At 45.8% G+C, this 144,179-nt stretch overlaps 3 protein-coding genes and 1 long non-coding RNA gene across 9 annotated transcripts in view; 2 read left to right on the top strand and 2 right to left on the bottom strand.

Moving 5' to 3' along the window:
* Nucleotides 1-30,174: 30,174 nt before the first annotated feature.
* On the bottom strand, nucleotides 30,175-101,290 carry LOC139545117 (zinc finger SWIM domain-containing protein 6-like). The gene is made up of 14 exons (XM_071352527.1): nucleotides 100,423-101,290; nucleotides 56,696-57,052; nucleotides 56,016-56,164; nucleotides 54,802-54,952; nucleotides 50,890-51,069; nucleotides 46,763-46,933; nucleotides 45,209-45,355; nucleotides 44,353-44,499; nucleotides 43,397-43,657; nucleotides 42,203-42,338; nucleotides 36,897-37,054; nucleotides 36,467-36,630; nucleotides 36,313-36,394; nucleotides 30,175-34,549 (listed from the first exon to the last, which is right to left on the bottom strand). Exons 1-14 carry the CDS (start codon nucleotides 100,847-100,849, stop codon nucleotides 33,684-33,686), a joined length of 3,396 nt encoding a protein of 1,131 aa, XP_071208628.1. The 5' UTR covers nucleotides 100,850-101,290; the 3' UTR covers nucleotides 30,175-33,683.
* Nucleotides 101,291-104,651: 3,361 nt separating this feature from the next.
* Nucleotides 104,652-106,495, top strand: LOC139545115 (small integral membrane protein 15-like). Of its 2 annotated transcripts, none has more exons than XM_071352525.1 (2): nucleotides 104,652-105,013; nucleotides 105,849-106,495. In XM_071352525.1, exon 2 carries the CDS (start codon nucleotides 105,881-105,883, stop codon nucleotides 106,103-106,105), a length of 225 nt encoding a protein of 74 aa, XP_071208626.1. In that variant the 5' UTR covers nucleotides 104,652-105,013; nucleotides 105,849-105,880; the 3' UTR covers nucleotides 106,106-106,495. The 2 variants fall into 2 exon arrangements, with proteins under 2 accessions (XP_071208626.1, XP_071208627.1); XM_071352526.1 differs by having other exon boundaries at nucleotides 104,711-105,017.
* Nucleotides 105,856-119,268, bottom strand: LOC139545116 (uncharacterized). The gene is made up of 3 exons (XR_011669000.1): nucleotides 118,911-119,268; nucleotides 109,394-109,422; nucleotides 105,856-108,109 (listed from the first exon to the last, which is right to left on the bottom strand). It is a non-coding gene; the product is annotated as an uncharacterized lncRNA (long non-coding RNA).
* Nucleotides 119,269-136,168: 16,900 nt separating this feature from the next.
* Nucleotides 136,169-144,179, top strand: part of ercc8 (excision repair cross-complementation group 8) — a 17,339-nt gene continuing 9,328 nt past the window's right edge. For 3 of the 5 annotated variants that reach the window (XR_011668998.1, XR_011668999.1, XM_071352523.1), the window contains exons 1-6: nucleotides 136,169-136,558; nucleotides 137,049-137,144; nucleotides 137,395-137,496; nucleotides 137,760-137,883; nucleotides 142,764-142,845; nucleotides 144,026-144,094. Coding sequence is in view for 3 of the 5 variants with exons in the window: in XM_071352523.1 (XP_071208624.1) it covers nucleotides 136,482-136,558; nucleotides 137,049-137,144; nucleotides 137,395-137,496; nucleotides 137,760-137,883; nucleotides 142,764-142,845; nucleotides 144,026-144,094 (550 nt within the window). In the remaining 2 variants the exon portion in view is untranslated. Of the gene's footprint in view, nucleotides 136,568-137,048; nucleotides 137,145-137,394; nucleotides 137,497-137,759; nucleotides 137,884-142,763; nucleotides 142,846-144,025; nucleotides 144,095-144,179 lie in introns of all 5 variants that reach the window. The other 2 variants (XM_071352522.1, XM_071352524.1) reach the window with 2 other exon arrangements.

The raw sequence follows: 144,179 nt of genomic DNA, 5'->3' as shown, positions 1-144,179 counted from the left end.
GGTGTTGAATGGGGGCCGTGGTATTGTGTGTAGGGTGTTGAATGGGGACCATGGTATTGTGTGTAGGGTGTTGAATGAGGACCATGGTATTGTGTGTAGGGTGTTGAATGGGGACCAGGTTGTTGTGTGTAGGGTGTTGAATGGGGACCATGGTATTGTGTGTAGGGTGTTGAATGTGGACCAGGTTGTTGTGTGTAGGGTGTTGAATGGGGACTGTAGGGTGTTGAATGGGGACCAGGTTGTTGTGTGTAGGGTGTTGAATGGGGACCATGGTATTGTGTGTAGGGTGTTGAATGGGGACCGTGGTATTGTGTGTAGGGTGTTGAATGTGGACCAGGTTGTTGTGTGGAGGGTGTTGAATGGGGACCATGGTATTGTGTGTAGGGTGTTGAATGGGGACCATGGTATTGTGTGTAGGGTGTTGAATGGGGACCGTGGTATTGTGTATAGGGTGTTGAATGTGGACCAGGTTGTTGTGTGGAGGGTGTTGAATGGGGACCATGGTATTGTGTGTAGGGTGTTGAATGTGGACCAGGTTGTTGTGTGTAGGGTGTTGAATGTGGACCAGGTTGTTGTGTGGAGGGTGTTGAATGGGGACCAGGTTGTTGTGTGTAGGGTGTTAAATGGGGACCAGGTTGTTGTGTGTAGGGTGTTGAATGGGGACCAGGTTGTTGTGTGTAGGGTGGTAAATGGGGACCAGGTTGTTGTGTGTAGGGTGTTGAATGGGGACCATGGTATTGTGTGTAGGGTGTTGAATGTGGACCAGGTTGTTGTTATGGAGGGTGTTGAATGGGGAACCTGGTATTGTGTGTAGGGAGTTGAATGTGGACCAGGTTGTTGTGTGTAGGGTGATGAATGTCTACCAGGTTGTTGTGTGGAGGGTGTTGAATGGGGACCAGGTTGTTGTGTGTAGGGTGTTGAATGGGGACCATGGTATTGTGTGTAGGGTGTTGAATGGGGACCATGGTATTGTGTGTAGGGTGTTGAATGGGGACCAGGTTGTTGTGTGTAGGGTGTTGAATGGGGGCCATGGTATTGTGTGTAGGGTGTTGAATGGGGACCATGGTATTGTGTGTAGGGTGTTGAATGGGGACCAGGTTGTTGTGTGTAGGGTGTTGAATGGGGACCATGGTATTGTGTGTAGGGTGTTGAATGTGGACCAGGTTGTTGTGTGTAGGGTGTTGAATGGGGACCAGGTTGTTGTGTGGAGGGTGTTGAATGGGGACCATGGTATTGTGTGTTGATGTTGAATGGGGACCATGGTATTGTGTGTTGATGTTGACTGGGGACCATGGTATTGTGTGTAGGGTGTTGAATGGGGACCAGGTTGTTGTGTGTAGGGTGTTGAATGGGGACCAGGTTGTTGTGTGGAGGGTGTTGAATGGGGACCATGGTATTGTGTGTAGGGTGTTGAATGGGGACCAGGTTGTCGTGTGTAGGGTGTTGAATGGAGACCAGGTTGTTGTGTGGTGGGTGTTGAATGGGGACCATGGTATTGTGTGGTGGGTGTTGAATGGGTACCATTGTATTGTGTGTAGGGTGTTGAATGTGGACCAGGTTGTTGTTATGGAGGGTGTTGAATGGGGAACCTGGTATTTTGTGTAGGGAGTTGAATGTGGACCAGGTTGTTGTGTGTAGGGTGATGAATGTCTACCAGGTTGTTGTGTGGAGGGTGTTGAATGGGGACCAGGTTGTTGTGTGTAGGGTGTTGAATGGGGACCATGGTATTGTGTGTAGGGTGTTGAATGGGGACCATGGTATTGTGTGTAGGGTGTTGAATGGGGACCAGGTTGTTGTGTGTAGGGTGTTGAATGGGGGCCATGGTATTGTGTGTAGGGTGTTGAATGGGGACCATGGTATTGTGTGTAGGGTGTTGAATGGGGACCAGGTTGTTGTGTGTAGGGTGTTGAATGGGGACCATGGTATTGTGTGTAGGGTGTTGAATGTGGACCAGGTTGTTGTGTGTAGGGTGTTGAATGGGGACCAGGTTGTTGTGTGGAGGGTGTTGAATGGGGACCATGGTGTTGTGTGTTGATGTTGAATGGGGACCATGGTGTTGTGTGTTGGGTGTTGAATGGGGACCATGGTGTTGTGTGTTGGGTGTTGAATGGGGACCGTGGTGTTGTGTGTTGGGTGTTGAATGGGGGCCGTGGTATTGTGTGTAGGGTGTTGAATGGGGACCATGGTATTGTGTGTAGGGTGTTGAATGAGGACCATGGTATTGTGTGTAGGGTGTTGAATGGGGACCAGGTTGTTGTGTGTAGGGTGTTGAATGGGGACCATGGTATTGTGTGTAGGGTGTTGAATGTGGACCAGGTTGTTGTGTGTAGGGTGTTGAATGGGGACTGTAGGGTGTTGAATGGGGACCAGGTTGTTGTGTGTAGGGTGTTGAATGGGGACCATGGTATTGTGTGTAGGGTGTTGAATGGGGACCGTGGTATTGTGTGTAGGGTGTTGAATGTGGACCAGGTTGTTGTGTGGAGGGTGTTGAATGGGGACCATGGTATTGTGTGTAGGGTGTTGAATGGGGACCATGGTATTGTGTGTAGGGTGTTGAATGGGGACCGTGGTATTGTGTATAGGGTGTTGAATGTGGACCAGGTTGTTGTGTGGAGGGTGTTGAATGGGGACCATGGTATTGTGTGTAGGGTGTTGAATGTGGACCAGGTTGTTGTGTGTAGGGTGTTGAATGTGGACCAGGTTGTTGTGTGGAGGGTGTTGAATGGGGACCAGGTTGTTGTGTGTAGGGTGTTAAATGGGGACCAGGTTGTTGTGTGTAGGGTGTTGAATGGGGACCAGGTTGTTGTGTGTAGGGTGGTAAATGGGGACCAGGTTGTTGTGTGTAGGGTGTTGAATGGGGACCATGGTATTGTGTGTAGGGTGTTGAATGTGGACCAGGTTGTTGTTATGGAGGGTGTTGAATGGGGAACCTGGTATTGTGTGTAGGGAGTTGAATGTGGACCAGGTTGTTGTGTGTAGGGTGATGAATGTCTACCAGGTTGTTGTGTGGAGGGTGTTGAATGGGGACCAGGTTGTTGTGTGTAGGGTGTTGAATGGGGACCATGGTATTGTGTGTAGGGTGTTGAATGGGGACCATGGTATTGTGTGTAGGGTGTTGAATGGGGACCAGGTTGTTGTGTGTAGGGTGTTGAATGGGGGCCATGGTATTGTGTGTAGGGTGTTGAATGGGGACCATGGTATTGTGTGTAGGGTGTTGAATGGGGACCAGGTTGTTGTGTGTAGGGTGTTGAATGGGGACCATGGTATTGTGTGTAGGGTGTTGAATGTGGACCAGGTTGTTGTGTGTAGGGTGTTGAATGGGGACCAGGTTGTTGTGTGGAGGGTGTTGAATGGGGACCATGGTATTGTGTGTTGATGTTGAATGGGGACCATGGTATTGTGTGTTGATGTTGACTGGGGACCATGGTATTGTGTGTAGGGTGTTGAATGGGGACCAGGTTGTTGTGTGTAGGGTGTTGAATGGGGACCAGGTTGTTGTGTGGAGGGTGTTGAATGGGGACCATGGTATTGTGTGTAGGGTGTTGAATGGGGACCAGGTTGTCGTGTGTAGGGTGTTGAATGGAGACCAGGTTGTTGTGTGGTGGGTGTTGAATGGGGACCATGGTATTGTGTGGTGGGTGTTGAATGGGTACCATTGTATTGTGTGTAGGGTGTTGAATGGGGACCAGGTTGTTGTGTGTAGGGTGTTGAATGTGGACCAGGTTGTTGTGTGGAGGGTGTTGAATGGGGACCAGGTTGTTGTGTGTAGGGTGTTGAATGGGGACCATGGTATTGTGTGTAGGGTGTTGAATGGGGACCATGGTATTGTGTGTAGGGTGTTGAATGGGGACCAGGTTGTTGTGTGTAGGGTGTTGAATGGGGACCATGGTATTGTGTGTAGGGTGTTGAATGGGGACCAGGTTGTTGTGTGTAGGGAGTTGAATGGGGACCAGGTTGTTGTGTGGAGGGTGTTGAATGGGGACCATGGTATTGTGTGTTGATGTTGAATGGGGACCATGGTATTGTGTGTTGATGTTGAATGGGGACCATGGTATTGTGTGTAGGGTGTTGAATGGGGACCAGGTTGTTGTGTGTAGGGAGTTGAATGGGGACCAGGTTGTTGTGTGGAGGGTGTTGAATGGGGACCATGGTATTGTGTGTTGATGTTGAATGGGGACCATGGTATTGTGTGTTGATGTTGAATGGGGACCATGGTATTGTGTGTAGGGTGTTGAATGGGGACCAGGTTGTTGTGTGTAGGGTGTTGAATGGGGACCAGGTTGTTGTGTTGAGGGTGTTGAAAGGGGACCATGGTATTGTGTGTAGGGTGTTGAATGGGGACCAGGTTGTTGTGTGTAGGGTGTTGAATGGGGACCAGGTTGTTGTGTGGAGGGTGTTGAATGGGGACCATGGTGTTGTGTGTTGGGTGTTGAATGTGGACCAGGTTGTTGTGTGGAGGGTGTTGAATGGGGACCATGGTATTGTGTGTAGGGTGTTGAATGGGGACCATGGTGTTGTGTGGAGGGTGTTGAATGTGGACCAGGTTGTTGTGTGTAGGGTGTTGAATGGGGACCATGGTATTGTGTGTAGGGTGTTGAATGTGGACCAGGTTGTTGTGTGGAGGGTGTTGAATGGGGACCATGGTATTGTGTGTAGGGTGTTGAATGGGGACCAGGTTGTTGTGTGTAGGGTGTTGAATGGGGACCATGGTATTGTGTGTAGGGTGTTGAATGGGGACCATGGTATTGTGTGTATGGTGTTGAATGGGGACCAGGTTGTTGTGTGGAGGGTGTTGAATGGGGGCCGTGGTATTGTGTGTAGGGTGTTGAATGGGGACCATGGTATTGTGTGTAGGGTGTTGAATGAGGACCATGGTATTGTGTGTAGGGTGTTGAATGGGGACCAGGTTGTTGTGTGTAGGGTGTTGAATGGGGACCAGGTTATTGTGTGTAGGGTGTTGAATGGGGACCATGGTATTGTGTGTAGGGTGTTGAATGTGGACCAGCTTGTTGTGTGTAGGGTGTTGAATGGGGACTGTAGGGTGTTGAATGGGGACCAGGTTGTTGTGTGTAGGGTGTTGAATGGGGACCATGGTATTGTGTGTAGGGTGTTGAATGGGGACCGTGGTATTGTGTGTAGGGTGTTGAATGGGGACCGTGGTATTGTGTGTAGGGTGTTGAATGGGGACCGTGGTATTGTGTGTAGGGTGTTGAATGTGGACCGTGGTATTGTGTGTAGGGTGTTGAATGGGGACCGTGGTATTGTGTGTAGGGTGTTGAATGGGGACCGTGGTATTGTGTGTAGGGTGTTGAATGGGGACCATGGTATTGTGGAACATTGCTTCCCCCTCTAGTAGTGGAGGATATCCAGGCTTTTAGTTATCTCGATCAGGCATTCCCAAACTGAGTTATGAGCAATGCCGTTGGGGGTATGGCAAATAAAATTGTGATTCATATATTTTTTTTTTCAACATACAAAATCTCCACATTTTCAAACAGTCCATTTATATAATCCAACGGGGCTATACATTTGGGTGAGTTTGCTTTCTCGCCTGAGTAGCCTCATTTCACTGCCAAAAATAAAATTAAACCATCTAGTGTCAAATACAGGTAGCCTAGTCAAATAATTAACAACCAATCACATTAACCATTACTCTCTCGCGGGAATTCCACTAACGGTCCGTATGTAGCCTAACGTAGCTGCTGCTCATTCCGTTTGCTCAAAAAATTATAAATGGTTTTAAAAAAGTAAGGCCATAGAGACACATACCATCTCTACTGGTAGTACTGTACTACACCTGCACCTGTCGACGACACAAGTTGTTCTGCTTCCACAAGCACATCCAATGCTAGCATCAGTAATTCTACATTTTGTTGTTAGCCCTGCTAGCATGGACACTGACAGTTGTGAATCTGATGCAGCCGGAGAGCTGCACCCTTACCTGGGAAAGCACCGAACAACAGACAGGGACGTTGGACCATCGAAGAGACGCAAATATGATGAGAACTACATTGATTTGGTGTTCACTTATATTGGGAGTAGTGCCTTTCCTCAGCCACAGTGTGTTATATGTGCAAAAGTACTATCTCACAACTCAGTGAAACCTTCACTCTTGCGCAGACATTTAGAAACAAAACACGCCAATTTGAAAAATAAGCCACAGGAGGTTTTTTTGAGGGAGAACCACTGATCTAGACGGTCCCTGTTAGGTGGAGGCAGGAGCAGTAGAGGATCAATGTGGAGATCGATGGAATCCCAGGGAGTCCTAATAGTCCTGCTACTGCTCTCCAGCTGGTCCATACACAAACATACACACACATACACACATACACACACACATACACACATACACACTCAGCAGGGGGCTCAGCAGACAGATGTCACACACTGGGTTCTCTATTGACACTTTTCATGACACCCTGCAACATTCTATAGCACAGTGGTTTACATTAACATGTGCATTTGTATGGGTACGGTATTAAAGTCTAACTGTTTGTCGCCAATGCTTTAAGTCTGTTGCTCCTTACTCAGCTACGTATCTCATAAAAGTGTCCTTGGATGTTCTCTGATCAGTCATACATACCATGGAGGTGAAGAGATGTATAGTTACTACACCTGGGCTTCTTCCTAAATGGCACCCTATTCCCTGTACAGTGCAGTATTTAGAGAATATGGTGCCATCTGAGAGACAGACCTGGCAGGGGCTGAGACTGAAGCTAAGGCTGAGGCTGGGGGATGGCTGGGGCTGAGGCTGGGGGATGGCTGGGGCTGGGGGATGGCTGAGGCTTGTGCTGAAGGGATGACTGGTGCTGGGGCTGGGGGGATGGCTGAGGCGGATGGCTGAGCCGGATGGCTGAGGCTGGGGGGGATGGCTTTGGCGGATGGCTGGGGCTGGGGGGGATGGCTTAGGCTAGGGGGTGGCTGGGGCTGAGGGGATGGCTGATGCTGGGGCTAGAGGGGATGGCTGAGGCTAGGGCTGGGGAAGGTAATAATCACATTGTATAACTCAGGTTAATGAACACAGGACAAGTTGATCAACCATAAAGAATGATAGGGAGTCACTAGGAACCAGCTCATGAATTTGACCTACTTTGGCAGGACTCCATGTAGTATAAATCTGTAGTGACTCAAGTTCAGGCTGAGAGACAGTGAGAGTGAGTGAGTGAGAGTGATTTTCTCAGGTGATGAGTACATGCCGTCATAGAATTGGAGTTTAGACAGAGAATTAGGATTAAATCTAGTGCATTTGGCTTGGTATTATCAGTATTTCCACTAGGATAAAAATAGTACACTTTATTCCTCTACAGGGTAACACGCAGACGGAAGCACACACACACACGTGTAACTCCATTGTTCTCCTATTGAGTGGCTATTCTCTCTTCTCTCTCTGTTCATCGGTATGCAGGCAGGGTCTTGCTGTAGCAGTGAGGGCGGTGGGGGCAGACTTGGCTGTTCTGCACCCTCTACATGTCTGCTAAATGACAGTAATTCTTTCCTGGGCTGCAGATGACTCGTGCATGTTTTATTCCCACCTCCACCATCTGCCTGGCCACAGAACACTGTAGTGAATTCAAAAACAGACCAGTTCTCCTGTCCACATCTCTCCCTATTGGGCTTCTCTATCCCCCAGTCACTCACTGAGGGGGCCCAGTCTTTATTACCAGTAACACTGGGATGTATGGAGAAATAGACAGATGATGAGATATCTCACTGTGGTCCATTGCGATAGCTAACAATGGCTCACTCACACGTGATGCGGAGAACGTTCTGGCACAAAATGGCTGCCGTGCATCCTCCAGGTGTGTGCTACACATCACCGATCGGTGAGGTGAGTTACTCCTCTTTCCAATGTAAAGCACTTTCAGGTCTGGGTGGTCTGGGTTCTTGCACAAAATGGCTGCTGTTTGTGATGCTTCACCAGACCAGGATGCTATCTAACACGTCAATGGTGGGCGGGTGAGTTATTCACACTCCTCACACAATGCAAATCCATGTCAAAGCTGAAGGAAAGGTACTGGATAAATACCATCCATTAAAACTAGGGGATATTGTATATTTGTATTCTGGCATTAGCCAGATGGTGCGTTAGGTGGCATCTCTTTTCCAGCCATCCAAAGACAGGCTGTGCAGGCTTTTGTTCTAGCCCAGCCATAACAAACCAGATTCAACGAATCATCAAGCCCTTGATTAGCTGAATTCCCCAGGACCAGGCAGGATTGAAGATCATTGTTCTTCTGTGAATGGTTTTACTGTATTGCCCAGTGTTTCCTTTGTATTTTGTGTGTGAAGTGGGCACAGTCGAGCCCATACACAGCAACATGCAGGGCAGCCAGCACTGACATTTCAATAGTCAAAGAAAGGTCATTGAGGGGATTGGAATCAAAATTATCTGAAATATAATACCATCAATTCAAATGTTTTAAGTTTGGATCGTTGAGTTGCATGAACACACACACACACACACATACCTCTGCAACTCATCCTTGTTATTGCTCTCAAACACTCACTTCATCAGTGGAGGTGTCAGGGACACCATGGCAACAGTATAATGGGGTTACCCTAATCCAATCCCAGGGGCGAGTGCGGCCCTGACGGAGAATGGTTCTGGGCCTGAGTCCTATTCAAGTCAAGACTAATGTGTCAGAGAGCACAGACACTGTAGAAAGCCGACGCTGTCTCGATTGCTCTGTTTACTCTGCCCCTTTCTCTCCTCTATTCAATACCCCACTTTATGTTCTCCTCCTCTCTCTCCTCTATTTAATACCCCACTTTATGTTCTCCTCCTCTCTCTCCTCTATTTAATACCCCACTTTATGTTCTCCTCCTCTCTCTCCTCTATTCAATACCCCACTTTATGTTATCCTCCTCTATCTCCTCTATTCAAAACCCCACTTTAGTTCTCTTTCTCTCTAGTTCTCATCTTTTTCCTTTTCCTCTTCCTCTATTCAATGCCCCACTTCCTGCACCCTCTCTCTTTCTCCCTTTTCCTGTCCTTTTCTTCCCCCTTCCCTCTCTCATTTACCCTGTCCTTTTCTTCCCCCTTCCCTCTCTCATTCTACCTGTCCTTTTGTTCCTCCTTCCCTCTCTCATTCTACTTGTCCTTTTGTTCCCCCTTCCCTCTCTCATTCTACCTGTCCTTTTCTTCCCCCTTCCCTCTCTCATTCTACCTGTCCTTTTCTTCCCCCTTCCCTCTCTCATTCTACATGTCCTTTTCTTCCCCCGTCCTTCTCTCATTCTACCTGTCCTTTTCTTTCCCCTTCCCTCTCTCATTCTACCTGTCCTTTGCTTCCCCCTTCCCTCTCTCATTCTACTTGTCCTTTTCTTCCCCCTTCCCTCTCTCATTCTACCTGTCCTTTGCTTCCCCCTTCCCCCTTCCCTCTCTCATTCTACTTGTCCTTTTCTTTCCCCTTCTCTCTCTCATTCTACTTGTCCTTTTCTTTCCCCGTCTCTCTCTCATTCTACTTGTCCTTTTCTTTCCATCTCCCGCCTAGGATTGAATTAGTACGTTTGGATATCTTCCTGTAGAAGGCTTGGATTATCACCTGGCCCAGAGACAATCTAAAGTAATAAACCTGGAACTGGCACCGAGCGCACTCACACACACGTACACTGGCACAAGCTTGCGTCGACACACTCATTCACACAAACACATGGTCACCTTATCTCTCAGTGAAAATAAAAGGAGAGGAGAAGAGGATAGGGAAGTTTAAAAATAGGGATGAGTGATAGAGAATCAATGAGAATTAAAGGGAGGAGTAGAAGAAATTAAATGTAGTATCTACATATAGGGTGTGTTCGTAAATTCACTCTGGAGTGCCAGAGTGCGCTCTGGGCCTTCATAAATTCAGAGCATTGTTCATAAATTCAGAGCGTTTTGCTCTCGGAGTGTTCAGAGCGCACACTGGATGCTCTGGCCGAGGAGTAGGGTTGATCTGAGCGTTCTGACCTCACAACGGCAGTCAAGCACCCAAGCTAACTGGCTAAAGTTGGCTAGCTTGCTATCTAGCTACTTCCAGACACAAATGAGAGAACACCTCACTCTGACCATTTTACTCGCCCTAGCAGACCTGATTAGGCTCTTTTCATGTTATGTAGAGTGTTGGTGACTGTAACTGTGCTATTGGAAACAATTTAATTACGCTTTTTTGCCGACATTTACTGACACCAGCCATATTCAACTTGTGTTGAGCGTTCTTAAATTCATCAGATATTCTGCTTGCTGGTACACTCAGACAAGTGCTCTGAAATCGGAGTAGATAGCCAGAGCGAATTTACAAACGCACCCACAGAGATTACAAGTAGAGCATAGTTACATTCTTATGCTGTGGCTAAATTAAACATTGTACTTTTGTTTCCTCGCAGTCAATAAATGTCTATCAATTGAATGACAGACTGAAAGTACAGGAAATAGTCATCCACCATTAATAAACATGTTTCCTCATTAAAAGCCTTCATCGGGGTGCCTGGTCCAATCACAACCCTCCATACTGAGTGAGTGACTTCCAGAGGGACACAGTGGCAGCTTGTTAAGGGGAACAGTTTTTAACAGTGGGGCGAAATGGTGTGTAACTCCTGTCACTGGTTCTGCATAATAGAGAAGCATGGGACTAGCCTGAGGCCATCTGCATTTGCGGGTGGGGGAAGGGAATGGGGTAGTGATGAAATTTGCATCCCTTTGACTCCGTATCTCTGTACAGCAGAGCAAGAGAAGACAGTGACTGGTAGGGAGGCACAGCATGTCAGCGGTATAGGATATCCAAATTTGGGTTGGTACGATAGTGTGAAAAGCGTGTGAACCATGCAAGTTCTAAATTCTTTACTATATGTCTTATCTGTAGAACAGCAACAGACCCATGCATTTCATACAAATAACTATAGTATTCAATCAATTAATCATTTGATTTACATAGCTAACACTTTTCACAACTTTATTTGCCACAAAGTACCTAGCAGCGTAGGCCAGCACGCTCAAAAGAGCTAGCAACAGGCGACAGTTAAGTCCTACCAGTGGTAATGTCCTTACCACCTAACACCAGTAGTTTTGTCTTCACACAGAAATGCAAAGATGTTCAGTCCCCAGATGATATAGTACAAGGAAATATTGTTAATGACCATAGTTTGTTATTCTGTAGTCTTCATGACTATTCTACATTGTGCGGAAATCTTGCTGACTGAAAATATATGCTCTTGTTAATTTCTCACTCTATCCCTCTCTTTCCTTCCTGTGTTTCTGTTAATTGGACACAGAAAGCCTGCTGCAGAGGAGAGAAGGCTAGCTAACCGCAGAGCCTATCTCAGTTTCTTATTTAGCCCTGTTGTCACACATGGAATGTAAATTATATCTCCAGCTCACGTTAAGAACACCTGCTCTTTCCATGACATAGACTTACCAGGTGATAGCTATGATCCCTTATTGATACCACTTGCTAAACCCGCTCCAATCAGTGTAGATGAAGGGGAGGAGACAGGTTAAAGAAGGATTTTTAAGCCTTGAGACATGGATTATGTACTATGTGTGCCATTCAGAGAGTGAATGAGCAAGACAAAAGATTTAAGTCCCTTTTTTTTATATTTCACCTTTATTTAACCAGGTAGGCCAGTTGAGAACAAGTTCTCATTTACAACTGCAACCTGGCCAAGATAAAGCAAAGCAGTGCGACACAAACAACAACACAGAGTTACACATGGAATAAAAAAGCGTACAGTCAATAACACAATAGAAAAAAAGAAAGTCTATATACAGTGTGTGCAAATGGCGTGAGGAGGTAGGCAATAAATAGGCCATAGTATCGAAGTAACTACAATTTAGCAGATTAACACTGGAGAGATAAATGAGCAGATTTTTTTTATTTTTTTATTTCACCTTTATTTAACCAGGTAGGCTAGTTGAGAACAAGTTCTCATTTGCAACTGCGACCTGGCCAAGATAAAGCATAGCAGTGTGAACAGACAACACAGAGTTACACATGGAGTAAACAATAAACAAGTCAATAACATGGTAGAAAAAAAAGAGAATCTATATACAATGTGTGCAAAAGGCATGAGGTAGGCAATAAATCGAATAATTACAATTTAGCAGATTAACACTGGAGTGATAAATCATAAGATGATCATGTGCAAGAAGAGATACTGGTGTGCAAAAGAGCAGAAAAGTAAATAAATAAAAGCAGTATGGGTGGTGAGGTAGGTAAATTGGGTGGGTAGTTTACAGATGGACTATGTACAGCTGCAGCGATCGGTTAGCTGCTCGGATAGCAGATTTTTAAAGTTGTTGAGGGAGATAAAAGTCTCCAACTTCAGAGATTTTTGCAATTCGTTCCAGTCGCAGGCAGCAGAGAACTGGAAGGAAAGGCGTCCAAATGAGGTTTTGGCTTTAGGGATGATCAGTGAGATACACCTGCTGGAGCGCGTGCTGCGGGTGGGTGTAGCCATCGTGACCAGTGAACTGAGATAAGGCGGCACTTTACCTAGCATAGCCTTGTAGATGACCTGGAGCCAGTGGGTCTGACGACGAACATGTAGCGAGGGCCAGCCGACTAGGGCATACAGGTCGCAGTGGTGGGTCGTATAAGGTGCTTTAGTAACAAAACGAATGGCACTGTGATAAACTGCATCCAGTTTGCTGAGTAGAGTATTGGAAGCTATTTTGTAGATGACATCGCCGAAGTCGAGGATCGGTAGGATAGTCAGTTTTACTAGGGTAAGTTTGGCGGCGTGAGTGAAGGAGGCTTTGTTGCGGAATAGAAAGCCGATTCTTGATTTGATTTTGGATTGGAGATGTTTGATATGAGTCTGGAAGGAGAGTTTGCAGTCTAGCCAGACACCTAGGTACTTATAGATGTCCACATATTCTAGGTCGGAACCGTCCAGGGTGGTGATGCTAGTCGGGCGTGCGGGTGCAGGCAGCGAACGGTTGAAAAGCATGCATTTGGTTTTACTAGCGTTTAAGAGCAGTTGGAGGCCACGGAAGGAGTGTTGTATGGCATTGAAGCTCGTTTGGAGGTTAGATAGCACAGTGTCCAAGGAAGGGCCGGAAGTATATAGAATGGTGTCGTCTGCGTAGAGGTGGATCAGGGAATCGCCCGCAGCAAGAGCAACATCATTGATGTATACAGAGAAAAGAGTCGGCCCGAGAATTGAACCCTGTGGTACCCCCATAGAGACTGCCAGAGGACCGGACAACATGCCCTCCGATTTGACACACTGAACTCTGTCTGCAAAGTAGTTGGTGAACCAGGCAAGGCAGTCATTAGAAAAACCGAGGCTACTGAGTCTGCCGATAAGAATATGGTGATTGACAGAGTCGAAAGCCTTGGCCAGGTCGATGAAGACGGCTGCACAGTAATGTCTTTTATCGATGGCGGTTATGATATCGTTTAGTACCTTGAGCGTGGCTGAGGTGCACCCGTGACCGGCTCGGAAACCGGATTGCACAGCGGAGAAGGTACGGTGGGATTCGAGATGGTCAGTGATCTGTTTGTTGACTTGGCTTTCGAAGACCTTAGATAGGCAGGGCAGGATGGATATAGGTCTGTAACAGTTTGGGTCCAGGGTGTCTCCCCCTTTGAAGAGGGGGATGACCGCGGCAGCTTTCCAATCCTTGGGGATCTCAGATGATACGAAGGAGAGGTTGAACAGGCTGGTAATAGGGGGTGCGACAATGGCGGCGGACAGTTTCAGAAATAGGGGGTCCAGATTGTCAAGCCCAGCTGATTTGTATGGGTCCAGGTTTTCCAGCTCTTTCAGAACATCTGCTATCTGGATATGGGTAAAGGAGAAGCTGGGGAGGCTTGGGCGAGTAGCAGCGGGGGGGGGCGGGGCTGTTGGCCAAGGTTGGAGTCGCCAGGAGGAAGGCATGGCCAGCCATTGAGAAATGTTTGTTGAAGTTTTCGATTATCACGGACTTATCAGTGGTGACCGTGTTACCTAGCCTCAGTGCAGTGGGCAGCTGGGAGGAGGTGCTCTTGTTTTCCATGGACTTTACAGTATCCCAGAACTTTTTGGAGTTAGAGCTACAGGATGCAAATTTCTGCTTGAAAAAGCTGGCCTTTGCTTTCCTGACTGACTGCGTGTATTGGTTCCTGACTTCCCTGAACAGTTGCATATCGCGGGGGCTCTTCGATGCTATTGCAGTTCGCCACAGGATGTTTTTGTGCTGGTCGAGGGCAGTCAGGTCTGGAGTGAACCAAGGGCTATATCTGTTCTTGGTTCTGCATTTTTTGAACGGAGCATGCTTGTCTAATATGGTGAGGAAGTAACTTTTAAAGAATGACCAGGCATCCTCAACTGACGGGATGAGGTCAATATCCTTCCAGGGTACCCGGGCCAGGTCGATTAGAAAGGCCTGCTCGCAGAAGTGTTTTAGGGAGCGTTTGACAGTGATGAGGGGTGGTCGTTTGACCGCGGACCCGTGGCGGATACAGGCAATGAGGCAGTGATCGCTGAGATCTTGATTGAAGACAGCAGAGGTGTATTTGGAGGGCAGGTTGGTCAGGATAATGTCTATTAGGGTGCCCATGTTTACGGATTTAGGGTTGTACCTGGTGGGTTCCTTGATGATTTGTGTGAGATTGAGGGCATCAAGCTTGGATTGTAGGACTGCCGGGGTGTTAAGCATATCCCAGTTTAGGTCACCTAACAGAACAAACTCTGAAGCTAGATGGGGAGCGATCAATTCACAGATGGTGTCCAGGGCACAGCTGGGAGCTGAGGGGGGTCGGTAGCAGGCGGCAACAGTGAGAGACTTATTTCTGGAGAGATTAATTTTTAAAATTAGAAGTTCGAACTGTTTGGGCATAGACCTGGAAAGTATGACAGAACTTTGCAGGCTATCTCTGCAGTAGATTGCAACTCCTCCCCCTTTGGCAGTTCTATCTTGACGGAAAGTGTTATAGTTGGGTATGGAAATCCCAGAATTTTTGGTGGCCTTCCTAAGCCAGGATTCGGACACGGCAAGGACATCAGGGTTGGCAGAGTGTGCTAAAGCGGTGAGTAAGGCAAACTTAGGGAGGAGGCTTCTGATGTTGACATGCATGAGGCCAAGGCTTTTTCGATCACAGAAGTCAACAAATGAGGGTGACTGGGGACATGCAGGGCCTGGGTTTACCTCCACATCACCCGAGGAACAGAGGAGTAGTAGGATGAGGGTGCGGCTAAAGGCTATCAAAACTGGTCGCCTAGAGCGTTGGGGACAAAGAATAAAAGGAGCAGATTTATGGGCGTGGTAGAATAGATTCTGGGCATAATGTGCAGACAGGGGTATGGTGGGGCGTGGGTACAGCGGAGGCAAGCCCAGGCACTGGGTGATGATAAGAGAGGTTGTATCTCTGGACATGCTGGTCTCAATGGGTGAGGTCACCGCATGTGTGGGGGGTGGGACCAAGGAGGTATCAGAGGTACGGAGAATGGAACTACAGGGTCCATTGCAAACCAAAACAATGATAATGATAACTAGCCTGAACAACAGTATGCAAGGCATATTGATATTTGAGAGAGACATACAATAAGGCATAAAGTGATTGCAGGTCTTGATTGGGAGAGCTAGCTAAAACAACAGGTAAGATAACAGCAGCAATAACAGGGTGCTAGTCTAACACAGCAACAACAGGTAAAAATGGCGACGACTAGGCAGAGAGGGTCGGATTAACTACACACAGATCCTGAGTTAAAGCACAGAGCCGACAGATAAAACACAAATAAACAGAATGGAGTACCGTGAATTAATGGACAGTCAAGCAGGCATCAGCTATGTAGCCAAGTGATCATAGTGTCCAGGGGGCAGCCGTAGATGGAGCAGGGAGGCCTCCACTAAGCTAGCACGCGGCGTTTAAAGTTAGTAGCCCGGGGGGTGGTCTGCTCAGACGGAGGGGGTCTGCTCAGACGTGGTCGTGTCGACAGAGAATCCAAGCCGGATGGCGATGGCGAAAGAGAGGTTGTGAATTGTAGAATTGTGTTTGCTAACTGGTGCTAGCTTCGTGGCAGTGGCGCTAGCTGCGCTAGCTGCAAGCTAGCTGTGAGGATCAGAAGTAGTGGCTCAGGGATTACGGCAGGAATCCGGCGTTGTTGTCGAGAGACAGTCCGATGCTGGTAAATTGGTGAGTAATATCCAGGCTAATAACAGGGCTGGTGTCTGTGCAGAAGGTAAAAGCTGCTAGCAGCGGCAAAAAATGGCTAAATTAGCTTGTAGCTGATTTAGACCAGTTGTGATGGATTGGCAGGGCTCTGTGTCGGCAAAAAAAGGTCCAGTCCAATTGGCAAAAGAGGTATTGTAGCCCAAGAATTCGCTGGTAGACCTCTTCGGCTAGCCGGCAGATGGGCCTAGCTCGAGGCTAGCTCAAGGCTAACTGGTGCTTGCTTCGGGACAGAGGTGTTAGCCAGTAGTAGCCACTCGGTTGCAGCTAGCTAGCTGTGATGATACGGTGTAATTGTCCAGAGCTTGCGTCAGGAATCCGGTGATGTGGTAGAGAAAAAGCAGTCCTATATGCTCTGGGTTGATATCGCGCTTGCAGACTGGCAGGTATTGGCCCGAGCTGAAGCTGGCTGTGTCCGAGTTAAGGGTGAAGACCGCAGCAGTGGCTAACTGACTACTAGCTAGTAGCTAGTTATCTGGCTAGCTTCTGATTGGGGTTACGGTTCTAAAGTATAAAAAATAGCAGGTCCGTACCACATTGGGTGAGGCGGAATGTAGGAATGTATATTCAGTTCCTAGATGGAAAGTGAAATTAAAATATATACGAAATGTATACGAAAAATACGAGGACTATTTACACGGGACAAGACAAGACAAACACACGTCCGACTGCTACGCCATCTTGGATTCAAAATGATGATGTGCAAGTAGAGATACTGGTGTGCAAAAGAGCAAAAAAGTTTTAAAAAACAATATGGGGATGAGGTAGGTAGATTGGGTGGGCTATTTACAGATGGACTATGTACAGCTGCAGCGATCAGTTAGCTGCTCAGATAGCTGATGTTTAAAGTTAGTGAGGGAAATATAAGTCTCCAGCTTCAGCGATTTTTGCAATTTGTTCCAGTCACTGGCAGCAGAGAACTTGAAGGAAGGGTGGCCAAATGAGGTGTTGGCTTTGGGGATGACCAGTGAGATATACCTGCTGGAGCGTGTGCTACGGGTGGGTGTTGTTATCGTGACCAGTGAGCTGAGATAAGGCGGAGCTTTACCTAGCATAGACTTATAGATGACCTGGAGCCAGTGGGTCTGGAGACGAATATGTAGCGAGGGCCTGCCGACTAGAGCATACAGGTCGCAGTGGTGGGTGGTATAAGGGGCTTTGGTAACAAAACGGATGGCACTGTGATAGACTGCATCCAGTTTGCTGAGTAGAGTATTGGAAGCTATTTTATAGATGACATCGCCAAAGTCGAGGATCGGTGGGATAGTCAGTTTTACTAGGGTAAGTTTGGCGGCGTGAGTGAAGGAGGCTTTGTTGCGAAATAGAAAGCCGATTCTAGATTTGATTTTGGATTGGAGATGTTTAATATGAGTCTGGAAGGAGAGTTTACAGTCTAGCCAGACATCTAGGTATTTGTAGTTGTCCACATATTCTAGGTCAGAACCGTCCAGGGTGGTGATGCTAGTCGGTCGGGCGGATGCGGGCAGCAAACGGTTGAAACGCATGCATTTGGTTTTACTAGCATTTAAGAGCAGTTGGAGATCACGGAAGGAGTGTTGTATGGCATTGAAGCTCGTTTGGAGGTTAGTTAACACATTGTCCAAAGAAGGGCCAGATGTATACAGAATGGTGTCGTCTGCGTAGAGGTGGATCCAGGAATCACCCACAGCAGGAGCGACATCATTGATATATACAGAGGAAAGAGTTGGCCCGAGAATTGAACCCTGTGGTACCCCCATAGAGACTGCCAGAGGTCCGGACAACAGGCCCTCTGATTTGACACACTGAACTCTATCTGAGAAGTAGTTGGTGAACCATGCGAGGTAGTCATTTGAGAAACCAAGGCTATTGAGTCTGTGGATAAGAATACGGTGATTGAGTCGAAAGCCTTGGCCAGGTCGATGAAGACGGCTGCACAGTACTGTTTTTTATCGATGGCGGTTATGATATCGTTGGGTACCTTGAGCGTGGCTGAGGTGCACACGTGACCAGCTCGGAAACCGGATTGGACAGCGGAGAAGGTACGGTGGGATTCGAAATGGTCAGTGATCTGTTTATTAACTTGGCTTTCGAGGACTTTAGAGAGGCAGGGCAGGATGGATATAGCTATATAACAGTTTGGGTCTAGAGTGTCCCCCCCTTTGAAGAGGGAGATGACCGTGGCATCTTTCCAATTTTTAGGGATGTCGGATGATACGAAAGAGAGGTTGAACAGACTGGTAATAGGTGTTGCAACAATGGCGGTGGACAGTTTTAGAAAGAGAGGGTCCAGATTGTCTAGCCCAGCTGATTTGTATGGGTCCAGGTTTTCCAGCTCTTTCAGAACATCTGCTATCTGGATATGAGTGAAGAAGAAGCTGGGGAGGCTCGGGCAAGTAGCTGCGAGGGGGCGGAGCTGTTGGCCGGGGTTGGAGTAGCCAGGAGGACAGCCTGGCCAGCCGTAGAGAAATGCTTATTGAAATTTTGATTATCATGGATTTATCGGTGGTGACTGTGTTACCTAGCCTCAGTGCAGTGGGCAGCTGGGAGGATGTGCTCTTGTTCTCCATGGACTTTACAGTGTCCCAAAACTTTTTGGAGTTAGAGCTAGAGGATGCAAATTTCTGCTTGAAAAAGCTAGCCTTTGCTTTCCTGACTGACTGTGTGTATTGGTTCCTGACTTCCCTGAACAGTTGCATATCGCGGAGATTATTCGATGCAATTGCAGTCTGCCACAGGATGTTTTTGTGCTGGTCAAGGGCAGTCAGGTCTGGAGTGAACCAAGGGCTATATCTGTTCTTAGTTCTGCATTTTTTGAAAGGGGCATGCTTATTTAAGATGGTGAGGAAATTACTTTTAAAGAATAACCAGGCATCCTCGACTGACGGGATTAGGTCAATATCCTTCCAGGATACCCGGGCCAGGTCGATTAGAAAGGCCTGCTCGCAGAAGTGTTCTAGGGAGCATTTGACAGTGATGAGGGGTGGTCGTTTGACCGCGGACCCATAGCGGATACAGGCAATGAGGCAGTGATCGCTGAGATCCTGATTGAAAACAGAAGAGGTGTATTTGGAGGGCAAGTTGGTCAGGATAATATCTATAAGGGTGCCCATGTTTACGGATTTAGGGTTGTACCTGGTGGGTTCCTTGATGATTTGTGTGAGATCGAGGGCATCTAGTTTAGATTGTAGGACTGCCAGGGTGTCAAGCATATCCCAGTTTAGGTCACCTAACAGAACAAACTCTGAAGATAGATGAGGGGCAATCAATTCACATATGGTGTCTAGGGCAAAGCTGGGAGCTGAGGGGGGTCTATAACAACAGTGAGAGACTTATTTCTGGAGCGATTCATTTTTACAATTAGAAGTTTTGAACTGTTTGGGCATAGACCTGGAAAGTGTGACAGAACTTTGCAGGCTATCTCTGCAGTAGATTGCAACTCCTCCCCCATTGGCAGTTCTATCTTGACGGAAAATGTTGTAGTTGGGTATGGAAATCTCCAAATTTTTGGTGGCCTTCCTAAGCCAGGATTCAGCCACAGAAAGGACATCAGGGTTGGCGGAGTGTGCTAAAGCAGTGAGTAAAACAAACTTAGGGAGGAGGCTTCTGATGTTAACATGCATGAAACCAAGGCTTTTTCGATTACAGAAGTCAACAAATGAGAGTGCCTGGGACACGCAGGGATTGGGTTGACCTCCACATCACCTGAGGAACAGAGGAGTAGGATGAGGGTACGGCTAAAGGCTATCAAAACTGGTTGTCTAGTGCGTTGGGGACAGAGAATAAAAGGTGCAGATTTCTGGGTGTGGTAGAATAGATTCAGGGCATAATATGCAGACAGGGGTATGGTGGGGTGTGGGTACATGGAGGTAAGCCCAGGCACTGAGTGACGATAAGAGAGGTTGCATCTCTGGACGTGCTGGTTATACTGGGTGAGGTCACCGCATGTGTGGGGTGTGGGACAAAGGAGGTATCTGAGGCATGTAGAGTGGGACTATCAACAGTATACAAGGCATATTGACATTTGAGACAGACATAAAGCGAGGCATAAAGCAATCACAGATGTTGATTGGGAGAGCTAGCTAAGACAACAACGGGTAAGACAATATCAGCTAAGACAACAACAGCAGGTAAAATGGCGATGAATGGGCAGAGAGGGTCGGTTAACTACACACAGGGCCTGAGTTCGGGGCTAGGGCCGACAGATAAACAAAAAAAATTAAATAAACAAAATGGAGTACCGTGATAAATGAACAGTCCAGCAGGCATCATATGGTCCAGTGAACAGCAATAGATAGAGCAGGGAAGCCATAGTCGTTATTACGCTAGCACGCAGGAGACACAGCGTTTAAAGTTAGCAGGCCGGGGTAAGTAGAAGTGTCTGCTCCGACGTCCGGCAATTGCCGGTTGAGGATGGAATTACGTCTGCGGACCAGTTGTGGTGGTACGGCAGTGCGTCGTGTCGACAAAGGGTCCGGGACAGATAGCGAAAGAGTTATTGTAGTTGTAGTAGTTTTGTTTGCTAGCCTGGAGATTCGCATGGCTCTCGGCTAATTGGTGCTAGCTTCGGGGCAGGGGCGTTAGCCACTATAGCCACTCGGTAGCAGCTAGCTAGCAGCGATGATCCGCTGCAAAGGTCCAGAGCTTACGGCAAGTATCCGGTAGAAGTAGTGGATTCTAGCCGTGTCTGGGAGGCATTGGCTGGGTAGCCGGGTGATCACAGAGTGGGCCGGGAGTTGGGCCTGGCTCGGGGCTAGCTTCGGGGCTAGGTCACTCGGTAGCAGCTAGCTAGCTGCGATGAACAGGAGTAATGGTCCAGGGTTTACGGCAGGAATCTGGCGTTGTAGTGGAGAAAAACAGTCCGAGGCTGGTAGGTATTATCCAGGCTAAAGAAAAACGGTTGGTGCCTGTGCAGAAGGTAAAGGATGCTAGCAGTGGCTAACAATGACTAAAAAGCTAGTAGCTAATTAGCTGGCTAGCACCTGATGGAGGTCCTGGCTATATGGTCTAAAAAGAATAACGGATCCTTGTCACATTGAGTGAGGCGGGTTACCGGAAGGTATATTTCATTTAAAAATGGAAAAGAGATTGAAAATAAATTGAAATATATACGGAAAATACAAAAAGTAAACGAGAGGACGACAAACCACAAACCACAGCCGAAGAACACTTTTAGGTTCTAGATATCACCTCTGCAACTCAGCGTATGTATCACATTGTTTGAAAACACACGTTGTTTGAGAAAGAACACATTTTCTAATGAAAATCCATCTAGTCAATAACTGAACACAGATGGAACTTCTATACATTTAAAAAAAAAACATTCTTTACTGTGGTCCTTTACTGTGAACAATAGGACTGTTAGGGCCAAGTGGCAGAAAGGCATTGAGAAGAGGAGTGAGGAGTGTTTTTACTCTATTTCTCCCTTTTCATATAACACGATTTTCATATAACACGATTATCATATAACATGATTCTTTTTTAACACCACATTCTAAAAAGCAAGTCCTTCAGGCTCTAGTTTAGTCTTATCTTGATTATTGTCCAGTCCGGTGGTCCAGTGCTGCAAGGAAAGAGCTAGTTAAGCTGCAGCTGGCCCAGAACAGAGCGGCATGTCTTGCTCTTCACTGTAATCAGAGGGCTGATATAAATACTATGCATGCCAGTCTCTCTTGGCTACGAGTTGAGGAGAGACTGACTGCATCACTTCTTTTTAGAAGAAACGTTAACGTGTTGAAAATCCCACATTTTTTGCATAGTCAACTTACACAGATCTGACACACACACACTTACCCCACCAGACATGCCACCAGGGGTCTTTTCACAGTCCCCAAATCCAGAACAAATTCAAGTAAGTGTACATTATAATATGGAGCCATTATTGCATGGAACTACATTCCATATCATATCGCTCAAATTAACAGCAAACCTGGTTTCAAAAAACAGATAAAGCAACACCTCACGGCACAACGCTTCTCCCCTATTTGACCTAGATAGTTTGTGTGTATGCTGTGTGTAGGCTACGTGTGCCTTTTTTAATACATTTTTGTAGTTCTGTCCTTGAGTTGTTCTTGTCTATTGATGTTCTGTATTATGTCATTCTGTATTATGCTTCATGTTTTGTGTAGACCCCAGGAAGAGAAGCTGCTGCTTTTGCAACAGGTAATGGGGATCCTAATAAAATACCAAAATGTATGGGTATCTGGGAGAGAGATTTGGAGGCTTGAACGGAGATCAGGCAGTGTCCTGGCACTGACAGTGTTAAAGTGAGAAACTGTTACAGGGAACAGGTCACTGCAGCATAAATATCCTTACAGTATATTTGATCATTGTCCTTGGAAACCATTTCATAGCAACTCACAGAACGAATGTGAGAAACCGAAATTGAGATTCTTCACATTACTTTTGAAGGACAAGGTCCTCTTGTCAAAATGATCATCCTGGGGATGTTGAAACTGCACTTGGCTGCCCTGTTACTATGCATAACCATTCTGACTAGCTCTAATGCAACAGGTTTGACCTTTGTGGCCCAATGATTGTGAAAGTATAAAAATAAATGCTACGTGTAACACTGTTCTATCAAGTTTATAGGCCTCTAAATGTTATCCTGGCTTTTTAAAAGGTTTATTTGTCAAAGGAATAAAAAGATGAGTCTGTTGTGTTTCCACGGGGTATAACTTATGGACATAACTTTCTCACTGTGTCAGACGCTTTAACTCTGTCCTGGAGGACATATTCATTTGGTACCCTTAAATAAAGTCCTTTAAATAAAGCTGGAGTTAAATAATGAGAGCTGCTACCGCCCTGAAGTCCCCCCTTCGCCTTGAAATGAACTTCTTGCTTTTATTAATGTCCCCTTATCGCTCATCGCGCTCACTGACCCGTCTCGCCCCTTCCCACTCAACCAGAGAGAGCGCTCTAGCAAGTGGTCGCTCTCTGTAAATGTAATTGAGGGCAATTTTCAAATTAAATTTTCGAAACCCTCCTCGATCTCCGTGAGGCAGGTGGCGGGAGGGGAGTGGAGAGTGGGGAGCGGATGTCTTGATCGGGTTTTGTGGGCAGGTACCCTGGGTCGAAGAGGTGGAATGATGAACGAGGTGCATTAATCTCCATGACAGGGAGAGGAGTTAGCGCCAGTGATAGCACGGCTAACGGCTTTAATTAGCATTTAATCAGATGCCCCGGGGCCGTTGGAGGGGAGAGGAGAAGATCAAACTGTAACAGCCATAGAAGAGGGGAAAGAAGACAGTCCCACTGGTGACCAAACTGCTGGGAGCACTGCTCGCTAGCATATCATGAAGAGGCCTATGATCTCTCCTCGTGTATGGTGGTTTAGATTAATACAAAGGCTAGGTAACTAATCTCTTGTGCCATAAAGATCCAGACCTAATGTAAAGGTCTATCAAATTTAAACAGTCAGAGAAGAGGAGATCCCACTGGTGACCAGAACACTACGCACTGCTGCGGAGTAGCCCTAGTGAGCATGCACACTAGCTTTTCAGAGGTTGTTGTATGCTGTCCTTGGGTAGGTTCTTGGTTTAAATCTGGCTCAAAGGACCATGAAAAACTGATACCACCTTGAAACCATCTCTTTCGGAGTCCCCCGATTAACATGTCTTCATATATACAGTCATTGTACAAGGTGCCACTCATTTCCAGAGAGGATAGACTGAAAGACATGCATCAAGACTCACCAAATACCTTTTGCCTTTCTGTGACAAGATGCATTAGGTATGTTTGTCTCTGCAAAAATGTTCTAGTGTAGAACTAATGGTTTTCTCCCCACTTGACATGTAGGATTAGGGTGATATCTGAAAGTGATTTGGCGGATGTTTGAGTGAGTGAGTGAGAGAGAGACGTGTGAGTTGATGGTGATGGGGAGGAAAAGGGCTTTTGGCACAAGAGGGCCTTGTGTGATAATGTCATTAGAGGTATACAGTGAGACCGGTCTGTTCAGGCTGCCGTACTGTAGGGACGTCATTAACACCTGTTACTGAACAGGGTCCTATGCTATGGTCAGTACCACATACACACATGGACATATGCACAGACACAAGAACACAGCTAACTGACAAGCCATTTTCTCTCAACGCCGTCAATGTTACATGTGTCACGAACCGGCTCAAAGCCCGTAACAAAAGGGAGACAACGTGGAGATAAGGAGTAACAAAATATATATTTATTAAATAAAGTAACTAGGTATAATATACAATGATGTGTGTAATCAGTAGTGTAAGTGAGTGTTTTGCATGCATGAATGTGATAATGCAGGGTGTTGAAAGATGCTAAAGCAACCAACCAAAAAAACACCAAGAAACACAACCAAATCTATAAAGGTGTCTGCATGGAGAGAGTCTCCTCCATGGATGGGGAAGTGGTGTATTTATCCTGGGACACACTGGGCTCAGGTGTTTCCCATGTAGCTGACGACCCTCCCAACTCCGCCCACCGGCATCCTAATAAGGAAACAAGAACAAAGAGAGAATACGACAGACAGAGTGGGAGGGTCGTCACACATGCATCAAGACAACACAACAAATGGACAGGTCTAACTTCTCTTTGATTGATGTTTGTAACGTGTACGCTGGGAGTCGGGGAGCACGTTCAGGGAGTGAATAATTTAATAAATAAAAGAACATGGACAAAACAAAAAAAACACGAGCAATGCACAGACATGAAACACTGAAACAGAAACAACACCTGGGGAAGGACCTAAAGGGAGCGACATATATAAGGAAGGTAATCAAGGAGGTGGTGGAGTCCAGGTGAGTCTGATGAGGCGCTGGTGCGTGTAACGATGGTGACAGGTGTGCGTAATAATGAGCAGCCTGGTGACCTAGAGCGCCAGGGAGGGAGTATACGTGACAATGTTATTTTCGGTGAGCGATAATAATTAATCAGGAAGATATACATTCTGAGTATCCATGTGCACTGCCAACAAATTAACCTAATTACAGTACCAACACACACACACACACACACACACACACACAGAGTAGGCCTACATTCGGAAAGTATTCAGACCCCTTCACCTTTTCCACATTGTTACGTTACAACTTTATTCTAAAATGGATTCAATCTACACACAATTCCCCATAATGACAAAGCAAAAACAGGTTTTTAGAAATGTACTGTCATGACGTTGGCCTGTGGGTAAGGTTTATGACCCCCCCCCCCATAAATACCTTTCTCCTTTCTCTCTCTCTCGGACTCTACTGAAGGACTCTTGAATAGCCTTTGTTAAACATAGAGAGTCTGGGAACATCAAACAAGTGGGGGGAAAGGAACCATATTTCGGTAATAGAACCAGTTGAAAATATGCGTTGGTACTTAATGAATATGATGTCAGTTCGGTTGTCATCTGAGACATTATGACTGATGACAGAATGACATAAACTGTATCTGGGAAAGTCTACTCATTATAGTTATCAGATTCACATGGAATTGTTGTGCAATTTAAATGCAATTTAAATTAAACTATTTGTGAAAAGATTAAATGTAATTTTAGCTTCCAAATGAGAGAATTGGGTTTTCATAAGATTAGAGCTCTGCTCAATCAGTGGCCCGCCTCTGTGAAGAGACATGGGTTATAAACTATGAAACACACCCTTCTCTCCCTCCACTATATAAGCCCTTGATGAAAATGTAACCTCCTGTTCCGGGTACATTAGGACGATGGTCCGATGTCAGAAGGATTCAAGATAATAACTACAGAACGAAGCCAACCTCAGCGTGAGCTTTGGTTGTGAATGGTATGAACTTTGAACTCTTATTCGCTACAGAAGTGATACCTCCTAGCCGTTGAGTTAGCAGCAGCCGCTGTAAACGTGGGCTAGGAAAGGACGGACAGAGTATCCCGTCTACCACACAACGACGACACTACAACGTTTCCCGTTCACCACCAGAGACACTCTTCAAAGGACAAAGGACTCTGTTGGACAACACGGCCTTCCATCTACCACCAACCTATTGAAGCGAAGCTCAGAGTAAATATTTATTGCATTTTCCTTTTCCAAATGGGCGGTAATTTAGAATGCATAGGATACTGTATTTACGATAGCAGAGCTTCTCCCTTTGTTCCTCAGTCTTCCCGCACTTTCACTCAAACCCAACCCCCTTTTCTTTGTGTAACCAGCTGTCATATCTGTTCCGTCCGCTAGGGACGTTTTCCTTGATGACATAATTTGTAATTAAGGTATGATTCATTCTGTGTATATGTAATTCTGTGTGATTAGTTAGGTATTTAGTAAATAAATAATTAAACCCAATTTTGTATTGCTGATTCAACTTGTTAGTCAGGGTTCGTGAAGATAACCAAGAATTTACAACTTTCAGATGAGACTGAAATAAGGTGACGATTAATATTGACTGCTATTGATGTAAAATATTACTAGGTCTTTAAGAGTTTATTCGGAAGATACAGTGGGGAGAACAAGTATTTGATACACTGCCGATTTTGCAGGTTTTCCTACTTACAAAGCATGTAGAGGTCTGTAATTTTTATCATAGGTACACTTCAACTGTGAGAGACGGAATCTAAAACAAAAATCCAGAAAATCATATTGTATGATTTTTAAATAATTAATTTGCATTTTATTGCATGACATAAGTATTTGATCACCTACCAACCAGTAAGAATTCCGGCTCTCACAGACCTGTTAGTTTTTCTTTAAGAAGCCCTCCTGTTCTCCACTCATTACCTGTATTAACTGCACCTGTTTGAACTCGTTACCTGTATAAAAGACACCTGTCCACACACAATCAAACAGATTCCAACCTCTCCACAATGGCCAAGACCAGAGAGCTGTGTAAGGACATCAGGGATAAAATTGTAGACCTGCACAAGGCTGGGATGGGCTACAGGACAATAGGCAAGCAGCTTGGTGAGAAGGAAACAACTGTTGGCGCAATTATTAGAAAATGGAAGAAGTTCAAGATGACGGTCAATCACCCTCGGTCTGGGGCTCCATGCAAGATTTCACCTCGTGGGGCATCAATGATCATGAGGAAGGTGAGGGATCAGCCCAGAACTACACGGCAGGACCTGGTCAATGACCTGAAGAGAGCTGGGACCACAGTCTCAAAGAAAACCATTAGTAACACACTACGCCGTCATGGATTAAAATCCTGCAGCGCACGCAAGGTCCCCCTGCTTAAGCCAGTGCATGTCCAGGCCTGTCTGAAGTTTGCCAATGACCATCTGGATGATCCAGAGGAGGAATGGGAGAAGGTCATGTGGTCTGATGAGACAAAAATAGAGCTTTTTGGTCTAACTCCACTCGCCGTGTTTGGAGGAAGAAGAAGTATGAGTACAACCCCAAGAACACCATCCCAACCGTGAAGCATGGAGGTGGAAACATCATTCTTTGGGGATGCTTTTCTGCAAAGGGGACAGGACGACTGCACCGTATTGAGGGGAGGATGGATGGGGCCATGTATCGCGAGATCTTGGCCAACAACCTCCTTCCCTCAGTAAGAGCATTGAAGATGGGTCGTGGCTGGGTCTTCCAGCATGACAACGACACGAAGCACACAGCCATGGCAACTAAGGAGTGGCTCCGTAAGAAGCATCTCAAGGTCCTGGAGTGGCCTAGCCAGTCTCCAGACCTGAACCCAATAGAAAATCTTTGGAGGGAGCTGAAAGTCCGTATTGCCCAGCGACAGCCCCGAAACCTGAAGGATCTGGAGAAGATCTGTAGGGAGGAGTGGGCCAAAATCCCTGCTGCAGTGTGTGCAAACCTAGTCAAGAACTACAGGAAACGTATGATCTCTGTAATTGCAAACAAAGGTTTCTGTACCAAATATTAAGTTCTGCTTTTCTGATGTATCAAATACTTATGTCATGCAATAAAATGCAAATTAATTACTTAAAAATCATACAATGTGATTTTCTGGATTTTTGTTTTAGATTCCGTCTCTCATAGTTGAAGTGTACCTATGATAATAATTACAGACCTCTACATGCTTTGTAAGTAGGAAAACCTGCAAAATCGGCAGTGTATCAAATACTTGTTCTCCCCACTGTAACTACTCTATAAATATTATTTAGTGGTGCCCCGACTTTCTAGTTAACTATATTTACATGATTAGCTCAATAAGGTAATATTAATTACAGAGAAAGGATTTTAAAGAATAGCATGTCATATCACTTAATACGGCATAGCCAAAGACACGACAGTACCTTATTTACATAAGTATTCAGATCCTTTGCTATGAGACTCTAAATTAAGTTCAGGTGCATCCTGTTTCCATTGATCATCCTTGAGATGTTTCTACAACTTGATTGGAGTCCACCTGTGGTAAATTCAATTGTTTTGGAATTGACATGATTTGGAAAGGCACACACCTGTCTATATAAGGTGCCACAGTTGACAGTACATGTCAGAGCAAAAAACAAGCCATGAGGTTGAAGGAATTGTCCGTAGAGCTCTGAGACAGGATGGTGTCGAGGCACAGATCTGGGGAAGGGTACCAAAACATTTCTGCGGCATTGAAGGTCCCCAAGAACACAGTGGCCTCCATCATTCTTAAATGGAAGAAGTTTGGAACCACCAAGACTCTTCCTAGAGCTGGCCGCCCAGCCAAACTGAGCAATCGAGGGAGAAGGGCCTTGGTCAGGGAGGTGACCAAGAACCCGATGGTCACTCTGACAGAGCTCCAGAGTTCCTCTGTGGAGATGGGAGAACCTTCCAGAAGGACAACCATCTCTGCAGCACTCTACCAATCAGACCTTTATGGTAGTGGCCAGACAGAAGCCACTCCTCAGTAAAAGGCACATGACAGCATGCTTGGAGTTTGCCAAAAAGGTACCTAACAGGACTCTCAGACCATGAGAAACAAAATTCTCTGGTCTGATGAAACTAAGATTGAACTCTTTGGCCTGAATGCCAAGTGTCACATCTGGAGGAAACCAGGCACCGCTCATCACCTGGCCAATACCATCCCAAGCATGGTGGTGGCAGCATCATTCATTGGGGATGTTTTTCAGTGGCGGGGACTGAGAGACTAGTCAGGATCAAGGGAAAGGGGAACGAAGCAAAGTAGAGAGAGATCCTTGATGACGTGCTCCAGAGCACTCAGGACCTCAGACTGGGGTGAAGGTTCAACTTCCAACAGGACAACGACGCTAAGCACACAGCCAAGACACCGAAGGAGTGGCATCGGCCAGTCTCTGAATGTCCTTGAGTGGCCCAGCCAGAGCCCAGACATGAACCGTATCAAACATCTCTGGAGATCTGAAAATAGCTGTGCAGCCATGCTCCCCATCCAACCTAATAGAACTTGAGAGGATCTGCAGAGAATGGGAGAAACTCCCCAAATACAGGTGTGCCAAGCTTGTAGCATCATACCCAAGAAGACTCGAGGCTGTAATCGCAACTAAAGGTGCTTCAACAAAGTACTGAGTAAAAGGTCTGAATACTTAAACTGTTTTTGCTTTGTCATTATTGATGAGGGGAAAATATTACTTAATCCATTTTAAAATAAGGCTGTATCGTACCAATGTGGAAAAAGTGAAGTGGTCTGAATACTTTCCGAATGCACTGGTTACACACACACACAGCTTGTGCTGCTGTGTTGCTGTACCCACCTCTGTGTGTTGGTGCCTTATTACTGTTCACACACAGACAATTTCAGTGTTTGTGTCAATATTTAATGAGGGACGGGAGTCTGGGGACCCCACGGCTGTCAGGAGTCTGTCTGGAAGTACCACCTGTTCCCAAATCCCCAAACACACACACACTAACTAATAAACCATGTTCTCTCAACACTGTGGGGAATTGGGGATGCTGTGGCAACATTGTCAATGTTACATACCTGTAAACAGGTGTGTGGTATAGACTGGTCTAAATTGATTCATAAACTATGGATGTCATTGAATACTATTGTGATAGAGTTGAAAACTGCAAACAGAACAACTGGATCCAGTGAGTGATTCTTAGTGATTTTCCTGATTGAGCTGCACTCGCTGGTCTGTTTCTATGCTGACCATCCTTTCGAGCAACCTTGTGTATCAGAATGAGATGTACTGTAACCACACGAATACAAAACCAAGGAGCCCAAAATGTACCTTTCAAAAAAAACTAACTTTAATTAAAACAAAAAAAAGATTATAAAACAGTGATTTTAGTTACATAAATAAATTGATATCAGTGTATCAAATCTTAATTTCATAAGCATGTATACATGGATCATTGTAATAAATAAAGTGGGAAAACAGAAGATTCCATTTCCTACACGAACAGAAAGAAAACAGCTAGAAAGAAACAGAGGAAATCCGTTCATTAGAGGACGAGACACACAGGACAAAGTTTTCCACCAAACACACGAGGAAATGCTTCGTTAAAAGCACAGTGTTTACAGAGCCATTCAGTTACTAATTAAGGACACTAAAGCTGGGACCAAGGTGACTTGGCTTTCACTTCTTGGAACGTGTTTGGTTGTTAGAACTCCTGTTTGGTTACTTCAAAACAAGGCAAGAGAGAAGGCTGTTTATTCTTTAAAGAACAAAAGAGAAAGCACTTCAACAAAAACCAGAAAAATAAAGAAACAAGACAAGTTATTAGTACAATAGCCGGACCTCGTACAGGAAGAGACACACACTGGTCTGGTCTGTGGCGTGTTCAGATGCAAGCGGACATTTCAGCAGAGCACAACTCTTGTCCTGAAGGGTGACAGCCCTGCTGGTTTTAATAGATCAGTTAGTATCACTGACTGACCTAGCTTTCACACCACTGATTAGCCAGGTATAACTCTAAAGTCTGGGATTACCAGGTAAGGAAGAGAACCAGCAGACCCCGTGGCCTTCGAGGACCAGTTATACACAACTGGATGTTGGTCATTTCTCAACAGCTGATCAATGTTATGATGCCACGTAATGAAAAATCAATGCTCGGGTTATCATATGACATTTCAATGGAATACTGTACATCAGTCAAATACATAAATCTGTTCATTGTGAAAAGTGACCCTTGAGAGAACAAGATAATATTTTCACTGTGCTCCAATACCTTGAATAGATACCAAATCAAACTGTTGATAGCAGTTCAATAATCTGAACCAATGTCTTAGTACTGACACAACCCTTGTGAGCCTACAGTAACCCTCCATTAGCAAGGCCAATTCACTTTCTGATGTGTTCTGTGGTAAAAAAAAATTGAAAGAAATAAACACTGAGAAAAAGAGCAAGCTACCACGGCTTCAAGTATTTCACATTACATAGAATACTCTGTATAAATTAGTTAACATATACTTTTGAATCCTCCATATTTAGACTTACACTATCGTATATATATATACACACAGTACAATACATGCTTGCTCGTATCATTGTTTCCTGTACTCGTTCCTTCTTCCTTTTTCCTGTTAGTTTTAGAGAAATCCCTGAGAACGTCTTTTGACAGTTGCTGAAGGTTATACACAGAATAGGCCTATTAAAACTGTATTATAATGGAATTCGAATTATCCTATGATTCCACATGCACAGAAGTATTGACACTGGCCCATTCTGGAGCTACACTCACCGATTCTACAGATGTGGGATCCTAATTTGAGCCTGTTTGCTACAGGAAAATAATCCTGCAGCAACAGGACATTTGAACTATGTATAAAATAAATTTACATTTTTGTAGGGGTTGATATATTTTTCTTAAGGGAAAATCAAGTCCGAAATTGTGGAAAAGTGGAAATTAAACCACTTTAAACCTCAAAATACAAGTAAAACATTTCCTGTGTTGCAGGTGATCCAATTAAGATCCTACATCTGTACAACTAGAACCCTGGTAACTTTGGCACTGTAATTAGTTACCCAGCCTGTATTCTTGTGAACACAGAAACAGCCAGGTCACCAGGTTAGTTTTGTGAATACATAAACAGTCAGGTAACCCGGCTAGTCTTGTGAAGGTTAGTCTTGTGAATACAGAAACAGTCAGGTGACCAGGCTAGTCTCCAGCAACTGTTCATCGTAAGACTTGAACCAGTAACTAACCCACAATTACAGGTTTGTTGGTCCTAAGTACATTGTGCACTGTAAAAAAATAAATATATATCCTGTTGTTTTTACGGTAACTTACTGGCAGCCAGTTAGTTACCTGTAAGTTACTGTAAAAAAGGTTACCGTAAATTCCAAAAACTTTTGTTTAACAGTACATTACTCTGAACTTTACTGTAAACATGATTTGTTTTTACAGTGTGGGATATTTCTGGCATAATACATCAAATGCTGGTACTCTGATAATACTCCATATCCTCATCTTATGGCCCATGTGCCATTACTGTAGTCCTGCATTGTTGTCCTTAATCTAACACAGATAGTTATGATTACTGCATCTGAAACAACACCAGTCTGTTAAGACAATTATTCCAAAACTAGAATCTAACTAATACCTATGACACAGAGAAAACACAAGTGACGAGTCAACAGAAATGCTAATGGTGGTTTTCTCATGGAGCCGAGCTGTGCGCTTCCAATAGTCAGGTCTGTGTGGTTTTAAAGCCATAGTGTCTCTTTGAGGCTGACAATGTGTTTTTACACGAGCGCTTTCGCACAAGGGACTTTAAGCCACTTGACATATACTCAGTATAAAACCAAGATATAAAACAGGGGGATGCTAATAATAATAATAAACATTTCTGTTATCTGCTTTTTCCTCTCGCACACACAAAGAAAAACACACAACATTCACAACGTGACATTTCCTCTTCTGAAAATAAAACACACATAGTACTGTACACAGTAATAATAGTAATAATGTTTAGAACAATAACAGCAAGAAGGATAATACTGTGTGGCTCTGGAAATAGTTTTTTCCTTCTTCTTTTGCTTTGTCCTCCAACTCTTTACTTGTCCATGTTTAAGTCCAAAGAAGTTCAAAAGGCAGACTCAAGTTAATATAAAAGTACTAGGAGCCGACCCTGGTCAGCCGAACCTCCCCCTCGGGGCCGACCCTGGTCAGCCGAACCTCCCCCTCGGGGCCGACCCTGGTCAGCCGAACCTCCCCCTCGGGGCCGACCCTGGTCAGCCGAACCTCCCCCTCGGGGACGACCCTGGTCAGCCGAACCTCCCCCTCGGGGCCGACCCTGGTCAGCCGAACCTCCCCCTCGGGGACGACCCTGGTCAGCCGAACCTCCCCCTCGGGGACGACCCTGGTCAGCCGAACCTCCCCCTCGGGGCCGACCCTGGTCAGCCGAACCTCCCCCTCGGGGCCGACCCTGGTCAGCCGAACCTCCCCCTCGGGGCCGACCCTGGTCAGCCGAACCCCCCCTCGGGGACGACCCTGGTCAGCCGAACCTCCCCCTCGGGGACGACCCTGGTCAGCCGAACCTCCCCCTCAGGGCCGACCCTGGTCAGCCGAACCTCCCCCTCGGGGCCGACCCTGGTCAGCCGAACCTGCCCCTCGGGGCCGACCCTGGTCAGCCGAACCTCTCCCTAGGGGCCGACCCTGGTCAGCCGAACCTCTCCCTAGGGGCCGACCCTGGTCAGCCGAACCTCTCCCTAGGGGCCGACCCTGGTCAGCCGAACCTCTCCCTAGGGGCCGACCCTGGTCAGCCGAACCTCTCCCTAGGGGCCGACCCTGGTCAGCCGAACCGCTCCCTCACCAGCATCATGAGTTTCTTCTTGCCCTTGTAGATCTGTTTGAGGTTGTCGATGAACTGTGTGAACTGGATGTGTCCATCTTGGGCCATGAGGAACGTCTCCCGGGTCTTCCCCAGGAACTCTATGAACTCGCTGTAGTGGCGTGGGCTGATGTGCGTGAGGCGAGAGTGCGTGGTGTTAATGTAGGCCCCGATGGTGGCGTCCAGCAGCTGCCTGAGAGGAGCTTTGTCCAGTGACATCAGCTTCCCAGAGTTCCTGCGGCTGTGCAGCGCTGACACCAGCCCCGGCGTGGTCAGTGTGCACCGCCGCAAAATATCCGACAGCACCGTGGCGCACTTCACACTCTTCACCACCAGGGGGATGACGGCGGCCAGCTCGTTCTTTCCCAGCGAGTGACTCAGAGCGCAGGCCCACAGCACGTCGTTGATGGCTGGGTGGGTATCCTGGTTGTAGCTGAGGTTTAGATGAGCCATGGCTAGCGTGGCTAGCTTGTACGCCCTCATAGGGTACCCCCTGTGCTCCATGTACCTGGCTATCGTGAACAGCTGTGTGTAGCTCATCCCCGTGGCGGCCGCGTCCAGAACGATCTGGTAGGCCGTCTCGAAGGCGATGTGGTCCTTCTCGCAAAGCGTGAGGGCGGAGAGGGCACAGTTCTGGGGGTCCTTCATGGCACACTGCAGGGCCAGTGTCCGGGCGGAGGAGGCCAGGTTCTCCTGCTGGTGACAGTCCAGGTGCAGCCGCACGATGGTGGTGTTGGACATGACGGTGGTGGCCACGATGCTGGTGGCCTCGGTCGGGGTGAACAGGGTGAACCAACTCTGCATGATGCTGTCCAACGCATACACCCCTGACACACACACACACACACACACACACAAGAACGAGAAGTCAGAGGATCAGCAGAGTAATTTGAATAACAATATTTATTTTGAAGCCCTCATACTGAACTAAATATATACTTAACTAAATATGAACTAAGTACAGTGAGCTCCAACAGTATTGGGACAGTGACACACGTGATGTTGTTTTGGCTCTGTACTCCAGCACTTTGGATTTGAAATAATAAAAAGTGGGTTGTACTAAACTAATGTACGGAGTAGTTTTAAGACGGCCATAGCAAGGATCATTTAGCTATTTGATTTTGAAATATAAGACCCCTTAAGGGGTTTATTTGATGAAACATTGAATTTGGCATCACTGCTATTAACAGATTCACTACATGGAACAAGATAGTCCCCCAAAACATCTAAAGGAAGTTTGTTCTGAAGTGACTGTCCTATATCAGAGAGATACAGTATAAGAAAGATCAGGAAACATTTTATATATTTATATATATAATTTTTTATTTTTTACATTTAACCCCTTATTTTAGGCACTAAACTATATCCATATATAATTCCATAATTTTTTTAACTGGTACCGGGGACCTTTAGACGAGTCTTGTGGGCTTGTAGAGCAAAACAACCAACATGTACGTGTTCTTGAGAGACTCACCTTTCCTCAGAGGTATTAGTGTGTAGCTCAAACACTACAGACAGAAGTTGGCAGATTGGCTGTACCGACTTCAGACCAGTCCCAAGATGCTTGTGGGGGGTCGTAGAGCAAAACGGAGAACACCGTCATGTTCGCGAGAGTCTCATCTTTGTTTGTAGGCCAAACCGTTCAGATACTACAGACATTGTCGTGAGAAGACAGATTTTCAGGATGTCTCACGGTCTGACAAACACCGCTCTAGCTCTGCCACCTATTACCGCAGATGCAGAAGGGCGATATCGGGGGATGCAGTAGATTGAGCCCATGCAAAATAGCAGATATCTCTAGCTTAAACGGGTGTTCATGGGGATGTTTGTATTATGTTAATTCAATTTCCACGGGGCCGGGGAAATTGTCAGCTTTAATTTGGGGGTATTTTTATACATATCGGGTGTACCGTTTAGAAATTAAAGCACTTTTTGTACATAGTCCCCCCATTTTAGGGGACCAACACTAAATGGGACAATTTCACTTGGGTATTAAAAAAAGTAAAGTCTCATATTGTATTACCATTACAATAACAGGGGAGGTTAGCATTTTATATCATACCCCCAAGACATGCTAACCTCTCACCATTACAATAACAGGGGAGGTTAGCATTTTATATCATACCCCCAAGACATGCTAACCTCTCACCATTACAATAACAGGGGAGGTTAGCATTATATATCATACCCCCAAGACATGCTAACCTCTCACCATTACAATAACAGGGGAGGTTAGCATTTTATATCATACCCCCAAGACATGCTAACCTCTCACCATTACAATAACAGGGGAGGTTAGCATTTTATATCATACCCCCAAGACATGCTAACCTCTCACCATTACAATAACAGGGGAGGTTAGCATTTTATATCATACCCCCAAGACATGCTAACCTCTCACCATTACAATAACAGGGGAGGTTAGCATTTTTGGGGGGGGTATGATATTTATGCCTCTAACTTTCCGTTCATTCGTTTAGTATTGTATTATTTCAAATCCAAAGTGCTGGCGTAGAGAGCCAAAACAATGATACTTCTGGAGCTCACTGTATGTGGTATATCATAGGAAGGGAAAACGTTGTACACTTACCTACTTCAGTGGCACAGGTAACTAACCACCGTACCATCTCCCTCCTCCTCCAGTTCAACGTAGACAGGGTTATCCTCATCACCTGTGAATGAGAGACAGTTAGGGATAGTAGAGAGTTGTGTGTGTGTGTGTGTGTGTGTGTGTGTGTGTGTACCTGCAGCCCCAGCTCCAGTGAGACTTTGAGCAGTGTGATGTCTGGCAGGCTGTCCATCAGAGTAGCGATCTTGAAGGCATCCTGGCCCAGTTTAAAGATGTGAGATGAGGAATGGATGTTCTTCTGGATGGACTCTAGTACAGTCTCCAGCTTACGACTATCACCTGGACCAACAGAACAACCACATACAGTACAATGACAAAGGGACCAAAATAAATAAATAAATAAATAAGTGTGTGTGTGTGTGTGTGTGTGTGTGTGTGTATGTATACCTTTGGCTGCAGTGAGCATGGTGGAGGCCAGTTCACACTGCTGGGACTCTATGTGGGTGAGTGTGTGTGTGTGTGTGTGTGTGTGTGTGTGTGTGTGTGTGTGTGTGTGTGTGTGTGTGTGTGTGTGTGTGTGTGTGTGTGTATGTATGTATGTATACCTTTGGCTGCAGTGAGCATGGTGGAGGCCAGTTCACACTGCTGGGACTCTATGTGGGTGAGTGTGAACCAGCGGGGGTAACGGTTAGGGACCACAGACACCATGTGATGGGGTCGCGACAGGTCACCTGACGAGGCTGTAGACTCCAACACAGGCAACCTGAGGAGCACAGAAAAACCACAAGGCTGATTTGGATCACACACACACAAACACAAGCACGTGCACAAAGTATAATCAGAAAGATTTTGTCAGTGTTCTGGAGTACATTAAAGGTGTCGGCATACTGCAATTTACTTCCAACCAAGTCCTTCATTACAGAACTGAAGCAACAGTAGCATAATGACTGTTTTCTTGACTTGAATGACTGCTAATTCAGAACATAGGCCTGCTACACCTGCCGGTGTAGAATAGTGCAGGGCAAAATGGCCAAAATATATCACAATATTTTTCTTATTTTTGATGGCATTTTCTGTTTCTGAATAATAGTCTAAATATGTTATGAGTAGTGCATGACCCTAGGAAGGCAGTAAATTAATTATAAGTTGTTTTAATGTCTTTCTCTATTCTGATGGTTTTATACTCAACCAAACTGACAGTTAAGTAGTCCAATTTGTAGAACTTTTCATTTACTTAGCACTTTATACAAATACCGTTATAGACAGATAGATCCATACCGGTATGTGGATCCATAACAGTGTACATTAAAAGACGCTAGTGTAAACAGGCTTTATAGGTCTTACGCATCTGCAGACAGACAGACATTGAAGTATACAGTATTCTTGTCTTTATGTGTGCTACTGTGGGCAGCTCATCTCAAATTAAAACCTCATCTTCCAGCCCAGTTGCAAAGGTTTCTCTTGCTGCCTTGGAAAGAGATGAGAACCTGGGCAGATCTCAACCAATCACAAAGCTAATGTAGTCCATGGGGAAATGAGCGGATTCACCTTCCAGCCCTCTATGCCTGGACACACATCAAACCCATACGCACCCACCCACCAACCCACCCACACACACACACACACACATAAAAGCAATGTTACAAGGCTATGCTAAATGGCAGTTTGATTTCAGAGAAAAGGGCCAGACACTATTGCTATGTGAGGAATACCTCCAAGTCCGGCTCTAACGTTGATTATTAACTGAAGTGTGTCAGACAAGGTAAAAGCCTGGCCAACAGTCTGACTAGATAAAGGTGAGAGAAAGCAAGACGAGACTTGGTGTGAAATGGAGACGTGCCGATGCCATAGCGACAAGGGGTTTGTTCCAAACACATCTAAAGATCTGCTAAAACACTGGGGGATTCTGGACCATTGCTGGGGTGGAACTAAGCAAAAAGTCTCTCCCTAAAGAAGGAACCCTCGTCAACATTCCTACCTTTGTGTGCCTTACAGAGACCCACTGGTGGGGACTGATTGTGGAGATTTTATAAGCCAAGCTTGGAAAGTACTCAATGTTTGAGTGAAAATCCGAACTGTCTGGGCGATTGGCCATCATATTTGCCACCAATGCTCCTTATAGGACACATCACTGCACACTATACTCCTCTGTAAACTGGTCATCTCTGTATACCTGTCGCAAGACCCACTGGCTGATGCTTATTTATAAAACTCTCTTAGGCCTCATTCCCTCCTATCTGAGATATCTACTGCAGCCCTCATCCTCCACATGCAACACCCGTTCTGCCAGTCACATTCTGTTAAAGGTCCCCAAAGCACACACATCCCTGGGTCACTCCTCTTTTCAGTTCGCTGCAGCTAGTGACTGGAATGAGCTGCAACAAACACACAAACTGGACAGTTTTATCTCAATCTCTTCATTCAAAGACTCAATCATGGACACTCTTACTGACACTTGTGGCTGCTTTGTGTGATGTATTGTTGTCTCTACCTTCTTGCCCTTTGCGCTGTGCCCAACAATGTTTGTACCCTGTTTTGTGCTACTACCATGTTGTGTTGCTACCATGTTGTTGTTGTGTTGCTACCATGCTGTAGTGTCATGTGTTGCTGGCCTTGCTATGTTGTTGTCTTAGGTCTCTCTTTGTAGTGTTGAGTTGTCTCTCTTGTTGTGATGTGTGTTTTGTCCTATATTTATTTTGTATTTATTTATTTATTTTAATCCCAGCCCCCGTCCCAGCAGGAGGCCTTTTGCCTTTGGTAGGCCGTCATTGTAAATAAGAATTTGTTCTTAACTGACTTGCCAAGTTAAATAAAGGTTAAATATTGATTTTTTAAAAATATTGTTGTTCAATGCAATGACACAGAAGCGGCATCTATTCCACATAAAAACGAATCCATTGCTAGTGTAAAGTATGTCACACTGCTCACTTCCTCCCATACCTAGAGCAAACTCAGGACCTCTGCCTTGTTAGCACATGTGACCGCCCTCCTGATGCGTTTTACCAGTCGGCGTCCGGTGAAAAGCGAACTATTCACTGGCACAAGTGGGAACACACATACTTTCACGAAGACACTTAGCTTTGACTTGAATCCATTTAACAGTAAGCCATAACACACCATCAGTCCCAAGCGACTGATGAGGGCAGCTGTGGTGTCAGATTGGTCCTGTGGCACTATAGCGCCCTGTCACGGCAGGGTGGGATGCTATGATAGAGGGGGGGAGAGGAACATATATTGTCCCGAAGCCACTCCTGCGTTGTCTTGGCTGTGTGCTTAGGGTCGTTGTCCTGTTGGAACGTGAACTTTCACCCCAGTCTGAGGTCCTGAGCGCTCTGGAGCAGGTTTTCATCAAGGATCTCTCTGTACTTTGCCCCGTTCATCTTTCCCTCGATCCTGACTAGTCTCCAAGTCCCTGCCGCTGAAAAATACCCCCACAGCATGATGCTGCCACCACCATGCATCACCGTAGGGATGGTGCCTGGTTTCCATCTCTGCAAGCGGGCTGTCATGTGCCTTTTACTGAGGAGTGGCTTCCGTCTGGCCTGATTGGTGGAGTGCTGCAGAGATGGTTGTCATTCTGCAAGGTTCTCCCATCTCCATAAAGGAACTCTGCAGCTCTGTCAGAGTGACCATAGGGTTCTTGGTCACCTCCCTGACCAAGGTCCTTCTCCCCCGATTGCGCAGTATGGCCGGGCGGCCAGCTCTAGGAAGAGTCTTGGTGGTTCCAAACTTCTTCCATTTAAGAATGATGGAGGCCACTGTGTTCTTGCTGACCTTCATTGCTGCAAACATTCTTTGTTACCTTTCCCCATATCTGTGCCGACAATCCTGTCTTGGAACACTACGGACGATTCCTTCGACCTCATGGCTTGGTTTTTGCTCTGACATGTACTGTCAACTGTGGGACCTTATATAGACAGGTGTGTGCCTTTCCAAATCATGTCCAATCACTTGAATTTACCACAGGTGGACTCTAATCAAGTTGTAGAAACATCTCAAGGATGATCAATTGAAACAGGATGCACCTGAACTCAATATCGAGTCTCATAGCAAAGGATCTGAATACTTATGTAAATAAGGTTTCTGTTTTTTACATTTGCAACAATAAAAAAAGAAAACTGTTTTTGCTTTGTCATTATGGGGTATTGTGATGTCATTATGGGGTATTGTGATGTCATTATGGGGTATTGTGATGTCATTATGGGGTATTGTGATGTCATTATGGGGTATTGTGATGTCATTATGGGGTATTGTGTGAAGATTGATGAGGAAAAACATGTATTTAATCTATTTTAGAATAAGGCTGTAACGTAACAACATGTGGAGAAAAAGGGAAGGGGTCAGAATACTTTCCGAATGCAAAATAGATAGAGGTGAAAGAGAGCAACTATATATCCAGTTCTTTCATAGTCTGGTCCTGGTTTCTGGTGAACATCAGTGAGACTACTGAACTCTTTACCTCCTGGTTTTCACCCTCAGACAAAGTAAACACTTCACAAACGTCATTTCACTTCCCCAATCTATCCATCACAGGAGCTGCTGGAAGACCTCTACTCAAGACATCTTCCTTATATACAAAAGCTCCCCAAGCCACCGCAGACTGTCATTTCACATTAGCTGGATACCAAACTTCATAAATTCATGTGATATTCCAACCCCCCTGCACTAGTGAGGGGTGTGTGTTCAGTACATACACACTACTTCCTTGTGCTGAACAGAACTCCTTAGCACTAAGCAGTGGTGTGAATAAGGAGAGCCTGTGTAAGTCTATGATAGTGTTCTAATGGGTTGATAAAAGCCTGTCCTTTTACCTGGCCTCTATATTTAACCAGCAGCCCCTATCCCGTGGGAGTGGGAAGGAATACGCTGATATCATATTACACCAGCACCACATTGAACACATTCATTATGTGACAGACAGACAGACACCCGGGTCCCTGGAGTAGCTAGACGTGGCCACAATATTCTACCTCACCCTTTCCTTCCACAGGGCTGGGTGGGGAGAGAGGCGGGTTGGGAGGGAGAGAGGCTTGTTGAGAGGGTGGGAGGCAAGGCCTGACTAAGGTACAGTTTGGGCACTACTCAAGCCAAAGTTTTTCGGCTTGCATATTTCAGTGCCCAATGATACGTGACGTAGCTCTCATTCATTGACAATCATTAAGCGTCGCCAGTGTTAGCAGTGTTCACAGAGCATCTCAATGAGAAGCCAATGGCAGAGAGGTTTTGGTGTTAGCCATGTAGCTGTCCTGACACTGTAGACCAGGTGTGTGAGAGCCTACTCATTACACAGTCATTAAAATCTCATTAACATCATTAATATTCACTGATCCAGCTCCCCCTTCCAAAACAATATCAAAACAGAGCCACTCCGCACACATAACTAATGATAAAACAGTCACTCCGCACACACAACTAATGATGAAACAGAGCCTCACCGCACACACAACTAATGATGAAACAGAGCCTCACCGCACACACAACTAATGATGAAACAGAGCCTCACCGCACACACAACTAATGATGAAACAGAGCCTCACCGCACACACAACTAATGATGAAACAGAGCCTCACCGCACACACAACTAATGATGAAACAGAGCCTCACCGCACACACAACTAATGATAAAACAGAGCCTCACCGCACACACAACTAATGATGAAACAGAGCCTCACCGCACACACAACTAATGATGAAACAGAGCCTCACCGCACACACAACTAATGATGAAACAGAGCCTCACCGCACACACAACTAATGATGAAAGAGAGCCTCACCGCACACACAACTAATGATGAAACAGAGCCTCACCGCACACACAACTAATGATGAAAGAGAGCCTCACCGCACACACAACTAATGATAAAACAGAGCCTCACCGCACACACAACTAATGATAAAACAGAGCCTCACCGCATGGCTCTGAGTGCAATCTTGTACGCTAGTTCAGCATCGTGAGGTAGGAGAGAGGTGAAGAGGTAGCGGGTGAAGGTGTGCATGGGAACACTCTCTCTGTGGACAATCTCTCCGTGGCCGCTGTACGGCCCACCTGGAGGTACAAGGAGAGAAGAAGAACATGTTATCACGGGACAGAAGACACGTGGTTCAGACAGGAAGACAGGGTGAAACAGTTTGCTGATGGAACAATCAAAGACAGAATTATCAGTTGCAAAAACAGGAAATGCATTTAATTTAACGTTGGTGGAGTTAAGGAGAATGTGTTAATTGCTAAATTGTAATTACTTCGCCACAACGGCCTATTTATTGCCGTACCTCCCTAATCTTACCTCATTTGCACATGCTGTATATAGATTTTTTCCCCCCTATTGACTGTATGTTAGTTTATTCCATGTGTAACTCTGTGTTGTTGTTTGTGTCGCACTGCTTTGCTTTATCTTGGCCAGGTCACAATTGCAAATGAGAACTTGTTCTCAACTAGCCTACCTGGTTAAATATGTGTTAAAAAATAATGGAGAATGTGTGCGTACAGTATACTATACGCCTCCGCTGGGTTATTTTACACTGAACAGGCCCCCCGACCACAACACACCCACTAGTCTCTCTTAGGCCTTACAGCCTGGGACTCAATTACCAACCAGGCCAGAGGTAGTTGGTTGTCCTAGGCAGAGGCAGGGGTTAGGGTGGGACTGGCAGTTTGAGTGCTGGGTCTCCGAGATGGCCGCCATCTCTCCCACTCCCATAACCAAACCCCAGCAGTCACATTCTGTCCCAGTACAAGATTATAGTACAGTCTGTCTGTGTCAACACAATGTCCCCGATGTTACTTTGTGAGGCGAGGGAAGGAGAAACTATGGAGAGGAGAGAGACTTGGAGAGAGACTTGGAGAGAGGGAAGGAGAAGCTATGGAGAGAGGAGAGACTAGGAGAGAGAAGGAAGGAGAGAGAGGAGAGAGACTAGGACTGGAGAGAGGGAAGGAGAAACTATGGAGCGAGGAGAGGAGAGACTAGGAGAGAGGAAAGGAGAGACTAGGAGAGAGAGGAAGGAAAGAGAAAAAGCCCTTTCTGCTTTCACAGCTACAGTAACACACATATCCAACGCAACCCTATGGAAGATTATATTACACTTTAACCAATAGTGTGTCCTCACTCTCTAACAGGAAGACGGCTTGCTTGCGGAAGATCTTGACCAGCGTTTCATCCAGCTCCACTTCCTGCAGCTTGGCTAATAGCTGCTCTTCGTTGCGACACACCTTCTCCTGGGCGTACAGCCCGTCAGGCATCACCCTCTGCTGGCCTAAGCCAATCAGAGCAGTCTCCACGGCAAGCGCCACGTACGATTCCCCCTCGCCTAGCAAGCGCTGCACTGGCAACCGCTGCAGCTCTGCACGACTCACCACGCTGGAACAGTCTGAGAGAAGAGAAAGAGAAAAACAAAAGAAAGAGAAGAGAGGTCAATGTCCTATAGTCAGTTTATCTGTTCTTTGAGGTTTGGAGGATCCCTCCTATTCCACACCACTGAGGGTCAGGCTGTCCCAAAAAGAACCCTATTCCAGACCACTGAGGGCGTCCACCCGAGCACAAGCCGTCGGAACGTGTTCTGAGAGCGAGAGAGAGACAGATGCTGCGTGTCTTGATCACATTCTATAAGGCTTTTGGCTTGTGTCCCAAATAGAACTCTATTCCACACCACTGAGGGTCAGGCTGTCCCAAATAGAACCCTATTCCAGACCACTGAGGGTCAGGCTGTCCCAAATAGAACCCTATTCCACACCACTGAGGGTCAGGCTGTCCCAAATAGAACTCTATTCCACACCACTGAGGGTCAGGCTGTCCCAAATAGAACCCTATTCCATATATAGTGCACTACCTTTGACCACAGTATTTGGGACAGGCCCGAGATCTCCAGATACTTTTTTCCCATATCACTGGGCCAAGCTTAGGGTATGCCTTGACTATGTTTGACTAGGAGAGGAGAGAAGAGACAAGAGGAATGTGAGCGAATGGTGAGGGAGGAAAGAGACCATCTGAGTGAGGGAGATGAGACAAAAAGATTCAAAGAAAAGTAGACAGAGAGACAGAAGACTAGATGAATATGTTTAGTACCTGAAAGGTCAAGGCAGGTGTTGGCCCCCTCCTCTGCCCCCCGTCCCGTCTCAGTGAGGGTGCTGAACAGGGTGCCGATGGGATCCAGAGGGTGACCCACCCAGCCCTCCATGTTGGTTATGGAGGTGATACCTTTATGGAGCAGCTCTGTCACGAACAGGACAACACATGTAAACTACCGCTCACAACCCTATTAGGGTTGAAAAGTTGCAGTAACTTCCCAAACTTCCTCCAACCGGGATTTTCCAGAAAATTGTACAACCCTAATCCCTACGGACAACATCAACGATGCTGCAGCAACGAGCATTTCAAGGTCCTGGAGTGGCCTAGCCAGTCTCCAGATCTCAACCCCATAGAAAATCTTTGGAGGGAGTTGAAAGTCCGTGTTGCCCAGCAACAGCCCCAAAACATCACTGCTCTAGAGGAGATATGCATGGAGGAATGGGCCAAAATACCAGCAACAGTGTGTGAAAACCTTGTGAAGACTTACAGAAAACATTTGACCTCTGTCATTGCCAACAAAGGGTATATAACAAAGTATTGAGAAACTTTTGTTATTGACCAAATACTTATTTTCCACCATAGTTTGCAAATAAATTCATAAAAAATCCTACAATGTGATTTTCTGGATTTTTTTTCTCATTTTGTCTGTCATAGTTGAAGTGTACCTATGATGAAAATTACAGGCCTCTTTCATCTTTTTAAGTGGGAGAACTTGCACAATTGGTGGCTGACTAAATACTTTTTTGCCCCACTGTATAAGTCCCATTAAATTGGTGGGCAACGCTTTGGTACTTAATGGGGGTATAGAACTGTGGTATAATATTCATATTTGGTCTAATAAGGGCAGTCTGACCTTTCTTATGTCTGCGGAAATGCTCCAGCTGTCTCTGCTGCTGCCGCCGTAGTGTATTCACCACGGCAATGGCCAATCGCAGCGCTTCACGGGGGTAACCATGGGAACGCAGGGCGTCCACCCGAGCACAAGCCGTCGGAACGTGTTCTGAGAGCGAGAGAGAGACAGATGCTGCGTGTCTTGATCACATTCTATAAGGCTTTTGGCTTGTGACCACTCATATTGGCATAGGGCAACAGACGCACCATCCACAGACACACACACGCACCGTCCACAGACACTCCGTCCACACACAGTCACTCCGTCCACACACACAGTCACAACGTCCACACACACACACCGTCCACACACACACAGAGAAACACCGTCCCCCCACACACACTCACACCGTCCACACACACACACCCCGTCCACACACACACACAGAAACACCGTCCACACACACACACACACACACACACCCCTTCCACACACACACACACAGTCCACACACACAGAAACACCATCCACACACGCACACACAACCTTCCATACACACACAACCACACACACACACCCCGACAATCCACACACACACCGACAGTCCACACACGTACCCCCCCACCGCCCACCCTCCCCACCTTCCACACACACACACATCCCCCACCTTCCACCCACACACACACACATCCCCACACACACACACACACGTCCACACAAACGTGTCCACACACACACGTCCCCCACCGTCCACACACACACGAACCGTCCACACACACACCCACCGTCCACACACACACCCACCGTCCACACGACCCCACACACCCCCCCACACACACGTCCACGTCCACACACACATCCACACACACAAACCCCCCCCCCACACACACCCCCCACACACACAAACAGACACACACACCCCCATTGTCCACACCAACACTCACCGTCCACACAGCCCCCCCCCCCACACACACACAGCCCCCTCCACACACAGCCCCCCCCCCCCCCACACACACACAGCCCCCCCCCCACATACACCGCCCCCATTGTCCACACACACACACGCCTACTGTCCACACACACCCACTGCCCACACACACACACACCGCCCCCCCACACACACACCGCCCCCACACACACACGTCCACACGTCCCCCCACACACACACACCCCCACTATCCACACACACACAGACACAGACCCCACACACACAAACACCGCTCCTCGAAACACCCCCACACAAACACCCCCCCCCCCCCCCCCACATACACAAATTCCCCGCCCCATTTACATTTACATTTAAGTCATTTAGCTGACGCTCTTATCCAGAGCGACTTACGCCCCCACACACACACAAACCGCCTCCACACACACAAACCGCCACCTCACCCCGCTCCCACACACACCCACCGAAACACACACCCACACCGCCCCCACACACAGAAACACACACCGCCCCCCCCCCCCCCCCACACACACACACACAAACACCGCCCCCCCACACAAACACCGTCCACACTGTCCTCTTTACACACCCATAATCCCGATACACACCCCAAAAAAAAAAACACTCACCGTGCCACATGGGCCATCCGCGTGTGTCGAAGAGCGAGCCGTCCTGGTTGTCGTGGTAACAGTAGTTGGCGTAGAGATCACTGGCGATGATGTGCTGCAGGTGACGGTCCTGCCAATGGAGGTCACATGCCTCGATGGCCCGCGTGAAAACCGTCCTGTGGGGACGCAACTCTGACAGGAGAGAAACTAGCATTAGATTGAGGGGAGAGAGGAGGGAGGGAGAAACTAGCATTGAGGGGAGGGAGAATAACTAGCATTAGATTGAAGGGAGAGCGGAGGGAGGGAGGGAGGGAGACAGAAACTAGCATTAGATTGAGGGGAGGGAGGGAGAGAGAAACTAGGATTAGATTGAGGGGAGGGAGGGAGAGAGAGACTAGCATTAGATTGAGGGTAGGGAGAGAGAGAGAAACTAGCATTAGATTGAGGGGAGGGAGGGATGGAGAGAGAGACCAGCATTAGATTGAGGGGAGGGAGAGAGAGAGAGACCAGCATTAGATTGAGGGGAGGGAGGGAGAGAGAAACTAGCATTAGATTGAGGGGAGGGAGGGAGGGAGGGAGGGAGGGAGGGAGGGAGAAAGGGAGGGAGGGAGGGAGGGAGGGAGGGAGAAACTAGCATTAGATTGAGGGGAGGGAGGGAGAAAGAAACTAGCATTAGATTGAGGGGAGGGAGGGAGGGAGAGAGAAACTAGCATTAGATTGGGGGGAGGGAGGGAGAGAGAAACTAGCATTAGATTGAGGGGAGGGAGAGAGAGAGAGAAACTAGCATTAGATTGAGGGGAGGGAGGGAGAGAGGGAGGGAGGGAGGGAGGGAGGGAGGGAGGGAGGGAGAAACTGGCATTAGATTGAGGGGAGGGAGGGAGGGAGGGAGAAACTAGCATTAGATTGAGGGGAGGGAGGGAGAGAGAAACTGGCATTAGATTGAGGGGAGGGAGGGAGGGAGGGAGGGAGGAACTAGCATTAGATTGAGGGGAGGGAGGGAGAGAAACTAGCATTAGATTGAGGGGAGGGAGGGAGAGAGAAACTAGCATTAGATTGAGGGGAGGGAGAGAGGGAGGGAGGGAGGGAGGGAGGGAGGGAGGGAGGGAGAAACTGGCATTAGATTGAGGGGAGGGAGGGAGGGAGGGAGGGAGGGAGGGAGGGAGGGAGGGAGGGAGGGAGGGAGGGAGGGAGAAACTATCATTAGATTGAGGGGAGGGAGGGAGAGAGAAACTGGCATTAGATTGAGGGGAGGGAGAGAAAGAGAAACTAGCATTAGATTGAGGGGAGGGAGGGAGGGAGGGAGGGAGGGAGGGAGGGAGGGAGGGAGGGAGGGAGGGAGGGAGGGAGGGGGAAACTAGCATTAGATTGAGGGGAGGGAGGGAGAGAGAAACTAGCATTAGATTGAGGGGAGGGAGGGAGAGAGAAACTAGCATTAGATTGAGGGGAGGGAGGGAGAGAGAAACTAGCATTAGATTGAGGGGAGGGAGAGAGAGAGAGAAACTAGCATTAGATTGAGGGGAGGGAGGGAGGGAGGGAGGGAGGGAGGGAGGGAGGGAGGGAGGGAGGGAGGGAGGGAGAAACTAGCATTAGATTGAGGGGAGGGAGAGAGGGAGAGAGAAACTAGCATTAGAGTGAGGGGAGGGAGGGAGAGAGAAACTGGCATTAGATTGAGGGGAGGGAGGGAGGGAGGAGGGAGAAAGAGAGAGAGAAACTAGCATTAGATTGAGGGGAGGGAGGGAGAGAGAAACTGGCATTAGATTGAGGGGAGGGAAAGAGAGAGAAACTAGCATTAGATTGAGGGGAGGGAGGGAGAAACTAGCATTAGATTGAGGGGAGGGAGAGAGAGAGAGACCAGCATTAGATTGAGGGGAGGGAGGGAGAGAGAAACAGGCATTAGATTGAGGGGAGGGAGGGAGGGAGAGAGAAACTAGCATTAGATTGAGGGGAGGGAGAGAGGGAGAGAGAAACTAGTGTTAGATTGAGGGGAGGGAGGGAGAGAGAGAGAGAGAAACTAGCATTAGATTGAGGGGAAGGAGGGAGGGAGAAACTAGCATTAGATTGAGGGGAAGGAGGGAGGGAGAAACTAGCATTAGATTGAGGGGAGGGAGGGAGAGAGAGAGAAACTAGCATTAGATTGAGGGGAGGGAGGGAGAGAGAAACTAGCATTAGATTGAGGGGAGGGAGGGAGAGAGAAACTAGCATTAGATTGAGGGGAGGGAGGGAGAGAGAAACTAGCATTAGATTGAGGGGAGGGAGAGAGAGAGAGAAACTAGCATTAGATTGAGGGGAGGGAGGGAGGGAGGGAGGGAGGGAGGGAGGGAGAAACTAGCATTAGATTGAGGGGAGGGAGAGAGGGAGAGAGAAACTAGCATTAGATTGAGGGGAGGGAGGGAGAGAGAAACTGGCATTAGATTGAGGGGAGGGAGGGAGGGAGAGAGAGAGAGAGAAACTAGCATTAGATTGAGGGGAGGGAGGGAGAGAGAAACTGGCATTAGATTGAGGGGAGGGAGAGAGAGAGAAACTAGCATTAGATTGAGGGGAGGGAGAAACTAGCATTAGATTGAGGGGAGGGAGAGAGAGAGACCAGCATTAGATTGAGGGGAGGGAGGGAGAGAGAAACAGGCATTAGATTGAGGGGAGGGAGGGAGAGAGAAACTGGCATTAGATTGAGGGGAGGGAGAGAGAGAGAAACTAGCATTAGATTGAGGGGAGGGAGGGAGAAACTAGCATTAGATTGAGGGGAGGGAGAGAGAAACTAGCATTAGATTGAGGGGAGGGAGAGAGAGAGAGACCAGCATTAGATTGAGGGGAGGGAGGGAGAGAGAAACAGGCATTAGATTGAGGGGAGGGAGGGAGGGAGAGAGAAACTAGCATTAGATTGAGGGGAGGGAGAGAGGGAGAGAGAAACTAGTGTTAGATTGAGGGGAGGGAGGGAGAGAGAGAGAGAAACTAGCATTAGATTGAGGGGAGGGAGGGAGAGAGAGAGAAACTAGCATTAGATTGAGGGGAAGGAGGGAGAGAGAGAAACTAGCATTAGATTGAGGGGAGGGAGGGAGAGAGAGAGAAACTAGCATTAGATTGAGGGGAGGGAGAGAGAGAGAAACTAGCATTAGATTGAGGGGAGGGAGGGAGAGAGAGAGAAACTAGCATTAGATTGAGGGGAGGGAGGGAGAGAAACTAGCATTAGATTGAGGGGAGGGAGAGAGAGAGAGAAACTAGCATTAGATTGAGGGGAGGGAGAGAGAGAGAGAGAAACTAGCATTAGATTGAGGGGAGGGAGGGAGAGAGAGAGAAACTAGCATTAGATTGAGGGGAGGGAGAGAGAGAGAGAAACTAGCATTAGATTGAGGGGAGGGAGGGAGAGAGAGAGAAACTAGCATTAGATTGAGGGGAGGGAGGGAGGGAGAGAGAAACTAGCATTAGATTGAGGGGAGGGAGGGAGAGAGAAACTAGCATTAGATTGGGGGGAGGGAGGGAGAGAGAAACTAGCATTAGATTGAGGGGAGGGAGAGAGAGAGAAACTAGCATTAGATTGAGGGGAGGGAGAGAGAGAGAAACTAGCATTAGATTGAGGGGAGGGAGGGAGAGAGAGAGAACCTAGCATTAGATTGAGGGGAGGGAGGGAGAGAGAGAGAACCTAGCATTAGATTGAGGGGAGGGAGGGAGAGAGAGAGAACCTAGCATTAGATTGAGGGGAGGGAGAGAGAGAGAGAGAAACTAGCATTAGATTGAGGGGAGGGAGAGAGAGAGAGAAACTAGCATTAGATTGAGGGGAGGGAGGGAGAGAGAGAGAAACTAGCATTAGATTGAGGGGAGGGAGAGAGAGAGAGAGAAACTAGCATTAGATTGAGGGGAGGGAGAGAGAGAGAGAGAAACTAGCATTAGATTGAGGGGAGGGAGGGAGAGAGAAACTAGCATTAGATTGAGGGGAGGGAGGGAGGGAGAGAGAAACTAGCATTAGATTGAGGGGAGGGAGGGAGAGAGAAACTAGCATTAGATTGAGGGGAGGGAGAGAGAGAGAAACTAGCATTAGATTGAGGGGAGGGAGAGAGAGAGAGTTCAAACATTAGCTGCAGGCTAACAACAGAGAGAGAAACACAGGGGAGGGAGAGAACGAAAGAGAAAAGAAAGAGAGACCTGTCTCGCACCTTGGTTGCCATGGGCACCCTGAGGCAGGGAGTGGGTGAGGTTGGGCAGATCGTTGCCATGGTTACCATCCTCCCAGGGACACACGTCCACGCTGTTCCACCTCCTCAGCTGTTTGAGCCACCAACACTTCTGCTCCGTCTTACAGTGGGGGTTTAGCACGATGCACATCCACAGAGCACCTGTACACACACACACACACACACACACAGGTCAGGTCTCATCCTACCAAGGTCATGTTTGACTTAAGGCTCAGATCAGGAGAGTATTATAAAGGTGGTAAACACACAGAACTAAACCAAACTGCAGGTAACAGAGGTACCACCCATCTTTTGTTTTTCACCCAAAAATGTGTCCAGTGTTGTTATTTAGCGACACTAAAGAAATGGGTTATAAAGTTCATCCAACTTTTCAAAGTCTAGGGTTTAGAAAGTTATCCGATCAATTTTTTCAGTCCAAACAATTTGAAGGGAGTCGCATACAAACAATACTGATTGGACGACAGTATTGTGTGTCAGTCTTGAACGGACACACAATACAAATCAAATCAAGTTTATTTTATATAGCCCTTCGTACATCAGCTAATATCTCGAAGTGCTGTACAGAAACCCAGCCAAAAACCCCAAACAGCAAGCAATGCAGGTGTAGAAGCATGGTGGCTAGGAAAAACTCCCTAGAAAGGCCAAAACCTAGGAAGAAACCTAGAGAAGAACCAGGCTATGAGGGGTGGCCAGTCCTCTTCTGGCTGTGCCGGGTGGAGATTATAACAGAACATGGCCAAGATGTTCAAAATGTTCATAAATGACAAGCATGGTCAAATAATAATCAGGAATAAATGTCAGTTGGCTTTTCATAGCCGATCATTAAGAGTTGAAAACAGCAGGTCTGGGACAGGTAGGGGTTCCATAACCGCAGGCAGAACAGTTGATACAACTGATCACGTACTGTCACAGACACACATCAATACTAGCTAGGTAAACAGAAACAAACTAAAGACTAAAAGTGAAGAAGTCTCAGAGGATATCACAACACATTCAGGGATATATAGGACGATGGTGTCACAAAGACAAACCAAAAACACATGCATGTACACACACACACAAACACACCTATAATTGGACATTAGGCAACGATTGATGGACAAAAGGGGGAGGAACATTTTGAGAAATGCAGAGAGGGACAAGGAGAGAGCGAGAGAGAGAAAAAAGAAATGGAGATGAAGTAGAGAGGCTTTGTGTCTGGAGGAGAGGAGTAACGGCCCTGAGGTGGAGTGAAAGACAAAAGACGAAAGCAGCCGAGAGGCAGCATGATGCCACACATCAAGCAGTCAGAGAAGAACTCTGGGAGAGAATGATGTCTGGACTTCAAAGCATCATTACACTTCCAAAAACACAAACTAAAGCAGCAAAACTTCCACAGTGTGGTTGTGTGTTCATGTGTCTGACGAAGCCATCCCTAAAAAGCAGAGAACAAGACCAGAAGCAAAAAAGAGACAACTAAACAAAACAACAAAGGCTGGAGATAAAACAGCAGTCATTGTCATGGTAACAGACCAGAGGGATTCTGAGTTCTGACTGTCCGTCTAGAGATTAGGAGTAAACAGCCAGTAATCCATTCAAAGACCGACGCTTAGTCTCCGCGCCTACCCACAGGGCTGGTGTGTGTGTGTGTGTGTGTGTGAGATCTGTATTAATGCGAGTACTTCCTATCCAGAGTAGTATGGTGGATAGCGTGTGTCGGTGACAGTGGCATAGATTCATAATAAAAACAACAGCAGGCAAGGAAGAGCGTTTGTGGTACAGTACATAAAATATCCTACTGTACACACCGGCCAGTTTATTAGGTACACTGATGTAGTACCGGGTCGGACCCTCCTTTGCCTCCAGAACAACCTGAACTCTTCAGGGCATTCTACAAGTTGTTGGAAACGTTCCACAGGGATGTTGGTCCAAGCTGACGCGACGGCATCATGCAGTTGCTGCAGATTGGACGACAGTGCATTCATGCTGCGAACAGCCCGTTCCATCTCATCCAAAAGATGCTCTATTGGGTTGAGGTCTGGGGATTGCGCAGGCCACTCAAATAAACTGAACTCGCCATCATGTTCCAGGCAACATTTTTCCCCTCCTCAATTGTCCAGTGTTGGTGATCGCATGCCCACTGGAGACGCTTCTTCCTGTTTTTAGCTGATAGGAGTGGAACCCGGTGTGGTCGTCTGCAGCAATAGCCTAACCGTGACAAGGACCGATATGTTGTGTGTGTGTTCCTAGATAGCGTTCTGCACACCACTGTTGTACTGCACCATTATTTGCACGATTCTTGTCATCATCTTCGACCTCTCATCAACAAGCTGTTTTTGTCCACAGGACTGCCGCTGACTGGATGTTTTTCGTTTGTCACACCATTCTCTGTAAACGCTAGACACTGTTGTGCGTGAAAAGCCTAGGAGGCTGGACATTTCTGAGATACTGGAACCGGCGGGCCTGACACTGACCGACGATCATACCACTCTCAAAGTCACTTAGAATGGGCAAAACGATCGACCTAACGTTCAATCAAACAGTAACTGAATGCCTCGATGTCCGTCTGCCTGCTTTATATAGCCAGCTACGGCCATGTGACTCATTTTCGGAAACGGGGTTGTGTACCTAATAAACTGGCCGGTGAGTATGTGTGTACTCACCGGCCAGGAAACGCCCATGCTCAGGTCTTTTCAACGCAGGTCTGACCAATCGGATTCCACGCTTCAAAATTGCTTTGATCACGTGGACTGGGATATGTTCCGGATAGCCTCACACAACATTGATGTATACGCTGACTCGGTTAGCGAGTATATTAGCAAGTGCATTGGTGATGTTGTACCCACGGTGACTATTAAAACCTTCCCTAACTAGAAACCATGGATTGATGGCAGCATTCGCGCAAAACAAAGCGCGAACCGCTACTTTTAATCATGGCAAGGCGACCGGAAACATGACCGAATACAAACAGTGTAGCTATTCCCTCATCAAGGCAATCAAACAAGCTAAGCGTCAGAATAAAGAAAAAAGTAGAGTCGCAATTCAACGGCTCAAACACGCGACGCATGTGGCCGGGTCTACAGTCAATCACGGATTACAAAAAGAAAACCAGCCCCATCGCGGACAACAACGTCTTGCTCCCAGACAAATTAAACAACTTCTTTGCTCGCTTTGAGGACAATACAGTGCCACTGACACGGCCCGCGACCAAAACCTGTGGGCTCTCCTTCACCGTGGCCAACGTGAGTAAAACCCTGCCGGCCCAGACGGCATCCCTAGCCGCTTCCTCAGAGCATGCGCGGACCAGCTGGCTGGTGTGTTTACAGACATATTCAATCAATCCCTATCCCAGTCTGCTGTGCCCACATGCTTCAAGGGGGCCACCATTGTTCCTGTACCCAAGAAAGCTAAGGTAACGGAGCTAAACGACTATCGCCCCTTAGCACTCACTTCTGTCATCATGAAGTTCTTTGAGACTAGTCAAGGATCATATCACCTCCACCCTACCTGATACCCTAGATCCACTGCAATTTGCTTACCGCCCCAATAGGTCCACATACAACGCAATCGCAATCACACTGCACACTGCCCTAACCCATCTGGACAAGAGGAATAACATTTTGGAAACATAACTTTGTAAGAATGCTGTTCATCGACTACAGCTCAGCATTTAACAACATAGTACCCTCCAAACTCGTCATTAAACTTGAGCCCCTGGGTCTCGACCCCACCCTGTGCAACTGGGTCCTGGACTTCCTGACGGGCCACTAGAAGCACAAGCATTTCGCTACACTGGCATTAACATCTGCCTACCATGTGTATGTGAACAATAACATTTGATTTGAATGAACTAAATCTGAATGAATTCTGCTGCTCATTAGTGTGTGTGCTCACCTAGTTCATCCCACAGCTGTCTGTACTTGTCGGTCATGGTGGTGCCCTGCTGTCTCCACAGTGCCAGGCGAGGGTCGGCCATGAACTGTTCTGTGATCAGTGTTAACATCCTGGCACCGTTGGAGTCACGCATACGAAGCATCTCCCTCACCTATGGGGCAAGGAGGACAGCATCCGTGTGTGTAAAGGAATCAGAGAGCTTAAAGCAGGCAGACATTAAAACCAGGGGCGGGGCAGGGGTGTTAATGGTCAGCCAGTCTTTACACAACGGTCAAGACGTTAGTGCTAACAAAATATTTCCCATTAGCGCTAGGGTTTAGGCTGTGTCCCTAATGGCACCCTATCCCTATGTAATGCACTACTTCTGACCAGAGTCTATAACATATTCATTATGTAACGCACTACTTCTGACCAGAGTCCATAACATATTCATTATGTAATGCATTACTTCTGACCAGAGTCCATAACATATTCATTATGTAATGCACTACTTCTGACCAGAGTCCATAACATATTCATTATGTAATGCACTACTTCTGACCAGAGTCTATAACATATTTATTATGTAATGCACTACTTCTGACCAGAGTCCATAACATATTCATTATGTAATGCACTACTTCTGACCAGAGTCCATAACATATTCATTATGTAATGCACTACTTCTGACCAGAGTCCATAACATATTTATTATGTAATGCACTACTTCTGACCAGAGTCCATAACATATTTATTATGTAATGCACTACTTCTGACCAGAGTCTATAACATATTCATTATGTAATGCACTACTTCTGACCAGAGTCCATAACATATTCATTATGTAATGCACTACTTCTGACCAGATGGGTCCAGATCAAAAGTAGGGAATTGAGTTTCAGGCTAAATATTTGACATTAGGTTAAATCTACACTAGAAGAGCATATGACAATGCAGAAGTTGACACAGCATTTAGTATTCTCTACACCAGAGGATTGTAAGTGTACATCAAAGAGTAAAAACAACGTCAAACCTCAACAATGGCACTGTTTAATGTACATGCCAACTGGCATGGTAATGGTCCTTCAGACTAACAGAGGCTTTGATTTGAACAGAAACAACTTGGCTATGGAAATTCCATGGTAGGAATGCATGCAGCATTTTGATGTTAATGAGTTTGTTGTGAGGAGGAGAGTGAAAATATTCAGTGTCTAAAGGAGGAGAGGGGGGGTTACCTTGCTGAACAGCAGGTTGAGTTGTTTCCCAGAGCCGTGGTATCCTCCCTGAGAGAGGAAGAGTTTCACCTGCTCCTGGACCTGCTCCTCATCCAAGTGCCAACAGTTCTCATCATCTACACTGGCTCCTGCTGTGGGGTCCGGGGCCCCTGCACAGACAGACAGAGAAGTTAGTAAAACACAGTCTCATCATCCATACTGGTCCCTGCCGTGGGACATTGGGTCCCTGTACACAGAGATACGACACAATTTATTAATTTAATAAATAACTCTAAAATAATATATCTACTTTAGGCAACTTCTGGAGCTGGAGAAACCTGAGAGAGGAGTCATATTTCCTCTATATTATTTCTATTATTTTCTCTCTGCTTTGTTGGGAAGGGCCCGGAAGTAACCATTTCACTGTTAGTCTACATCGGTTGTTCACCAAGCATGTGACAAATACAATTTGATTATATCCCTCTCCCTCCTCTCTAAGGTAAATAAAAGCCAGGTCTATAGTGTTGATTAGAGGTGGACAGAGTGTTTTGTTTGCAGGCAGCATCAGACTAATGAGCAGCATTGATCTGCCTTTACCTTACAATCAATGTCCTCAGTGGGGCCTATGTGCGCGCGCGCACACACACACACACACACACACACACACACACACACACACACACACACACACACACACACACCGTGGACCTGGTTGATCTCGGAGTTAGTTGACAGTATCTCATCGGCCAGTTTCTGTGCGGTGGGCAACACCTCCGTATGATGCACTGATATCAGGTACTGGACAAACTTCTGCAGCTGATCTCGGCTCATCTGGAACAGCGTCTCTGAGATGGGCAGGTGCAGTTTGACCTGATCGGGCTTCCGTACGCGGTACAGGGCCAGCGCTACAACGTGGGCGCAGTAGAAGATGTCCTTGTTGCCGCAGCTACAGGTTACTGCGGTGATCTTACAGCGGTCGAAGCTGACGCTCACGCTGCAGATTATCTCAGGCTGAGAGGACGTGGCCGGGTCTGTTACCGTACCACTCAGATGAAACCCTGGGAAGAAAAAAAAGAGTTTGAGTTTTAACAAGCCTTTATTGTACAAGCCTTCAATGTGGCATTGACTATAAAATAAAAGTGAAGGAGGGAGGCTATAGAGGGAGAGAAAGAGGGAGGATATAAAGGGAGAGAAAGAGGGAGGGAGGGAAGATATAGAGTGAGAGAAAGAAGGAGGGAGGGAGGATATAGAGGGAGAGAAAGAGAGGGAGGATATAGAGGGAGAGAAAGAGGGAGGAGGGAGGGAGGATATAGAGGGAGAGAAAGAGGGAGGAGGGAGGGAGGATATAGAGGGAGAGAAAGAGGGAGGGAGGGAGGATATAGAGGGAGAGAAAGAGGGAGGGAGGGAGGATATAGAGGGAGAGAAAGAGGGAGGGAGGGAGGATATAGAGGGAGAGAAAGAGGGAGGGAGGGAGGATATAGAGGGAGAGAAAGAGGGAGGGAGGATATAGAGGATTTACATTTCAAGCCCATTCTGATTGGTACATCACACAGGACTGAGGACATAGAAGCCCAAACCTCTAAAAAACATACACAAAAACATCAGGCATGGGTGATGTTTATTAAATCAAACAATTCATTACAAAGCCATGTCTTTTCAATAAAGGCATGCCATGTGTAATGGTAGACCTTCATAAACCTTATGAAAGAGGTGCAAAGATATATTCCATATACCCCTAACATCAAATTATGACCACATTGAATACATTGAATACAAAGTCTTGTGGCACGGAAATAAAATCAACGGAAACAGAGAGGGCAGGTTGGGTCAGCAATGATAGCAAGACAGATACTGTGTGTTAGAGTGAATAATAGAGCTGGCTCATTTGAATAGTGTTTGATCTCCTGAGCTCTGCGTTTCCAGAGGCGGGGGGTAATTATGCATCTATGAATATGCATGAGGAGGGCGGGGCTGCAAGTGCCAGTCTAGAACACACACTGATGAGCATATGAAAGAGACACAGCCAGCGTGAGATCATGCATTTATTAATATTGGGGAGGGGCCAGGGAGACAGAGTGTGTTATGAATTAATTTATGCGCTGAGGAGAGAGTTAGAGAGATAAAGATGAGAACGTATCGGGGCCAAGTGGAGACATGCATGTATAAATCCACTTATCAAAGATCTGTGGGTGCTGTGATTTCAGGCGTGTATTAACAGGGATATCTAAGCTGCCACAGCTACTCGACATAGGGCCTGTGTGTGTGTGTGTGTGTGTGTGTGTGTGTGTGTGTGTGTGTGTGTGTGTGTGTGTGTGTGTGTGTGTGTGTGTGTGTGTGTGTGTGTGTGTGTGTGTGTGTGTGTGTGTCAAAAACAGGTTCAGTGTGTGTTCTCCAGCCTTTCCCAGTCCAAGGAGTTGAATAACAGAACATCAGAAACATGCGGCTCAAAGACAACTTGGCAGCTCTGATACACCCCTTTGGAAAAGTAACACCTACTGTCATTTATCTTTAGCAGACCAGAAATCCACAACAGGGTGAATAGCAATAAAAAGTTAGAAGAAATACAAAACCAATGTCAATCTCTTACAAGAAGATAAATTCCATAAGATAACAAACACCAAGGTCTATCACATTAAGACTGCTGCCTGGGCTCTTTAGTGGAACCTCCCTCCTTTTCCTTCCTTTTCTCCATCCATCTTAGTTCTCTCCCTCTCTGTTTGACAGATGGGTCAGTAATGACCTTTCTTCTTTCTCTCCTGTACATCGGTTTGGCCACCACAAACTAGTCCCACGTGAAAAATGCACTTTTAATTTAGCTAATCGCTGAGCACAGGAATATAACTATTCACTTCTCTCCCTCTTCTTCCCGACTGCTGGTTGGTATGAAATCTTCAGTATCTCATGTGCTAGCTATTAGACTGTGTTCCCCTCCCCCCTCAGCCCCCTCCCAAAGTGCAGCTAAGGGCTGCTGTGTGTTGGAGAGGCCAGGGCAGACATTTTTAGAACAAGGCCTGTGTGAGGTTGCCCTAGAAACACCCTCATGACCACTCTGGTGAAATCACACTTGGCTTCGAGAGAGAAACAGAGCGAGAGAGAGCGAGAACGCAAGCAGTAGATAGTGTGTGTGTAAGTAAATGCACAAGGGCCCCCAGACCACCCATACACTTGGGGGCCCACATCAAAGCACCAGCCCAGATACTCCCTCTGCGCTTTGGAAACCGTATGAGTGTTGATAAGCCAGCAAGCTCTCTTGACCAGCTACAAGCCCTCCTTCCTCACATTCAAAAACATGGGGCCCCCAAAATACCAAACCCCTGCTCTCATTTCAGGGAGAAGGAGAGGCCACAGCCCCTCCAAAATTAACCCATGCAGACCCACAGGAGCAAGAATGTAGCCTTTATATATGGGTCTTATAATATTGGGTTGAGCATTCCCACATTAAGAGACCTAGTCGAGGCTGGAAGGCTGCTTGCCTAAGCACAAAAGCGCTTAGTGTGCAACCATCCACTAGGATAAATCAATTAGATTGGGGAAATATATGTGTGATGCTCAATCAAATTAAGATTCCAAGTCAATGGAGAAAATTCAGCCACAGGGGCGGGTGGATCATTAACATTATTATCACTTTAAATCTAATATGACACAGTCGTGTGTGTGTGTGTGTGTCTTTTTCCTCAATTGGATTTGCTCAACTCCTGTGTCCTCTCTCCTCCGTCTTCTCTGGCCTCCTTTTAAAAAAAGGTCAAAGGTAATAGACGAGAGGAGAGGGAAAGTGGTAGAAAATATGCTTGTATGAAATGAGACTCTCCTTCTCCAATCGCGCGGCATCATGCCAATGACGTTTACAGGGTGGAATCCAAATATAAAAGTATAAAGGTGATAACTACTTCGCTAGTAGTTGTGTAATACATGTTGTTTAAATAAGTAGCATATCGTTTAAACTTTTGCATTCTTTTCTCCTTCGAAGAAAACAATAGCTGGTTCAAATGGGGTGTGGCAGATTTCAAAACTCTTCCGCAAAAATTTCAGAAAGGATACACTTGTGCTTCCTCACCTAAAGGAGGCTATCGAGGAGGGGAGGACCGTCTGTTGCCTACTAATGAATTAACACTCTCCTCAACCACTTAGAGACGGAGGAGAGAGGACGGAGCAGAGAGGACGGAGGAGACGTCAGATTTGTCCAAATAAGAAAAGGCCTGTGTGTGAAAGAAAGATGTAGGCCTATATAGACGAGGATAGAGAGAGGACAAGAGAAGTGAGGCTTTAGCTTTGACATTTAATCACATTACCACATGAGCAACAGACAGACAGGGAACAGCTCAATCCAGCTCTGTACCAAAGCAAGCCAGAGCCAAGGTCCATTTCAGCTCAGTAGAAGACCGCAGTAGAAGGGGAATGGATCCTATGGTAGTCAGAGGAATTCTCCAATATAACTAAAAAAGCACAGTGCTCGTTTGGAATTCCATATGGCCTGAGTCAGAGGACCTGAGAGGAGATCTGACCAGCATGTGAAGAATGGTGCTCTACTGCAGTAGAGGAGAGAGGGCGGGGTGGAACCAGAGATATGGGATGAATATCCCTATGGGCCCTGGTCAAAAGTAGTGCACTAGATAGGGAACAGGACGCTATTTGGGATGGACATTTGGAGGTCTGGGTGGAACTAAGAACCCTTTGAAAAGTGAGTGAGCAATCTGTTCAGCCCTTAGGCCTATATTAGTGATGTCATTATCTAAAACAACCTCCGAAGGGCTGGCTGTATAACTCCAGAGGAAATCTGAGAAGGAACGATTCAGAGGTTTTAGGGTGTGGGTGTACACCTCAGTCTTACTGGGAGTGGAGGGGCTTATGTGTATTCCAGTGGCGGCTGCTGAGGGGAGGACGGCACATAATAATGGCCAGAACGGCACAAATGGAATGGCATGTATTTGATGTATTTGATACTATTCCACTGATTCCCCTCCAGTCACTACCACAAGCCCCAATTAAGGTGCCACCAACCTCCTGTGGTATATTCCCATGTGAGAGAGAGCCAGAAGAATGAGAGTGGTCCTATAAGGAAGCCCTCATACAGAGACCATAAACACTGATCAATACATTTACACAAGGGAAGCTGCTTTAGGAGTGCTGTAGTGTGTGTGTGGTCTAGGTGAAGGTCAAGCTGGAATAGCACAGCTGAGCACCAAGGGTGGCCATGTTTGTGCTATGACCTCTCTGAAAGATCAAAGGCCTTGTCCTCCACAGGAGCAGTCACACCAACCAGAGCCAGCTGTAGCCTAGAAAATAAACCCTTTTTTTTAACATTCTATGAATTTCAATTCCATTACTTCTATGTGTGAATTTGACGGCAAATGTGCATATTGATCATCAGGATGGAGTGTGTGTATGTGTGTGTATGTGTGTGTGTGTGATTGGAGGTGTCATCCTGCGGCTACTTAAATGACAGTCGATTCTGGTCTAGCCGGGTGAAGCAGCCACGCGATCCATCAGGAATGACTTGCAATTTCCAAACTATCACTTACAAAATGGAGTCTAATTTTGTTGGATTGGACAGTCAGACCCAGTCTGTTTTACTGGCCTGTTGAGTGATTCTGGAGCTTGGCAGAGGACGGCTGTCTGACTAGCCGTGAGACATTCAACTGAATTATTTGGACAGCAGGGTTTTAGCAAGCCTCTTTGAAACCACATGCCTGCTTTGGACTCTCGGTCTATACATCCATCACAACCATGGGAAGAGTTAGGAGGGAAATTAGAGATGTATGGAAATTAGCATGTGTAATTACCAAGAGAAGTCCCTCAAGAGTCTCTTGGCTGAAGATGAACGCAAGTGGTTGGTGTTTGTGTGTGTGTGTAAGTGTGTCTGTGAAGATGAATGTACTGAGGATCTATTGAAAAGCCATTGTCAGCTCTTTAAAGCTTAGGCTAAGTGTGTTTGTAAGGACAAGCCTCTACATCAGGAAGGGGATTACAGACAGTGACACATGAGGCTAGACCTAAACAGCTACAATGTCACGAGACTGGTACAAATACAAATACAAAAAAAACACATGAAAAACATGGTTGAGTTTTGATGACGATGGCCAAGGGAAGTCTGAATGTGCTTCTCACACACCTTCGAACAGAGAATCAGAGGGGAAGTAAAAAGAGTGTGTGTGTTAGGGGCGACTAGTCAGGAAGTAACCTTCCCTTTGCCCCTCCCATTCCGTTGGAAAGTCAACTGACACGCAAGACTCCCCCCAGCGCGCGCGCGCACACACACATTTTGTTTTACTATCCTTGTGGGGACCAATTTTTTTCCCCTAAACCCGATCAAGGATAGTAAAACCAAACACACACACCTACCTGACTACTAAAGTATGCTTCCTACTCCAAAAAACACAGCCCCTCTTTCTTTCTCCCTCCCTCCAACACTCACTCAGTGCTGCCTAGCCCTAAGCTGACCTGCTGTGTGTGTGCTGACGTCACACACCAGACAAGAGGCACCACTCCAGACACACACACATATAACGGCCTTAGACGAGGGGGAAGCAGCATTCCAGCACTGTGTTCACAAACACACAGGAAGCACTCAGCTGTAGCAAAGGGTGAGGGAGGGAGGGATTTGGCCGTGAGCCAGAGTTCCTCTGAGCTCTTCCCCTTTCTGCTCCAGCCAGCCACAGTTTGCGTAAAGCAGCCCTGCCAGTTCGGACTTAACCCCTCCCTTCCTGGAGTCACCCAGGTAATTTACCAGCATCTACAGTGTTCCCATTCTGATTTACAAAACGCCACAACCCCCACGCAGCCCACAGTCCAAGATAAGGATGGCTAAAAGCACACACATACATTTAACTAGCAAAAAATAAATATTTTGTATTATTTTACCTTTATTTAACTAGGCAAGTCAGTTAAGAACAAATTCTTATTTTCAATGACGGCCTAGGAACAGTGGGTTAACTGCCTTGTTCAGGGCAGAACGACAGATTTTTACTTTGTCAGCTCGGGGATTCGATCTTGCAACCTTTCGGTTACTAGTCCAACGCTCTAACCACTAGACTACCTGCCACCCCAATCCAGAAAGCATGGGTGAGAGAAGGAGTGGGGATACCTTGGAACACACATACACGTGCACATAAGCACGTCACCCCCTCGTCCCGTCACGCAGAGAGAAAAATGAAACAGATAATGGCAGCTTGGAAAATATAAAACATCTTTGTTTTGCATTCACTGTAGTAGTGCATTTCCTGCTTACTGTCCTGAGAGCCCAAATCAATAAGACTACACCTCTCAAACTCCCACACTACTCAAACATTACTCCTATCATCTCTTGGTTTGCAGTCACACAATTAATATCAATTTATGAATGACCTGGTTTCAAGTAGTAGCCTATACACAATTCCTCATTCAAAGGACAAAGAAGGCTGCAGAGAGGGCACAGAAGCACAACATCCTATACACTAATTCCCTCACTGCTCCAGGAGCTGATTATCTCCCATACGAATCACAAAGGCATGTGACCGCACATACGGTGCGAGACACGCGTATCACTACGCCGTCTTACCTTTGCATTTAGGGGACTTCACATAGACCTACACTGAGCCCTGTTGCTCCCTATTCAGTGCACTACTTTCGACCAAAGCCACTGGGGAATATGTTCAGGATAGGGTGTTATTTGAGCTTGTCTTTGTCCTTCCTGAACCTGCCTTTGTCTAGCTATGTTTCCCAGAGTGGGCCGTGCGGCGCTGAACCAGTACCATGTCAGAGGTAATACATCAGACATGACATCTTTTACCCCCAAACAGAGATGACAAGTGTCATTCTTCACACTAACCACACTGGACAAAGCCAGGAACAGGAGGAAGGATGGAATGGAGGAGGGGATGGGGGGGGGGGGCGCTCACGTTTAATATCACTTGACATGCGTCATCTAGCATCTCTCAGCCCTCCGCTGAGGCTGTGTAAAAGCCTCAGCCGTCACACATCAAACAAAGACCAAGACAAACACCTCACTAGCCCAGCGCTGCTATCGACAGATACTGAGGAGGCGAGAGAGAAATACTGTTCTATTCACCTGCCTGTAAATACTGTGGTCGAAACTCCTGCCTGTAAATACTGTGGTCGAAACTCCTGCCTGCAGGCAATTCCTGTAAATATTGACGTTGAGGTGAAGGATATTCTCTCATGGACAGGCTATAAATGGATAGCTAACATTGTCTCTTAACGCTGTAAGCATCTGACATTATACAGTAGCATTTTTGTTATCTCACACAAACACATGGAGGCAAAGAGTGGGCCTACTGAATGCGTCAATGACTTGCCTACGAGCGGTTACTAGAATAGGGAACTGAGCCCTCTGAATAGGTCTGTAGATACTTTAGGTTTCGTCTCTCCAGCTAAACACAGACAGCTGATCTTATCAAAAACCCTTTCAGAACCCTATTCCGGTGAAATGGCTCTCATTACATGTAAATAACTACCCTTTATTGACGGATGATTGAGAGAAATTGCCCACTACTAGAGAGAAGGGAATATTTTCCCTAGAGCTCTTTGTTGGCATGGGAGTAACCATGATAATGCTGGCTGTCTGTCTGTAAGCGATCCCCCACAGGGAGTGGTATTTGACCATCACCAAGTAGGCAGCCACAACACACCGTCTGGCAGGTTAGCCCACCAATGATTCACAAGTCTAGCTGGTGTCTATTCTATTCCATTATATTACATTAGACAACACAAGGCTATGTTATTGACTGCTTGAATCAACACCATCTGTAAATATGCTACCTCTGACTAATCATATTCATTAAATGTTTCATCTGTTGTGTGTTTCCATTTGAGATGATACAGTGGATACAGAGAGCAGGGATTGGGTGGGGTTGAGAGATCCCACCCCCTGCTGATCAAGATGGCATCCATCCTTGAATTAGGTCAATGAGTTTGTCAAAATGAGAGCGAGCGAGCGAGGGAGATCTCTGGACTAATTGGGTTATGGGAGCAGAACCAAGCAGCTGATTTAAGCAGAGTTCATCATATTCATCACATTGGTTAGACAGCTAATTACTGCTACAGGCCAATACACTTACATGTGGAAACACACATACACACACACACTAGGGCTGGGCGATATGGCCTAAAAATCATGGGGGTTCGCTCAGCTAGCATATAGAATCGTTTTAAGATGGTCATCCTGAGGATCATTTACAGTGCCTTCAGAATATATTCACACCCCAAATTTAAAATTGATTCAATTGAGATGTTTTAGTCACTGGCCTACACACAATACCCCATAATGTCAAAGTGGAATTATGTTTTTAGATTATTTTTTTTTACAAATGAATTAAAAATGCGTCAATAAGTATTCAGCCCCTTTGTTATGGCAAGCCTAAATTCAGGAGTAAAAATGAGCTTAACAAGTCACTGTGTGCAATAATAGTGTTTAACATGATTTTTTAATGACTACCTCATCTCTGTACCCCAAACATACAATTATCTGTAATGTCCCCCAGTTGCGCAGTGAATTACAAACACAGATTAAACCAAAGACCAGCGATGTTTCTCAATGCGTCACAAAGGGCACCTATTGGAAGATAAAAAAAGCAGACAATGAAAATCCCTTTAAGCATGGTGCAGTTATTAATTACACTTTGGATGGTATCAATACACCCAGTCACTACAAAGATACAGGCATCCTTCTTAACTCAGGGATTTCACCATGAGGCCAATGGTGACTTTGATGGGAGAAAACAGAAGGTGGATCAACAACATTGTAGTTACTCCACAATACTAACCTAATTGACAGAGTGTAAAGGAAGCCTGTACAGAATAAAATAGCATAGTGGTGGCTGCATCAAGTTATGGGAATGCTTGTAATCATTAAGGACTGGTGAGTTTTTCAGGATTTTATTTTTACAGAATAGTGCTAACCACTGTCAAAATCCTAGAGGAAAACATTGTTCAGTCTGCTTTCACCAGACACTGGGAGATTAATTCACCTTTCAGGAGGACAATATCCTAAAAACACAGGAAGTTTATTTTAAAGTGCCTGTCCTATTTCTGAGAGATATAAGATCAGGATTTATTTTTTTTTTTTTTATGGACACATTATTTGACCCCTTTTAGGCACTACTTCCATATTTAACAGGTACCAGACTACCTTCAGGCGAGTCTTGTGGGCGTCCTAGAGCAAAACAAGCAACATGTACATTCCATATAGGGGAGATAGTTTGTAGGCCAAACCGTACAGACGTTTTCGTGAGAAGAGCGATTTTCGGGATGTCTCATGGTCAGACACACCACTGTAGCTCTGCCACCTTTCACCGCAGATGTGGAAGGCCAAAATCGATAACTCTCGCTTAAACAGACAGATTTTTTTATTATGTAATTAGATTTCCGTGGGGCTGTGGAAATTGTCTCAAGAGGGCCTAAAAGGTCAAATACACAGCATTTCAAACAGTCAGTAATAATATAATGAATTCAGAGTTCGTGAAATTATACCGAGGCTGAATATAAACCTTCCACAACCTGCTTTTTGCAATTCACACTAATCTGGCTTTCAAGTCGGTCTATAAAATGCCCTTTTTGCTACAAATTTAACCAGAACCATGCATAATACACATTCACTATTGACAAACTTCTTGTAGCAGGCATTATTGAAAATGAACACAGGTCTCTTAAACAATCTCTCAAGCACCCCGTGCTAGTGAGTAGCCAGCTAGTTTTTATATTTCAAGTTTAGCCAACTTGGATCTGCTAGCTAACATGGTGGAACAGTTGAACTGTTACGAACACACCCTTCTGCCCGTCTCCAACTTTTAACAGCATGTTCAATTTGTTCAGATGTTGAAATCAAGTGGCTTACCTTATTTCTCAGAATGAGAACGAATTGCCAATTCCTTATATAAATTGTGTTTTATGATTATTGCACATTTATAAAACACAGACTAGAAAGCTAGTATAACATTCTTTGGCTAAAATCTTGCAGCGGTATGTGCACACGACAAACTGAACATTTATTTTCCAGAATCATTTCCAGATCAATTAATTGACAAATCTGGACACCGCCCAAGTCTAACAGACCTCCCCTCGTACCAGAATTTAAGGTATTACCAGGATAGCACACAAGGGGCTGCTAAAAAAAACAGAAAAGCACATCGGGCATCTATTACCAGAATGCTAAAAGAATTAGCACAAAGTAATAGCGAAATCACATAAAAAAAATGTTAGCTAATTGCTTACTTTTTTATTAAATTTTTTATTTAACCTTTATTTAACCAGGTAGGCTAGTTGAGAACAAGTTCTCATTTGCAACTGCGACCTGGCCAAGAAAGCAAAGCAGTTTGACACATACAACAAAACAGAGTTACACATGAAATAAACAAACGTACAGTCAATAATACAGTAGAAAAAGTTTATATACAGTATGTGCAAATGAGGTAGGATAAGGGAGGTAAGGCAATAAATAGGCCATGGTGGCGAAGTAATTACAATATAGCAATTAAACACTGGAATGGTAGATGTGCAGAATATATATATACACTGCTCAAAAAAATAAAGGGAACACTTAAACAACACAATGTAACTCCAAGTCAATCACACTTCTGTGAAATCAAACTGTCCACTTAGGAAGCAACACTGATTGACAATACATTTCACATGCTGTTGTGCAAATGGAATAGACAAAAGGTGGAAATTATAGGCAATTAGCAAGACACCCCCAATAAAGGAGTGATTCTGCAGGCGGTGACCACAGACCACTTCTCAGTTCCTATGCTTCCTGGCTGATGTTTTGGTCACTTTTGAATGCTGGCGGTGCTCTCACTCTAGTGGTAGCATGAGACGGAGTCTACAACCCACACAAGTGGCTCAGGTAGTGCAGCTCATCCAGGATGGCACATCAATGCGAGCTGTGGCAAGAAGGTTTGCTGTGTCTGTCAGCTTAGTGTCCAGAGCATGGAGGCACTACCAGGAGACAGGCCAGTACATCAGGAGACGTGGAGGAGGCCGTAGGAGGGCAACAACCCAGCAGCAGGACCGCTACCTCCGCCTTTGTGCAAGGAGGAGCACTGCCAGAGCCCTGCAAAATGACCTCCAGCAGGCCACAAATGTGTATGTGTCTGCTCAAACGGTCAGAAACAGACTCCATGAGGGTGGTATGAGGGCCCGACGTCCACAGGTGGGGGTTGTGCTTACAGCCCAACACCGTGCAGGACGTTTGGCATTTGCCAGAGAACACCAAGATTGGCAAATTCGCCACTGGCGCCCTGTGCTCTTCACAGATGAAAGCAGGTTCACACTGAGCACATGAGCACATGTGACAGACGTGACAGAGTCTGGAGACGCCGTGGAGAACGTTCCGCTGCCTGCAACATCCTCCAGCATGACCGGTTTGGCGGTGGGTCAGTCATGGTGTGGGGTGGCATTTCTTTGTGGGGCCGCACAGCCCTCCGTGAGCTCGCCAGAGGTAGCCTGACTGCCATTAGGTACCGAGATGAGATCCTCAGACCCCTTGTGAGACCATATGCTGACACATGCACATTTGTGGCCTGCTGGAGGTCATTTTGCAGGGCTCTGGCAGTGCTCCTCCTTGCACAAAGGCGGAGGTAGCGGTCCTGCTGCTGGGTTGTTGCCCTCCTACGGCCTCCTCCACGTCTCCTGATGTACTGGCATGTCTCCTGGTAGCGCCTCCATGCTCTGGACACTACGCTGACAGACACAGCAAACCTTCTTGCCACAGCTCGCATTGATGTGCCATCCTGGATGAGCTGCACTACCTGAGCCACTTGTGTGGGTTGTAGACTCCGTCTCATGCTACCACTAGAGTGAGAGCACCGCCAGCATTCAAAAGTGACCAAAACATCAGCCAGGAAGCATAGGAACTGAGAAGTGGTCTGTGGTCACCACCTGCAGAATCACTCCTTTATTGGGGGTGTCTTGCTAATTGCCTATAATTTCCACCTTTTGTCTATTCCATTTGCACAACAGCATTTGAAATGTATTGTCAATCAGTGTTGCTTCCTAAGTGGACAGTTTGATTTCACAGAAGTGTGATTGACCTGGAGTTACATTGTGTTGTTTAAGTGTTCCCTTTATTTTTTTGAGCAGTGTATATATGAATGTGCAAGTAGAGATACCAGGGTGCAAAGGATCAAGATAAATAAATAAATACAGTATGGGGATGAGGTAGTTGGATGGGCTATTTACAGATGGGCTATGTACAGGTGCAGTGATCTGTGAGCTGCTCTGAAAGCTGATGCTTAAAGCTAGTGAGGGAGGTAAGAGAACTCCAGTTTCAGTGATTTTTGCCATTCGTTCCAGTCATTGGCAGCAGAGAACTGGAAGGAAAGGCGGCCAACGGATGAGTTGGCTTTGGGGGTGACCAGTAAAATATACCTGCTGGAGCGCGTGCTACGGGTGGGTGTTGCTATGGTGACCAGTGAGCTGAGATAAGGCAGGGCTTTACCTAGCAGAGACTTGTAGATGGCCTGGAACCAGGGAGTTTGGCGACGAGTATGAAGCGAGGGCCAGCCAACGAGAGCATACAGGTCACAGTGGTGGGTATTATATGAGGCTTTGGTGACAAAACGGATGGCACTGTGATAGACTGCATCCAATTTGTTGAGTAGAGTGTGGGAGGCTATTTTGTAAATGACATCGTCAAAGTCGAGGATCGGTAGTATGGTCAGTTTTATGAGGGTATGTTTGGCAGCATGAGTGAAGGATGCTTTGTTGCGAAATAGGAAGCCGATTCTAGATTTAATTTTTGATTGGAGATGCTTAATGTGAGTCTGGAAGGAGAGTTTACAGTCTAACCAGACACCTAGGTATTTGTAGTTGTCCACATATTCTAAGTCAGAACCGTCCAGAGTAGTGATGCTGGACGGGCAGGCAGGTGTGCGCAGCGATCGGTTGAAGAGCATGCATTTAGTTTTACTTGCATTTAAGAGCAGTTGGTGGCCAAAGAAGGAGAGTTGTATGGCATTGAAGCTCGTCTGGAGGTTAGTTAACACAGTGTCCAAAGAAGGGCCAGAAGTATACAGAATGGTGTCGTCTGCGTAGAGGTGGATCAGAGAATCATCAGCAGCAAGAGTGACATCATTGATGTATACAGACAAAAGAGTCGGCCCGAGAATTGAACCCTGTGGCACCCCCATAGAGACTGCCAGAGGTCCGGACAACAGGCCCTCCGATTTGACACACTGAACTATCAGAGAAGTAGTTGGTGAACCAGGCGAGGCAATCATTTGAGAAACCAAGGCTGTTGAGTCTGCCGATAAGAATGTGGTGATTGACAGAGTTGAAAGTCTTGGCTAGGTCGATGAATACGGCTGCACAGTAAAGTCTCTTATCGATGGCAGTTATGATATCGTTAGGAACTCAGCTCTGAAACCAGATTGCATAGCAGAGATCGTACGGTGGGATTCGAAATGGTCAGTGATCTGTTTGTTAACTTGGCTTTCGAAGACCTTAAAAAGGCAGGGTAGGATAGATATAGGTCTGTAGCAGTTTGGGTCTAGGATGTCTCCCCCTTTGAATAGGGGGATGACCGCAGCAGCTTTCCAATCTTTGGGAATCTCAGACGATACGAAAGAGAGGTTGAACAGGCTAGTTATAGGGGTTGCAACAATTTCGGCAGATCATTTTAGAAAGAGGGTCCAGATTGTCTAGCCCGGCTGATTTGATGGGGTCCAGATTTTGCAGCTTTTTCAGCACATCAGCTATCTGGATTTCACCTGTCACATTATTTTAAATGAAGCTTACCGTAGTTCCCCAGAACATTTGAGCCTGTCACGTGTTTGTTTGTGAATGGCACAACGGGAGACAGCAGGAGCTGGTGAGTCCATAGCGTTCTATATCTATTGGTGCGTCTCTGTTGTGCGGTGCACATGAGGCGAAGTTACAGTATGCAATTCACTACTAAATGTTTGCCATCAGATATCTTCTGGCTTTCTGCCAGAGGTCAAAGAGCTCTGGATGAGTTCTCTCTACAGCTGCTATTATTTTCCTTGCGCTTCCTACTAACGTTTTTTTCTCTTCCGTTCTTCTCCCATCTGCTCCATGTACACATGCTGCTCTTCCTTCAGAAAAGCATCTATCACAACTTTGTTAATTTGCACAATTTCTCTTGTTCACTTTCGCTTGTATATGTCCACACACACCGAAAATGACATTTGGTAGCTACTAACTATGCTTGTATAACTTTATGAGCTGGATTTGCCTGTGTCCGCAATTAGTTTGTTCGTTTTAGCTCCATACCCCCGGATTCCTACCGCAAGCTCTGGACCTTTTCACCTGGATCATTGCAGCTAGCTAGCTGCTACCCGAGTAGCCCATTCTCCCGGCTAGCTGAAGAGGCCCATCAGCCACTCCTGGGCTACAATACCCGGACCCCTTCTACTGCCGGTACGGGACACGGAACCCCGCCGATCCTTCACGACTGGATTACAACGTAATCTGCTCGAGGTGGGGTACTCAACTGGCCCCTACATCGCGATGTCCCCTGAATGCCATTCTGCTAGCCTGCTAGCTGCGGCCCGCTAGCTGCTAGCCATGGCCAGCTAGCTGTCTAGAGCATATTGGACTGTTAGCTGAATAGATCCATATGCCAATTTCTTGGGCCGCTATACCTATTTTGCCAATTGGACTTGCAGACCCCTCTGCTACTCGGAACCCTACTAATCCATCACGACTGGTCTATCGACGTTACCGCATGCGGAGGCTAAAACACTTTCCTCCGTTGAGACGTCCTTCTAAGGCCCTTCTGCTAGCTTGCTAGCCCTGGCCTGCTAGCTGTCTGAATCGCCACGTCTCCAGACAGGCCAACCACTCACTGGACCCCTATGATCACCCGGCTACGCGTGCCTCTCCCTAATATCAATATGCCTTGTCCATTACTGTTCTGGTTAGTGAGTATACTACACAACCCCACGCTACACAACCATATACTACATAACCCCACGCTACACAACCATATACTACATAACCCCACGCTACACAACCATATACTACATAACCCCACGCTACATAACCATATACTACACAACCCCACGCTACATAACCATATACTACACACGCTACACAACCCCACACTACACAACCATTTACTACACAACCCCACGCTACACAACCATATACTACACAACCCCACGCTACACACGCTACACAACCCCAACCATATACTACACAACCCCACGCTACACACGCTACACAACCCCAACCATATACTACACAACCCCACGCTACACAACCATATACTAAACAACCCCACGCTACACAACCATATACTACACAACCCCACGCTACACAACCATATACTAAACAACCCCACGCTACACATGCTACACAACACAACCATATACTACATAACCCCACGCTACACAACCCCACGCTACACAACCATATACTACACAACCCCACGCTACACAACCATATACTACACAACCCCACGCTACACATGCTACACAACCCCACACAACACAACCATATACTACATAACCCCACGCTACACAACCATATACTACACAACCCCACGCTACACAACCATATACTACATAACCCCACGCTACACAACCATATACTACACAACCCCACACGACACAACCATATACTACACAACCCCACACTACACAACCCCACGCTACACAACCATTTACTACACAACCCCACACTACACAACCATTTACTACACAACCATTTACTACACAACCCCACACTACAACCATATACTACACAACCCTACGCTACACAACCATATACTACACAACCCTACGCTACACAACCATATACTACACAACCCCACGCAACACAACCCCACGCTACACAACCCCACGCTACACAACCATATACTACACAACCCCACGCTACACAACCATATACTACACAACCCCACGCTACACAACCATATACTACACAACCCCACGCTACACAATCATTTACTACACAACCCCACGCTACACAACCATATACTACACAACCCCACGCTACACAACCATATACTACACAACCCCACGCTACACAACCATATACTACACAACCCCACGCTACACAACCATTTACTACACAACCCCACGCTACACAACCATATACTACACAACCCCACGCTACACAACCATATACTACACAACCCCACGCTACACAACCATATACTACACAACCCCACGCTACACAACCATTTACTACACAACCCCACGCTACACAACCATATACTACACAACCCCACAACCATATACTACACAACCCCACGCTACACAACCATTTACTACACAACCCCACGCTACACAACCATATACTACACAACCCCACGCTACACAACCATATACTACACAAGACACAACCCCACACGACACAACCATATACTACACAACCCCACACTACACAACCCCACACTACACAACCATTTACTACACAACCCCACACTACACAACCATTTACTACACAACCATTTACTACACAACCCCACACTACAACCATATACTACACAACCCTACGCTACACAACCATATACTACACAACCCTACGCTACACAACCATATACTACACAACCATATACTACACAACCCCACGCAACACAACCCCACGCTACACAACCATTTACTACACAACCCCACGCTACACAACCATATACTACACAACCCCACGCTACACAACCATATACTACACAACCCCACGCTACACAACCATATACTACACAACCCCACGCTACACAACCATATACTACACAACCCCACGCTACACAACCATATACTACACAACCCCACGCTACACAACCATATACTACACAACCCCACGCTACACAACCATATACTACACAACCCCACGCGACACAACCCACGCTACACAACCATATACTACACACGCTACACAACCCCACGCTACACGCTACACAACCATATACTACACACGCTACACAACCCCATGCTACACAACCATTTACTACGCAACCCCATGCTACACAACCCCACAAACCCACGCTACACATCCCCACGCTGGGCTAGACAATCTGGACCCTCTCTTTCTAAAATTATCCGCCGCAATTGTTGCAACCCCTATCACTAGCCTGTTCAACCTCTCTTTCGTATCGTCTGAGATCCCCAAAGATTGGAAAGCTGCTGCGGTCATCGCCCTATTCAAAGGGGGAGACACTCTAGACCGAAACTGTTACAGACCTATATCCATCCTGCCCTGCCTTTCTAAAGTCTCCGAAAGCCAAGTTAACAAACAGATCACCGACCATTTCGAATCCCACCATACCTTCTCCACTATGCAATCTGGTTTCCGAGCGGGTCAAGGGTGCACCTCAGCCACGCTCAAGGTCCTAAACAATATCATAACCGCCATCGATAAAAAACAATACTGTGCAGCCGTATTCATCGACCTGGATTTCAGTGTGTCAAAGCGAAGGGCCGGTTGTCCGGACCTCTTGCAGTCTCTATGGGGTTGCCACAGGGTTCAACTCTTGGGCCAACTCTCTTCTCTGTATACATCAATGATGTCGCTCTTGCGGCTGGTGATTCTCTGATCCACCTCTACGCAGACGACACCATTCTGTATACTTCTGGCCCTTCTTTGGACACTGTTAACAAACCTCCAGACGAGCTTCAATTCCATACAACTCTCCTTCCGTGGCCTCCAACTGCAAGTAAAACTAAATGCATTATCTTCAACCAATCGCTGCCTGCGCCCGCCCGCCGAGCATCACTCTGGATGGTTCTGACTTAGAATATGTGGACAACTACAAATACCTAGGTGTCTGGTTAGACTGTAAGCTCTCCTTCCAGACTCACATTAAGCATCTCCAATCCAAAATTACATCTAGAATCGGCTTCCTATTTCGCAACAAAGCATCCTCCACTCATGCTGCCAAACATACCCTCATAAAACTGACCATCCTACCGATCCTTGACTTCGGCGATGTCATTTACAAAATAGCCTCCAACACTCTACTCAGCAAATTGGATGCAGTCTATCACAGTGCCATCCGTTTTGTCAACAAAGCCCCATAAACTACCCACCACTGCAACCTGTGTGCTCTCGTTGGCTGGCCCTCGCTTCATATTCGTCGCCAAACCCACTGGCTCCAGGTCATCTATACGTCTTTGCTAGGTAAAGCCCCGCCTTAGCTCACTGGTCACCATAGCAGCACCCACCCGTAGCGCGCACTCCAGCAGGTATATTTCACTGGTCATCCCCAAAGCCAACTCCTCTTTTGGCCGTCTTTCCTTCCAGTTCTCTGCTGCCAATGACTGGAAGGAACTGCAAAAATCACTGAAGTGGAGTCATATCTTCCTCACTAACTTAAAGCATCAGCTGTCAGAGCAGCTTACCGATCATTACACCTGTACACAGCCCATCTGTAAATAGCCCACCCAACTACCTCATCCCCATATTGTTATTTTATTGCTCTTTTGCACATTCTACTTGCACATTCATCTTCTGCACATCTATCACTCCAGTGTTTAATTCCTAAATTGTAATTATTTTGCCACTATGGCCTATTTATTGCCTTATCTCCCTAATCTTACTACAGTGGGGAGAACAAGTATTTGATACACTGCCGATTTTCCTACTTACAAAGCATGTAGAGGTCTGTCATTTTTATCATAGGTACACTTCAACTGTGAGAGACGGAATCTAAAACAAAAAATCCAGAAAATCACATTGTATGATTTTTAAGTAATTAATTAGCATTTTATTGCATGACATAAGTATTTGATCACCTACCAACCAGTAAGAATTCCGGCTCTCACAGACCTGTTACTTTTCTTTAAGAAGCCCTCCTGTTCTCCACTCATTACCTGTATTAACTGCACCTGTTTGAACTTGTTACCTGTATAAAAGACACCTGTCCACACACTCAATCAAACAGACTCCAACCTCTCCACAATGGCCAAGACCAGAGAGCTGTGTAAGGACATCAGGGATAAAATTGTAGACCTGCACAAGGCTGGGACGGGCTACAGGACAATAGGCAAGCAGCTTGGTGAGAAGGCAACTGTTGGCGCAATTATTAGAAAATGGAAGAAGTTCAAGATGACGGTCAATCACCCTCGGTCTGGGGCTCCATGCAAGATCTCACCTCGTGGGGCATCAATGATCATGAGGAAGGTGAGGGATCAGCCCAGAACTACACGGCAGGACCTGGTCGATGACCTGAAGAGAGCTGGGACCACAGTCTCAAAGAAAACCATTAGTAACACACTATGTCGTCATGGATTAAAATCCTGCAGCGCACGCAAGGTCCCCCTGCTCAAGCCAGCGCATGTCCAGGCCCGTCTGAAGTTTGCCAATGACCATCTGGATGATCCAGAGGAGGAATGGGAGAAGGTCATGTGGTCTGATGAGACAGAAATAGAGCTTTTTGGTCTAAACTCCACTCGCCGTGTTTGGAGGAAGAAGAAGGATGAGTACAACCCCAAGAACACCATCCCAACCTTGAAGCATGGAGGTGGAAACATCATTCTTTGGGGATGCTTTTCTGCAAAGGGGACAGGACGACTGCACCGTATTGAGGGGAGGATGGATGGGGCCATGTATCGCGAGATCTTGGCCAACAACCTCCTTCCCTCAGTAAGAGCATTGAAGATGGGTCGTGGCTGGGTCTTCCAGCATGACAACGACCCGAAACACACAGCCAGGGCAACTGAGGAGTGGCTCCGTAAGAAGCATCTCAAGGTCCTGGAGTGGCCTAGCCAGTCTCCAGACCTGAACCCAATAGAACATTTTTGGAGGGAGCTGAAAGTCCGTATTGCCCAGCGACAGCCCCGAAACCTGAAGGATCTGGAGAAGGTCTGTATGGAGGAGTGGGCCAAAATCCCTGCTGCAGTGTGTGAAAACCTGGTCAAGAACTACAGGAAACGTATGATCTCTGTAATTGCAAACAGAAGTTGCTGTACCAAATATTAAGTTCTGCTTTTCTGATGTATCAAATACTTAGTGGGGCAAAAAAGTATTTAGTCAGCCACCAATTGTGCAAGTTCTCCCACTTAAAAAGATGAGAGAGGCCTGTAATTTTCATCATAGGTACACTTCAACTATGACAGACAAAATGAGAAAAAAAGATCCAGAAATCACATTGTAGGATTTTTTATGAATTTATTTGCAAATTATGGTGGAAAATAAGTATTTGGTCACCTACAAACAAGCAAGATTTCTGGCTCTCACAGACCTGTAACTTCTTCTTTAAGAGGCAAATGAACCTACCTTCAGCAGGCTGTCAAACACACAGAGAAACACCAACAGGTGTCTTACATGGTACATGTCTCCCACTGATGTGTGATGGACCCGAGACCTGGTTGTGCCTCGTCACAGCATCCTCCAGTCTGACAGACAGTGATGGGGAATAAAGGCACTCCCCCTCCTGGGCAACCATCAAACTCAAACCCCTGGTCTGGCTTGCCTCGGGAAGTGACAAGGCCCACTATTCCTGGCCATTGTGTTTCCCTACCTCCCCCACGTCAATCGTATTTCACATGTTTCATTCCCAAAGAGTGAGTGTGTGTGCGCGCACGCATGCGTTTCCAAACCTCCCCTGCCGTCAATCATATGTCACATCATATGTATTATTCTCTCTGTGTGTTAGTGTGTGCCCAGGCTGTGTGTAAGGTCAGGGTGGGGGGGAGACAGGCAGAACAGGCTGTGTGTAGGGTCAGGGTGGGGGGGAGACAGGCAGAACAGGCTGTGTGTAGGGTCAGGGTGGGGGGGAGACAGGCAGAACAGGCTGTGTGGGGCCAGGGTGGGGGGAGACAGGCAGAACAGGCTGTGTGTAGGGTCAGGGTGGGGGGAGACAGGCAGACCAGGCTGTGTGTAGGGTCAGGGTGGGGGGAGACAGGCAGAACAGACTGTGTGTAGGGTCAGGGTGGGGGGAGACAGGCAGAACAGGCTGTGTGTAGGGTCAGGGTGGGGGGAGACAGGCAGACCAGGCTGTGTGTAGGGTCAGGGTGGGGGGAGACAGGCATACCAGGCTGTGTGTAGGGTCAGGGTGGGGGGAGACAGGCAGAACAGACTGTGTGTAGGGTCAGGGTGGGGGGGAGACAGGCAGAACAGGCTGTGTGTAGGGTCAGGGTGGGGGGGAGACAGGCAGAACAGGCTGTGTGTAGGGTCAGGGTGGGGGGGAGACAGGCAGAACAGGCTGTGTGTAGGGTCAGGGTGGGGGGAGACAGGCAGACCAGGCTGTGTGTAGGGTCAGGGTGGGGGGAGACAGGCAGAACAGACTGTGTGTAGGGTCAGGGTGGGGGGAGACAGGCAGAACAGGCTGTGTGTAGGGTCAGGGTGGGGGGAGACAGGCAGACCAGGCTGTGTGTAGGGTCAGGGTGGGGGGAGACAGGCATACCAGGCTGTGTGTAGGGTCAGGGTGGGGGGAGACAGGCAGAACAGACTGTGTGTAGGGTCAGGGTGGGGGGAGACAGGCAGAACAGGCTGTGTGTAGGGTCAGGGTGGGGGGGAGACAGGCAGAACAGGCTGTGTGTAGGGTCAGGGTGGGGGGGGGAGACAGGCAGAACAGGCTGTGTGTAGGGTCAGGGTGGGGGGAGACAGGCAGAACAGGCTGTGTTGTCTATATTAGTTATGGTGTTGAGGCAGAACTGAGCCCATAAAGCATGATTTACCATGCTGTTCATACAGCTGAGTGACAATTACAGAACACAGTCAATCTGGGTCCAACCCTGCTTCTCTAGTAAGTCCCAGCCACAACGGCCCATAGGGCAGGAGCCCATCTCCTGTTTATGTAGGCTAGTGTGAGGCAGCTTGTACAAGTGCACACCCTGGACAGGATGCTAGTCTGGGTCTTACCCCCAATCCATCTCCTTCATGTCGAGTCCCAAGCAGAGGCATCGCGTCCCCCATTTCTGGAGTCTTCGGTATGACTTGACCCGGGATCGAATCCCAGCCCCAACCTTCCAATTGAGCGTCCCTGCCTCAATGTTAACACAACAGTCAGTGGACGAAAAGAAAACACAGTCTGGGACTAAGCCCAAACACACTACCACCATGCAGACAGGTGTCTGCTACCTTCTCTTACTGAGACGGGGGAAAAGAGACTTGTTAAACAGGTAGGAAGACCAGAGTGGCTTTGGGTGAAGCTAACTGTCCATCAGTAACACCAAACCATCCCATATGAGTCAGTCAGGGGTTTAGACTAAAGAAACAGCCCACTAGACACTAGAGCGAGAGGGGTTGTGTTATTTCAGACCTTAACACTACAGTACACCAAAATTGTGTTATAAGCCTCTTTAGGGGCCTTTCTTTTTAAAGGAACTCAGTCCAGCTTTCACTTACTCTTGAAAGTTGGAATAGTAGAATGCACAAGGTGCAATTTCAAAATTAGGAAGTGCATCATCAGTTTTCCTCATGTCAGCCATTGCATACCCTAGAGAGCTATCTATAACTTGTCAGAAATGTCCAGTTCAACTGGCCCAGCAAAAAACATTTTGCTAGGTTTTTTAGCCTATACATTTTGTTGTAATGTTTGAGTCAAGTATAGAATTGCAAGAAAATGAGCTTCAAAACTGCAAAATGTTCTCTGCACCCCATGACAAAATGTGTAGAATTGCGGGAAATAACCTGCAAAATTCTCTTCAACAAGAGGGGTGTGAACAGGGTGTCATGAACAGTGCTTGTGCCCATAGAAATAGACGTGGGGCGCGAGGTGTTCCCCAATGCTGGAAGGTGGACCTGAGTGAAATAGATTGGGAACCCTTGCTCTATAGGGCTGGAGCAGGACAGGATCTGGGAGCCAGGCAACGGGTGGCTGTAGTTGAGCCAGGGCTAGAGATAGCAGTCAGCCAGCGCTAGAGATAGCAGTCAGCGAGAGAGAGAGAGATAGCAGTCAGCGAGAGCGAGATCGGGCTAGGCTATGGCAGGGGCAAAGCAAGGGCCAGGGAGAGTTAGTGTGTGTGTGTGTGTGGGCAATTCCACGATACCGGAATTGTGCTGACTATACTCTACTGTAATGTAATGTGCTATCCAAACTTCTGAACCAATTATTGGGCCAAATGAAGGCCGGTCCCGACGCCTGCAGACTGACAAAACATCCATGGACGTCCGGTGCCAGTAAGAGCTGGGTGACATTCATTGGTGAGAAAGAGAGAAGAAAGGGAGGGGTTGTCCAGACCCCAGAAGGAGAAAGTAAACAGTTATCAGCTGAACAAAACAGTATGCCAGTGGAAGGGAGGACAGTAACAGGAGACACTATGAGCTGAACATAACAGTATGCCAGTGGAAGGGAGGACAGTAACAGGAGACACTATGAGCTGAACAAAACAGTATGTCAGTGGAAGGGAGGACAGTAACAGGAGACACTATGAGCTGAACATAACAGTCAGTGGAAGGGAGGACAGTAACAGGAGACACTATGAGCTGAACATAACAGTCAGTGGAAGGGAGGACAGTAACAGGAGACACTATGAGCTGAACATAACAGAATGTCAGTGGAAGAGAGGACAGTAACAGGAGACACTATGAGCTGAACATAACAGTATGTCAGTGGAAGGGAGGACAGTAACAGGAGACACTATGAGCTGAACATAACAGTATGTCAGTGGAAGGGAGGACAGTAACAGGAGACACTATGAGCTGAACATAACAGTCAGTGGAAGGGAGGACAGTAACAGGAGACACTATGAGCTGAACATAACAGAATGTCAGTGGAAGGGAGGACAGTAACAGGAGACACTATGAGCTGAACATAACAGTCAGTGGAAGGGAGGACAGTAACAGGAGACACTATGAGCTGAACATAACAGTCAGTGGAAGGGAGGACAGTAACAGGAGACACTATGAGCTGAACATAACAGTCAGTGGAAGGGAGGACAGTAACAGGAGACACTATGAGCTGAACATAACAGAATGTCAGTGGAAGGGAGGACAGTAACAGGAGACACTATGAGCTGAACATAACAGTATGTCAGTGGAAGGGAGGACAGTAACAGGAGACACTATGAGCTGAACAAAACAGTATGTCAGTGGAAGGGAGGACAGTAACAGGAGACACTATGAGCTGAACATAACAGTCAGTGGAAGGGAGGACAGTAACAGGAGACACTATGAGCTGAACATAACAGTCAGTGGAAGGGAGGACAGTAACAGGAGACACTATGAGCTGAACATAACAGTCAGTGGAAGGGAGGACAGTAACAGGAGACACTATGAGCTGAACATAACAGTCAGTGGAAGGGAGGACAGTAACAGGAGACACTATGAGCTGAACATAACAGAATGTCAGTGGAAGGGAGGACAGTAACAGGAGACACTATGAGCTGAACATAACAGTATGTCAGTGGAAGGGAGGACAGTAACAGGAGACACTATGAGCTGAACAAAACAGTATGTCAGTGGAAGGGAGGACAGTAACAGGAGAAACTATGAGCTGAACAAAACAGTATGTCAGTGGAAGGGAGGACAGTAACAGGAGACACTATGAGCTGAACAAAACAGTATGTCAGTGGAAGGGAGGACAGTAACAGGAGACACTATGAGCTGAACATAACAGTATGTCAGTGGAAGGGAGGACAGTAACAGGAGACACTATGAGCTGAACAAAACAGTATGTCAGTGGAAGGGAGGACAGTAACAGGAGACACTATGAGCTGAACAAAACAGTATGTCAGTGGAAGGGAGGACAGTAGCAGGAGACACTATGAGCTGAACAAAACAGTATGTCAGTGGAAGGGAGGACAGTAACAGGAGACACTATGAGCTGAACAAAACAGTATGTCAGTGGAAGGGAGGACAGTAACAGGAGACACTATGAGCTGAACAAAACAGTATGTCAGTGGAAGGGAGGACAGTAACAGGAGACACTATGAGCTGAACATAACAGTCAGTGGAAGGGAGGACAGTAACAGGAGACACTATGAGCTGAACATAACAGTCAGTGGAAGGGAGGACAGTAACAGGAGACACTATGAGCTGAACATAACAGTCAGTGGAAGGGAGGACAGTAACAGGAGACACTATGAGCTGAACATAACAGTATGTCAGTGGAATGGAGGACAGTAACAGGAGACACTATGAGCTGAACATAACAGTATGTCAGTAGAAGGGAGGACAGTAGTACTGAACATAACAGTATGTCAGTGGAAGAGAGGACAGTAGTACTGAACATAACAGTATGTCAGTAGAAGGGAGGACAGTAGTACTGAACATAACAGTATGTCAGTAGAAGGGAGGACAGTAGTACTGAACATAACAGTATGTCAGTAGAAGGGAGGACAGTAGTACTGAACATAACAGTATGTCAGTAGAAGGAGGACAGTAGTACTGAACATAACAGTATGTCAGTAGAAGGGAGGACAGTAGTACTGAACATAACAGTATGTCAGTAGAAGAGAGGACAGTAGTACTGAACATAACAGTATGTCAGTAGAAGAGAGGACAGTAGTACTGAACATAACAGTATGTCAGTAGAAGGGAGGACAGTAGTACTGAACATAACAGTATGTCAGTAGAAGAGAGGACAGTAGTACTGAACATAACAGTATGTCAGTAGAAGGGAGGACAGTAGTACTGAACATAACAGTATGTCAGTAGAAGGGAGGACAGTAGTACTGAACATAACAGTATGTCAGTAGAAGGAGGACAGTAGTACTGAACATAACAGTATGTCAGTAGAAGGGAGGACAGTAGTACTGAACATAACAGTATGTCAGTAGAAGAGAGGACAGTAGTACTGAACATAACAGTATGTCAGTAGAAGGGAGGACAGTAGTACTGAACATAACAGTATGTCAGTAGAAGGGAGGACAGTAGTACTGAACATAACAGTATGTCAGTAGAAGGGAGGACAGTAGTACTGAACATAACAGCATGTCAGTAGAAGGGAGGACAGTAGTACTGAACATAACAGTATGTCAGTAGAAGGGAGGACAGTAGTACTGAACATAACAGTATGTCAGTGGAAGGAGGACAGTAGTACTGAACATAACAGTATGTCAGTAGAAGGGAGGACAGTAGTACTGAACATAACAGTATGTCAGTAGAAGAGAGGACAGTAGTACTGAACATAACAGTATGTCAGTAGAAGGGAGGACAGTAGTACTGAACATAACAGTATGTCAGTAGAAGGGAGGACAGTAGTACTGAACATAACAGTATGTCAGTAGAAGGGAGGACAGTAGTACTGAACATAACAGTATGTCAGTAGAAAGGAGGACAGTAGTACTGAACATAACAGTATGTCAGTAGAAGAGAGGACAGTAGTACTGAACATAACAGTATGTCAGTAGAAGGGAGGACAGTAGTACTGAACATAACAGTATGTCAGTAGAAGGGAGGACAGTAGTACTGAACATAACAGTATGTCAGTAGAAGGGAGGACAGTAGTACTGAACATAACAGTATGTCAGTGGAAGAGAGGACAGTAGTACTGAACATAACAGTATGTCAGTGGAAGAGAGGACAGTAGTACTGAACATAACAGTATGTCAGTAGAAGAGAGGACAGTAGTACTGAACATAACAGTATGTCAGTAGAAGAGAGGACAGTAGTACTGAACATAACAGTATGTCAGTAGAAGGGAGGACAGTAGTACTGAACATAACAGTATGTCAGTAGAAGGGAGGACAGTAGTACTGAACATAACAGTATGTCAGTAGAAGGGAGGACAGTAGTACTGAACATAACAGTATGTCAGTAGAAGGGAGGACAGTAGTACTGAACATAACAGTATGTCAGTAGAAGAGAGGACAGTAGTACTGAACATAACAGTATGTCAGTAGAAGGGAGGACAGTAGTACTGAACATAACAGTATGTCAGTAGAAGGGAGGACAGTAGTACTGAACATAACAGTATGTCAGTAGAAGAGAGGACAGTAGTACTGAACATAACAGCATGTCAGTGGAAGGGAGGACAGTAGTACTGAACATAACAGTATGTCAGTAGAAGAGAGGACAGTAGTACTGAACATAACAGTATGTCAGTGGAAGGGAGGACAGTAGTACTGAACATAACAGTATGTCAGTAGAAGGGAGGACAGTAGTATTGAACATAACAGTATGTCAGTAGAAGAGAGGACAGTAGTACTGAACATAACAGTATGTCAGTAGAAGGGAGGACAGTAGTACTGAACATAACAGTATGTCAGTAGAAGGGAGGACAGTAGTACTGAACATAACAGTATGTCAGTAGAAGGGAGGACAGTAGTACTGAACATAACAGTATGTCAGTAGAAGAGAGGACAGTAGTACTGAACATAACAGTATGTCAGTAGAAGGGAGGACAGTAGTACTGAACATAACAGTATGTCAGTAGAAGGGAGGACAGTAGTACTGAACATAACAGTATGTCAGTAGAAGGGAGGACAGTAGTACTGAACATAACAGTATGTCAGTAGAAGGGAGGACAGTAGTACTGAACATAACAGTATGTCAGTAGAAGGGAGGACAGTAGTACTGAACATAACAGTATGTCAGTAGAAGGGAGGACAGTAGTACTGAACATAACAGTATGTCAGTGGAAGGGAGGACAGTAGTACTGAACATAACAGCATGTCAGTAGAAGAGAGGACAGTAGTACTGAACATAACAGTATGTCAGTAGAAGGGAGGACAGTAGTACTGAACATAACAGTATGTCAGTAGAAGGGAGGACAGTAGTACTGAACATAACAGTATGTCAGTAGAAAGGAGGACAGTAGTACTGAACATAACAGTATGTCAGTAGAAGGGAGGACAGTAGTACTGAACATAACAGTATGTCAGTAGAAGGGAGGACAGTAGTACTGAACATAACAGTATGTCAGTAGAAGGGAGGACAGTAGTACTGAACATAACAGTATGTCAGTAGAAGGAGGACAGTAGTACTGAACATAACAGTATGTCAGTAGAAGGGAGGACAGTAGTACTGAACATAACAGCATGTCAGTAGAAGGGAGGACAGTAGTACTGAACATAACAGTATGTCAGTAGAAGGGAGGACAGTAGTACTGAACATAACAGTATGTCAGTAGAAGGGAGGACAGTAGTACTGAACATAACAGTATGTCAGTAGAAGAGAGGACAGTAGTACTGAACATAACAGTATGTCAGTAGAAGGGAGGACAGTAGTACTGAACATAACAGTATGTCAGTGGAAGGGAGGACAGTAGTACTGAACATAACAGTATGTCAGTGGAAGGGAGGACAGTAGTACTGAACATAACAGCATGTCAGTAGAAGGGAGGACAGTAGTACTGAACATAACAGTATGTCAGTAGAAAGGAGGACAGTAGTACTGAACATAACAGTATGTCAGTGGAAGGGAGGACAGTAGTACTGAACATAACAGCATGTCAGTAGAAGGGAGGACAGTAGTACTGAACAAAACAGTATGTCAGTAGTACTGAACATAACAGCATGTCAGTGGAAGAGAGGACAGTAGTACTGAACATAACAGTATGTCAGTAGAAGGGAGGACAGTAGTACTGAACATAACAGCATGTCAGTAGAAGGGAGGACAGTAGTACTGAACATAACAGTATGTCAGTGGAAGGGAGGACAGTAGTACTGAACATAACAGTATGTCAGTAGAAGGGAGGACAGTAGTACTGAACATAACAGTATGTCAGTAGAAGAGAGGACAGTAGTACTGAACATAACAGTATGTCAGTAGAAGAGAGGACAGTAGTACTGAACATAACAGTATGTCAGTAGAAGGGAGGACAGTAGTACTGAACATAACAGTATGTCAGTAGAAGAGAGGACAGTAGTACTGAACATAACAGTATGTCAGTAGAAGGGAGGACAGTAGTACTGAACATAACAGTATGTCAGTAGAAGGGAGGACAGTAGTACTGAACATAACAGTATGTCAGTAGAAGGGAGGACAGTAGTACTGAACATAACAGTATGTCAGTAGAAGGGAGGACAGTAGTACTGAACATAACAGTATGCCAGTGGAAGGGAGGACAGTAAGACCCAACTGTTAGTGAATACTATGATTTCCTTTTGTAGCGAAGTCAATTGCAGAAATTGAGTTACCGATAAAAAAAAAAATCTGTTACCAATTTGATAACAGAATATCGAGTTTTAATCAATAATTAATAAAGAAAAATACTCAGGTGTAGGCAACTACATTCAGCCAAGGGCTGATTTATGTCAGAGCAGATGGTCGAACATAATTATAATAATTTGTACACTGCAAATTGAACCCCCAAAAAATAAAAGGCCAACAATAGATTGTATTTGAAAATAACAATAATTTCATAGTTTGATTACATTGAAACACGATCACATATGATGAAAAAAAACACTTGTGAAAACGTGTGTGTGTGTGTGTGTGTGTATATAAATTATTACTAAAAACACTTGTGGGATCATTTTGGCCCATGTGCCGCCTGTTGCCGACCCCTACTATAACTAATTAATAGGTCTACCTTTACTTGTTACTTCTGTGTACTTTCATTACCTCTGTCCTCATGAAGAAGAGAAATCAGAAAATATCTTCAAGATGTGGGTTTTGGGAAATGGAATTAAGACACTAGACAATGTTTCTTAAACCTATAGATGGCAAATATTTTCTCCAAAATGAAATAAAAAAGTGTTGATATTTGTTGGCGGGGGTCTTGCCTTATTGTGTTCTGATGTATTTCTAATACCTAAGACTTGTTCTGCTAGATGTTTTCTAAGACCCATTTTCTATCTGTTTGACAAGAAATGAAAGCCTTTGTTCATTCCAATTTTTCAGGATGGAAAATTGTTTAAAAATGTCTTAATGTATTTATTCGTATCTTTCATTTGACACCCAGTTTGACATGCACCTACGAACTTCACATTGGTGCTCATTGGTCCTTTTACATGGAAATGATCATATACCTGCATGAGTACGTGCAGCGTGCATGCATGTGTGTGTGAGGGAGCTAGCGTGTGGTTGAGGGGTGAAAGTGGGGGCCAGAGAGAACCAGAGCTATAGAGCCAAAGCTCAGCTGAGGCAGGACTAGGGCTGGAGCCAAGGCAAGGGGCCAGGAGAGGAGGGAGGGGGCTGGGAACGAGAGGAGTCTGGGAACGGGAGGAGGCTGGGGCAGAACCAGGGCCAGGGGCCCCAAGCTCCAGATTTAGTCAGCTTTTCTCCTGGCCAGCTGCTGGAAGGAGAAAGGGGGGAAGGAGAGAGGGGGGAAGGAGAGAGGTGATAGGCAGAGGGGAAAGAGAAAGAGAGAAAAAGAGGTTTGGAAGCGGGACAGTGGAAACCCCATTAGAGGCCTGTTAGAGAGAGAAAAGACAGAGACTGACTGACAGAGAGGGTGGTTAAGGCTCACTGTGTTTGCGACAACTCTTCCTCTTTCACTCCTCTTCCTTCCCTCCGACTCTCCAAGCCTCTCTCTCCATCCAACCCTTCCTCCCTGCTGTATTCTCTACCTCCCTCCCTACCAGTTGTGGCTCTGCAGCAGTAAAGCTATTCTTTAGGCCTGTAGTCATGACACACTGAGCTCCCTAACAGGTGGAGAGAGATAGAGTTGAAAGGGTGTGTAATTAAGGCAGAGCAGCACGTATACCGGCCTTGTTTCTAGAAAAGTGTTGAGATGAGATTTGAAGACGAGGGAGAGTGGGTGAGGTTTTGCCACAGGACAAGCTGCTGCTGGGAGAAAATCACTTTCCAGGCTATTATATATCCATTCAGATGAGCAAGTCACTCTGTGATAAAAGCATTTGTCTATGTGTTCAATTGAGTCAGCAGTTTTGAGACACTGCAGGTGGACAGTCATAACTACACACTGCATAACAATGAGCTGCAGGTGGACAGTCATAACTACACACTGCATAACAATGAGCTGCAGGTGGACAGTCATAACTACACACTGCATAACAATGAGCTGCAGGTGGACAGTCATAACTACACACTGCATAACAATGAGCTGCAGGTGGACAGTCATAACTACACACTGCATAACAATGAGATAATAGGCTATAGTGAGGGAAATAGTGCATGAGGGAAGGACACACACACACACCCCCCTCCCCTTGATTGGCATATGCAGAGGGTGCACACAGACCCTCTTCCTTCTCCTTCACAAACTAACCCTTCCCTCATTCCAACTCTCCTCCCACTCCATCCTTCTCTCCACCCCCCTTCGTCCACAAATAAACCCCTGGTCTCCCCGCCTCTCTCCCCATCGCTCCCCTGGTCCTCTTCTCTCCCCCTCTCTCTATGTGTGGGTTGATGGCGGAGGGAGAGTGTGGAATATAGATCATTGGGAGATGGATGGTGGACCAAGAGCTCCGCTCGATCCCGCAGGTCCCAGACCAGAGATTAACTAAATATTAGCTGACACAAACACAGGGGACAGACAGCTGCTGCTACTGCTGCTGCCTGTAGGACTATGGAGAATGCTTTTATCCTCCATATTCACTGGAGACGCACACATGCAAACGCAACACACACCGGCAGACACACACAATACACACAAAGACATGTTAACTGCAAAGTGCACACACACACACCAGGGGCATCCTGGGAAAACCAAGCTGGTAATCACATTCTCCCCCACCCTCCCGGCCAGGGCGAATGGAGGGAATGAAAAAAGGAATAAATCTTTATTAAGAGACGTGTCCCTACTCTATCGATCGACCGCTCTCTCCCTCCCCTCTCTCTCTTTGCTTTCTTTTGTTTTTATAGGCGTGTCTCCCATCCATCCAGTCCAATAGACTGACTGTAAATCAGAGAGAAGGCCATTACCCATCACTCCCTGGATTACACATGTCTCAGTACAGAGCCCTGCTGAGGCTGGGAGGAGGGTCTGACTGGGTTCTGCTAGGAGGAGGGCCTGACTGGGTTCTGCTGGGAGGAAGGCCTGACTGGGTTCTGCTGTTTATGGGAACATGCAGGCCAGAATGGGCCACATCAGACAGACACAGCCTACTACTAGATACATGCATCAATTATGCTAATCCAGCACTCCAAATGGTAGCCTATAACGAATATGGCCACTGGTGTCCCCCACTCCCCACCACTGAATGTTGCTTTGGATAGGAATGGTGTGGTTCAGAGAGCATAGAGCCCCAGGTCAGGTCTGGCTCATGGTACTAGAGCAGAGTTTCCTGTGGGAGCCTCACGGACACAGGAAGTAGAAAGGCCTACAGTGTATTTCCATTCTAGATGGATGAGCGTAAATAAACATGAGCTTCTATTAACATTACAGGAGGGTAACTAGCTCTGACTTTGCTGATAGCTACTTTGAGGAAAATGTATTTACTATGACTGTGATATGTGCTCTCCTAAATGACTCAAATGTCAAATGTAAATGGAGAAAAATATGAGCTTCTATTAACATGCTTACCGGAGGGAAACTGGAAGACATGAGCGTCTATTAACATGCTTACCGGAGGGAACCTGGAAGACATGAGCGTCTATTAACATGCTTACCAGAGAGAAACTGGAAGACATGAGCTTCTATTAACATGCTTACCGGAGGGAAACTGGATGACATGAGCGTCTATTAACATGCTTACCGGAGGGAAACTGGATGACATGAGCTTCTATTAACATGCTTACCGGAGGGAAACTGGAAGACATGAGCTTCTATTAACATGCTTACCGGAGGGAAACTGGATGACATGAGCTTCTATTAACATGCTTACCGGAGGGAAACTGGAAGACATGAGCTTCTATTAACATGCTTACCGGAGGGAAACTGGAAGACATGAGCTTCTATTAACATGCTTACCGGAGGGAAACTGGAAGACATGAGCTTCTATTAACATGCTTACCGGAGGGAAACTGGATGACATGAGCTTCTATTAACATGCTTACCGGAGGGAAACTGGATGACATGAGCTTCTATTAACATGCTTACCGGAGGGAAACTGGAAGACATGAGCTTCTATTAACATGCTTACCGGAGGGACCGCGTCTATTAACATGCTTACCGGAGGGAAACTGGAAGACATGAGCTTCTATTAACATGCTTACCGGAGGGAAACTGGAAGACATGAGCTTCTATTAACATGCTTACCAGAGGGAAACTGGAAGACATGAGCTTCTATTAACATGCTTACCGGAGGGACCGCGTCTATTAACATGCTTACCGGAGGGAAACTGGAAGACATGAGCTTCTATTAACATGCTTACCGGAGGGAAACTGGAAGACATGAGCTTCTATTAACATGCTTACCAGAGGGAAACTGGAAGACATGAGCTTCTATTAACATGCTTACCGGAGGGACCGCGTCTATTAACATGCTTACCGGAGGGAAACTGGAAGACATGAGCTTCTATTAACATGCTTACCGGAGGGAAACTGGAAGACATGAGCGTCTATTAACATGCTTACCGGAGGGAACCTGGAAGACATGAGCGTCTATTAACATGCTTACCAGAGAGAAACTGGAAGACATGAGCTTCTATTAACATGCTTACCGGAGGGAAACTGGATGACATGAGCGTCTATTAACATGCTTACCGGAGGGAAACTGGATGACATGAGCTTCTATTAACATGCTTACCGGAGGGAAACTGGAAGACATGAGCTTCTATTAACATGCTTACCGGAGGGAAACTGGATGACATGAGCTTCTATTAACATGCTTACCGGAGGGAAACTGGAAGACATGAGCTTCTATTAACATGCTTACCGGAGGGAAACTGGAAGACATGAGCTTCTATTAACATGCTTACCGGAGGGAAACTGGAAGACATGAGCTTCTATTAACATGCTTACCGGAGGGAAACTGGAAGACATGAGCTTCTATTAACATGCTTACCGGAGGGAAACTGGATGACATGAGCTTCTATTAACATGCTTACCGGAGGGAAACTGGAAGACATGAGCTTCTATTAACATGCTTACCGGAGGGAAACTGAATGACATGAGCTTCTATTAACATGCTTACCGGAGGGAAACTGGAAGACATGAGCTTCTATTAACATGCTTACCGGAGGGACCGCGTCTATTAACATGCTTACCGGAGGGAAACTGGAAGACATGAGCTTCTATTAACATGCTTACCGGAGGGAAACTGGAAGACATGAGCTTCTATTAACATGCTTACCAGAGGGAAACTGGAAGACATGAGCTTCTATTAACATGCTTACCGGAGGGAAACTGGATGACATGAGCTTCTATTAACATGCTTACCGGAGGGAAACTGGAAGACATGAGCTTCTATTAACATGCTTACCGGAGGGAAACTGGAAGACATGAGCTTCTATTAACATGCTTACCGGAGGGAAACTGGAAGACATGAGCTTCTATTAACATGCTTACCGGAGGGAAACTGGATGACATGAGCTTCTATTAACATGCTTACCGGAGGGAAACTGGATGACATGAGCTTCTATTAACATGCTTACCGGAGGGAAACTGGAAGACATGAGCTTCTATTAACATGCTTACCGGAGGGAAACTGAATGACATGAGCTTCTATTAACATGCTTACCGGAGGGAAACTGGAAGACATGAGCTTCTATTAACATGCTTACCGGAGGGACCGCGTCTATTAACATGCTTACCGGAGGGAAACTGGAAGACATGAGCTTCTATTAACATGCTTACCGGAGGGAAACTGGAAGACATGAGCTTCTATTAACATGCTTACCAGAGGGAAACTGGAAGACATGAGCTTCTATTAACATGCTTACCGGAGGGACCGCGTCTATTAACATGCTTACCGGAGGGAAACTGGAAGACATGAGCGTCTATTAACATGCTTACCGGAGGGAAACTGGAAGACATGAGCTTCTATTAACATGCTTACCGGAGGGAAACTGGATGACATGAGCTTCTATTAACATGCTTACCGGAGGGAAACTGGAAGACATGAGCTTCTATTAACATGCTTACCGGAGGGAAACTGGAAGACATGAGCGTCTATTAACATGCTTACCGGAGGGAAACTGGAAGACATGAGCTTCTATTAACATGCTTACCGGAGGGAAACTGGAAGACATGAGCTTCTATTAACAGATCTTCCGCCAGTTAGGATGTGTTTATTAGAAAACAGTCGTGTGCCTGTGGGCAGTCCCTGGAGCGGAATGACACAGCTGGGGACAGTCTGACCTTTGACCTAGTCCCCGAGGGGTCAAGTGATGAGGTCAGACTGAGGCCAGCTCCATGGAGGAGGAGATTGAGTGAACACCTCCACCCCTTGAGGAGTGTGTGTGAGGGGTCATCGCCAGGTAAACTGTTCATTCTGAGGGGCCAAACAAAAAAGGTGCCAAAAAAACAACTAAATAACTTGCCTGGCGCCCTAAGGCTATGAGACAAGTGTGTGTGTGTGAATGGAAACAAAGATAGGATGAGAACGAAGATTGACAGGAATGCCATCCACCCTCATCTTTAGAATGCCTAGACTGTATCCAGGCTGAAACACACACACACACACACAGGGCCATATCTACAATTTTGCCTACTTTTAACAACATATCAAATTATTTCAGATTTGCATAAAATTTTCCAAACGCAACAGTAACCGTTGAACCGTAAACAACCCAAACCAGTTGTGGTTCAGATAGGGACAGGAAGCAACCTTCACACCACCCAGCCCTCCAGTGGCCCCGGTGGTCGCTCACCATGTTTGTTTTTGGGCAGATAGAGATGTTTGTTCTCAAATCAGTAACGACAGCAGGTAGGATTACCATCAACCACTTTACTCCTGGCTTACAGACTGAGGCACGGATGGGGGCCCGAACGCACACACACAGAAACGAAATCCAGGCAGGATGGGGGCAGGGTCCAGTTTATCAGGTGCTGTGGAGTTGAAATGACTCTCATGCACACACACACATCCAAACCTTTCAGATGTAGCCTTTGGGCTGATTCAAAGCTCTTCAGCTTCTGGGTGTGTTAGGGAGGAACCAGCTGTTGACCACACAACAGAGAAGCACTGTTCTATGGTCATAATGAAAGCATGTGTATCACATGGTTAGTACACACCCACGCTGCGCGTGCGCACGCACACACACACGACTGGATAACCTTCCTCCCAGTCAGCATTGGCTTGGAGAGCTTAGTGCTTATTTCAGCAGCAGCACATTGGTGCAAAGAGGAATTAATTATCAAGAAAAAGATAGAGCCGAATGCTGAGTTTGGCATTCCTCTGCTGTTATTATTGCCAAATCGAAAGAAGAGAGGACTGGTAATAAAAGTAATGAAATGAAATTGAGAACATTTAATGGGGTCTTGTCATTGTTGCTATGGCCATCTCTCCTTCCTCTTTGTTCCCTCCCTCTCTCCTCTGGTTTGAGACGAGAGCGTATGAGTGCCATTCTGGGGAAGACCGGATTCTTGGAAAGAGTCATGACACAACCCAGCCACAGGCCAAGACTGGAGACAGGAAAACACCACAGGCTGGGGCTGAAGACTGAGGCTGGAGAATGGGCTGGAAACTGGAACTGGAGAAGGGGGCTGTATGACTGGAGAAGGGGGCTGTATGACTGGAGAAGGGGGCTGTATGACTGGAGAAGGGGTCTGTATGACTGGAGAAGTGGGCTGGGGCTGGAAGATCCATAACAGTTGGGCCTGGGGCTTTAGGGTGAGGAGCTGAGGGCTGGAACATGGAAGGTGGAGAGGGGAACAGCAGCTGAGGTCTGGAAGGTGGGGAGGGGAACCTGGGCTGAGGGCTGGAAAGAAATAACAATAATAATAACAATAATAGCCATTTAGCTGATGCTTTTATCCATAGCGACTTACAGTCATGTGTGCATACATTTTACTGGAAGTTGGGGAGGGGAATATGAGCTGGGAACTGGAAGCTGGAATACAGCTGAAGTATCCGTGAGCTTCTTCAGAACTAGGCTACACTCTTTGTGTATCCTCTGCCTATCTTTAAGCTCCCACCTCGGTTAATGTGTTTCCATGACAAAGCAGCTGAAACGAAGCCCATCTTGTATCCAGTCAGCCATACGAATGAAACTGAGTGGTAGGATACCGGTTTTCCCTAAAACACTCCTTACCCTTGGATGGGGCTCCCAAAGATGATGGATAAATGAGGATGGTAAATGGCCTGAGTGAACTAATGAAAAAAAAATTGTGCGTTCAGGTCTACTTAACTGTGTGTGTATCCCATACTATAGCAGATGGGTCTGGTCTACTTAGTTCATTTACGATTATTGAACCAGAAAAAAGAAAAGGAAAAGAAAAACAGTGAGTTCGGCGTCTCGCTTCCTCTTCCGTCTCTGGTGCTCCTGTTCCCTTTGGAAAGCCCAGACCCGGCCATGTTTCTATGACGATAGGATCCCAGGGTCGGTCACATGGCAAGGGTAAAAGGGAGTCTCAGGGCCTAATTCAATCACAACAAGCTAACCAGGTTACCGGGTTAAGGTAAAAAAATAACCCCCCCGAGTGGCCTACTGTATGTCTGAAAGGTTACGTGCTTCAGTTTATTTTCTGTTTCACACAGTAAAATAGAGTAGCGATGTCTAAATGCCTTCCAAGTGTCCTTTAAAGTAGCTGTCCAGCGTTTCCAGATGTCTATGAAATATGACCTCTAATTAATTACAATATGAGTGAAGTGATTTTCCTTACAAATATTTTTTTATTAAATACATTAAAAAGCTGCTTTTCTGTGTTGGAATGGTGTTGGCGTACCTTAACAGAATGATGTGGGCGTATAACGGTCATTAAAATATCCATGCGGGTAGACCGCTGATTGGCCAGCTGATCCTCCTCAGCAAGATGGCATCAGATACAAGTTTGAGGTGGGGGTTTGTGGGTTGTCTCCAATTTATGCTTTGGCCACAAATATGAGTATAGGATGAGTCAATGACATTATTTGGGTATGAGTTAACAGAATATTTCACTGAACAGTTAGCATACTTTAAGAAGTGGCCATGAAGGAGATACATCTAAACAACCCTAAGGCCAGGTGGTGGTTTTAAAAGAAACTGTGCTCAGATAACTAACCTGAAAAAATAATGGAATCAACCATAAGGAAATAAAGGCTCCTCTACAACAGGAGAGTGTAGAGGCCTAGAGCTTTCTGCTTGCATAGTGCCCAAATGGAGCCACAGAGAGACTCAAAGACAACATGGTCATGCAAGATTTAAGTTCCAGATCATAAATCATGCACTTCTGTGAACTAAATATCTTTCATTCAATCAATTGAGAACAAACTGGAGGAGCTCTATCTTATCAACAGGACCTGAAGAACTGTAATATCCTATGTTTCTCTGAGTCGTGGCTGAACAAGGACGAGGACAATATATCCTACATCTAGCTGTTTTTTCTATGCATTGGCAGGACAGAACAGCAGCGTCGGGTAAGCTCAAGGGGGGAGGTGTGTGTCTTTGTTAACAGCTGATGCGCTGTCTGTATTTAGGAAGTCTCGAGGTTCTGCTTGCCTGAGTTAGAATACCTCATGATAATCTGTAGACCATACAATTTACAGAGAGTTTTCATCTATATTTTTCATAGCAGTCTATTTACCACCACAAACCCATGCTGACACTAAGACTGCACTGAAGGAGTGGTATGGGGCCATAAGAAAACAAGAAAATGCTCATCCAGAGGCAGCACTCCTAGTGGCCAGTGATTTTAATGCAGGGAAACTGAAATATGTTTTACCTCATATCTACCAGCACCTGGGAAATTAGAGGCAACATTTGTTTATTAACTCTAGGTCACCTTTACTCCACAGCCAGAAACACACGCAGTTTTCCCTTGTCCTCCACTTGGCAAATCTGACCAAAACTCTACCCTCCTCATTCCTGCTTACAAGCAAAAACTCTAACAGGAAGTACCAGTGACGCATCCAATACGGAAGTGGTCCGACGAAGCAGATGCTAAGCCACAGGACTGTTTCGTTAACACAGACTGGAATATGTTCCGGGATTCATCTGATGGCATTGATGAGTTTACCACATCAGTCACCGGCTTCATTAATAAGTGCATCGACGACAGTCCCCACATTGACCGTCCCCAAGAACACAGTGGCCTCCATCATTCTTAAATTGGAAGAAGTTTGGAATCACCAAGACACTTCCTAGAGCAGGTTACCTGGCTAAACTGAGCAAATCGGGGAGAAGGGCCTTGGTCAGGGAGGTGAACAAGAGCCCGATAGTCACTCTTACAAAGCTCCAGAGTTCCTCTGTGGAGATGGGAGAAGGACAACCATCTCTGCATCACTCCACTAATCAGGCCTTTATGGTAGAGTGTCCAGACAGAAGCCACTCCTCAGTAAAAGACACATGACAGCCCTCTTGGAGTTTGCCAAAATGCACCTAAAGGACTCTCAGACCATGAGAAACAAGATTCTCTGTTTCTGATGAAACCAAAACTGAACTCTTTGGCCTGAATGCCAAGCATCACATCTGGAGGAAACCTGGCACCATCCCTACAGTGAAGCATGGTGGTGGCAGCATCATGCTGTGGGGATGTTTTTCAGCGGCAAGATCGAGGGAAAGATGAACGGCGCAAAGTACAGAGAGATCCTTGTTGAAAACCTGCTCCAGAGTGCTTAGGACCTCAGACTGGGGCGAAGGTTCACCTTCCAACTGGACAATGACCCTAAGCACACAGCCAAGACAACACAGTAGTGGCTTTGGGACAAGTCTCTGAATGTCCTTGAGTGGCCCAGCCAGAGGCCGGACTTGATAGAACATCTCTGGAGAGACCTGAAAATAGCTGTGTTATGTTAAAATAACGTCATGTTATGGGTATGCTTGTACTTGTTAAGGACTCAGGAGTTTCAGAATAAAAAAAAGTAACTGGAGCTAAGCACAAGCAAAATCCTAGAGGAAAACCTGGTTCAGTCTGCTTTCCACCAGACACTGGAAGATGAATTCACCTTTCAGCAGGACAATACCTTAAAACACAAGGCCTGATCTACACTGGAGTTGCTTACCAAGAAGATGGTGAATGTTCCTGCGTGGCAGTCACAGTTTTGAATTAAATATTTGTGCAAAGATCTTAAGAGACTTACCCAGATAGACTCAGAGCTGTCATTGCTGCCAAAGGTGATTCTAACATGTATCGACTCAGGGGTGTGAATACTTACCTAAATTAGATGTTTTGTATTTTATTTATTTATTCTCTAAAAACATGTTTTCACTTTGTCTTTATGTGCATTGTGTGTAGACAGGCGAAGAAAAACAAAAACAATTTAATCCATTTTTTAATAAGGCTGTAATGTAACAAAATGTGGAAAAAGTCAAGGGATCTGACTACTTTCTGAAGGCACTGTATCTACCCCTGAACATGGTACGTCTTCTATATAGCCAAGTTATCGTTATTCATTGTGTATGTAATTACTTCAATTATCACGTGTTGTTACTTTTCTATTACTTCTCTATTTTTCTTTCTCTCTGCATTGCTGTGAAAGGCCAGTAAGTAAACTTTTCACTGTTCGTAAACACCACATGTAGACTAAGCATGTGACAGATAAAAGGTTTTCATTTGACAATGCCTGAAATGTCAAAGCAGGCCCCTGAAAATGTGGCTTTTGCTGAAGAACTGAAGCAGAGAAGTGAGGTTGTGTGTGTTCTCAATACACACATGTTCAATGTCACTGTCTTAGTCACAGGCAGAGACATTTAAACCCACGAATACGTACGCCAATTCTCGTCCTCTCATGCACATGTGAGTAGTAACCCTAAACCTAGCCAAACTCTGCTAGCCGAACCGACCTTCGCTTGAACAACGAGAAAAAAGCAGTAATAGAAATCTGTCATTCATTTTGACAGTCAAATAAAAAAATGTGCATGAAAACGAGTTCTCGTTGAATGACAACAAAGACTTCATTGAAGAATCCCTACTGTTGACCAATCACCGATGAAGGGGTGTAGACTTCAGCGCCGAACTTCAGCTTGCACAAAAACGTTGTTCCCGAACAGACAAAAAAATGTTTTGAAACTTACCGAAGTCCAAGCCTAACAAAAACGTCACATAATGTCGTCATAATATAAGCACAAACTCTTCTGAACTATTAAGCATGCGTACGCCTTAAGAGGTCACTCTGTTGTTTTTTCACCTGCTAATGAGGCTAGTCCTCTCCCTCTCCTTTCCCCCCCTCCTCCATCTTTCTCTCTGGAGTGATTTACCCCGTGCTGTGCCCATGACATAGTGCCCAACGTTCAGCTCACTGCTGCTGATAAATAAAGGTGATTTATAGGCAATATGAAGTCGATATGAAGGCCTAAATTGGGATGAAATACAAACTGATGGCACTACTGCTTGCACACTCATTATTGGCGTATAAATGCTTAAGACATGGTTTACTAGGAGGCACACACACACAGCGAAAGCATGAAGTCAATTACTTTCAGATAACTGCAACATGATATCATAATCCACTCCATAGCTCATAATTAGGGCCAGGAGTTTTGGGGCACTTTGAGGCACTGTGCTTTTACCGGTTTTCCAGCATTGTCCACTAGTGTTGCTGCAGGTAGGAATTCCTAGGAAATGTTCTGTAATTAACACAAGCGGCCTCCAATCAATCAATCAATGGCTGTGTGTGTGTTTTGGGGAGGCAGAGTGACAGCTGAGCCTATTGCACTGATGAATGCAGGAATATTATGGATCTGGTAAAGGGACTCAAACCTGGGTCCAGCGACTGCCAGTGGATTTCTCTCTCTCAAGCAAGTGAAATAGATTTTAAAAAGTTTTTTTTATATACAGTAAACACTACACTCACACATGCCAAAGGATAGAGACATTTCAAATGTCATATTATGGCTATATATATATATATATATATATATATATATACAGTGTTGTAACAATGTGCAAATAGTTACTGAGTCTGTACATAGTCAAAGTTTCCTTAAATAATGGTATTCTGCCATATAGCATTTTTGTTTTCTCATGATTTGGTTGGGTCTAATTGTGTTGCTGTCCTGGGGCTCACTCTCTCTCTCTCTCCATCTCTCTCTCTTCTACCCATTCTCTCCTTATACTGCATCCCCCATCCCTCCCCCTGGTCTATTCTTCAAACTCAGCATTGATGTACAGGGGGGTGATTAATGTCTTTGAGAAACAGATAAATAATCAGGAGACCAGGGGGCTGGTAGTTGGCCTTAGGGGAGTAAATATGGAGTGTTTTATAGCTGTTCACCGAGGAGAGGGGGAGAGTACAGACTCATTCAACTATATTAGCTTTTACACACAACAACCTCTGCCTTCTCGCTCTGTTCATGTACTGTCTTTCATCAACACCCCAATAGTACACACACACACACACACATACCAGCGGTTGACAGCCCCCTCCCTCTCATGTCGCCCTGCTTTTAAGCCGTTCCTCCTGTGGCAGCCTATCCCCTCAGAGAAGATTGCATCTTTTATTTATCACTTTATTTTACCTGCAAAAATTCTGGGGCGAAAATTGCAATCAGTACAACAGGCCCTCCTCCTGCTGTGGGTTCACCCATCATCCTCCCTCTCCCTGCTAGCATGCAGAATGAGACAGACAACACACAAACTCCTCTTTCCATCCATCTCCCACTTTTACACACACACACACACACACACACACACACACACACACACACACACACACACACACACACACACACACACACACACACACACACACACACACACACACACACACACACACACACACACACACACACACACCTCACCAAACCAACAGTCATTTGCTAACATGGCAACATGGCAGGCAGCACACAAATAAGCACTAATGCTGAGGAATCTGGTAAACAGCTAGGAGCTGGTGGAGGGATACTGTTGTGCACAACATATGATCCAAGACCCAAAGAGCTGGAGAACTACAGATCCTTCTGAAGGGAGAGAACCAGGGGAGGAGGGACGGGGAAAGATCCTGCATATATAATCAAGTTTGCAGATTGCATTAGAATTCAGATGAACTGGGGAGGGTAATGAAATTAAAATGCTGAAGCGTTTCCAAGGGTTGGGGGCAGAGTGACAGCTGAGCCTATTGCACTGATGAATGCAGGAATATTATGGCTCTGGTAAAGGGAGGCAGGAGGTATGAGGCCACAGCAGGCTAAATGCCTGTATTTATTTAGACTCGATATCCTACAAATAATGCATTATGGAATAGGACGCATGACTGTGCGATATTGGCAATGGCATAGCCTACACTAGCTCGTGCCATCTCATAACCTACTCATTTTCTTGTGCTTGGAAAAATCTCCCACGAAAGCTGAAAAGCAGCAGAAAAAAAAAGCTTACATCTCACAAAAGGTGTTTGGCAAACAAAATAGAAGCGCTGTGGCTTTAAATCGCTGTCCCTCCCAACCTTTCTAAATATGTTCCATTTATCCAGTGGTGAAAAGATATAGGGGCTTTTGTTTGGTTACCCATTGGAGGTGGACAGAAAGCTGAACAAACGATCACGAAAATAAGAACAAAGTGCTAAGCGTTCAAATGGGAACGGTTCAGGGCAATTTTATATGCGCACTGGGCAAAAACTGTTTGTTACTCTACCCCTTCACTGGAAATTACAGAAAAGCATGGAATGAATGCGGTTAGAGAATGTCAATTCTCTCTCCCACATGACAGATATACCAACGTGGGTTAGCTAACTGTTATTCCCCGGCCAGCATCATATTTCCCAGTAGCCTAGCGAAAGATACTCACCGACTTGCAGTACGTTGTCCACCCAGCCGCCCTCCAGCAGAGTGACACCCCGTAGGAAAGGCAGCTGGGTCTCTTCATTGTTTTCCCCGCTAGTTCCACTCTCTTCTCCCCCGGCGTTGAACGACGAATACATGCATATCTCCTTTTCGCTCCTCGGAAAGGACCAGTACACGATCCTTCTCTGGACGGGTTCTGGAATACGTTCGAACCGTTCCTCCACCCTTTGGAAGGGCCACTTCTCCGCGACTTTCCGCGCCGCTATGTCTAGCAACGATTCGGGGTTGTGTGTTTTTCCCGATCCCCCTGGAGCGGACCCCGGACCGCCACACAGTACTCCTCCAGCCCGCTGCCCCTGCCTGCATGCCGGGTTGTAGCCGGGCCTGCAGCAGAGCCGCTTGGCCGGGGGCTGCTGGACTCGCTCCGCCATGATTGCACTGCTGTAACTTGCAGCACAGTCTCCCCGACCATATAAACGGGATGCGGAAGAGAAAAAGACACTCCAGACGATTGTTTGCCGTACATGGAGAGACGACCCTTATTTGGAATAGTAGGCGGTTTCTTTTGGGTTCGGCGAAGTCCTTTGTGTTGTCAAATTAACCGAGATGGGTGGGATCCTTGGTCATCCTGGGCCGATTCCAGCGCACAAGTGGCGGTAAAAAAGGAGCTATAGGCGGAATTCCCAAACGTCGGCAAATCCTTTGTGAAGCCATTCCGGAGCTAGAAGGCGGGGCCCAGTGTGTGGTGGTGGAGGGGGGGATACTAAAAGACGAAAATACTCTGAAGTTTGTTAGTGTTTGAGTTTAAAGGCGGGGTCTTATCCAAGGGCGGTCTTATAGTTTCCCACAGGGGTAAAAGGGGCAAGAGTTGAAGCCGCATTTTTGGTATTGAAGAAGACATCTACAACCGTAGGCTCTCTCCTCTCAATAACATCACGAGTGACTGGGTTGTTTTCTTAGCAAGTTCAGAGGGCTCAACTGTCAGTGAGGGAGAGGGCGTGGGAGGAACGCAAGGATATGGACGGCTCGTCCATTCTCTAATCATTTTATCAATACGAGCCTTATTCAATTAACAATGGCCTCTCTCTTTCTGTCGAATGAACAAAAGTAAATACCAAGAATAAATTCCAACATTGCATTCTAGCTCATCAAGGACTCACACGCACACGTTGGACAAAAGTGCCTTCAGTTTCTTTTCCTGTGTTGTAAGTTAACTTGGGTACCTTTTTATAAATGCCCATATTCATAAAGAGTTTGTGAATAGATTAACGTTATAACTAGCCTATAGGCCTAGACTTTGGTATAGGCTGACAGCATGTTATTCTATGTTGAAACAATAGGCTGGTTTAGAAATGGAACAATAAATATATTATCCAGTTCATAGCAGCCTTTTCATCCATCTCACAGCTCAAGCCCCAGCATGACTGAATAAACTAAATGTTATCTTACTGATTAAATAAGGAATATTCTGTTAACAACTTACCAATACATATAATTTGTAAAGGCAATACAGCTTAGGCCCAGAAAGGTTCACATTCCAAGTGGGCAAATCATAATTTGATCTAGTACAAACCTTGCATGCTGTGATTTTTATTTTATTTTCTATTATTCAAATTTGCCATCACAAAAATACATGGAAACTCATGGACTCATTCACTGAGCAGAAAAGAAAAACCTTGCCGTCTAATAATGAACATTATTAATCCCAACTAAAAGCAAACCCTCTGCTTGGTATGTGCATTTGCCTGTCTGGTTGTCCAGCATGTGTTTCAGGCGAACCCCCTCTCCTCCCCTGTGTGCAGAAGCCTTTGAACTGCAGGTGTGACCAACCCCGATTTGGTTTCAATACTTCCACACAGGAAGTTCAGACAGCCTGATGCTCCTTTGTTGTGAAGTTCAACTTTTTTATTTTCTCATTAAATATCAGAAAACTGGTGACCAAAACTTTTGACCATCGATTCGAATTACATTTAACACTGCCTTCTACGGTTTAAACTCAAATAAACAAACACTGATGCAGATAAAGTTACATAGGCCTGTGTTTTGAGCACTTTCCACCATTGGCCTACCCCAAACAATTGTCAAAACAGCATGGTCTCAAGCTGGTTGCCTTCAAAGAAGCACACTTGTAACCAGTGTTGGGGAGTAATGAACTACATGTAGTTCCACCAGTAAGTTAACTACATTTTGCAGTAGCTTGCTGGTAGTTTAACTAATTTCAAATCTAGGTAGTGTTTTCAGTAGTTAAATGTTTTTGACATTTAACGGTGTAGCTAACTACTGGAACTACACAACTTTTAGGCAATCTTTTCCTTTTGCATCACATTTGCCAAATTCTAATTCTCATTGGAAATGTAGTTGTGTTTAATAGGCTAATTTAGACATTATGTTAACATATGACTGCAAAATGATTTGTTCTTGCAATTTGTAGTCATTGACATTTCAGATTTACGTATGATAATTTTTCAGAAAGTCATTTGGAGGTAGTGAACTACTTTATTCAAAGTAGCTTTACTTAAGTCAATTATATTTACCTTAAGGGTAGCTTAAATATACGTTTTTCCTTTTAATGTCGAAATAAACATGTCTCCAACCCCCTGATCACAATCACAAACTGAAATATATGTGCTTCAGGGGAGGATGACTCATAATAATGTCTGGAACGGCGGGAATGAAATGGCATCGAACACATGGAAGCCATGTATTTGGTGTATTAGTTACCATTCCACTAATTCCACTCCAGCCATTACCACGAGCCCGTTCTCCCAAGTTAAGGTGCCACCAACCTCCTGTGGTGTGTGTACATTGTATAATCAATTAGTGAGAGAGAACCTCAAATATCACATAAAATTTGTATATCCACTCTATTGTTGACAATAGAACCTCCCACAATGCAGGTGATGACTGCAGCATGAAGTTGGTTAAGAGCAATTGCAGAAACTTGCAGTCAATTGCAGTCAAAACTTCAAATCAAATCAAACTTTATTTGTCACATGCGGGGTCAATGTAATAGTACAAAACAAATGGAGGGGGCGGGGTCAATGTAATATTCCGGTGGCCATTTGATTGGTTGTTCAGCAGTCTTATGGCTTGGGGGTAGAAGCTGTTAAGGAGTGTTTTGGTCCTAGACTTGGCGCTCTGGTACCGCTTGCCGTGCGGTAGCAGAGAAAACAATCTATGACTTGGGTGACTGGAGTCTCTGACAATTTTATGGGCTTTCCTCTGACACCGGCTATTATATAGGTCTTGGACTGCAGGAAGCTTGGCCCCAGTGATGTACTGGGCCGTACGTACTACCCTCTGTAGCGCCTTGAGGTCAGATGCAGAGCAGTTGCCATACCAGGCAGTGATGCAACCGGTCAGGATGCTCTTGATGGTGCAGCTGTAGAACTTTTTGAGGATCTGAGGACCCATGCCAAATCTTTTCAGTCTCCTGAGGGGGAAAAGGTTTTGTCGTGCCCTCTTCACGACTGTCTTGGTGTGTTTGGACCATGATAGATCGTTGGTGAGGTGGACACCTTTGATCACAGGATTTTCATAAAGTTCATACAGTCGACATTTAGGTGCAAGTCAGACAATTTTTATTCCCACAATTCAACACACTTTGAAAGTCAGTGACCAACGATGGTCACCGACTTGACAAAAGTGATCCACTTGAAAGCACCCAATGGGCCGTGTTCGATGGCATCAAATCCATTATGTATTGTTGGTAAATGGTGACTGAATGAGCTACAAATAATAATGAGTAGCATGATTTGAGTAGTACACGGCACAATATATATTTATATATATAAAAAAATTAAGGATAACCAGGGGCACACTCCAACACTCAGACATAATTTACAAACAAAGCATTTTTATTTAGTGAATCTGCCAGATCAGAGCCAGCAGGGATGACCAGGGATGTTTTCTTGATAAGTGTGAGAATTTGACAATTTTCCTGTCCTGCTAAGCATTCGTAATGTAACGAGTACTTTTTGGTGTCAGTGAAAATGTATGGAATAAAAAGTATATTATTTTCTTTAGGAATGCAGTTAAGTAAAAGTTGTCAAAAACATGAATAGTAAAGTATGCCCAAAACTACTTAAGTAGTATCTTACAACTTTTTTTCTTAAGTACTTTACACAACTGTCAGTCAGTCAGCAGTCGCCTGTACTATTGGCTTCAACGTCGAACAAGACCAATTTTGGTACCTATAATACAATAAATACACTTTGAAAGGTAGTGACCAACGATTGTCACCGATTGACAAAAGTGATCAGCTCAAGAGCATCAAATCCATGATGCATTGTGGGTAAATTGTGATTGACTGACTGACTGACTGATCTATAAATAGTCAGTCGGCTGCAATGTCGAATAAGCCCAATTTTGGTCTAATAGTGCAACACAATGTAAAGCGGCTTGACAAAAGGGATCTGCTCAAACGCACGCATTAACTTAATTTGTCTTGAGTCAGGTCACTGGTATCCTTCTATCACAATAAAACTACAATTCCATACATGCCAGGCTGTACACGTCATAACCAATTGCAAGAACCAACTTCCTGGTGGTAGGGTGCCGGATCAGCGTGGGATAAAAATAGAAATCTCTGTTAAGTGAGTATGTTAACTTAATTATACCAATGTTATATAGCCTTGATTTAAATAGTTGTCGCTGTGTCTACTGCGAAACCAGATCAAAGTTGCTAGAGCGATGAGGCTGTTTTACAATGCAAATAAGCTAGCTAGCGACCTAACGCTAGCTTAATTGATTACAGACGTTGAGTTTGTTATGTAGCTAACGGTTAGTGGCTAAGCTAATGTTAGTTGTAAAGAGGCAATCTGTCTTTTGTTTCTCCAGTACTAAAGTAATGTGTATATTCACTGCGTTGTGCATAGGCTATTTCATGCTCATTGAATATCTCTTATTGGCGTGGAACTATCTGTGGTTGAGACTTTAAAATTACAGAGGCAATTTGACTGTTTTTCACTTGTATACCAGTACACGGTAGGTATAAAGTCTAGCATACAAGACATCCAATGTAAACATAACATTGGTTAGATTTGAAATTAACAGATGTCACCAGAATCTGAAACTGTGTGGCTGTAGCAACAGAGCCAAGGCTACTTCCATTTGACATTAAGTAATTTAGCAGAGGCTCTTATCCAGAGCAACCTACAATTAGTGCATTCATCTTAAGATAGCTAGGTGAGACCACATCATTTGTATAAAGTACATTTCCCCTCAACAATTTATCAAAGTCATTGCTAGTAGGAAAAGACAAGTGTGTTTATTGTTGGGGGGAGTAGCAGCACCTGTTGGTGGTGAGTAAATTGTACCCAGTCAGCAGTTTAATGTTCAGCAGGGCAACAGTGTGTAGGCAGTGGCAATGTTTTGTTGCAAGCTTCTTATGTTTAAATAATAAACCTTCTCCTCATTCCCATGTTCCAGGTTTGGGATTGGAGTTGCTGTTGGCGATCAGGATGATTGACGTGCGGGCGTGGGCGGAGTACCTGGTGGAATGGGCGGCCAAGGACCCGTACGGCTTTCTGACCACTGTCATCCTGGCGCTTACACCCCTCTTCATCGCCAGCGCCCTGTTGTCGTGGAAACTGGCCAAGATGATTGAAGTGCGCGACCGCGAACAGAAGAAGAAGCAGAAACGTCAGGAGAATATCGCCAAGGCCAAGAGGACCAAGAAAGACTGAGCTGTGGAGGGAGAAAGAAGAGTTACAGTACACAGCTATGCTCAACACTCTCTTCACTTGCAACACCGCTCCCCCTCGCCTCCTAAACCCAGTCCAGTGCAGGACCACAGACCATCATTCCTGTCCAGTGTAGGAAGGATTGTAGGCCCTAAATGGTGGCCTTACAGAGCTGAGAGGGAACTGTATAGACAGAGGAGGCTCATTTGATTTGAGCTATCAGCGTGTAAACCGGGATTGTCTGATTATGCTGGTGTTGCTGTACTTAGCATTCCATTTGTAACAATTCCACTCCAATGATTTCATAAACTACTTTGTTTTTCTCTATTTTAAATGACTTGTTAAATTTCTGAATCACTTGCTTGTTTTTATTAAATTAAGTTCTAAATATAATAGGCTTGTATTTCTTCAAAACATAATTTCCCATAACCCTGCCTGTATGACGCTTAATTGAAAGCGGTTGAGTTCCAACCTGACTTGATGTGCAGGCATTGCACTGCATCAACCAATGGTTTTATGTCATCAACTGTTCAGTCGGGCATAGACTGCTATATCATAGTTGATAATTAAACACCTATCCAATCGTTTTGAGATCTGGCAGGAGTCTGGTATGGACTCGGGCAGGAACTCGACCAAGATGTGTTCCAGGCAGTTTTCATGCATGGGCTTCATTTAGTTAAAAAAAATATTTGGTTGAAAGGTTTGTGGTATCAGATGATGGGGTGTATATTATACCACATATGTAAAGCCATAAAAAAAAAGAAGTGTCACACTGAACATATATTAAATATTTATGCCATTTGGGCAAACATTTTATCCAAATCAATTTACAATAGTGTGTGCATACCTTTTTCTTTTATGGGTGGCCCCAGCGGGAATCAAACCCACCATTATGACATTGCTATCACCATGATCTACCAACTGAGCAACACTGTACCACCTACTTGCCAGCACCTACATCACATCCCAGTTTCCTCAAGCCTGGTAGTTTAATTTGCAATCCACAAAAAAATCATCAAATATACCTTGATTACCTACAACACAACTCATATACAAAGCCTTTACAGTATAGTTGGGGAGATCAGAAAATGTGTCTTCCACACCCCATGAATGCCACCCACTATATCAAGTATTCCCTGATTCAACACGAAAGGTTTTTTCATATAACAGAGCTGAGCGCTCCCATTAGTTTACATCATGTCCGTTGTTGTATTCATTACTGCAAACCGTAATAAAACACGTTGTGGTGGAAACCGCTTTTGTCAAATCTGTTTGAAATGACCGGTTTCCATTGCCAAGCATTTTGCTAAGGTGTGCACTAATGAATACGATCCAGTCCACCTTCCATCAAGTTCCCTGCTTCCTTCCCATCATCCTTCCTCTACCTTGCTGCTTTCAATTGACCAGTCTTTTCAGGTGGGTCACTGAACAATGGTGGCAAGGATGCAAGGAAACTTGTGAAGGTCTATTTCGTGTATATACTGTATTGTGTGTATACCATAGTGTGTGTTAGGTACCAGTATCACTATACTCAGAAGTATCATGGCAAGGAAATTAGGAACCAAACATAAGCAGACATTTCTTAAGGTAAACAGTTCACACAACAGCAGGTTTTTAAAAGACCATAGAGTTCAGACTGCTTCGGGTTTTATGTTTCACCCTGGAAAATCCAGTATCGTGGCATCGCAATACTCGTATGGTGACCCAGTTTTTTTTTTTGTGTTTGTGTGTGTGTATTATTTTTTTCTTGGCTGCTGGTGTCCAGGAGCCAGGCTGGAATGTGTTAGCTGTACTGACATGCTCGTCGCTGGCCGAAGCTGAAGGCAGCGTGGCCCTCGGCTATGGTCTGATGGCCCCAGCTGAAGGCGGCGTGGCCCTCGGCTATGGTCTGAGCAGGCCAAGCCACTAGCCCCTCCTCGTACTCCTTAGGAAGCAGCTCTCTCTCTCCTCCACCTCCCTCGCCTTGCCTTTTGTGTGCTCCCTGTAGTTCTGGTTCCTCACCAGCTACTGTGAAGGGCACACACACACACAGATTTAATATCAGAGGTAAAACCAAGGCTTTTGAACACACTCTTTTTGAAAGGATAGTTAGGAGTCCTCTAACAACTCATCCATAAGAGCTCAACCCTGAACGTCACACATCAGCAGCAGCTAAAGCTAAAGCTACTGTCTAGTCCATGGTGTTAGTTTTGCCTTGGCAGAGCCAGAGAGCCATGGCCAGGGAGGGATGCCTGGACTTGTTGCTGTTGTCTGTTGGCAGCAGAACGAGCAGGCTGTGAAGGGAGAGGGGAGACCAGGGCCAAACAGCCCTGCTTTGGGGAGCGAGGCGAGCATATTGAACCGCTTTTCCGGCCTGTTAATGACAGGATTTAATCCAATCAATTTATGTCAACTTGGACAGGGACAAAATGAAGCGTTAAGGAAGTGGGGCATAAAGTGCCAGGGGAGCGGTTTTGGCTACACCCATGTCCAGCTGTGGACGACTGCACTGGGCAGACAGTACGCAGAAAATTGGAATAGAATGTTCTGGCAACACTGAGGTAGGAACGGCATTGGGATGGAGTATACAGAGAGGGGCTGCCTGGGTATTAGCCTTGTAGAGGCTTTCCCATAGCCTCCATGTTTGAGAATAGGAAAGTTAGCAGGCTAATTCTTTGATCCTGTTCTGTGACGTAGGCCTAGCCCTTGATGTCTAGCTATGGCCCTGGTCTAAAGTAATGCACCACATAGGGAATAGGGTGCCATTTGGGACACCACCAAACTGAGAAGTGTGACGGTTGAGCCCATAGAGATAGATAGAGGGCTCATCTTTGTATCTGTGCCATTATAGCGTCTGTGACAGCATGGGCAGCGCCATTGAGGCAATCTCCCTTTTGAAGTAGTCAATTATCTTCTTCACGATTGGCTGATCCTTCCTGATGACCCGGTTGGACATGACTCCAACAGGGTCACCAGGAGGGATCAGACAATGAAGTTGAAAGTCCCACCCAGTTGACTACATTAAAATGGTGGAAGCCCTCAATGGTGCTACCCATGCTAACACAGCCTTTTGGCCACTAGAGGCCTCTATCATTCTCTATGATTTACTCCCACCACCCACAACCTGTCCCAACTTCTGCCAAACAGACAGACGGACACAGAAAGACAGAGCTATTTACTCAACACCCGTCCCCCAATATTTCCTGGCTCTGTTGAAAATGGAGAAAAAGCTAAACAAAGTGTTTCTCCTCGACTCTTCCCTCCCCATACCCAGTCCCCAAGAGCTCCCACAAACACAGCAGGGGTACGCACTTCAATGGAGGGGGCTGCTTCCTTGCTTCCTGGAGAAGGGAACAGACAGATGAGAGTTAGAACACCCACACCACTGCACAAACAAAATGAACAGTTACCGGCCATTTACACTATAGAAGCAGCACTCGCTTGGCCACGCTAGCCTTGCCCTCATGTGGGTGCTACATATCAACAGCCATTGTCAGTCAATCCAGCAGGGCTTGAAAGCTATGGTCAGTCGCGTCGCAATATCGCAGAGGATTTGAATAAAGTTCAGCTTTCCCTAATTTTAGTCCGGCCCTGTTCAGCTCCCTCGCCCATGCTCGCATCACTCAACGGTCCCCCGCCCACTCCGCTTCTTTCGCTTTCCTTCCATTGAAAGGGAATAGCTTCCGATGTTTCACCGCGCGATGCCGCTTCATAGTGTAAACGGTTCGTTACACTTGACATCTAATGTAACGGCATGGAATCACTTGTTTAACTGTGTAGTTAAAGTAACACAATATCTAACTAAATAGTAAGTGATCTGAACAGAATTTTGCCTGTTTCCTTTCTTTAGAATTCCAGTGCGATACATGACACGATAACAGCTAGAATATGGTATCTCTGTGATTTACCAGTCTAAGCAGAGAGGATACTGTAGTAATGTACACATTTAAACTACTATACAGCATAAAGAAAGAGACAGTAGATCTCTTCTTCTCTGATCCTTGGATTAACCTCTCTCTCTCCATCTATCGCTCCCTCCTCTAAGGCAAGTCAGAGACAGAGAACTTTTCCTATCGTGCGGAAAATGGAAACAGTTTTTGAGATTGTCAGATAGGGTGCCCTTGATACATTCATGAATACATTTCTGAATAAATAGGTGATTCATGTTCGTTCTAGTACAGTTTGTTGTTGCCTAGCACTATTGTACGTACGTGAAACACACGCACACACGTACACGCACGCGCACGCACACGCACACACACACACACACACACACACACACACACACACACACACACACACACACACACGAGGGGTGACAGTGTTCTGACAGGCCATGGATGATTAGCTCGTGGCCCTCAGGCCTGCTCCTCAGATCTCTCAGAGTGTGTCCAAATCTGGGCTAAGCCTTATGTAAATCAGCCCCCCTAACCCACCAACCACAGCCCTTCCCCTCCACCCTCACTGACACCCTCATCTAATTGCAGCCCTCCGCTAACAATGCCCTCCAAATCAACGTCAAGCCGTATAGGAGACAAGAGAGGTCAGATATCACAGGCAACAGAAGAGAGATGCGCTGAGAGGCATACTAAAACCCTCTGTCCCATTCTGTATTCTACAGCGCTACTAGCAGGACCAACACCAATTATCTGGGGGGGAAACTGCTGATTAAACAAGTCGAGCAGGCACAGTGACATCCAGATGAAGAGAGGGATGGAGAGGGATGGAGAGAAAATGATTGAGCAGTAAAGGTTCTCACAACATTCCTTAATGATGTCTGTTTCACATTCCCAGAAGTGTGTGTGTGTGAGAGTGAGAGTAAGAGTAAGAGTAAGAGTGAGAGTGAGTGAGAGAGTGAGAGTGGGTGAGAGAGTGTGAGTTAGAGTTAGAGTGAGAGTGAGAGAGGGGTCGGGCTCTACATTATGAATGTAGCGGCTAGAGAGAGATGATCTGTGGCAAATGCAATGCACATTTGCTGTTGTGAAGGATGAATGGATGGACAAGCTTCAAGCAACATCAATCTGTCAACATTCCATCACCATTCCACTCCAGTCTTCACAGAGCTGAAGACAGTGGACATTGACAAATGGCACAACTACACAGACACACACACACACACACACACACACACACACACACACACACACACACACACACACACACACACACACACACACACACACACACACACACACACACACACACACACACACACACACACACACACACACACAGAGAGAGATCAGACTGATGAGCCTGCTGTTGGTCCAAGGATAACAGATAGATGTGACATGTGGATGGATGAGGCAGTAGAGGACTATGTCCAACATACATGGCCTCTTCTCTTCATCTCCTTTCCTTCGTTTGCACGGATCTTAAGACACAGGACAGGTGAAAGCAATAAGATTCAGGCCAAGTAGGTCTATTTGTTTCACCTGTCACATTTTCCATCACATCAGTGCAGATGAAGAAAAGGAGACGAGGAAAGGAAGAAGACGAGGAAAGGAAGGAGATGAGGAAAGGAAAGCCCATAGCGCTATTGAGATACACCCATAGTAATCAGGCTAAATAGCCTACCTCTCTTAAGTTCTTAGCTATAGTCTAGACTAATGGATAATTTAAAGGCAGAAAAACCTCGTAGGGTAAGAGTTGAGAGCCCTGGTCTAGACCCTTGGTGTACAGTAGTTACTAAGCTATATAGACACACTGCAGGGTAGCCTACATAGTAGCTGGGCCTATCAATTGGTTCAGCCTATGAGAAAAGAGATTGTATAATCGTTCTATTTGTTTACATGCATGTCTTTATCATTCAGCTTAGAGCAGCTTCATAGAAAAACCGCCACGACCTACAATTCAAACATAAGCCTGGCATCTCTAGGCAATACCAATAAATACATTAAAACAGGTAGTAAGCTAATTATAAACAGGTCTTATCCACATTGGCATTGGGTGTGTGTGGTGGATGATAAATATATGGTGGAATTATCCCTACAATCCCTACTAGCGTTATATTTAGCTAGCGCTTAGCTAATAAGAATGAATAGAAGCAATCACTCCCTCTTTCTCTAACACATCTACTTCTCTCTCTCTCCAACTCCCTCCCTCTCTCTCTCTCTCTCTCTCTCTCTCTCTCTCTCTCCAACTCCCTCCCCCTCTCTCTCTCTCTCTCTCTCTCTCTCTCTCTCTCTCTCTCTCTCTCTCTCTCTCTCTCTCTCTCTCTCTCTCTCTCTCTCTCTCTCTCTCCAACTCCCTCCCTCTCTCTCTCCCTCTAACATGGCTTACATGTACATTTGACATTTTACTAATTTAGCAGACACTCTTATCCAGAGTGATTTACAGGAGCAATTAGGGTTAAGTACCTTGCTCAAAGGCACATAGACAGCGTTTTCACCTAGTTGGCTCGGAGATTCAGTTACCGGGCCAACGCTCTTAACCGCTAGGCTACCTGCCGCCCTAGGCTTCCCTAGGCTCCCCTCGTCTTGCCTTGCCTTGCATTGCAGGCATGACTAAATCCTTCCACCATGGCTTTTATCCTTGGATTTGAATAACAAATATGTACATATATATTTATGAAACAAGCCCATTCCTCCCACCACACTGAAACCCGTGCCTACATGCACACACACACACAAAGACACATAGACACGCACACACGCACGCACGCACGCACGCACACACTCATACACACACGCACAGACACGGGAGGTCCATCCACCCGTCTGACCATCTGTCAGGGGTAAACCTCTCTCCACTGTCTGTTTCAGGGTAAGATAAACGTATAAACATATTTTATTATACACTCCATCCAATTACAGCTGCAACAGAACCCACAATCAAAACAGATCATCCTAAAAAACTATGGTTTGATTTAATAGGGTCGTCCCTTCTGAACATTGACCTTGTTGTAATACAAATACTCCTTCTAATAATACATAATACAGGCTATAATATAATAATGCACAACAATACTACCCAAACAGGCTCACAGAGGAGGAACAGTATAGGCTACACACACTGTTACATATTCTTGTGCTTCACCAGAGAAGAGAGTGAACCCATCATCACATGAAAAATGGATCTACGGCAGTTTTAAGAAAGGAGCATTCTGAGACAATAACGTGAAAAATCCCCCACAGTATTTCTGTCAGCCGTTTTCATCACAACCACCTCAGAGCGGAGGTCTCAGTCTCAACAAAGCATGCAGGCAGGCTACACACTGAGTATGCCTACCTTTAGTGAATAGACTATATACCTTAGCCATGGGCTAGGCAATCCTGGTCCTGGAGTGCTGCAGGCACTTCATATTTTTGATTTAACCGACCTGGTGAGTGGGGGAGGGGTGTGAGGTGCTCTTTCTCTCAGCGGGACCATATGACAGGCCTGCCTCACCCACCCTCACTAGGGGGGCACACAGTACCCATCACACACGCACGCACGCACGCACGCACGCACGCGCGCGCGCGCGCACGCACGCACGCACGCACGCACACACGCACGCACACACACACACACACACACACACACACACACACACACACACACACACACACACACACACACACACACACATACACACACAGAAGGCCCAGATTAACCTGCAGGATGGGAGGGAGGACACAGTGCTGCTCACCATGAAGGACGAACGCAGCGCAGTGGAGAAGAGTGGAGAGGGGAAGGGGCCACGTACAGTCAGATGAAATCCCTCCTCATGAATATTGATGAGCCATCTCACCTGTCTGAGCGATTCATCTGCCAGGCTGCGATGAGACCAGGGGGAGGAGGGAGGAGCAGAAGGGAGGAGGGAGGAGGGGAACGGATGTTTGAGGGGTTGCTGTGGCAGTAGGAACGGCAGCCAATCAGTGATTCTCCTCTGTTACGAGGGATGAGCTGTGTGTGCTCGTTGAACCCTGAACAGACCCTGTTAAACTCCATCACCTGCTTTAACACACCCCTACGCCTCCGCGTGCGTGCACGCGCACGCGCACACGCACACACGCACAGGCACACGCACACACACACATACGCACACACACACACACACACCACCCACAGTCCCAGAGAGGTTCTATTGACGGGGACATTGCCCCTTAGTAATGCCAGCCATGGCACAAGCCTTTTGGGGCAAAATATTTTAGTGTCCACCCTCGACGGCGGGTTTAAAAAAAATAAGTAAATTTCCTGCCAAAGGGTCAATGCAGATAGTTAAATAGTTAACCAAATGTCACGCCCTGACCTTAGAGATGATTTTTATGTCTCTATTTTGGTTGGTCAGGGCGTGAATTTGGGTGGGCATTCTATGTCTGGTGTTCTATGTTGTTCTATGTGTTGTATTTCTATGTGTTTGGCCTGGTATGGTTCCCAATCAGAGGCAGCTGTCTATCGTTGTCTCTGATTGAGAACCATACTTAGGTAGCCTTATCCCACCTGTGTTTGTGGGTAGTTGTTTTCTGTATTGCACCTTGCAGAACTGTTCGTTTGTCGCTTTGTTGTTTTTGTTCAGTGTTCAGTGTTCGTATTTATTAAAAGTATTATGGACACGTACCACGCTGCACCTTGGTCCTCTTCTCCTTCTCCCGACGACATTCGTTACACCAAATAGCTACCCGGATGAACTATTACCAAGCGGTGATGGAGCCAGTCAAGATGCTCTCAATGGTGCAGCTGTATAACTTTGAGGATTTTGCGGTCAAATGCCAAATCATTTCAGCATTTCAGAGTGGGAAGAGACCATTAATGTCGTGCCCTCTACACGACTGTGTTGATGTGTGTGGACCATGACAGATCCTTAGTGATGTGGACACAGAGGAACTCTCGACCCACTTCACTACAGCCCCTTTGATGTGAATGGGAGCATGCTCGGCCTTCCGTTTCCTGTAGTCAATTATCAGCTCCTTAGTCTTGCTGACGTTGGAGATGTTGTTGTCCTGGCACCACACTGGCAGTTCTCTGACCTCCTCTCTTCAGGCTGTCTCATCGTTTTCGGTGATCAGGCCTACCACTGTTGTGTCTTCAGCAAACTTAATGATGGTGTTGGAGTTGTGTGTGGCCACGCAGTCGTGGGGGAACAGGGAGTAAAGGAGGGGACTAAGCACGCACCCGTTTTGAGGGTCAGCATGATGGTTGTGTTGTTGCCTACCACCTAGGAGCGGCCCGTCAGGAAGTCCAGGATCCAGGTGCAGAGGTAGGTGTTCAGTCCCAGGATCCTTAGCTTAGTGATAGGCTTGGAGGGCACTATGGTGTGGAACGCTGAGATGTAGTCAATGAAAAGCATTCTCACAGGTGTTCCTCTTGTCCAGGTGGGAGAGTGCAGTAATAGAGATTGCCTCATCTATGGATCTGTTGGGGAGGTATGCAAATTGGAGTGGGTCTAGGGTGTCTGGGATGACAGTGTTGATGTGAGCCATGACCCAACCTTTCAAAGCATTTCATGGCTACAGATGTGAGTGCTATGGGGCGATATTCATTTACATTGGCGTTCTTGGGCACAGGGATTATGGTATTACAGACTCGGTCAGGGAGAGGATGAAAATGTCAGTGAAGACACTTGCCAGCTGGTCAGCGCATGCTCTGAGTACGTGTCCTGTTAATCCATCTGGCCCTGCGGCTTTGTGAATGTTAACCTGTTTAAAGGTCTTACTCACATCGACTATAGAGAGCGGGATCACACAGTTGTCTGGAACAGCTGGTGCTCTCATGCATGGTTCAGTGTTGCTTGCCTCGAAGCGAGCATAGAAGGCATTTAGCTTGTCTGGTAAGATCGCATCACTGGGCAGCTCGCGGCTGGATTTCCCTTTGTAATCTGTAATAGTTTGCAAGCCCTGACACATCTGACGAGCGTCAGAGCCGGCATAGTAGGATACGATCTTAGTCCTGCTTTGATAGCTGTTCAGAGGTCGTAGGGGATTTCTTATAAGCGTCCCTATTAATTTCTCGTTCTTTGAAAGTGGCAACTCTAGCCTTTAGCTCAGTGCGGATGTTGCCTGTAATCCATGGCTTCTGTATGGGATATGTACGTATGGTCATTGTTGGGATGACATCGTCAATGCACTTATTAATGAAGCTGGTGACTGATGTGGTAAACTCCTCAATGCCATCGAATGAATCCCAGAACATATTCCAGTCTGTGCTAGCGAAACAGTCCTGTAGGTTAGCATCCGCTTCATTGGACCACTTCCTTATTGGGCGCGTCACTGGTACTTCCTGTTTGAGTTTTTGCTTATAAGCAGGAATCAGGAGGATAGAGTCATGGTCAGATTTTCCAAATGGAGGACGAGAGAGAGCTTTGTATTCGATTCTGTATGGGAGTAAAGTTGATCTAGAGTTTCTTACCCAAAGCTGCCATTCTGTCCTGCCGATGCATAGAAAAACAGTTAGATGTATATTATCCATGTCCTTGTTCAGCCACGACTCTGAGAAACAGGATATTTCAGTTCTTCCGGTCCTGTTGATAGGATAGTCTCGAACGGAGCTTGTCCAGTTTGTTCTCCAGTGATTGTACGTTTGCTAATAGAACGGAGGGTAGAGGCGATTTATCTACTCGCCGATGTAGTTTTGTCAGGGTGCCCGCACGTCAGCCTCTCTTGCACTGTCTCTTTCTCTTCCAAGTCTCTAAGATTAGGACCTGATCCCGGGTAAGTAGTATGTCCTGCGCCGCAGACTAGAAGTAGAAATCTTCATCCAAATTTTAGGTCAAAGGAAACGATGGAGGAAACATGTACAAAAATAGCTAAGATCAGTGTAAATTGTTTAGGAGTCGTAAAGCGGTAGCTATCCATTCCAGCGCCATTCTTTCCTGGTTATGAGCCCCGGTCAGTATTCGGCCATGGTTACTACAAGTTTAGATAGCTGGCTAGACTAACTTACCAATCTAAAAATTGTTAGCTGACATGGCTAATTGAATGACTGTGTGAAAAACTGCTGATGCAAAACCAAATATCTGAATTGCACCTTGTGTATTCTACTATTTGAGACCTCAACTGAGTTCCCAATTATTATTATTTTTTATTATTAACATCTATCCATGCATCCAGGCAGCTCTCCAAATCTTGAATTTAAAAGACAAAAAAGTTGTCACCAAATGTTATATATTTTATTGTAATTTTTTTTCCAGAAACCTTGACCAGGACCTTTCTCCTGCCTTAGCTGTGTGCTGGCTGTAGAGAGAGTAGTCCTGTCCTGTCTAAACCCTCTGTATGGCAATGGACAGCTTCATGAAGACAGAGTGATCTGATAAGGAGAAGAAATACGGGTGCCGCTCCACCTCACCCACCCAGCCTGCCAGCTAGTGTAGTATAGGTTACCCTACCCCATAGTACCCTACCTTACCCACACCTCCACCTCACCCACCCAGCCTGCCAGCTAGTGTAGTATAGGTTACCCTACCCCCTAGTACCCTACCTTACCCACACCTTCACCTCACCCACCCAGCCTGCCAGCTAGTGTAGTATAGGTTACCCTACCCCCTAGTACCCTACCTTACCCACACCTCCACCTCACCCACCCAGCCTGCCAGCTAGTGTAGTATAGGTTACCCTACCCCCTAGTGCCCTACCTTACCCACACCTCCACCTCACCCACCCAGCCTGCCAGCTAGTGTAGTATAGGTTACCCTACCCCCTAGTACCCTACCTTACCCACACCTCCACCTCACCCACCCAGCCTGCCAGCTAGTGTAGTATAGGTTACCCTACCCCCTAGTACCCTACCTTACCCACACCTTCACCTCACCCACCCAGCCTGCCAGCTAGTGTAGTATAGGTTACCCTACCCCCTAGTACCCTACCTTACCCACACCTTCACCTCACCCACCCAGCCTGCCAGCTAGTGTAGTATAGGTTACCCTACCCCCTAGTACCCTACCTTACCCACACCTTCACCTCACCCACCCAGCCTGCCAGCTAGTGTAGTATAGGTTACCCTACCCCCTAGTACCCTACCTTACCCACCCAGCCTGCCAGCTAGTGTAGTATAGGTTACCCTACCCCCTAGTACCCTACCTTACCCACCCAGCCTGCCAGCTAGTGTAGTATAGGTTACCCTACCCCCTAGTACCCTACCTTACCCACACCTTCACCTCACCCACCCAGCCTGCCAGCTAGTGTAGTATAGGTTACCCTACCCCCTAGTACCCTACCTTACCCACCCAGCCTGCCAGCTAGTGTAGTATAGGTTACCCTACCCCCTAGTACCCTACCTTACCCACCCAGCCTGCCAGCTAGTGTAGTATAGGTTACCCTACCCCCTAGTACCCTACCTTACCCACACCTTCACCTCAATATCCTCCCTGGAAAAAGTTGCTACAAGGGGCAGTTGCCATGGTGACTGCTTTGCTCTGACAGGATGAGGTTTGACGGTTGTAACTAACAGTGAGTGATCATGAAAACAAAGAAAAGCAGGGAAAAGAAGACATTGCTTTTAGAGGTAGGTCAGTTTCATGTCTGTGTTCATATTTGAACTCACAGTGTGAACTATTGTGACCTCAGGCTGGTTTCACAAGGCTAGAAAATGTCAGAAAAGCACAAACACACAGACACTACTGCTTGCACACTCAACATTGGTGTATAAGTGCTTAAGACATGGTTTACAAGGAAGCACATACACATACTTTGCAGTCAGATAAATAGCCTAGATTATGATGCAACCTTCACATGTAATATGTAGCGGTGAGCTCCACTCCGAAGCAGCCTGTAGTGTCATTGTTCACCTAATAACACACTCTAAAGGGCAGTCGGTATCATTCACCCCTCAAACCAGTGCATCTTACTGTTATGTTGTTGTGGAACATCGACTATACAGCAGGTAGGGAAGCCAGTCTTGTATGGTTACTGACCTCTTTCTCTCTCTGAGCTGTATGTTGCTTCTCCCTCCCAGCACATGATGTCCATGAAGAGAGCTGTCCACCCCTTTCTATTCTCCTCCAACCATCACACCATTCAACTAACCCCTCTCTTTCTGCTTCCTTCACCTTCCTGTCAGCTTGCCCCCTCACTCTCTCTCTCTCTCTCTCTGTACTCATCCGTGTCCTCCAACCTCTCATTTCATCCTCTATCTGTCAGTATCCACACTTCTCTCTTTTTCTCCCTCTCTTCCGCCACATCATTTCATCCTTTTTGTCAGTAATCCTCCCTCTCTCCCCCTACCGTCTCATTTCACCCTCTCTGTTAGAATTCCCTGTGTATCTCTCTCCCTCTATCTCTCTCCCTGTATCTCGCAGCCTGTCTGTTTTATGAGAATACTGTGAATTCAATTCAAGCAGAGAAGGTTTGAGGAGGGGAGGAGGCTGCCTGTCTTTTCTGTCTGACCTATTCTGGCAGACAGAAGTGTAAAGCCCTATCAGTCCAGAACAAATCTAACTGACAACAGAGTGAAGCCAGCCAGCTCCGTTCAGCACATAGCTCAACTGGAAAACATCATCTAAATAGCCTTATTTGTTTTCTCTCTCCACACGAAAAGTCTCTCCATCTTCAATCTCCTGTTGAAATAGTGGACTCCTGGGTTAGACTAGGAGGTCGTCTCTAGTGGTGAGGAAATAACCATTAAGGCCAGCCTACAGCATAGCCTACGTAGCCTACATGCTACCACATCTACTGAGCCACACTCACACAGGCCTGGCTAATATAGCTATTTTCTGTCAATCATGTCCTTTTGGGGCAGGACCAAAGGAGAGGGCAAACCAATGAGAGAAGCTTGTCAGAACTGGCTTCACAGGAAATACACAAGGTTCAGTAAAATATATGAACTCCATTTTACTTCTATGGTCATAATGTAGGCCTACTCCTAATGCATTTGTGATACAGCCAAGTTATTAACTCTGAGCCAGTTCCTATAAAAGAACACTTACGGCCTGGCTAATGTGTGTCCATATCAGGATAACATAGCTAACTGCTAGATTAAATGTAGTTTATGAAAGATCAATAAGGAACGTTGGTCTGAATGCTCATTTAACTTCCTCTAGTAAGGATAACATAACACTTTTGTTTCCTATTCTAAGGGCATAGTGGGTGTGAATAGAAACGTATCACTGTCAGCATATCCTCCTGTTCCTTCTCCTCTTTCCTGTTAGCCATGTGTGGAATGTCCTTCACTATTTACCTCATTACCTACACTACCGTTCCAAAGTTTCGGGTCACTTAGAAATGTTCTTGTTTTTGAAAGAAAATTTAAAAAATTGTTCCATTAAAATAACATCAAATTGATAAGAAATACATTGTAGACATTGTTAATGTTGTGAAGGACTATTGTAGCTGGAAATGGCTGATTTGTCATGGAATATCTACGTACAGAGGCCCATTATCAGCAACCATCACTGCGTGTGTGTGTTCCAATGGCACGTTGTGTTAGCTAATCCAAGTTTATCATTTTAAAAGGCTAATTGATCATTAGAAACCCCTTTTGCAATTATGTTAGCACAGCTGAAAACTGTTGTCCTGATTAAAGAGGCAATAAAACTGGCCTTCTTTAGACTAGTTGAGTATCTGGAACATCAGCATTTGTGGGTTCGTTTACAGTCTCAAAATGGCCAGAAACAAAGACCTTTCTTCTGAAACTCATCAGTCTATTCTTGTTCTGCGAAATGAAGGCTATTTCATGCGAGAAATTACCAAGAAACTGAAGATCTCGTACAACGCTGTGTACTACTCCCTTCACAGAACAACGCAAACTGTCTCTAACCAAAATAGAAAGAGGAGTGGGAGGCCCCGGTGCACAACTGAGCAAGAGGACACGTACATTAGAGTGTCTAGTTTGAGAAACAGACGCCTCACAAGTCCTCAACTGGCAGCTTCATTAAATAATACCCGCAAAACACCAGTCTCAACGTCAACAGTGAAGAGGCGACTCCGGGATGCTGGCCTTCTAGGCAGAGTTCCTCTGTCCAGTGTCTGTGTTCTTTTGCCCATCTTAATCTTTTATTTTTATTGGCCAGTCTGAGATATGGCTATTTCTTTGCAACTCTGCCTAAAAGGCCAGCATCCCGGAGTCGCCTCTGTGGAGTATTTGGCTGCTCTAACAAGGCAGGAAAGACAACAGGGAAAAAAACATGTTTACAGATTCCCCGCAATCATGAAACACCATTGGTGACACCAAGACTCAAGAACTGTCAGAAAAGCGAAGAAACATTTTTGCCCGTCAAGACCTGAACCCAGGCAGCTGTCAAAACAGGGTTTGCTTTATAATTGAATCACTGGGAAATAAAGTATGATCGATTTCGAGTTTAGTTTTGCAGTTGTGCTAACCAGGTGTTAACAACAACACTAAATTAGCCAAAATTAGCTAGCTCGATAACTTGTAGTCTAGCTATTAGCATGTGTCGCGTGAGTTTTTTCACCATTGAAATTCCCCTTTATAACAAAGGATTGTATGCCTCTATCATTGCATTTGCAGATTAATGTAAGCCTACTATTCCTAAAATGATGAGTAGATTGGATAGTGATAATTTATGTTATTAATAAATGTGCAGTAACATAGGTTTATAGGCTGTCAGATACATTTCTTTCCTTTGCACAGAAGAAATGTGGCCTTTCATAAACATTTCATGCAATTCTACTACACTTTATATGACTGGAGACATTAGCAGAATCATTGTTAATACGATGGTATTCTAGGCCTACTCTGACACTGACAACAGATCAACCAAAACGACCTCGTCTCGAAAGAAACCATGTATTCTAGGAAAAAGGGTCCTAGCTAAAAGGGATATATAGCTTTTGTCAAATTAATGTAAAAAGTTATATTTTTGCATTTTAGCTAAACATAACTTTTTTTTACAAACCTGCTAAATTATCCTAATCTACTATGAAATGTCAAATATTACTTTAATTTGACAAAAGCTGGAACCCTTCTAGCCATGACTGTGAAAAGGGGAGAAGCAAATTGTACAATATGATGTCCATATAGCCTGAAGGACATTATTATCCAATAAAACTCCAACACAATGATCATTTGATAACTTCATTCATGAGGGAAGATGTATGGACATTACAGCATAGGACAAAGGCCTCAATGAGAACACATCAGGTTGTCCTATCTATTGGTTGTCCAAGCCCAACAATAGATGTAATCTTTATTTAACACTAAAACACCTTGAATGAATTTAAAACAACCAAACACTTAAGAGTCCTGATAGTATAGGTGACCTGAAGAAGACACCCATGTCGATTGGATTCCCACTGTGAAAATGAACAATTCTGCAGCAGTATCAGTTTCTACTTGTCATTTTCCAGATATGAAAGAAGACAACCCTCAGTTATACGAGATGGTCATAGGCTGTGCTTCGGACAATCTGAATGATATTGTTGTGTCATTTACGTGGAGAGCACCTTCACCTTGTCATCATGACAAAAGTGCCGCCTTAAACCAAAAGTGCCGCCTTAAACTATTAATATATGTAATGTAATTTAGGACGTGTAAAAGACAATTGTTGATATATTAAACATTCTGTACTTTAATAATAGACTATTGTTGTATAGGTGAAATGAAAAGTATTTTGTAATCTCTGTTTTGCCTAGCCCCATTTAATAAAAATATTTATTATTATTAGCACAACTATTGTATTTATTTTACAATTTAAACACATTTAGCATAGACAATGTAATTGTTGTGGTAGTTTTAGGTAAACCATCTTCATTATCACAGCAGCACCTCCAAGTGCCACTCAGACCTTCTGGGGAAAAAAGTATCTGGCATTGAACTTGGTTGTAGTTGTATGTTTTGAGCTAAGGACCCCATCATCTCCTGCTTCAAGACATTTCACAACCTAGATTACAAGGGTTGGATTTGCACTAAACAATTTCATGTCAGCACAAGGCATGTACAAAATCCAGTATAATGATTAGCCTCATACATTGTCTACTGGTATCACTTTTAAAATGAGAACATATAGCTGAACAATGCAAACAATGTGTGAATTAAACTATTATCTAACAGTAGCAAACATTACATTAGCAGCTCATTTGAGTTAGCTAGTTAATAATACATAATTGTTTATGTCTATTTTGGAATGTATTTACAGTGCCTTCACAATGTTTTCAGACCCCTTGACTTTTTCCACATTTTGTTAGGTTACAGCCTTATTCTAAAATGCATTAAATAGTCTTTCATCAATCTACACACAGTACCCCATAATGACAAAGCAAAAACAGTTTTTTAGAAATTTTTGCTAATTAAAAAAAATAATGAAATATTACATTTACTTAAGTATTCAGACTCTTTACTCAGTACTTTGTTCAAGCACCTTTACAGCCTCGAGTCTTCTTGGGTATGACGCTAGGCTTGGTACACCTGTACTTGGGGAGTTTCTTCCATTCTTCTCTGCAGATCCTCTCAAGCTGTCAGGTTGGATGGGGAGCGTTGCTGCACAGTTATTTTCAGGTCTCTCCAGAGATGTTTGATCAGGTTTAAGTCCAGGCTCTGGCTGGGTCACTCAAGGACATTCAGATTCTTATCCCAAAGCCACTCCTGTGTTGTCTTGGCTGTGTGCTTAGAGTCGTTGTCTTGTTGAAAGGTGAACCTTTTCCCCAGACTGAGGTCCTGAGCGCTCTGGAGCAGGTTTTCATCAAGGATCTCTCTGTACTTTACTCTGTTCATCTTTGCCTCAATCCTGACTAGTCTCCCAGTCCCTGCTGCTGAAAAACACCCCCACAGCATGATTCTGCCACCACCATGCTTCACCGTAGGATGGTGCCAGGTTTCCCTCCAGATGTGATGCTTGGCATTCAGAGTTCAATCTTGGTTTCATCAGACCAGAGCATCTTGTTTCTCATGGTCTGATAGTCTTTAAGTGCCGTTTGGCAAACTCCAAGCGGGCTGTCATGTGCCTTTTACTGAGTAGTGGCTTCCGTCTGGCCACTCTACCATAAAGGTCTGATTGGTGGAGTACTGCAGAGATGGTTGTCCTTCTGGAAGTTTCTCCCATCACCACAGAGGAACTCTGGAGCTCTGTCAGAGTGACCATCGGGTTCTTGATCACCTCCCTGATCAACGCCCTTCTCTCCCGATTGCTGATTGGCCGGGCGGTCAGCTCGAGGAAGCGTCTTGAAGGTTCCAAATTTCTTCCATATAACAATGATGCAGGCCACTGTGTTCTTGGGGACCTTCAATGTTGCAGAAATGTTTTGGTACCCTTGACCAGATCTGTGCCTCAACACAATCCTGTCTTGGCGCTCTACAGACAATTCCTTCGACCTCATGGCTTGGTTTTTGCTCTGACATGCACTGTCAACTGTGGGACTTTATATAGACAGGTGTGTGCCTTTCCAAATCATGTCCAAACAATTGAATTTACCACAGGTGGACTCCAATCAAGTTGTAGAAACATCTCAAGGATGATAAATGGAAACAGGATGCACCTGAACTCAATTTAGAATCTCATAGCAAAGGGTCTGAATACTTATTTAAATAAGATCTCTTTTAAATTGTTAATGAATGTGCAAAAAATTCTTACAACCTGTTTTTGCTTTGTCATTATGGGGTATTGAGTAGATTGCTGAGGATTTTTATATTGTTTATCCATTTTAGAATAAGGCTGTAACGTAACAAAATGTGGAAAAAGTCAAGGGGTCTGAATACTGACTTTATATGTCAACTTACCCTCGTTCTCTCACTTGCTGTTTTTCAGCAGCAGTTTTTGACAACCATCCACCTCCCCACAATCACCAGCTATAATAACCTTAAGACTCGTCATTGGAACTCCTTTTCCCCAGCGGGGGGGGGGGGGTTTGATGCCAGCAGCACTGCATAGAGCTACCTGCCATCACATCATCTGGCTCTGAGGATCTTCCCTTGGAGACGAGGCCATTCCCCAAACTATTTAATAAAATGTCATATTCCATCCTTGTTGTTCATTCAGTTAAGCCTGTACTCGATTGAACTTGGCATGGTGATGGGTATTGGGTAAACAAACTTAATTGAAAGCCCATGCATGGCAACGCTGCTAATCAATGAAGATGATGTCCCAAGCAGCTCTGGCCATAGGCCTCCATGATAAACTCAGTGCTGAAAAGAGGCCTACATCTTCCTTCATCTACCCCTAGGGACAGCTTGTGGTGGAGTAAACAGCCTCTCTCTGCTGTTACTTCTTCCATGCATACTCTATGTGCAGCCTGAATGAATGCTCTGATGACACACAGCCATCTGTTGTTGTGTTAAGTGTGCTGAGGCATGGAGTGTTGAGAATTCACTAGCTCTCTCTCTCGTTTGCACGCACACACAGTCTCACAACAACAACCAAAGAATATCACAACTGGAAGCATAAAATGCACACTTACTTCCTGGAACAGGGCCTCAGAATCACTTAATCACTCCTAGGGGCGCAGCTCTGTTGCATCCTGCAGTGTGTGTGACGTTCTTTTATGTTTTTAATCAGGCCTGGATGAGATCTTTAAGGTCAGGGCCCTCCGCAAGGCTCACAAAATAATTTTAGACCCAAGTCACCCCCTGTACCCGGACTTTGAAATACTCCCCTCTGGGCGCAGGTATAGGGCACCCCTTGGCAGTAAAAACAGAACTAGACAATAATTTGTGCCAGGTGTGATATCCCTCCTAAATAACTCGGGCTAATGTTCCTATCAACTCAGTAAGGCCAGCAGGCTAGTTTTTATTATTTTTATTTTATTTAATTTTTTTAATGTTTTATTGGTATGTAACTGTTATGAAAGTTGTATTGTCAATTTTGTTTTGTATTTAAATGCCACTTTAAATGTGTACATGACACTGCAACAAAATTTCCCCATGGGGACAATAAAGTCAGTAAGTAAGTAAGTAAATAAGAGAGAGACAAAGGGAGAGGAGGATAGTGATAGAACGACAAGTCAATACCTCTTTTCTCTCACACATCGTGGTGCACCTCTGAAGCCCTCGGATCCAAATCAAAGTTTATTGGTCGTGTACACAGAGTACCAGATGTTATAGTGCTTCTGTTACTAGCGCCTAACAATGCAGTAAAATGGCAAACAGGTACACAAATAATCCATTTAAAAACCTGAAAGAACAACAAGAAATCAAGAAATGTATACGTATCTATACCAGATGAATGTACACAAGATATACTAGGAATGATATGTACAGCATTAGATATATTAGAGTGAGCTATGGCAAGAATCCAGCAGATAAATACACAATACAAGACTCCTTCGCAAAATGGATATAATTTCATTAAATTAGCTTCCGGACCTGAGAATATCAATAATATGTCTGTGAATGGTGTGTATAGACAGTATGTGAATAGAAAAGGTCTGTATAGCAGTAGTTATATAGGATGAGTTTTGACTAGAATACTGTAAGAAAAAATCTGAAGTGGGTAAAACTGTATGTAAACATTATTAAAGTGATCAGTGCTCAATAACTATGTACATAGGGCAGCGGTCTCTACGGTGCAGGGTTGAGTACCGGGTGGTAGCCGGCTAGCGACAGTGTTTGAGGTTCAGGGCAGGGTACTGGGCGGAGGCCGGCTAGTGGTGACTGATGCCCTGGAGATGGAAGCTCTTTATCAGTTTCTCGGTCCCAGCTTTGATGCACCTGTATTGTCTCCGCCTTCCAAATGGTAGTGGGGTGAATAGGCCGTGGCTCGGGTGGCTGAGGTCCTTGATGATCTTCTAGGCCTTCCTGTGACACTCGGTGCTGTAGATGTCCTGGAGGGCAGGCAGTGTACCCCCGACAGGGTTGGGTAGGTTATTTTCAAATTGGAATCCGTTACAGTTACTAGTTACCTATCCAAAATTGTAATCAAATCAAATTTATTGGTCACATACACATGGTTAGCAGATGTTAATGCGAGTGTAGCGAAATGCTTGTGCTTCTAGTTCCGACCATGCATTAATATCTAACAAGTAATCTAACAATTTCACAACAACTTCCTTATACACACAAGTGTAAAGGAATGAATAAGAATATGTACATATAAATATATGGATGAGCGATGGCCGTGCGGCATAGGCAAAATGTGCCGGGGGCAAACTACCTGCCCTCCAGGACACCTACACCACCCGATGTCACAGGAAGGCCATAAAGATCATCAAGGACAACAACCACCCAAGCCACTGCCTGTTCACCCCGCTATCATCCAGAAGGCGAGGTCAGTACAGGTGCATCAAAGCAGGGACCGAGAGACTGAAAAACAGCTTCTATCTCAAGGCCATCAGACTGTTAAACAGCCACCACTAACATTTAGCGGCCGCTGCCAACATACTGACTCAACTCCAGCCACTTTAAAAATGGGAATTGATGGAAATTATGTAAAAATGTACCACTAGCCACTTTAAACAATGCCACTTAATATAATGTTTACATACCCTACATTACCCATCTCATATGTATATACTGTACTCTATATCATCTACTGCATCTTGCCATCTTTATGTAATACATGTACCACTAGCCACTTTAAACTATGCCACTTTATGTTTACATACCCTACAGTACTCATCTCATATGTATATACCGTACTCTATACCATCTACTGCATCTGCCATGCCGTTCTGTACCACCACTCATTCATATATCTTTATGTACATATTCTTTATCCCTTTACACTTGTGTGTGTGTGTAAGGTAGTAGTTGTGGAATTGTTAGGTTAGATTACTTGTTGGTTATTACTGCATTGTCGGAACTAGAAGCACAAGCATTTCGCTACACTCGCATTAACATCTGCTAACCATGTGTATGTGACTAATAAAATTTGATTTGATTTGATTTGATTTAGTAGATGGTATAGAGTACTGTCTATACATATGGAGAACATATACATACATATCAGTAACGTAACTTTTGGATTACCCAAACTCAGTAACGTAATCTGATTACATTCCGTTACTTTTAGATTACTTTCCCCTTAAGAGGCATTAGAAGAAGACAAAAATGTTTGTTACCAATTGAATGACATCTATTCCAGGATAAATCAATGTTAAAGTTTACATAGCTGGCCATATATGGATGTTACATTTTACCTTGTGGGTTGGTTATGTTGGCTTCTTCTAACCCATCGCTTTCTACTACATATAATAATATGATTAAAGGATATCTTTACATTCAAATCCAAAGTCTATCAGAATTCCAATCATTCCAATAAATGGTATACCCCTTGATCTTCAAGAATAGGACTTGGAAATATGGAAGTATACAGTAGATTAGCAAAATTGTTTTACCTGAGCATGACCCTAAATCTAAGGACTTATTAGCCAGCCCTACTCTGTTGTTTATGATTTGCTTGTCATGGAGGACTGATTGGGCTCATAAATGCTGCGTTCATGGAATGGCATGCTCTGAGCACTACTGAAAAGTGCTATTTACATGTGAAAATGAATGCCATATGATGCATGGGCCTGGAGAAATGTAACCACTCTCAGATGAATAAACATAGCTATAGATGTTTTAACCATGTTATGAGGCTATACAGTGTTTGTTTACATTTACAACATTGGGAAAAAACAAGCTTATATTTTATATTCTTCAAGAATCAATGGATATGTATATATATATATATATTTATACGTAAAAAAGTGTCCATTAGGTCTATGAATTCTTTTTTTTTTATCAGCATGAAATAGATTGAGCAATAAAAGCCCCACTTTTATTCCATAGACTGTGATCCGCACTGTGCAGCTGTTGCAAGAGCGCATTTTTCACTGGCTGTCCACTGGTTTCAAAAACAATGATTGATAGGCAGCATTGTTGGGTTCAAATACACGTTTAGATTTGTGAACAGCCATCCACAACAACCACAATCCGTAAGGTGCAAATAGCTAAATGAGAGAGCAGCAGTGTGATTCACATCAATGCGCTATGTAGATATCAATAATAGGTGATATCCGTATCGCCGTAGACTATACCACTGCCTCATCCTTACCTCCAAGCGTTTATTTAAATTGGATAATCTTTGGATGATGACAGCAGTCGCACCATTGGAAGACATAGCTTGGACTGTAACCCACAAAAGCCTATTCCTGCTCTTTTTCCACGATCCATAAAACCCATTTGGTGTGTCATCATAGTGGTCTCTGATTTGTGGTCAGACTCGCTCTGGTGGAACAAACTTAAACTTGCGCCTTTTTTCAATGCTGATTTGAATGTCATTGAGGAAACAGAGAAGTATCAACAAAAAAAAATTCCGCAAACACCCTTTCTGAATTTAAAAGTAATCCTCAAAGTACTCATCTAATATTTCAAAAGTATCTGTAATCTGATCAAAAGTATCTAATCTATTTTAGCTAGTAATGTAACGGATTACAGTTACCGCTTTTTTGTAATCCCTTTACATGTATCGGATTACATGTAATCCGTTACTCCCCAACCCTGACCCTCGATGATGGTTTGGGCTGACCGCTCCCCTATCTGGGTAGCCCTGCGGTTGCGCATGGTGCAATTGCCGTACCAGGTGGTGATACAGCCCGACACGATGCTCTCAATGGTGCATCTGTAAAAGTTTGTGAGGCTCTTAGGGGCCAAGACAAATTTCTTTAGTCTCCTGAGGTTGAATAGGCGCTGTTGCGCCTTCTTCACCACGCTGTCTGTGTGAAGGGACCATTTCAGGTTGTATGTTATGTGCACGCTGAGGAACTTCAAGCTTTTGACCCTCTGTGTCCGTCTATGTGGATGGGGGCGTGCTTTGTCTGCAGTCTCCTGTAGTCCACGATCAGCTCTTTCGTTTTGTTGATTTTGAGGGAGAGGTTATTTTCCTGGCACCACTCCGCCAAGGCACCCACCTCTTCCCTGTAGGCCGTCTCGTCATTGTTGGTAATCAGGCCTACCACTGTTGTGTCGTCAGCAAACATTCACAGTGAGTAAAAAAGGAGATGTGCTGATAGAATTTTGGGAGCGTTTTCCTCAGATGTCCGCCCCAGCTACAATAAATGCGGCCTCAGGATCTGCAGTTTCCAGTTTGCACAAAGTTCAGTGTAGTTCCTTGAAAGCCGTTGCGGTGTCAGCTTGTGCAGGGATGTACACGGCAGTGACCATAACCAAAGAAAATTCTCTCAATAGGTAATGCGGAAGTTGATGGTAAGGTATTCCAGATCGGATTCCTCCTCACACAGCGCACGGACCAATAGATTACAACTGAATAGCATACAGAGCTAAGTGAATAGCACTAAAAATACATCCTTTTCACCTGCACATGAAAGGAGGCTGCCTTTCCCCTGTCCACTATTGAGCAGCCATTGATTCCAAGACAAAGGCTACACCTCCTCAAAGAGGCAAGAAAAAAATTGCAATCATACAGGCAATTATTTTACAATCTGCCTGCAGCGGGCGATAATGTCAGCTCTCCTCTCCCTAAATTAAAGGAGAGGAAGGCGTCAGTGCTGCAGCCCTGCCATTAAGACAAATGGCCCAATCCCCAGAATGCCTTGCTTTCATCCAGGCAGTGTGATAGGGCGTCCCTGCGGTGTGAGACTGAACCAGTCTGAGGACACAGGGACACACAGAGAGACACAGAGATGCACAGAGAGGCACAGGGAGACAGGGAGGCATAGACTTACAGGCTCTGTGTTCATATTGACAGAGCATTGTAGCCTGGTAGACAGATCTAGGCTATGTTTGCCTTCAGCCAACTCCTTTCTCATTGTCATGTTTGGAAACAGAACTGGCTAACCAGTAACCACCAGGCAGTTCAGGCTAGGGGCATGGAAGTAGTCCTACTATTAATTTCTAAGGCATAGAGGTTCTGTGTACTCATTACATGTATCAGATAGTCAGTATGTTTCTCCTTTAGCATGAATATGGCAAATGAGTTAGCTAAAGCAAGAGTGTCTTTCTGTAGTGTACAGGCAGAGGCAGGAGCCCCAGCAGCAGAGCAGAGCAGAGCTGGGCAGAGCAGAGTACTGTAGTATGCTGCTGGACCCAACCTTTCACACAGTAACACAACCACTCTGATATTCTACACAGCTATGGACAGGCATCAAAAAGAGTACAGAGAAATGAAAGAGATGGATGATGGGCAGTGGTGTAAAGTACTTAAGTAAAAATACTTTAAAGTACTTTAAAGTATTTCCCGACATCCAAATGTACTCGTTACATTTTCAATGCTTAGCAAGACAGGAAAATGGTCAAATTCACACACTTATCAATAAAACATCCATGGTCGTCTCTACTGCCTCTGATCTGGTGGACTCACTAAACACAAATGCTTAGTTTGTATGATGTGTTGCCCCTGGCTATCGGTAAATAAAAAATAAAACAATTGTGCTGTATGGGTTTCTTAATATAAGGGATTTGAAATTATTTATACTTTTAATTTTGATACTTAAGTAAATTTAAAACCAAATACTTTTAGACTTTTTGTTGCTCTCGAACATGGACCATTGGGTGTGTTCGAGCGGATCACTTTTGTCAAGTTGATGGTCACCGCCTTTCAAAGTGTGTTGCATTATGGGAACCCGACAGTGCAGCTGAGGAAGGGAGATAAAAATGAAGTGATGGAGAGGATAGAGATAGAAGGGAGAGGATAGAGATAGAAGGGAGAGGATAGAGATAGAAGGGAGAGGATAGAGATAGAAGGGAGAGGATAGAGAGAGAAGGGAGAGGATAGAGAGAGAAGGGAGAGGATAGAGAGAGAAGGGAGAGGTTAGAGAGAGAAGGGAGAGGATAGAGAGAGAAGGGAGAGGATAGAGAGAGAAGGGAGAGGATAGAGAGAGAAGGGAGAGGACAGAGAGAGAAGGGAGAGGACAGAGAGAGAAGGGAGAGGATAGAGATAGAAGGGAGAGGATAGAGAGAGAAGGGAGAGGATAGAGATAGAAGGGAGAGGATAGAGATAGAAGGGACAGGATAGAATGGAGAAGATATAGAGAGAAGGGAGAGGATAGAGAGAGAAGGATAAGGGAGAGGATAGAGAGAGAAGGGAGAGGACAGAGAGAGAAGGGAGAGGATGGAGATAAAAGGGAGAGGTTAGAGATGAAAGGGAGAGGATAGAGATGAAAGGGAGAGGATAGAGAGAGGGGAGAGGATAGAAGGGAGAGGACAGAGAGAGAAGGGAGAGGATAGAGATAGAAGGGAGAGGACAGAGAGAGAAGGGAGATGATAGAGAGAGAAGGGAGAGGATAGAGATAGAAGGGAGAGGATAGAGAAGGAGAAGGGAGATGATAGAGATAGAAGGAAGAGGATAGAGATAGAAGGGAGAAGATAGAGAGAGAAGGGAGAGGATAGAGAGAGAAAGGAGAGGATAGAGATAGAAGGGAGAAGATAGAGTGAAGGGAGATGATAGAGATAGAAGGAAGAGGATAGAGATAGAAGGGAGAAGATAGAGAGAGAAGGGAGAGGATAGAGAGAGAAGGGAGAGGATAGAGATAGAAGGGAGAGGATAGAGAGAGAAGGGAGAGGATAGAGAGAGAAAGGAGAGGATAGAGAGAGAAGGGAGAGGATAGAGATAGAAGGGAGAGGATAGAGAGAGAAGGGAGAGGATAGAGAGAGAAAGGAGAGGATAGAGATAGCTTGAACTAAATAACAACATTGGAATATTTTTCCCTCAGTTTTTGTCCATTAGAGCTTAGTGACCAATTCTGTCCTGGGCAAACGAACACAACACACATCATTACTTACGCCCCAGTTTTCTGCAGCGCAACAGATTGGAGAGGGATAGAAAATAGGAGCAGTAAAGCACAACAACGGTATTGAGTTTAATTTATTTTGTGTAACAGACATATACAACAAAATGTACAATGTGGACCCAGACGACATCACTTGAAATAATTAATTAAAACGCTTGTTTCCAAACTGGTCCTCGATGGTAAAAACAAAACAACACATATATAGCCTAATATAGGGGACAGACAGATAGAGACAGATGAATAGATTGAACAGATAGATAGTTGAGAAAGAGAGAGCTACCTATGCATCTACGAGAGACACAGTTTAAGATGAAAAAGAGCTCACTTTAACAAGACATATGGACTGAATAATACATACCTTTTATTTTCACTAGGTTGGCGTGAGAAAGAAAGAGGAGAGAGTGCGCATGTGTGTGTAGCTGATGATAGCGCACAGCTCTGGCCTTCCTAAGGAAGAGTGAGTGTGACAAAGGACCATTATGACCGGTGCAATTACACAGCCAATATGTGATGGCATATGTGTGCATGTAAGATTGATTGATTGGAACTTGATGCCTAGCCTATTAATGCACGAATGCAAGAAATGAACATAGGCCTAGTGACTGAACAACAAAAGAGGTCCCAATACTGGTAGCAACATCAGCAGCAGTAACACTGCGCAGAAGCAACACTGCCGGCTGCAACACTGCCAGCAGCAGCAACACTGCCAGTAGCCTAGGCCTACAGTAGATTGGGCTCTGCGATATTTGAATACTCAGCCACCTACATGCTTAGAAACAGCTTAACGGTAACTTGACATTAGTAATGAGTATGAGGTGGGCAGAGGTCTCCCAAAGAAACAAACAGATGACAACAGTCTCAGTAGTTAGTAAGCAAATGGGTAATAGGGCAGTATCTCCTTTCTAAATCCTACACCCCGAGAGGGAGATCATCTGGTAAATGAATACAGCTAATATGGTTTTATAGACTGAGAATGCAGTCCTAGTCAAACCACTTGAATCTGGTCGAAATTCATCCATTCATGTAGGCCTATTTCTTTGTGTCCTTGTGCTATCCAACAGGATATGGAAGGTTAACTAACAGCGTCATGTCCGAAGGCGGAGTCCTCCTCATACTTTGGCATATAACGCCTGACAAGGAGCCGTGTCAAGTCATTGGTCATGTGAAGGAGAGGAGACGAGGTAAAGAAACTATTTCAGTCTACAGGAGAACAGCATGTATGTCCTCGACCTTGTTAAATGACAACAGTGCCTAGTCACTACGGATTAGCCTGCTGACTCATATCGGAGGCCTGGCTTATACGTTATGCTACATACTGCTTCCATGGGAAGATCTCAATTGCATACTCCTCGCATCCTCTCCCCTCCTCAAAACCCATTGGAGGAGAAGGTCAGGGGGGTGGGACCTCTGGCTTTCTCATCCAATGGGTTTTGAAAAGGAGACAAGGAGAGAGGCGAGAGGATGCAATTGAGATCTTCCCCATGTCTCAACTGGGAGATCTGACCTCGTTCTACATCCTCATACACAGGATGGAATGTGTTTGTCTGAAGAGTAGAGGGAGATTAACTGATTGTAATTATGTGACACGGTTGCAGTGTCATATTATATAATGGCTTGAATGGGATGTTTAAACAAAGATGGGCTTCAGTGAGCTTTGACATGTCAAATGTGCTGCAATTAACAGACCAGCAAGTGGAGAGGGAGACATTTGTTGAAGAAGCTTATGTAATTTGTATGTGTACAAAAGTATGAGGACACCTGCTCGTCGAACATCTCATTCCAAAATTATGAACATTAATATGGAGTTGGTACCCCTTTTGCTGCTATAACAGCCTCCACTCTTCTGGGAAGGCTTTCCACTAGATGTTGGAACATTGCTGCAAGGACTTGCTTCCATTCAGGCACAAAAGCATTAGCGAGGTCGGGCACTGATGTTGGGCGAATAGGCCTGGCTCTCAGTCTATGTTCCAATTCATCCCAAAGGTGTTCAATGGGGTTGAGGTCATGGCTCTGGGAAGGCCAGTAAAGTTTTTCCACACCGATCGACAAACCATTTCAGTATGGACCTCGCTTTGTGCACACGGGCATTGTCATTCTGAAACAGGAAAGTGCCTTCCCCAAACTGTTGCCACAAAGCTGGGAGCACAGATTCGTCTAGAATGTATTTGTATGCTGAATTGTTAAGATTTCCCTTCACTGGAACTAAGGAGCCTGAACCATGAAAATCAGCCCCAGACCATTATTCCTTCACCAAACTTTACAGTTGGCACTATACATACTGGCAGGTAGTTCCACTCCAGCCGACGCTTGGCAATGCGCATGGTGATCTCAGGCTTGTGTGCGGCTGCTTGGCCATGGAAACCTATTTCACGAAGCTCCTGACTAACAGTTCTTGTGCCTAACGTTGCTTCCAGAGGTAGTTTGGAACTCGGTAGTGAGTGTTGCAACCGAGGACAGACTATCTTTTCACGCTATGTGCTTCAGCATTCGCCGGTCCCGTTCTGTGAGCTTGTGTGGCCTACCACTTCGCTGCTCAACCGTTGTTGTTCCTAGACGTTTCCACTTCACAATAACAGCACTGACAGTTGACCGGGGCAGCTCTAACAGGGCAGAAATTTGACGAACTGACTTGTTGGAAAGGTGGCATCCTATGACGGTACCACAGTGAAAGTCACTGAGCTCTTCAGTACGGGCTATTCTACTGCCAGTGTTTGTCTATGGAGATTGCATGGCGGTGTCCTCGATTTTATACACCTGTCAGCAATGGGTGTGGCTGAAATAGCAGAATCCACTAATTTGTAGGGGTGTCCACATAATTTTGAGAATGTAGTGTATATTATATAAAAACAGCTTCATACACTCCATCTAGTGGTCATATCTTACAAAGCAAAAAGTGACAGCCAAGATCTCAACAACATTGTAACAAACAGACAATGTGATCATCTTGATTTAAAGCATCATTGTGTAGGACGTTTGGTCACAGTTTTAGCTATATTTCTAATATTGAAATTAATATTAGCGAGCTACTGTTACATATGATACTGTAGCCTATACCAAATATTGCTCTGTTACAGTCTGCACACATTTACTTTAACGTTAGCTAGGTAGCGAAAATGCATAACTTCTCGTTACAGAATCAGACAGTTATAGAAGATAAATGAGTAGCTACTAGACTAGTTAGAAGTAACGTTATCTATGTAGGACAAAACAGAGGCGTTCGTCTAGGTCCAAGTTTATACAGGGGATAAGGTAACGTTAGTCACTTAAGTATTTTCCTCTGGCTCCCAGTAGTATTTATTTCTTAAATGGTCGGTGCCCACATATTATTTTATCACCGCAAAGGTCCGGCGTAATAGACCTCCGATCCTGCTCATATTGAGAAAATATGATATATGCAGCTATCGTTCTCGTATACTTCACCATACAACCAGTCCTATCAACGCATTTTCAATTGGAATTGTTGTTTAGCAATCTAAAAACAGATAAGAGTAAGATATGTTTTGATTGGATGACTGAATCAGAGTAACCAATGAGCGCACTTGTTATATCAGAGCGGTGTTCAAACATCCTGACGTAACAACATGGCCACCCACACGTCCCTTGTTGACTGGGAGTTAGCTTGCTAAATGATGTTAAATAAGACAGATGGCATAAAATGATTCGATCGGGTTTTTATCAATCCCAGATCACAAATATGTATTGTACACACAAAGCGTTTAAAAAACTAGTTCAGTAGCTAACGATATTTAACGTGTAACGTTAGATGGGTAACCAACCCTCGAGATAGCTATGCTAGCTTGAGAACAAACATAAACATTCCTGTAAGGCTAGCTAGCTACGAAATTTAAATATTAATTTATTTTGGGAAGATGTTGGGTTTTCTAACAGCAAGACAGGCTGGACTTGACGACCCACTTCGTCTGAGACGGGCAGAGTCAACACGGAGGTGAGTGAGGTGAGGGGAAAGATGGCCATATCATTCCTGGGAACGCTAACGTTACTGTTACCAGTGTTTGTCGGTATCACTAGTTGTCACAGTCAAAAATGGTCTATGTCGTAAAAATTCATGAAAACAACTATTTGCTTTGGGGTCTTAATTTAAGTTTGGGCGTAAGGTCAACAGTGTGTCTAGGTTTAAAATAACATTTTATGAAGATAAATTGTAGACATGGGCGGGGTTTATGACTGGTTGTGGTAATTAACTAGGCTTCCATGTTGGTGTTATGACGCATTCAAAACGACTGGGAACTTGGAAATCTCCGACTTCAGTGCGTTCATCACAACTAGGAACTCGGTAAAAAAACGAGCTCCGACTGGGAAAAATATTTTCAAAGACCATCCAACTCGGAATTCCATTTTGGGAACTCGGGCATCTCCTACTTTCCGACCTGAAGATCACTGACGTCATGACTCTGTCTCCTTTGTTTTCTCTTAAGGGTCCTCAATTTAGAGCTGAATCATGACAGAGATGTGGATCGAATCCATAGCAACGGCATAAACACCATAGACATTGAAGTCATTGAGGGCAGATAGTAAGTATCATTAGTAGTAGGTCTGAAAATATGTCAATTGAGGACATCATTTGTTATGATTACCATATAGTCTAGGCCTATAACATGTAACCTAATGCATAGTTCCGTCATCACCTGATTTTAACATAACGTGATACATAAGCAACCTCCTACAATTCAACATAGACATGTAGCCTGTATAGTACTTTTTTAGAATCCTTCTGGTGCTATTTCATTGGGAGATAACCCTCGCCTCTTGTCTGTTCTGTAGCATGCTATCTGGAGGGGCAGATGGGGTGATTGTGGTGTATGACCTGGAGAACAACAGCAGGAAACCCCAATACACCTGTAAAGCAGTCTGCACTGTAGGCAGGTGTGTGGCTCACATACCTGATGGTATCCACTAGATGGCAGCATCACCGTGTGTGTGTGTGTGTGTGTGTGTGTGTGTGTGTGTGTGTGTGTGTGTGTGTGTGTGTGTGTGTGTGTGTGTGTGTGTGTGTGTGTGTGTGTGTGTGTGTGTGTGTGTGTGTGTGTGTGTGTGTGTGTGTGTGTGTGTGTGTGTGTGTGTGTGTGTGTGTGTGTGAGAGAGAGAGAGAGGATCTGGTGGTCACTGTTAGTGTGTTTGTGTTGCAGGTCCAGTCAGTATGTCCACAGGTTCAGTGTAGAGACAGTGCAGTGGTACCCACACGACACAGGCATGTTTGTCTCCAGCTCCTTTGACAAAACCATGAAGGTCTGGGACACTGAGACACTAAAGGTACACCTTACATACTCTCTTTAACTCTTTGTCTCTCTCTCGCACTCTTTGCCTTTTATGGCCATATGGTGCTCTCTGTGATGAGCTAGAATCACGCTGTGCCATGGTTACCTCAGAGTCAGCTAGGGTACAGCAAAACTTGTTTGCAGAGGGATTTGCATTGTAACTGTCACTCTACTCTCGTCCTCCAGCTTCCTAGTCCCCTGCTCTGTTCTCCTCCACTCTCCTCCATTCCTCTCTTACTCCAGCTTCATAGTCACCTGCTCTGTTCTCCTCCATTCCTCTCCTCCTCCAGCTTCCTAGTCCCCTGCTCTGTTCTCCACTCCCCTCCATTCCTCTCTTACTACAGCTTCATAGTCACCTGCTCTGTTCTCCTCCATTCCTCTCCTCCTCCAGCTTCCTAGTCCCCTGCTCTGTTCTCCCACACTGCCATGTCCTGCTCTGTTATCCTCCACTCCCCTCCATTCCTCTCCCCCAGCTTCCTAGTCCCCTGCTCTGTTCTCCACTCCCCTCCATTCCTCTCCTCCAGCTTCCTAGTCCCCTGCTCTGTTCTCCTCCACTCCCCTCCATTCCTCTCCTCCAGCTTCATAGTCATCTGCTCTGTTCTCCTCCATTCCTCTCCTCCTCCAGCTTCCTAGTCTCCTGCTCTGTTCTCCCACACTGCCATGTCCTGCTCTGTTCTCCTCCACTCCCCTCCATTCCTCTCCTCCAGCTTCATAGTCACCTGCTCTGTTCTCCTCCATTCCTCTCCTCCTCCAGCTTCCTAGTCCCCTGCTCTGTTCTCCCACACTGCCATGTCCTGCTCTGTTATCCTCCACTCCCCTCCATTCCTCTCCTCCAGCTTCCTAGTCCCCTGCTCTGTTCTCCCACACTGCCATGTCCTGCTCTGTTCTCCTCCACTCCCCTCCATTCCTCTCCTCCAGCTTCCTAGTCCCCTGCTCTGTTCTCCTCCACTCCCCTCCATTCTTCTCCTACAGCTTCCTAGTCCCCTGCTCTGTTCTCCCACACTGCCATGTCCTGCTCTGTTCTCCTCCACTCCCCTCCATTCCTCTCCTCCAGCTTCCTAGTCCCCTGCTCTGTTCTCCTCCACTCCCCTCCATTCTTCTCCTACAGCTTCCTAGTCCCCTGCTCTGTTCTCCCACACTGCCATGTCCTGCTCTGTTCTCCTCCACTCCCCTCCATTCCTCTCCTCCAGCTTCCTAGTCCCCTGCTCTGTTCTCCTCCACTCCCCTCCATTCTTCTCCTCCAGCTTCCTAGTCCCCTGCTCTGTTCTCCTCCACTCCCCTCCATTCCTCTCCTCCAAAATCCTAGTCCCCTGCTCTGTTCTCCTCCACTCCCCTCCATTCCTCTCCTCCAGCTTCCTAGTCCCCTGCTCTGTTCTCCTCCACTCCCCTCCACTCCCCTCCATTCCTCTCCTCCAGCTTTCCAGTCCCCTGCTCTGTTCTCCTCCACTCCCCTCCATTCTTCTCCTCCAGCTTCCTAGTCCCCTGCTCTGTTCTCCTCCACTCCCCTCCATTCCTCTCCTCCAGCTTCCTAGTCCCCTGCTCTGTTCTCCTCCACTCCCCTCCATTCCTCTCCTCCAGCATCCTAGTCCCCTGCTCTGTTCTCCTCCACTCCCCTCCATTCCTCTCCTCCAGCTTCCTAGTCCCCTGCTCTGTTCTCCTCCACTCCCCTCCATTCCTCTCCTCCAGCTTCCTAGTCCCCTGCTCTGTTCTCCTCCACTCCCCTCCATTCCTCTCTTACTCCAGCTTCATAGTCACCTGCTCTGTTCTCCTCCATTCCTCTCCTCCTCCAGCTTCCTAGTCCCCTGCTCTGTTCTCCCACACTGCCATGTCCTGCTCTGTTCTCCACTCCCCTCCATTCCTCTCCTCCAGCTTCCTAGTCCCCTGCTCTGTTCTCCTCCACTCCCCTCCATTCCTCTCTTACTCCAGCTTCATAGTCACCTGCTCTGTTCTCCTCCATTCCTCTCCTCCTCCAGCTTCCTAGTCCCCTGCTCTGTTCTCCTCCACTCCCCTCCATTCCTCTCCTCCAGCTTCCTAGTCCCCTGCTCTGTTCTCCTCCACTCCCCTCCATTCCTCTCTTACTCCAGCTTCATAGTCACCTGCTCTGTTCTCCTCCATTCCTCTCCTCCTCCAGCTTCCTAGTCCCCTGCTCTGTTCTCCCACACTGCCATGTCCTGCTCTGTTCTCCTCCACTCCCCTCCATTCCTCTCCTCCAGCTTTCCAGTCCCCTGCTCTGTTCTCCTCCACTCCCCTCCATTCCTCTCCTCCAGCTTCCTAGTCCCCTGCTCTGTTCTCCTCCACTCCCCTCTTTTTCTCCTCCAGCTTCCAAGTCCCCTGCTCTGTTCTCCCACACTGCCATGTCCTGCTCTGTTCTCCACTCCCCTCCATTCCTCTCCTCCAGCTTCCTAGTCCCCTGCTCTGTTCTCCTCCACTCCCCGCCATTCCTCTCCTCCAGCATCCTAGTCCCCTGCTCTGTTCTCCTCCACTCCCCTCCATTCCTCTCCTCCAGCTTCCTAGTCCCCTGCTCTGTTCTCCTCCACTCCCCTCCATTCCTCTCCTCCAGCTTCCTAGTCCCCTGCTCTGTTCTCCTCCACTCCCCTCCATTCCTCTCCTCCAGCATCCTAGTCCCCTGCTCTGTTCTCCTCCACTCCCCTCCATTCCTCTCCTCCAGCTTCCTAGTCCCCTGCTCTGTTCTCCTCCACTCCCCTCCATTCCTCTCCTCCAGCTTCCTAGTCCCCTGCTCTGTTCTCCTCCACTCCCCTCCATTCCTCTCTTACTCCAGCTTCATAGTCACCTGCTCTGTTCTCCTCCATTCCTCTCCTCCTCCAGCTTCCTAGTCCCCTGCTCTGTTCTCCCACACTGCCATGTCCTGCTCTGTTCTCCACTCCCCTCCATTCCTCTCCTCCAGCTTCCTAGTCCCCTGCTCTGTTCTCCTCCACTCCCCTCTTTTTCTCCTCCAGCTTCCAAGTCCCCTGCTCTGTTCTCCCACACTGCCATGTCCTGCTCTGTTCTCCACTCCCCTCCATTCCTCTCCTCCAGCTTCCTAGTCCCCTGCTCTGTTCTCCTCCACTCCCCGTCATTCCTCTCCTCCAGCATCCTAGTCCCCTGCTCTGTTCTCCTCCACTCCCCTCCATTCCTCTCCTCCAGCTTCCTAGTCCCCTGCTCTGTTCTCCCACACTGCCATGTCCTGCTCTGTTCTCCTCCACTCCCATCCATTCCTCTCCTCCAGCTTCCTAGTCCCCTGCTCTGTTCTCCTCCACTCCCCTCCATTCCTCTCCTCCAGCATCCTAGTCCCCTGCTCTGTTCTCCTCCACTCCCCTCCATTCCTCTCCTCCAGCTTCCTAGTCCCCTGCTCTGTTCTCCTCCACTCCCCTCCATTCCTCTCCTCCAGCATCCTAGTCCCCTGCTCTGTTCTCCTCCACTCCCCTCCATTCCTCTCCTCCAGCTTCCTAGTCCCCTGCTCTGTTCTCCTCCACTCCCCTCCATTCTTCTCCTACAGCTTCCTAGTCCCCTGCTCTGTTCTCCTCCACTCCCCTCCATTCCTCTCCTCCAGCATCCTAGTCCCCTGCTCTGTTCTCCTCCACTCCCCTCCATTCCTCTCCTCCAGCTTCCTAGTCCCCTGCTCTGTTCTCCTCCACTCCCCTCCATTCTTCTCCTACAGCTTCCTAGTCCCCTGCTCTGTTCTCCTCCACTCCCCTCCATTCCTCTCCTCCAGCATCCTAGTCCCCTGCTCTGTTCTCCTCCACTCCCCTCCATTCCTCTCCTCCAGCTTCCTAGTCCCCTGCTCTGTTCTCCTCCACTCCCCTCCACTCCCCTCCATTCCTCTCCTCCAGCTTTCCAGTCCCCTGCTCTGTTCTCCTCCACTCCCCTCCATTCTTCTCCTCCAGCTTCCTAGTCCCCTGCTCTGTTCTCCTCCACTCCCCTCCATTCCTCTCCTCCAGCTTCCTAGTCCCCTGCTCTGTTCTCCTCCACTCCCCTCCATTCCTCTCCTCCAGCATCCTAGTCCCCTGCTCTGTTCTCCTCCACTCCCCTCCATTCCTCTCCTCCAGCCTCCTAGTCCCCTGCTCTGTTCTCCTCCACTCCCCTCCATTCCTCTCCTCCAGCTTCCTAGTCCCCTGCTCTGTTCTCCTCCACTCCCCTCCATTCCTCTCCTCCAGCATCCTAGTCCCCTGCTCTGTTCTCCTCCACTCCCCTCCATTCCTCTCCTCCAGCATCCTAGTCCCCTGCTCTGTTCTCCTCCACTCCCCTCCATTCCTCTCCTTCAGCGTCCTAGTCCCCTGCTCTGTTCTCCTCCACTCCCCTCCATTCCTCTCCTCCAGCATCCTAGTCCCCTGCTCTGTTCTCCTCCACTCCCCTCCATTCCTCTCCTCCAGCATCCTAGTCCCCTGCTCTGTTCTCCTCCACTCCCCTCCATTCCTCTCCTCCAGCTTCCTAGTCCCCTGCTCTGTTCTCCTCCACTCCATTCCTCTCCTCCAGCATCCTAGTCCCCTGCTCTGTTCTCCTCCACTCCCCTCCATTCCTCTCCTCCAGCATCCTAGTCCCCTGCTCTGTTCTCCTCCACTCCCCTCCATTCCTCTCCATTCCTCTCCTTCAGCATCCTAGTCCCCTGCTCTGTTCTCCTCCACTCCCCTACATTCCTCTCCCAGTCTCACAGCCGCATCCCTCATTTCTGTCTCCTGGTCCCATTGTGTCAGTCAGTCACGACAGTGTTCTTTCCTATCGTGCTGGCCGGCTGACCGACTGACTGAACAGTGCTTTTCTATACATGTTTGCTCTTCCCATGTAGTAGTGTTGTCTCTGTACAGCACAGAGATATCAAGTTTATGTTCGTGTTGAACTAAAGCTGATAGATAGTTCCTTCTTCTTGTGTGTCTCTAGCCCGCTGAAGTGTTCCAGTTTGAAGGAAACGTCTACTGTCACCACATGTCCCCCATTGCCAGGAAACACAGCCTCATCGCAGGTGTGTGTGGGTAGCAAGCTCTGTCTCACGTCAGAATTAGACGTTCATCTATGTTTCTTAAACGTCACATTTCGAAGATGTTGTAAAAGTCAAATTCTGAAGTATTTTTAAGGTTAAGTTTTATGGTTAACCATTTTGAGTTGATGCCTAAGGTAAGGGTTCAGATTTGGGATAGGTTTAAAAACCAAAATCTCAAAAACAACTTTCTGTAGCTGGATTTGAGCATGCAACCTTAGACACCAGAGACAGATGCTTACGCCTATCCAGCATCCCTCATCCCTGTCCACAATGCCCTAGCAACACCAAAACCTACTTGAAGCCTAGTGGCCGGTTTCCACGTCATCTCCCAATGTCCTTAGACATGGATGGACGTCGAATTCTGACTTTTATCACGGGTGACCTGGCTGTGGGTGAAATTGTATGTGTGTGTCATGCTCTTAAATTATGATTTACTGTCTATGTCTTATTGATATAATCTAAGAATGAACATATGAGGCCTCAGTAAATCAAACAAAATAAAGTGAAAATGTTGATTGTGAAACAGCTGTGTGGTACAGAGTGTATGCCCCTAGGGGTGTCAGGGGTTGGAACTGACTCAGGAAGAGTTTAGAGAGACGTTCTGGAGACATGACAGGAATCCAGGCTCTGCCCCCCTGCTGACAGAGCAGGACAGACTGGTTACACATACCTTCCCAATCACCCACACTGCTCTCACTCGGTCAGTTTTTTGTTTCTCTGAGATTCTTCCCAAACTCAAAACAAAATGCCATGAAGTCTTTCAATTACACATTTTACTAATGGCACAATAAACCTTTTTCTGGAAAGTTCTGGTGGTGCTAGAATGATCAGAATTTGTCAGGCGGACCAGAATTATAATTTTATTTGTGTCGGGTTTCTAACAGATGGACTCAACCCTGGTTATTTTGTGTCCATCCCTGTCAGCTCTAGCTCCCTGTCAGCTCTCATCCCCTAAGTGAATGATGTGTGTTATTAGCTCATGTTTATCCAATAGTAGAACTGCTCTCTTATACATTCCTATCTAATCTGAGAGAACCAGGGCCTCCAGTTTCTCCTCTGTCACGAAGCATTAACACACATAGTGAAAGTAGAGATGTTTTTCTTCGTGTTAGTCGTACTGTATGTAACCTTTCAAGCAATCCATTGATCTGTGTGTTCTCAGTTGGTACCAAAGACCAGAAAGTACAGCTCTGTGACCTGAAGTCTGGCTCACGCATCCAGGTTTTGCAGGGTGAGAGCCACACACACACCCACCCACCCCTATGTCTTACTATACTTGTGAGGACTTCAAAATCCTATTTTCCCTCAACCTAATT

Source organism: Salvelinus alpinus, chromosome 19, assembly GCF_045679555.1.
Source record: "Salvelinus alpinus chromosome 19, SLU_Salpinus.1, whole genome shotgun sequence".
Classification (NCBI taxonomy): Eukaryota; Metazoa; Chordata; class Actinopteri; order Salmoniformes; family Salmonidae; genus Salvelinus; species Salvelinus alpinus.
The sequence above is the reverse complement of the archived record's forward strand: the minus strand, read 5'-3'. Positions and strand labels throughout refer to the sequence as shown.

Bases quoted from the DNA above. Each gene is read 5' to 3' on its own strand.
- LOC139545117 (XM_071352527.1), bottom strand. From the start codon at position 100,849: ATGGCGGAGCGAGTCCAGCAGCCCCCGGCCAAGCGGCTCTGCTGCAGG. The intron at 46,934-50,889 runs GTGCGAGACAGG...CTCTCCTGTCAG, and splicing joins GGGTGCCCATGGCAACCAAG to AGTTGCGTCCCCACAGGACG. The intron at 36,395-36,466 runs GTACACACACAC...TCTCATTCACAG, and splicing joins CACTGGAGCTGGGGCTGCAG to GTGATGAGGATAACCCTGTC.
- LOC139545115 (XM_071352525.1), top strand. From the start codon at position 105,881: ATGATTGACGTGCGGGCGTGGGCGGAGTACCTGGTGGAATGGGCGGCC.